The following is a 144179-nucleotide window of genomic DNA, read 5'->3' as shown; positions in this document are numbered from 1 at the left end:
AACTGTACTTTTACTGTGACGTTTCCACTGTTATGTCTATGGATTGGATATATTTTGTATGTTTTTACTGATACTTTTGATTAGATTATGTGAACTGTATGGTTCTATATATGTGTCCATATCACTGATCACATGATACACCTGGATGAAGTCTCACAATGTGAAACGGTCACTGGAAAAAGAGTCTTGCAATATGAGCTCCCAACACTATGCACTTAATTGTGGATATGCAATAAAGGCCAGTTCACACGACCCAACAGAGCAGGAGATTGTTGTGAAAGAAGCGCTCCTTCCTGACAACTGCTTGATCATATGTGGAGGAGAAATCTGCATTTAGATTCGTCAGTCCCCTCCACTGTATGGGGATGAGCAATAACTAATGCCATCGCTTTTCCTCATTCAGGGCCATTGTTTCTTGGCAACAGAGGTCTGTTTATACAGGACGATCTACTGCCCAGAAAGTTGCCCCCATGAACAAGATTGAGGTGTCCCCATGAACAATTGTTTAACTTGCTGCAGTGTTTTGCTTGTTCATTGGGTGATTGTCGGAACCTTTACATGTGTAGATTATAAGGAACAGGTTTTTGTAGGAACGTTCTTACCTGATATTATGCCAGACAATCGGGCTGTGCAAAAAGTCCCTTTAGGATAATATGATGAGTGATGTGTATTTTGCGGGAATACATGTAAAAGATTGGTAGACAGACAAAACTCTCCACATATCTGGCAGAAAGATATATACAATACTGGTAAGGCTTTCATTATAATCGAAGCAGCAATTTCTGAGTCAGATGCTAAGCAAGAAATTATAGAGACCTCAATGCTGCATAGGTCAAGGACCGTTTACTCCACTTAAAAAGAAAAGTAAAAAAACGCCCCCGATGGGGGACACAAACTGTATTGATGTATTTCTTAATCTTGTGAGCTCTGAACTTGAGACAACACACCTGCACTACGCTCCCTCTAACTGTTCAATGGAGGAATTAAAAGCTTTAAAAGATCTTGCTACTAACGGTAATTTATTTATCAAGCCCTCTGATAAAGGGGGAAACACCGTTCTCAATATAAATCCATGTGTGATACGTTACTGACCACACAGGATAGTTATGAAGTACTAACCAGAGACCCTACCACAGAGTACAAACAGGAGTTAAAACAACTCCTGGATGCAGCCAAAATGAAGAGACTTATCAATCAGTATGAATATGACTTTCTTTTGCCACAGTGTCCCCAGATAGCGACCTTCTACTGTCTCCCGAAAGTACATAAGGGTTATAAACCATTTAAGGGTCGTCCGATTGTCTCTGGGATTGATAGTCTGGGACAAAACATAGGTATTTACATAGATAGGATACTGTCCCCTTTTGTACTTTTCCTTCCTTCCTATGTCAGAGACACCAGCAATCTGTTTGAAGGGATACAGTTGGAAGAAGGTTGCATTCTGGGAAGCATAGATGTCGAGGCATTGTACTCCTCAATTCCACATGAGCACGATCTAAAAGCAGTAGCATACTTCTTGTCATCATGCGGGCGGCAGTTTGAGGCACATAATCAGTTTGTCCTTCAGCTGCTGGAATTCTTGCTGAAAAGCAATTATTTTCTATTGAATGGCAGATTCTACCACCAGCTCAAGGGCACAGCGATGGGAGTCCCTACGCCCCTTCGTACGCTAACGAGTTCCTGGGCTGGTGGGAGAACACATCTGTCTTTCGAGATGATACTCAAATAGAAACACAGCAGATTCAGATGTGGGCACGGTTCATCAACAATGTCTTTGTGATTTGGAAGGGCAGTTCTGAGTCATTCACTGCCTGGGCAGAAAACCTTAACATAAATGACATCGGCCTACGGTTCACTTCTGAATGCAAAGCGTCACAATTCCCCTTTCTTGATATTTGCGCCATAAAAAAATCTGACGGTGTATTGGATACTTCCATCTTTCGCAAACCAACATCCACAAATTCTCTTCTGCGGTGGGAGAGTAGTCATACGTTCCCACAGCGGAAGGGAATTCCACGAGGTCAATACCTGAGGTTGCGGCGAAATTGCTCTCAGCATTCCGATTTCCTAGAAAAGTCGGCAGATTTGAGAACTCGCTTTCTTGAACGTGGTTACCCCTTGGGCACATTGAAACTTGCCTTTCAGTCAGCTTTGGTCCAGGACCAAACGTCCTTACTGAATTCTACGCATTCAGGTGATCAGAGGGCCTGGAGAAGTACATGTGAGATTCGCCTGATCAGCACTTTTAATGAGGCCTCGAGTAGTGTTGGCAACATTATTTGTAAACACTGGAATGTTCTTAGAATGGACCCAGACATCTGTGAGGTAATTAAGGAGCATCCCAGCATTACATACCGTAGGGGACGAAGCGTGCGTGGCCAACTAGTTAAAAGCCACTTCACGGTAGCCCCTGTACCAAGGACTTGGTTAGACACACGTGTATGTGGCAACTACAGATGTTCTGGGTGCATAGCCTGCAAATACATGAAATGTGGCAAATCATTTATAAGCAATAACACCAATAGGACATATGAAATCAGAGATTTCATAAACTGCAAATCTAAAGGAGTAATATACAAGATCACGTGCTCTTGTGGCAAAGAGTACATTGGAAAAACAATAAGAGAACTAAGGAGGAGAATAGGAGAACATCTGGAGGACATTGCAAATTCAATGTCACGGCTGTATGTGAGCAACAATAGTATACACAGTAAAAGAGCTACTGACCGGACCCAAACTAGGGAGGATAAAGGGTGACCCCTGTCAGACCCTCAAAGCTCTCCCTATTCTGCTAAAGCACATGCCCGGATCCAAATGGCGGAACGAGGCATGCCCACGTGCCTAAGACTGATGACCACTGTAACCCCTACAATAGTGGAAGGGGCACGGCCACCGGTGCCCTACTCGGTATATGGAGGGAACCGTGGCCACCTCAGATCCAGTCAGAAAATAATCAGGTACACCACAATGTCTGTACACTTAGCTGAAGGTGTTGCAGCCGCAGAGAAGACGGATCCAAGGACAGCTGGCAATATCTGGAGTGCTTGCTGCAGCAGAACACAGGTCCAGTGAACTGATAGCTACAAGTGAAGATACTAAAGCAAGAGCTACAACTGAAATGAGAACTATAATCCACGCCCTACAATAGGAGGAGGGGTGATATAAAGAGAGGGAAATCAAACGCATGAGGAACAGCTGGGAGGAAGGAAACCAAAAGTAAACAGAGCAGTGAGAACTCCTCCCAGCTCTAGTAGTGACATCATCACAGGGGTGGAGAAACAGAGCTGTGAGAACGTCCCAAAGCTCTGGTAGTGACAGTACCCCCCCCCCCCCTCTACGGGTGGACTCCGGACACCCAGGACCCACCTTCTCAGGATGAGCCCTATGAAATGCCCTGATGAGGCGAGTGGCTTTAATGTCCGACACCGGAACCCACATCCTCTCCTCAGGACCATAACCCTTCCAATGAACGAGGTACTGAAGAGAACCGCGGACAATGCGAGAGTCCACAATTCTGGAAACCTCAAACTCCAGATTGCCATCAACCAAAATCGGAGGAGGAGGCAAAGAGGAGGGTACCGTGGGCTGGACATATGGTTTTAAGAGAGATCTGTGAAAATACATTATGTATCTTCCAAACCCGTGGAAGATCAAGACGGAAGGCAACAGGATTGATGACTGACAAGATTTTATAAGGCCCAATAACTTGGACCCAATTTCCAGGAGGGAACCTTCAGTTAATATTTCTTGTAGACAACCACACCAGATCACCCACATTCAGGTCCGGACCAGGCACACGTCTCTTATCAGCCACACGCCTATACCTCTCACTCATCTTTTAAGATTACTCTGAATCTTTTGCCAAATGGTAGACAAAGACGAGGAAAATCTCTCCTCCTCAGGTAAACCAGAAAGAGCCCCTCCCGAGAATGTCCCAAACTGCGGATGGAACCCATATGCACCAAAGAATGGTGACTTATCAGAAGATTCCTGACGACGGTTGTTCAGAGCAAACTCAGCAAGAGGGAGAAATGAACACCAATCCTCCTGGTTCTCTGCCACAAAACAGCGCAAATATGTCTCCAGATTCTGATTGAGGCGCTCAGTCTGACCATTCGACTGCGGGTGAAAAGCAGAAAAGAAGGACAGCCGAACCCCCAGGCGAGAACAGAAAGCCTTCCAGAACCTGGACACAAACTGCGTGCCTCTATCGGAAACAATATCAGAGGGAATGCCGTGCAATTTAACAATATGGTCGACAAAAGCTTGCGCCAACGTTTTAGCATTGGGTAAACCAGGGAAAGGTACGAAATGAGCCATCTTGATAAAACGGTCCACCACCACCAGGATCACCGACTTCCCTGAGGAACGAGGAAGATCCGTGATAAAGTCCATGGACAGGTGTGTCCAAGGACGGGAAGGTATGGGTAACGGGAGAAGGGAACCTGAAGGAGAAGTGGAATAGTCCGGTCACATGATCGGAACGCCATGCCCCCCTCAGCCGAGGCGGCCGGCCTGTGGACCGCACCGCATCAGGCCGTGGAGCGCAGCGCAACGTCCGGTCACGTGGGGCGGCTGGGAGACGGGCTAGATGCAGCGCCTGTTGCTGGGCAACTGACCGACGCCAGGAGTGCTCAGGCGTCCGAGTCAGCTGCTGGAAAGCAAGCATAATAGCCTGCGTTCCTATAAATATATGAATAGCATTTAGTGCAGATTGTCTAATGTCATTAAATGCTCACATTCATAAACTTTCTGCCTTTTTGGCTTGCAATCATAGGAGCATTCATGTCTCTTTAAACTGTCAATCTGCACTAAATGCTATTCGTATATTTATAGGAACGCAGGCTATTATGCTTGCTTTCCAGCAGCTGACTCGGACGCCTGAGCACTCCTGGCGTCGGTCAGTTGCCCAGCAACAGGCGCTGCATCTAGCCCGTCTCTCAGCCGCCCCACATGACCGGACGTTGCGCTGCGCTCCACGGCCTGATGCGGTGCGGTCCACAGGCCGGCCGCCTTGGCTGAGGGGGCCATGGCGTTCCGATCATGTGACCGGACTATTCCACCCCCAGGGGCGGGTGTTAGACACAGGGCGCGCGCTTTGCTGCTTAAATACAGCGTCCTCATGGCAAACGGTGTGCAGCTGACAATATCAGTTCAGCTGCCCCAGAGGCGCCCCTCTTTGATGAACTTTTGGGGTCTCCCTCTCCTCAGGACCATCAATGTCCCATTATTCAAATCCTATTGATCCACTGATCTAAGGTATGTCCTCATTTCTTTTTCTCCCTAATATATGTGAACCCTTTCATTCTTCTAGATCCTCATGTTGAATACATTTTTCCTTGCAGGATTATATTTGCACATTTTTTGGATCTCTTCCCCTGATGATTTATCACCTGAAACGTGACACGTTGGGAACCATCCTATAGGGCAACATTAGGGATACCCGCCTTATCTAGGGTAAGGTATCCGGACAGGGCTGCCCCTTGCGGGGTAGGAACTCTGTGTAGATAGGCAGGTGAAATACAGCGCTGCCCCCTCCCCCATTAGGGCTTTTTAGGGACAACAGTTCCCTGCACCAGTCTACAACCTGAACTTACCTACGACTACATCTAACCCTCGGCCCAGACGCGGTATTATTTCCACCACGCTAGGCTGATCCCTATCAGGGGGCGTCTGAATGGTAAGACTGTTCCATACATTCTAGCCATATCGCAAGTATCTGTTTGTGGCGCTATATATTTTATATAAACTACCAGTAAAAGTTATATTTTAAAGCTCTCCCAAATTTGCTATTTTGTTCACCAACTTGATGGCCAACAACTCCCTATCTCCCACATCATAGTTTCTCTCTGCCGGGGAGAGTTTTTTAGAGAAAAAGGCACAGGGTCGCCATTTGGCAGGAGAAGGGCCCTGGGACAAAACCGCACCCACACCCACATCGGAAGCATCCACCTCAACAATAAAAGGTAAGGAAACATCGGGATGCACCAAGACGGGAGCAGACGCAAAACTCTCTTTAATGTTAGAAAAGGCTGCAAGCGCCTTCTCCGACCAAGAGAAAAAATCCGCCCCCTTTTTTGTCATGTCAGTAAGGGGTTTGACAACAGAGGAATAATTCAAAATGAACTTTCTGTAATAGTTCGCAAAACCTAGAAAGCGCATCAATGCCTTCTGATTCTCAGGAAGCTCCCACTCAAGTACAGCACGGACCTTCTCCGGATCCATGCGAAAACCAGAAGCAGAGAGGAGAAAACCCAGAAATTGAATCTCCGATACCATAAAACGGCAATTCGGCTGGGAAAAAAAAGAGAAGGGAGAGGCGCTCATAGGGTGGTGGGTAGCAGTTATGTGGTTTGACGAAGTGGTTGAAGTGTGCTCACCTTTTGGTGTTGTGCGAGTTGGAGCACAACGTCCGTGAAGGCAGGTACACGTGGAGAAAAAGGGGGGGGGGTTTGGATGGTCGGTGCTGCCAATACCCGTTCGGTCCCTTAGGTGGAGTTGCCAAGGACTCCTAGGGACTGTGAAGGAAGAAATTGCTGGTTTGTGTGCGGATGCACACAGTAGGGTATTTGTTTGGCGCACAAAAGACGACCTCAGTCAGCGGACTTTTGATGAAATAGCTGTTTTTATTGTTCAGTAGACAACGCGTTTCGGAGTTTATAACTTCTTTATCAAGTCTAAAACAAGGGTATAAAAAAGAGTGCCCGAGGCAGAAAGTATCCCCATCTGGTTAGATGGGTGTGGACATGCATTATACAGTAGAATATTTAGAGAGTTATGCGCGTGCATTCAGCATTAAAAGGTGTATAAATATATACATGAAAAAAATTGATAATACTAATAATAATAATAATATTAATAAGAACTGTACTTTGCAGAGAGAAATAAAATGCAAATGTCAGTCTCAACAGCAGTTGGTGAAAAGCAAAGAAAGTCGATAGGTTTTCAATGGTCCGCGTATAGGGCCACTTTTGGACCCAGTGGTGTCTACTATTTTTGCCAGCATAAAAATTGTGTGCTCAAATGTGTCTCAGGAGAACTGTGGTTATGGGATGAGTGAATATATACGGCATGTGGGAAAAAAATAAATAAATAAATAAATATATATATAAAAAATCATCCCATAACCACAGTTCTCCTGAGACACATTTGAGCACACAATTTTTATGCTGGCAAAAATAGTAGACACCACTGGGTCCAAAAGTGGCCCTATACGCGGACCATTGAAAACCTATCGACTTTCTTTGCTTTTCACCAACTGCTGTTGAGACTGACATTTGCATTTTATTTCTCTCTGCAAAGTACAGTTCTTATTAATATTATTATTATTATTATTATTATTATTAGTATTATCAATTTTTTTCATGTATATATTTATACACCTTTTAATGCTGAATGCACGCGCATAACTCTCTAAATATTCTACTGTATAATGCATGTCCACACCCATCTAACCAGGTGGGGATACTTTCTGCCTCGGGCACTCTTTTTTATACCCTTGTTTTAGACTTGATAAAGGAGTTATAAACTCGGAAACGCGTTGTCTACTGAACAATAAAAACAGCTATTTCATCAAAAGTCCGCTGACTGAGGTCGTCTTTTGTGCGCCAAACAAATACCCTACTGTGTGCATCCGCACACAAACCAGCAATTTTTTCGATACCATAAAAAGACATTTCTCCAGCTTGGCGTACAATTTATTTTCCCGCAGAATCTGCAGAACCTGAAAAAGATGATCCTGATGGGTCTGAACATCAGGGGAAAAAATCAAAATATCATCAAGATACACCAATACAAATTTCCCCATTAAATGGTAGAAAATACTATTAACAAAATGCTGAAAGACGGCCGGAGCATTCATCAGGCCGAAAGGCATAACGAGATTCTCGAAAGGCCGTTTTCCATTCATCCCCCTCTCTGACCCTGACCAGGTTGTACGCGCCTCTCAAATCCAATTTGGAAAACACCTTGGCCCCAACAATTTGGTTGAAGAGGTCCGGGATCAGAGGAAGGGGATAGGGATCGCGAATCGTGATACGGTTCAGCTCCCTAAAATCTAGTAAAGGTCTCAGAGAGCCATCTTTTTTTTTAACAAAAAAAAAACCCGCGGCCACAGGTGACTTTGAGGGACGAATATGCCCCTTCTCGAGACTCTCGGAGATATAAGTTCGCATTGCGATTCTTTCCGGTTGTGAGAGATTGTAGAGGTGTGCTTTTGGCAGCTTGGCGCCGGGAATGAGGTTAATGGGACAGTCAAACTCCCGGTGAGGAGGTAGCTCCTGAACACCGCTCTCGGAAAACATGTCCGAGAAATCAGAGAGAAATGATGGCACAGTTTTAGTAGACACCTCTGCAAAAGTCGCTGTGAGACAATTCTCTCTACAAAAGTCACTCCACTCATTTATTTGCCTTCCTTGCCAATCAATAGTGGGGTTATGTCTAGTGAGCCAGGGTAACCCCAAAACTAGAGGAGAAGGCAATCCGTTAAGGACAAAACAAGATATATCCTCCACATGAGTGTCACCTACAGCTAGCCGGATATTGTGAACAATGCCCTTCAGAGATCTTTGTGAGAGTGGAGCAGAGTCAATAGCAAAAACAGGTATATCCTTTTCTAATGTGCAAACCTGAAAACCATGCATGGCTACAAATTGAGTGTCAATAAGATTGACGGCCGCTCCACTATCGACAAAAATCTCACAAGAAATGACTTTGCTCTCTAGCGCCACCCTGGCAGACAGGAGAAAACGGGAACTGCAGGTCAGAGGAAAAGCATCAATCCTACATCAACTTTGCCCAAAGTAGCAGATGAAGCAGAATTTGATGATTTACCTTTTGAGGTTTTTCTCCTATTATCGCTCTTAGTACAGTTCAAGAATCTCCTAGAGGGACAAACATTTGCCAAATGACCTATGCCCCCACAACAAAAACACACCATACTCTGAGGACTAAATCCTCTTTTATCAGGGGCAAGTCGACCTAGCTGCATGGGCTCCTCCTCAGAGGGGAGCGAGACAGGATGAGGCCCCTGCACACTGAATGAGTCCGCACCACTGCCCCTAGACTGACAATGGCTGGACAGAGAGGTCTCGTTTCTTTCTCTTAGACGCCTGTCAAGGCGTACCGCCAATGACAGGCAGACTCTAAGGACGTTGGTCTCTCATGGAAAGCAAACGCATCCTTCAATCTCTCTGAGAGACCATGACAGAACTGACTCCGGAGTGCAGCATCATTCCAACCCGAATGAGCTGCCCATCTCCGAAATTCAGAACAATAAAGCTCCGCAGACAGTTTGTTCTGGCATAAAACACGTAAGTTAGATTCGGCCAGAGCAACACGATCCGGGTCATCATAAATCTGCCCCAGGGCCACAAAAAATCTTTCCACGGATCGAAGGGAGGGATCCCCTGATGGCAGCGAAAAAGCCCAAGTCTGAGCATTACCCCTGAGCAGGGAGATGACAATCCTCACCCTCTGCTCCTCCTTACCAGAGGAGTGGGGACACAAGCAAAAATGGAGTTTGCATGCCTCTCTGAAGCGAACAAAATTCTCACTGCCCCCGGAGAACGTTTCCGGAAGTGAGACCTTTGGCTCGCAACAGACTCCATGAGCCGGAGCAGAGCCCAATGCTTGAAGCTGAGTCATAGATTGACGGAGATCCGCTACTTCCAAAGAAAGACCCTGCATGTGGTCAACCAGGCCAGAAAGCGGATCCATGTCAAAAAAGGATGGTTTTGGTGGATTATAATGTCACGGCTGTATGTGAGCAACAATAGTATACACAGTAAAAGAGCTACTGACCGGACCCAAACTAGGGAGGATAAAGGGTGACCCCTGTCAGACCCTCAAAGCTCTCCCTATTCTGCTAAAGCACATGCCCGGATCCAAATGGCGGAACGAGGCATGCCCACGTGCCTAAGACTGATGACCACTGTAACCCCTACAATAGTGGAAGGGGCACGGCCACCGGTGCCCTACTCAGTATATGGAGGGAACCGTGGCCACCTCAAATCCAGTCAGAAAATAATCAGGTACACCACAATGTCTGTATACTTAGCTGAAGGTGTTGCAGCCGCAGAGAAGACGGATCTAAGGACAGCTGGCAATATCCGGAGTGCTTGCTGCAGCAGAACACAGGTCCAGTGAACTGATAGCTACAAGTGAAGATACTAAAGCAAGAGCTACAACTGAAATGAGAACTATAATCCACGCCCTACAATAGGAGGAGGGGTGATATAAAGAGAGGGAAATCAAACGCATGAGGAACAGCTGGGAGGAAGGAAACCAAAAGTAAACAGAGCAGTGAGAACTCCTCCCAGCTCTAGTAGTGACATCATCACAGGGGTGGAGAAACAGAGCTGTGAGAACGTCCCAAAGCTCTGGTAGTGACATTCAAGGGACACCGCGCGGTTTCACGTCATGTGAGAAGTGAACATGCGGGTAAACCGGAAGGTCTCTTATTCATGGGTATTGAACTGATAAAATCATAAAATCATCAATCAGAGGTGGCAATTGGGACCGTAAATTTCTTCAATGTGAGGCAAAGTGGATCTACTATTTAAAAACTGCATATCCCAATGTATTAAAACGAGCAGCAAAACATTAGCTGCTTCATATGAAGGGTTTTCCGTTTATCTAGGTAATCCCACCTTATACAATTACCTCCCTGTGTTGTTTATAGTCTTATACATACACCTCGCTGAGTGATTCATATTCATTGATTATTTTCTGTATATGCTGGTGGTGGTCCATAGCGTTGTGTACGCTGATTGTCGTCTGCAGGATTTTTTTAATCTGACATAATTACCTCCTATCAGCTAATAGCTGTTTTCCCTTTGGCCAGTGCTGTAACTAGCCTTTAATTACATTTAGGAGTCGACTATGACTCTAATTTACCTGTGAACTACTGTACGATATCTGTGACAGCATTGCACAGGGCTCGGCGTCCGTTCCGTTGCTAAGCAACGAGCTAAGCGGAGTCCATGCCTCACGACGCGTCAGACGGCTCCTCAGTCATATGATCCCGACTTCCAGCCTGTGGACCGCACAGCGCGCGTTCCACGGGCATGCTTAGATTTTGCATACAGGAAGTGGGAGGGCACGACATAGCCAGGCGCACCTTAAATGAGATGGAGGGCGCGAAAGCCAGCGTTCTCCATCCACTGGCAGCAACAGTGAGGCTGTGCTTTATAGGGGACACTTCGCCACACCCAGGCACACTCGGACCACTGTACCTCTGTGTTCACCCCATATCTGGGACGAGACATTGACATTAAATAGTGAGTATTAATGGTGTTATTTTTTCAGGTATTAGTCCTTGAATCTCCAGTTACTATTTAGCAATATATTGTGTTTTCCTTTTTTGTGTCTTGCATTTTTTTCTCTACTAAAGTGAATCCCCTTATGAGTCCCAAAGTAGGGATAAAATGTGGCATGTCGGAAATTAGTGAGGGCAAGTATAGGAAATAGGACCCGAACCAGGGACAGGTTCCGTACGGGGTCGCCCCTATCGGGGCGGGTGCTCTGTGTCTGTTAGTCAGCCAAATTTTATAATCCCCTCACCCAAGTAGCGCATTATGACAAGGGTACTAGAGGAGTATTCCAACCTTATGCTGCTAACATCAGAAGCACCAGCCACCAACATCCTTCGGCCACTGCAGTGAAGGATATACTGTAATTGCACACCAGTTGCTGGCCCATTCTCCATACGTCTGAGCGTGGTAAGACCGTATCTTACTACTATTGTTATGACTAGGCAGCATGCTGAGATGTGGAATGAGATTCTGTTGTAATTAGTTTTCTTACTGTCTTTGTTAGTTATTGGCTTTTAAGGTATATTTAGTAAAAGTTATATTTTATGACTATTAAGACTCCCTGTCCACTAGTGGTTCAGATGCTAAGCAGCAGAAATACTAAACAAATGGACATGCACTGCGTAAATTCAACTGTGACTCTAAGAGGCAAGTATTTCATAATGGGATCAGGGGCATTTAATGACACAAGTAGTAATTTGATCCATTATTCTTTCATTACAGAAGTGCTGTGTCAAACGATTTTCATTATCCTCTCAGCATGTTATTTGCTGTGGACCACACGATATCACTACAATTCCATTACATCTGTCTAATGAAACCACTTAAGGGGTCACAATTACTGGTATGAATTAAAGCCAGATAAGATGGAAAGAAGGCAATTAGCAACAACACTTGGCTTTACTAGCAATTTTTTTTTTCATATTTAACAGATTTGCATAAAAGACATTTCTGTATGAATGAAGCATTTTGCTGCCACATTTATATTTTATTCGTTGACCTCATTAGGTAAATGGTGTGGAAAAACATCCTTGATAAAGACAAGACTGAGAACTTGTTTTCAATGCCTTGTAGCTAATCACTTCTTTGTATTATGGTCCTCACGTTCTGTCTACCTTCTGGATTTCGCTGAATTAAAAAAAAAACATAAACTAACAAACAGAGGGGGTCATTTATCAAACAGAAATACTAGTGTTGAGCGAATCGAAGTCCACGAAATGGAATTCTGTCTGAATTTCAGGGAAAATATGCAATATCGAATGTCCTCGTGCTTGGTGGTAGTGAATTGCTTTTCCCTTAATGGCGGTAAAAAAAAAATAACATACTTATCTTATCCATTTGAGCGCAACAAACTGGTTGCCGCCATCTTCATTGAAGATCTTGTATGTAATCCCGTGCAGGGTGACATATGATGTCACAACGTGTCATCACAGGTTGTGCGAGATTTTTGAGGTAAGTATGATTTAATTTTTTTATTTATTTACACTCTGTAATTACTGTCAGATGCAGCGATCAACTATCAACGCGGCATCTGAGGGGTAAAATGATGGGGAGCAGCGCAATCGCCGCTCCCTGACACTGCTTCCAATACTTACAAAGAAATACGCTTTGTGACAAAACAGCCAAATCAAATTTTTAAATACTTTGCTAATCTCTAAGAAATACGGCTAAATTAGGCTTATTTCTGGCGCAGATTGCGGCGCAAAGGTCCTTCCCCCAACAGGCCTGTCTCATTTACTATTTTCTACGCTTGGCTTTACTATTTTCTACGCCTGTCCAAGGCCTCTTCATAACTCAGGCATATCCACCACCACGTATAGGGGATATTAAGACCGTCGTCTAAAAGTCAGTCTTAATAAATGTGCCCGCGAGTTCTTATATAGTAGAATGACGAAATTGATGTTGTGTGCTGGATTCCACATGAAGATGTATACAGTACATACAGTAACAGTATAGACAATAATCTCACCATTATAACATGAAAACTCAAGGTGTAAGTTGAAATTTTTGGATTCACATACAGTATATATCAAATATCACTGAATGAGGAAGTCTAGACCCTGCCTCCAAGTCATAGAATACATGTGCATTAATTATACCAAAGCTATTACCCCAACTCCCCTGACTAAGCCGCATTGCGGCGAAACATGTCGGGCGGGGTAGTGTTAGTTTGCACATTTTAGGCAGGAGACAGTACATTGAATACTATTGTAGGGATAGAATCCGGATCAGTCACCCAGCAACTGTGTGTGTGCTCAGCGGGAGATTAGCTTCCAAAACTTTTGTATGGAGACGGTGTAAGTGAATGATGGATGCCTGATATATAGGGGTTATTGAGTCCACTATACTTGGTCCGTGTAATCCTATGAAGATGACATTGACATTGACTGCGGCAATTTTCAATATAGAAGTCAACAGTTGAACCCAATTATTCACCACTAGTAATCACACCAGTTAATAAAACATACAGAGAGCTGTGGCAGTAATATACAACCTATAGGAGGAGTAGTGCCACATCTTTCAGCTGATCTCCAGTACAAAGCACTTTGTTATCAATTAATAATATACTGCTAGTGATAGGCAGAGCATCTATTGAGAAAAGCTTTGAGGAACACATAGTGCTGAGCAACTGTTCAATGACCATTTACTACACATTGTGAAAAGATATAAGCCCATAACTGCCTCCTGATAGTTTTAGTAACCTAATAGTGTTTGGTTCTTTCATATAATGTTTTAAATGAATTATAATAAAGTTTGTAGCTTTATCAATACTATGTAGGACCCCTAAAGGGACTTTTGGTCAATTGACCGCACGTGATTTTATTGTTATTATTTTTCATTGATTCTCTTACCTCAAAAAATAATAAAATGTGATCAAAAAGTCACGCATACTCCAAAATGGTATCAATTAAAAGTACAGATTGTTCCACAAAAAATTTGTCCCTAAACAGCTCAGTAGACATAAGTATAAAAAAATTATGGGGGTCAGAATATGGTGATATAAAAAATGTTTTCTCAAAGTTCATATTTATTTTTACACTATTTAAACATAAAGAACCTATACATATGGGGTATCGTTATAATCATACTGACCCAGAGAATGAAGGGCATGGGTCAGTTTTGCCGTAAACAAAACACTGTGGGAACAAAAGGGATTGCATTTTTTTTCCCAATTCTAGCCCATTTGGAATTTTCTTACTGCTTCCCACAACATTTTATGCCATAATTAATGGTGGCATTAGAAAGTACAACTTGTCCTGCAAAAAATAAGCCCTCATACTGCCATGTGACTAGAAAAATAAAAAAATTATGACTCACGGAATATAGGGAAGAAAAATGAAAACGCAAAAATGAAAAAAAAAAAAACTCCGGTAGCCAAAGGGTTAACCAAAACTTTTAATGAATACATTAGTTAAAAAAAAGGTAGTAGAAGAGATCAAATTTTATGTAGACCAAACATAAAATGCAGATCACTGGTCAGGAGAAAGATCCAGTATAACAATTCTATTTCTGTCGTGTGCCCTAAGCAGCTGGCCCTTATAGATAACTACAGCAGAGTTGTTAGTTTTCTATTCTGCAGCACTTTCTTTATTTTCTTACTTTGTTCCCGGGTTGTTTATTACTGGTTTCCATAGGATATGGCCACCTGTATCATCCTGCAGTCATGGCCGTGCTTGTGCATTGGTCTCAGTACTCTGATAAGCCTGGCCAGATTCTCAGAAGCATGCCTGGTCCCAAAGAGCTAGAAGAATTTGGGAATACAAATTTATAACACTGCTTGACACTTTGAATACTGGACTAAATTTGTCCCCGGGATTTATGGCACACTACAAGATCTAAAGAGTCTTCTATAGGCATATTAGGTGATCAAAAAGGCTGATGGAGTGCCAGAGAGCAAATGGTAATAATGAAAGGATGCTAGAAATGATTAAAATCCACGGAGTGCTAATCTCAGATTGAGGTGCTATTACCGCAGAATTATTGTGGGCGCACACCCGAAAATAAGTAATGCATAATGAATAAATAAATGAATAAACAACAATATCGAATTGTATATTACCAACACAATATTACTAACTTCAATAAAAACGTATATCCACATGTGTTTTTACTCACTTCACCAGGGGGGGAGGGGCAAGATAAAACTCAAGACACTTGACGCCATGAAACCCCCCCTCACCGAGATCGCCTGTAGAGTGTTAGATCTCCTTGTGGTCCCGTATATAGATGACCCAGTGGACTTCAATTGTTGACAGGGCCTTTGGGCTGTGCGAGCTGTGCAGCCGCAGAGGGCACCCGGCAGCCAGGCTGTGCTGACAGCGAGGAGGCTCCTTGGCCGGTGTAGCGACTGCCACAAACACCACACACTGTAACAACATGCTGGACAGCAGCTGCCTTCTCTCACCTCCCAGCAGCGCCCTTACTACTTTATAGACACCCTGCCTGTGTCACAACTTGCACGCTTCTCATTTAGGAGATTCGAATCCCACAAATCCCAGGCATAGTCATCTGTATTGCCGTCCTCAGAAGAGGGAGAGATGTGTCTGCTGGGATTCGACCCCACAACCTTCTGTATCAGAGGCAAAGCACTTACCCACACAGCTATAAGAGCTGCATAGCCACTGACTGAAAAAATATGAGACTTCTACTGTAGACTCTGTTATAGATGTTATAGTCAGTGTACATCTATACACATGACAGCTGCCCCAACACACCCAGCACTGCTATATCTCTATATGACAGCTGCCCCAGCACACTCAGCTCTGCTATATCTCTATATATGATAGCTGCCCCAGCACACCCAGCTCTGCTACATCTATACACATGACAGCTGCCTCTGCACACTCAGATGGCACTATGATACTGTTTTTTTTTTTGTGCGTACGCTGACTGTGGCCGGCACTCTTAGCGTCCGGCCACTGTTAGCGCATCGCACACCCCAACTTCGGACGGTTGATCAGCGGTTTAGATTTTTTTTAAACTTTTTTTTCACTTTTTTTGCCCTTTTTTTAGTTAGTCTTTTTTTTTTTTTCGTTTTAGGGATAGGTCAGGGGACCTCGACCGCACAGCTGTACTTACAGAAGAAGCACCTACCTGGGTCCACGCCACCAGAGTAAAACTGGTAAAGGAGGCACCCCAAAAGGAGGTAATAACGGGGACAGACAGTCCTGACCTCGAAAAAGGACAAAGTGAGGTACTAACGGGAGCAGACAGTTCTGACTTCCACCAGGATGCAGTCCCTCAATTCTGGAAGATGGCACAGACGGTCCACTTGGACTGTGGGATTACTGACAATCCTAATGACTCTGCCGGAGGATAACAAAGCTGAAGTTGCTATAACTCAGAAAGGTGGAATCACTACCTTCTGGTACAATTCCTCCAGTACTCACATTGCATCTTACTCCTTCTGTTTATGCATCATAATGAAGTGCAGTCCTTCCACGAGATGCGGCAACCACTATAAGAATGGACAGGCTTATATCTGTATTACTGACCCTTATTGGGGTAATAGATGCGCATACTGGGGGTCAGTAGGATGGAATACGGGAGAAGACTGGGGGTATAAACCACAGAATTCCCTTAATCAAAAGGATAAGAATGGTAAATCCTTGATTAGCAGAATGACAATTATCAACGGAGGGGACTGTCACATAGATGTTAGCCTATATCCTACAGGGTGGGCATGCCCTAAGATGGTGTCTGAGATGAAAATAATTATAAACATAGAAAACCCCAACAAAGGTTTGTAAACTACACCAGGGATGCGTTACAGGGTGTAGCAGAACAGTTACAGGCAGATTCCATTATGACATTTCAAAACCGCATGGTACTCGACAGGGCCGGACTGGGACAAAAAATAGGCCCGGGCATTTTTGACTGAGCAGCCCAATCACATGACCCCCAACAGGCCCCATCACCTTGCAGTCTAGGGGCGGAGCCAAAACCGGAAGCACAATTGAGGGGCAGGGCCAGCCACCAGTAAGATAGGAAGGCTTCCGCCAACACACAAGCATTGCAACAACCAACATACAGACCTTGCAACTACAGAAAAGTCTTATAATATCCTCAGTGGATCTCAACCTCCCCATCCTCCGGGAATAGCGGCCGTGCCCGGCCGAACATAATCAGGCTAACCAGGGGTCAAGTCCTGGGACAAAAAAGTGTGGGAACTCACCCAAGTGCCTCCGCGTGATGTCACAGCGCGCGGCGTTCGCAAAGGGCAGGGGAGGTCGGCTGGAGCAAGCAAGTACTGTATTTTTTGCCCTATTAGACGGACACCAGCCCATAAGACGCACCTAGGTTTTAGAAGGGGACAATAAGAAAAAATATTTTTCATTACACCTCAGGTCAGACCACCAATCAGACCCCCAATGTTAATCAGGCCTCAGCTAACAGCCCCAATAAGATCCCCAATGTTAATAAGACCCCAATAAGACCTAAGATCAGACCCCAATATGAATGACCCCCAATCAGACCTCAGATAATAGCCCCATGCCTCATAGCAGCCCCCAGTAGCCTCATAGCAGCCCCCAGTGCCTCTCCATCAGCCGCCCTGTGCCTTTCATCAGCCCCCCAGTGCCTCTCATCAGCCCCCCAGTGCCTCTCATCAGCCCCCCCAGTGTTATGGGGGTATCTGTGGATGACACACTGTTATGGGCATCTGTGGAGGACACTCCACTGTTATGGGCATCAGTGGATGACACACGGTTATGGGGGCATCTGTGGATGATGCACTGTTATTAACAGTGCGTCATCCACAGATATTCCCCTTAACAGTATCATCCACAGACCCCCCCATAACAGTGTTATCCACAGATATCCCCTTAATAGACTGTTAAGGGGATATCTGTGGATGGCACTGTTATGGGGGCATCTGTGTGGAATCTGACACAGATGCGGGGGGCATCTGTGGATGACACTGTTATGGGTGGCTGGGGGGATCTGTGGATGACACACATATATGGCAGCGCAAGCATCTTGTGCTATATATGTGTCATCATCCACATCCACAGATATCTCTCCCCCCCCCCATAACAGTGTCCCTGACAGTGTCCCTATTGTAAGACGGACCCCGCCGTTCCTTATGTAAGTGAGCTATTGAGCTTGTAAATAAACTTGTGCAAAGTATATGTACTAGTTACTATCTAATAATCTATCACTAACTTACTGGGACTGGGACAATCAGGACTCCAGATAGTATTCACAATTCACATCAGTTTTTCTTTTTCACAGACAGTGCACAAAAGACATCACATGTCATCACCATCCATTCACTGGGCATGGGCAGTTGGGCACTGGGGCGGGCAGGCAGGCTGGCTCCCGCTCTTCAAACATTCAAACTAGGCGGCTGGCGGCAGCGTAACGTGACGTCACTCACTACGTCACGCCGCACGCTCCTCCCACTTTATCAATGAAGGCGGAGCAGGCGCGTGACGTCGGGGTGAGTGACGTTACGCGGCCGGCAGCCGGGAGATGGAGTCACGGAGGCAGGGCTGGCAGGCGGCAGTGCAGGAGGCAGAGCACAGGGGTGTGATTAGGGTGTGCCCAGGCACACCCGGCACACCCCGTGCACACGCCTATGCCCTCGACTCGAGCCCTGAGGCGGCCCGGTCTGCCCTATGGCCAGTCCGGCCGTGGTACTCGATATGATACTTGCAGAAAGAGGTGGTGTCTGTAAGGTATTGACGGACCTCTCATCATGCTGCATGTTCATACCCAACAACACCGGCCCTAATGGTAAGGTCACACTGGCAATAAAGAAACTCGAGGATTTATCAATCGAGCTCAAAAGAAACTCAGGTATCGATAACCCTTGGGATCAGTATTTTGGCTCGTTCACTAACTGGAAACAGGCACTTGTACAGTTGGAAATCATTATCCTGATAATTATTATAGTAATAGCAATAGTTGCAAAATGTATCATACCATGTGTACGGAAACTGATAATGAAAGGAGTATTTAAATATGTCATTTTATGAGACTCTGCTGCCTAATCCTGAAGGCAACTCACCTGAAGGATATAGAAAATATCTGGTGGTATACAGGGAAAAGGGCAAGGGTAAGAACCATATTATCTAAGAAATTTGGTTCTAAGAGGGGATTGAAGAGAAATGTGACTCCATCTTGTCTGCTCTAAATATGTAAAGAATTGTGATAACATCTCACCCACGCACTGTTTCAAGTTCCCCCGCTGTGAGTTAAGTTTCGCTTATCTGTCCCAGGACAGATTCTGGGAATCCCCCAGAACAGTACAAACGTTCTTGCCTTATTCAGGGTCATTTGGCCTAACTGCGTACATTCCTATATGTGACTGATTAAAACCTATTCTTTTTGCTTACTGCACATACACATACCATATAAGGATGTTCCGGTGTATGTGTATGAGCAACAATGTGTATCTTTATGATTGGTTTAACGCTGTTGCTATGCAAACTTTCCTACTGCCTATATAAGGCCAAGCTATAGCATAATAAAGTTAGAGTATTTCTCAGTGATACCTGTGTGTGTCATGTTATTGCCGTCTGAGAAATATCTCTCCTGACGTCAGTAAGATCAAACCAAGGTGGTCGTAGAGGTCCAGAAAGGTCCAAATCCTTTCAGGAGCTATGATATATTTTTGCATAATGATCTCGTTTTATTACTGTCAATTTTATTTCTATATAACTAATGTTGTCACCATTACCATTACTTTTAACACTCCCCCCTTCCTCCTTGTTTCCACTCCCCCTCTGCCCTGTAGTTTTATCTAATATGGTATGGTCCAATAATGTGGAGGGGATGCGTTCCACTATTGGAATGCACCTCCGATACCCAATGCCACATGACCAAATTCTGACACTTAGTGTCACATGATAAATGAATGGGCAACGCCTCCAGTTCACCCGAGTAGCGCTGCTAGTAGTTTGCATTCCACCGCTGGAACGCATATCCAATGCGCATACTCACTTGACCGGAAGTATATCCCCATCACGGAGCTGTGAGTTGTATACCCGATGATCTATTGGTTTTCGCTTTACCAGATACAGTATATACCACCTATCTTTATCCACATCAGTCCATGTATCTATTTTTCCTTTTGTCTGTTCTTCACTGTAGCCATTGTTTATTTTACATTCAAGCTAATCCAAACCGGAAGTTATGCGTTCCAAGAGTGGAACGCACTTCCAGTTCTGGGTTATGTGATTGGGAGGAAGCGTGATTGGGAGGAATCAGTAGAACGCCCTCAAATGTTTTTTTTCCCTAAAAAAGAGGTGACTGTTTGTTTGATTTTATATTCTCCTGAGGAAGGGGTCTTTGTACCCCCCGAAACGCGTCAAGCTAATTCATCCATTAAAGGATACCTTGTTCAACAATTGAAGTCCACCGGGTCATCTATATATGGGACCACAAGGAATTCTAACACTCTACAGGCGATCTCGGCGAGGGTGGGTTTCATGGCGTTAAGTGTCTTGAGTTTTATCTTGCGCCACCCCCCCTGGTGAAGTGAGTAAAAACTCATGTGGATATACGTTTTTATTGAAGCACAATAGTGTGTTAGTAATATACTGTACAATTCGATATATTGTTTTGTATGTATTTATTCATTTATTTATTCATTATGCATTACATATTTTCGGGTGTGCACCCACAATAATTCTGCGGTAATAGCACCTCAATCTAATTGAGATTAGTACTCTGTGGATTTTAATCATTTCCAGCATCCTTTCATTATTACCATTTGCTCTCTGGCGCTCCATCGGCCTTTTTGATCACCTAATTTTCCTCTGTTGCGACCCGCGAGTCTGAGTTTCTTGGTGTGAGCAGCCTCACGATCTAGGCCCTTTTCAAGTAACAATCTTTGGCACTTCTTGGCACCTCCAACACCCCCCACGTCCTTCCCTCCACCATCCATCCTTCTTTTTCCCTCTCCACTCTTTCCTCCCTTTTCCTTCCCCCATCCAGTCCCATTCCCCTTTTGTGCACCTCCCACTATTCTCCCCCCTTGTCCCACGCCTCATTATATCCCTACCCTAACTTATGCTCCTTTTTTCTATATCTTTTGCTTCTATAGACATAGTCAGGGCACCAGGTCTCTGAGATAACATCAATTTAGAGACCATAAAACTTTCACACCCTTTATCTGTAAGATAATTAAAGGACTCATTCTCAAGATCTTTGATATTCTGTTGTTCTGTTGTTTTTCAAATGTCCATGCATTCCCCCATGTCTCTGTTCTTATTGTATATATATTGCTGTTTCTTCATATAGTCTAGTAGAAGCCTGATGAAGTGACTGGTGATGTCTCGAAAGCTTGCTATGTAACATCATTACTTCTATTTTTGTTAGCCATTAAAAGGAATCAAACCCGCAATACTCCTATTTTGTTTCTCTTAATGAGAGCACTAAACTAGTTTTCTATTGGCTAACACAGTACCAGACTTTTTCCTTTTTCTTTTGGTTTAATCATGCGCAGTAGCTCCTGGCCACCTCTCTGCATCCAGTTCAATAGAACGCCTCTGACGTGTGTGCAGCAACTTCTCATAGCCATTATCCGGGCTGTCAGTGTGCTTTGATGCGATCGCTGTTATCTCTGTATGTAAACAGGGCTGTCAGTGAGCATGGAAGAACGGGACCAGAAGATGATACACAAAGTGATGCTTTTCATACTACTGAATACAGCCAGGGGAAGGTAGCCTTTCACACAATGACCAGTATAGTCTCTCACATCCATCTCTCTGCACTGGATCTGTACCTCAGTGCTCACCAGGCAGCCAACATACTTGTGATATATGTGCAGCAGCTGTCTTAAGTACCTGGATGTGAGCAAACAGTGTTAGGTACTAGGCAAAGGATGGGGATGAGCTTGGGAGAATAAGGGTATGACCAAGGGGTACGATCATGATCCCGCTGGGTTTGCAGCTGTGCTGCGGTCATGGACCACACAGCCAATTAGCTTGCAGCTGCCTTTAATTTAACTAATGAACCGCACTGTATAGTCGGTCTTCATTGTTAATGGCTAGTGATGAGCGGCAGGGGTAATATTCAAATTCGCGATATTTCACGAATATTTGGGCGAATATTCCCCATATATTCGAGAATTCACGAATTCATGATCTCCAGGCATTATTTTTTTGATTGCGAAAATTCGCATAAAATTCGCCTAAAATATTCGCATAAAAATTTGCATGAACTGGTATTTTTAAAAAAATTTAATATTCACGATTACGAATATATTTTGCGATATTCTAAATATTGGCGAATTCTCGAAGTGCCGATATTCGCGATTAAAATTCGCAATTCGAATATTCGTGATCAACACTATTAATGGCCACACAGTATGGAAATAGCCGCACGCCCATAAACAATGACTGACTATACAGTGTGGTTTTCATTAATAAAATGAAAGGCAGTTGTGGTCTAATTGGCTGCGTGTTTCATGATCGCAGCGCGGCTGCAACCCGACCATGCCGTGTGGTCGTACCCTAGGAACTCAGAAGGTGCTGTGTTACATGGATGTGAAAGATTCTCTGGGGCTCAGAAGTGTAAGGTATGCATATTGTCTATATATTGTATATACTCAGCATATCACTCAGTTTCTCCCTGTTTTTTTATCACACTTTTCAAACTCCTGATCCAGCTCACTATACTGTATGGCAACATCGGGAACGCGCACCCAGGGCTCTGCATATCACTGTATGATTACATAGCTCCGTCCACATAACAAGCACAGCCAGGGAAGCAGGAGCAGAAAGGCAGGTGAATAAAATGCCGAAGTGGGAAATGGGAATACCCCTTGTTATTTTTATTATTAAAGGTAAATGCAAAAGTTGACATCATGAGCATGCCACCCTGTCATCGTTCATATCTCAGAATGCAGTCATCATCCAACAGGCAAGGTAAAATGTGCCAGTCTATATGGCTGAATCAACCTGCTGGGAGCCAGCCAAAATATAAAGTACTTAAGGAAATGCTGTTTTTCTCCTAAATGCTCTGCTTAGTGCAGACAAGCAGACATTGCCTAGTGATTTAGCTCCAGTCCTGGCTTTAGGATATGGGATGTTTTTAATTTGAGTCTACAAAATAGCTGATGTTTCAGTTGTACTGAGCCGTATTGCATATCACATTTCATTAAATAAGTTATATTATGTTCCAGGAAAATCAAACTTCAGTATCTAGAAAAAATAATTTGAGCAGTTAGAATCAAAAGGGAATGTAAGTCAAGATTAGACTAGTAAAATGTGCCATGCCATTAGGAAATAACTTACACTGAGCACCTCTCATATACTGAGCCTTCAAACATCTAGATTCCTAGAACATCTTGTGAGAAAAGCTATTGGTACATATCTACGTCAGCCCGTCAGCTTCACTCTTATACAGCCATGTCATGAGCTCACTATCATGATGTTTTGGGAGCCGAAACAAAGGGTGGATTCAAGAAAGAAAAAGTTGTATCTGTTCTTTATAATTCCTCGTCTTTTACGATCCACTCCTGATTTTGGCTTCCAAAACTGCATCAGGAAGCAAGTGAAAATCAATTCCATTCACCTTAAAGGGGCTTGCAGAAATGTATGTGTATGCTGCTTCATTTAAATGAATGGAACTAAATTTCAGTTTCGTAATTTTCTGTCACAAAATCTGTTGCATGTGAAGGCACCCTAATTGATCTGGAACATGTTTTGAAATTAGTCTCTCTGTGCACCTGGGTGTTTGGGTGCGTTACTCCTTCCATGGTGTATGGGGTGTTGCAACTTTGGGCATAAACATCTACATTCAGACATTGTGGGGAATTGTTTTACTTCGGACTTTCAGCAACATTAAATTTTATTACCAAAATGGAGGATACAGGGGTAACTGATACATGAAAAATATGGAAAACATAGAGACTAGAGGAATGACACATTAATGAAGACTAGTACAGTGGTTAACACAGCCACATCTGCTATCTGTTTAGCCTAGTCCTTCCTTCATAAACTGCAACATCTCTACTCCAGTTCTTCACACAACACAGTATCTTACTACTCAATTATAGCAACAGTCTCTGATGTCGGAATTAAGCAGACCATTGGTGCACTAGGTGCCTTCTGCTTTTTGCTGGACTCCTCTATAGATACTTGTCTATCTGTCTATGTCTATTTTGTGCAGCCTCTGTCTTTCTGATCTGCTTTAGTGACTCACTTTTAGGTTCCACTGCTCTGGAGAACACTATGCAAGGACCGGAGAGTTGTCATTGTCCCCTCACAGGAGAAAGCAAAAAAGTCTGTGGTGCTCACCAAGCTTGTTGCACACGAGAAGCGAGGATTGCGCTGGGAACCAAGCGCCTCAATCCAATGCGAAAAAGTAGGATACAGACCTGCAGCTTCTATTCAGTGGCAGCCTTTATTAATAGTGTTGCAGTAAAAACAAAGATGTGTTCCTGTCTACGCGTTTCGGATCAATAGATCTATTGATCCGAAACGCGTAGACGGGAACACACCGTTGTTTTTACTGCAACACTATTAATAAAGGCTGTCACTGAATAGAAGCTGGAGGTCTGTATCCTACTTTTTCGCATTGTCCTCTCACAGGTTCAATACTATTTTTGCTACAGTATTTTTCTCCATTTGGCTACTACTCTTTACCCATTTTGATGCTCTGCACCATTCTGTCCTCTATACTTCCTTCTGCTTGAAACACACAGATCACACAAGATTTTGCCTTAAAGGGGTTGTCTCACTTTAGCAAATGAAGGTTATCATATAGAGAAAATTAATACAAGGAACTTACTAATGTATTGTGATTGTCCATATTGCTTCATTTGCTGGCTGGATTAATTTTTCTATTGCATTATACACTGCTCATATCCAGGGGTTATGGCCACTGCTGCAACCCAGGTACAAGGTGGCCAGGATGGTAGCTGCTGCAGATGTGTGCCTCCCATGTCCACCAAAGGGGCTGGCTTTTTTTTATAGTGTGCAAGCACGGCCACCGCTGCTGGACTGCAATGTTGTCATAACCATGGATACAAGCAGTGTATAATGTAAAAATGAATCCATCCAGCAAAGGAGGCAATATGGACAATCACAATACATTAGTAAGTGCCTTGTATTAACTTTCTCTACATGATAAATGCTATTTGCTGAAGTGAGACAACCCCTTTAAATCAGACTCATAAAACATATATGTTCTTAAATATCGAAAAGACTTTTATCAGTTATCCACAGATAATTGTAGGGAAAATATGATGGTGGTCAATGGTGTAACCAAAAGAAACATTGTATCATGGATAAAGGACTAGCAGGCAGTTATCCATAAATCCAGTCGGTAGTTTTTACTCTTAGGATATGTACATTTTTTTTTTAGGATTCTTATAATTTAGGAGTGGATTCCAGTAATGTTGCAGTCACAGAAACTAAATGGAGACACATAGGGGGAGATTTATCAAAACTAGCATAAAAGAAAACTGGCTTAGTTGCCCATAACAACCAATCACATTCCACCTTTCATTTTTGAGAGCTCCTTTGGAAAATAAATGGTAGATTTTGATTGGTTGTTATGGGAAACTAAGCCAGTTTTCCTTTACGCTATTTTGGTAAATCACCCCCGTAGAGTCAATTTGGCTGTGCATTACAGCTGAATGCTCTCATTGTGCCATTGTATGGTGCTCAGCATAGAACTGTATTAAACTCCCCTTAATGTTCTATACCTCTGGTCCCCATAAAGTGGTCCCCAATAAATCATATATGACTAAAGACACCCCCTCACACAAACACACACACACGGTTCTTCATAGGTTCTCCTTGAGTTATTGCTATATTACACTCGCTATAATGGGAGGTATAATATCCAAGTGACAAATTTCAAAGTAACATTTTTGAAATATTATGGTTTTGTGCTTCTCCTCATTTAGTATGTTAATGTTTTTTGCCTCAGATGTGACTTCTGATTGACAGAGGAGGTAAAGAGGGTTTAATAACTATGGAGGGGGAAAAGAGGAATTTATTACTATGGAGGGCCACGGAGGACTTTATTACTATGGAGGGGGCACAGAGGACTTTATTACTTTGGAAGGGGCACAGAGGGCATTATTAATGTGAAGGGGGCACAATGGACATTATTACTATAAAGGAAGCACAGTGGGCATTATTACTAGAGATGACCTTGCGGTTCGCCTGGAGGTCGTTTCGCAGCAAACTTTGCTCGTTCGTGATTCGCCCGAACATGCGAACATATGATGATATTCGCACGCGCCATATTTTTTTGCATAACGCCGAACTTTGACCCATGACACATCCATCAGGAGGGAAAGGACAGCCAATTGAGATGTTTCAGCACATGGACACCCCCCCTACCCTATAAATAAACCCGATCTTGCAGCCATTTTACATTCTGTTTTTTGCTTGTGTTGGGAGAGGTTGCTGTGTGTTAGGGACACCAAACGCTAGCTAAAAGGGTCACAAAAGTCCTTTTAAGGACTGATATAGGTGTGCTATTGATAGGTGTGACATACTGAGGGGTGTGATATACTTATAATATATTTTCTAACATAGAAAGTATATTATAGTGCATTTGTATTGTGCAGCAGTTGTGTGCGGTTCTGCTGCGATACTGCTTCTATACAGAGGGACAAATGATATTGGAATAACTAATTGCAACTGGTGTGATACAACTGTTGCCCTCCGAAAAAAACGGATTGAGGGGTGTGATATACCTATAATATAAATAGAGTTGGGCGTCACTCAATATCGGGCAATCATATATACAAGTTGGATAGTGTCTGAAAATTATTTTAGATATATCACACTTAAGATATTGACAACATGTTGCATGAAATCATAAAAATCAATACACATTAAAAGTAAAAAACAATGCACATTAAAATAACATGTGTGTAAAACCTCTATAAAAATGACAAAATTCGATAGCGCTGAGTCTCTGAGGCCCTGGTAGGCCTAACTGTTATCAATTGTTCTCAACAGTTATAATTCAAAGGCATATGCGATAACCATCCAAAACTTGTATAGTGACTATACACCACACAATTGATAAAGAAGTCGATAGTATTTCTACAGTTTTTTGCAAAGTACTTTACCACTCCGGTGATCGGTCCGCTTGTGCACCAAAGTTTTGCAGTGCTGTGCTCTTGTTGTGAGCTGCAAGGACCTGTGAATCAGGTCTATATGTGAAGATCCCTCGTATTCCTGGGTATTCGTTGTAGCGGTCTTGCCGCTTTGACCTTCCAGCACCTGTTTGTGGCGTCCCACGTGGTTTGCTGGGCGGTCAGGTGACTTTCGATTCCAGGCGGGGTTTTCAAATTCCTTTTAGCGTCCGTTTATGGATATAAGTCTCTTTCCTTTATCGTCCCTCACTGTCTTTTACCATACGCGTTTTGGGGTACAGGAGCCCCTTCCTCACTGAGGAAGGGGCTCCTGTACCCTGAAACGCGTCTGGTAAAAGACAGTGAGGGATGATAAAGGAAAGAGACTTATATCCATAATCGGACGGGGCTCCTGTACCCCGAAACGCGTATGGTAAAAGACAGTGAGGGACGATAAAGGAAAGAGACTTATATCCATAATCGGACGCTCGCTAAAAGGAATTCAAAAACCCTGCCTGGAATCGAAAGTCACCTGACCGCCCAGCAAACCACGTGGGACGCCACAAACAGGTCCTGGAAGGTCAAAGCGGCAAGACCGCTACAACGAATATCCAGGAATACGAGGGATCTTCACATATAGACCTGATTCACAGGTCCTTGCAGCTCACAACAAGAGCACAGCACTGCAAAACTTTGGTGCACAAGCGGACCGATCACCGGAGTGGTAAAGTACTTTGCAAAAAACTGTAGAAATACTATCGACTTCTTTATCAATTGTGTGGTGTATAGTCACTATACAAGTTTTGGATGGTTATCACCTTTGAATTATAACTGTTGAGAACAATTGATAACAGTTAGGCCTACCAGGGCCTCAGAGACTTAGCGCTATCGAATTTTTGTAATTTTTTTTTAGGTTTTACACACGTGTTATTTTAAAGTGCATTGTTTTTTACTTTTAATGTGTATTGATTTTTATGATTTCATGCAACATGTTGTCAATATCTTAAGTGTGATATATATAAAATAATTTTCAGACACTATCCAACTTGTCTATATGATTGCCCGATATTGAGTGACGCCCAACTCTATTTAAATTTTTCTACCACATCAGCAATAGGGAGTGCTGTGGGGCAGTGCACCTTTTCTATTAGTGGACAGTGAGTGAGCCACCAATTTCTGTTATTTATACCTATAATATGAGAAAAGGTGGAACGGCTCACTCTCTATATACACGGATTGGTGCCTGGGTCCAAATAAGAATCACCCCTTCAAAAATAGTAAGAATCTAAGTAATAATGGAACGGCACTCAAACATATGGGTTCACGCTGAGCAATAAATTTGGTAAATAGTGCAATTTAATAAAACATAAAATACATATAATACACACGATAGTGGGATATGAGATAATGTTTGGATTAACTGGTAATAATACCCACTGAGGAAGAAATAGGGATCTATTTCGAAACGCGTCTGGGATTGATGGGATATTCATAAAGAGTCCGAAATTTGAAGCATGGCCATACAATATTGAAAGAGACCTTAGAAATTATCATCCGAAACAAATGCAAGTAAATTGTCTGGCGATCGATTTCACTAACGGCTGGCAACTGACAAACATTCATGATCCAAAAGATCGAAGCTTCATCATAACGTTAACCGAGATTGATAGAGTCTGTATTATCTGAAAAGAAAAAGGAAAAGAAACAGCTCACCTCGTGCAAATTGAAGCGATCATATGGAGACCTGATTTCAGGATGTCAGTTAAGTAACTATAGTGCCGGTCCATTATTACTTAGATCTATACCTATAATATACCTTCTAACATAGAAAGTATATTATGGTGCATTTGTATTGTGCTATCAGTTGTGTGCGTTTCTGCTGAGATACCGCAGCTAGATAGAGGGACAAACGCTATTTAAAGTAACTAATTGCAACTGGTGTGATATACCTGTTGCCTCCCCCCCAAAAAAAAAGATTTTGTGGTGTGATATACCTATAATATACCTTCTAACATAGAAAGTATATTATAGTGCATTTGTATTGTGCAGCAGTTGTGTGCGGTTCTGCTGAGATACTGCAGCTAGATAGAGGGACAGACTGTATTGGAATAACTAATTGCAACTGGAAAAACTAATTGCAACTGGTGTGATAAGTGGTGCAATATACCTGCTTCCACAAAATACTGATTTAGAAGTTTGATATACTTGCTACCTCAAAATACTGATTGAGGGGTGTGATACACCGGCTTCCACAAAATATTGGTTGAAGCCTGCGATACACCGGCTTCCACCAAATATTAATTAAGGGGTTTGATATACTGGCTTACAGCAAATACTCATAAAGAGGTTTTATATACTTGTTTCCACAAAATACCAATAGAGGGGATAGATATACCGGCTTCCACCAAATATTGATTGAGACCTGCGATACACCAGCTTCCACCAAATATTGATTAAGGGGTTTGATTTACCAGCTTCCAGCAAATACTCATTAAGGGGCTCTATATACCTGTTTCCACAAAATACTGATAGAGGGGATTGATATACCGTCTTCCACCAAATATTGATTGAGGCCTGCAATACACCGGTTTTCACCAAATATTGATTAAGGGATTTGATTTACCGGCTTCCAGCAAATACTCCTTAAGGGGCTCTATATACCTGGCTCCACAAAATACTGATAGAGCGGATTGATATACCGACTTCCACCAAATATTGATTGAGGCCTGCAATACACCGGCTTCCACAAATACTGCTATTTTATAGGGACTTTGTCACAGGGTCATTTTGAAAATGACAGGCAGAGGAAGAGGCAGGACATTCTGCAGGGGTGGTAGGGGTCGGCAGGTGCACCAGGGCGGAGCCTAAGTGGGAAGTTGGAGAAGGTGCGTGCGATTACATCAAAGGATGCACAAGAGTTGGTTGAGTGGCTCACTCATTTTTTCGCTTCTGCACCCTCCTCCTCCTCTGTATAGTCACCCTCCTCACTCTCTGCTGTGTGCACCCCCAAAGACAACACTACCACCACAACCACCACCATAGCCCCCCAACTCGAGTCAGAGGAATTATTTTCCCATCCATTTGCAGACCTTACCGATGCGCAGCCATTCTTGGCATCGGATCAGGAAGAGGAGGTAGCAACAGCCGCCAACCAACGCTCTGATGACAGTACCGAGATCAGTCCAAGGATGGAGGTGCCCGCTGTTGCTGCCAACTCCGAGATTTCTAATGTCAGTGGTGGTGAAAGTGACGATGATGACGTGTCGAAGGATTTCACGTGGGTGCCCGCAAGAGAGAAAGAGGAGGGGAGTTCAGAGGGAGAGACAGAGCAGCAGATAGGGGGTAGAAGGAGGAGAAGCAGGCAGAACTCGCAGTGCACAGGAGGCAAAAAGCAGACTGCAAATGTATCTAGAGCGAGCCATCCACCATGCACGGTCACATTTGGTTCTCCCAGGATGCCGGCACATGGCTTCACAGTGTGGGATTTTTTTAATGTGTCAGCTGCTGACAATGGTGTTTCCTCTTCTCCTTCTCCTCTCTCCTCACATTTGTCCTCCACTCCACCTTCCACTGTGCCATCGTCGCGCTCATCTGGCAAAAAGCAGGCTTCCGTGGCCCAAATGTTCAAACTTAAAAAGTTGATGACGCCAGCCAGATAACCCTCTTGCTTAACGGCTGACCGCCGGCTTGTCGGAACTGCTATCCCGCCAACAACTGCCATATAAACTGGTGGACTCAGAGGCCTTTAGAAAATTTGTGGCCATTGGCACACCGCAATGGAAGGTCCCCGGAAGGAAATATTTCTCCCAGAAGGGCATCCCAGAGTTATATGACCATGTTTAGCGGCAAGTGAATGTATCTCTGGCACACAGTGTCGTTGCCAAGATACATCTGACCACAGACACGTGGTCTAGCAAGCATAGGCAGGAAAGGTACATAACTTTTACTGCCCACTGGGTGAACCTTCTGATGGCTGTCAAGCATGCAACCCATTGCACCCGTGTGGATTTGGTGTTACCGCCACTGATTGCATGCAGGCCTGCCTCTTCTTCTCCTCCTCCTACTCCATTCTCCATCTCCTCGTCGGCTGACTCCTCCTTTTCCACTGCTACTGCCTCTTCCACTGCACGCCCCAAGCTCCCCGGAACCTATTCGACGTGCCAGGTGAGGGACGTTGTCATGCTGTGCTGCAGCTGTTGTGTATAGAAGCCAAGAGACACACCGGTCCTGCACTGCTTTCAGCTCTGCGGACACAGGCTGATCAGTGGCTAACTCCGCTCAATTTGACAGTTGGTTTAGTGGTGTGCGACAACGGTGCCAATCTGCTGAGCGCGCTGAAACAGGGCAAAATTACACACGTGCCATGCATTGCACACGTCCTGAACTTAGTCGTGCAGCGATTCGTTGACAAATACCCCGGGGTCCACGACCTCCTGCGGCAGGCCAGAAAAATCTCTGGCCATTTTAGAAGATCTTACACGGCCATGGCTCGCCTTGCTGACGTTCAGCGGCGACACCACCTGTCCGTCAGTCGTCTGATTTGTGACAGCCCGATGCACTGGAACTCCACCTTGTATATGCTTGATATGCTGCTCTAGCAGCAGTGTGCCATTAACGACTACCTGTACGAAATCTGCAGCAGGACAGGTTCTGGGGAGCTTGGTTTCTTTTCACCGCGCCAGTGACTGCTCATGCGCGACACATTAAGACTTCTGCGGCCAGTTAATGAGATCACCAAACTGGACAGTCGCAGCCAGGGCGCCATCAGTGACATTATACCTTCTTTCTTGAGCGTGCATTTTGTCGTGTCATTGATCAAGCCATCGAGGAGCAGGAGATGGAATATGAGTAAGTTGTAATGCTGAATGAATTCCCGGGGAGGGCTTCTCCATCTGAGACAAGTCAGCAGGAGTGTGAAGAGGAGTCAGAGGAGGATGTTGGCTGGGGGGACTAGGAGGAGGAGGAGCAAGAAGAGCAGGCTTTGAGGGGGACTTTAAACTTTTCGGGGATCCCTGGTGTTGTCCGTGGCTGGGTGGAGGAGACCAAGGACGACATTCTCCAGGGCAATGAGCAGGACCCTGGCGCTCTACCGCTTCCAATTTACTGCAAATGGAGGCCTTCATGCTCCAGTGTTTGAAGAGGGACCCCCGTATAAAAAGCCTAAATGACAAGGACCAGTACTGGGTGGCAGCGTACTTAGACCCCCGATACAAACACAAAATGGCAGACATGTTACCAGCATCACAGAGGGCTGTCAGAATGCAGAATTTCCAGGCCTTGCTGCGAGAGATGCTGCCTTCTGCTGTTGGGGGCACTGGCAGAGGAATTTCCACCCACAGCAAAACAGGTGCGGGTACCAATCCTACCGTGCCTGCAAGAAGAGGGCGGTTTGAATATGTGTTGTTCACTTTGGATATAAGATCATTCTTGCTGCCAACCCATCGACAGCTGCCCTCCGTATCCAGCCTTAGGGAATGCCTAGACCGACAGGTGTCCGACTACATCGTGTTAACGGACGATGGGGACTCTGAGAAGCGGGTAACCCCTGGACTACTGGGTGTGCAAGCTTGACCTGTGGGCAGAGCTTTCACAATTTGCCATGGAACTCTTGGCTTGCCCCTTGTCCAGTGTCCTGTCACCACAGCAGGGGGGATTGTGACCGATAAGTGCACTCGCCTAGCTCACAACAGTGTGGACTACCTCATATTTCTAAAAATAAATGAGGCATGGATCTCGGAGGAATTCAACACCTGTGACGACCACGTTTAATTGAATTTCCTCATTAATTGAATTTCCTCGTTAGCCATGTTTTTAATCCAATTTTATATTTTTAGTTTTTTTAAACATATGTATTTGACATGTATTTGTACTGGTCTACAGTAAAATTGTAAATTGTAATCACTTGATCTTTTATGTACGGTGAACTCACTTGATCTTTTATGTACGGTGAATGCATAATTTTTGGGGCCTGTAATCTAACTGGCCAACAGTAAAATTGTTATACGGTGAACGCCTAATGCACCTCCAGCCACATTATCAATTGTTCTTTTCTGTACGGTGAGCGAATCATTTTTGGGGCCTGTAGTCCACTGGCCTGCAGTAAAATTGATATCCATTGACCGTCTAATATACCTCCGGCCACATAATCACTTGATATTTTATGTACGGTGAATGCATAATTTTTTGGGCCTTTAATCCAACTGGCCAACAGTAAAATTGTTATACGGTGACCGCCTAATGTACCTCCAGCCATATAATCACTTGTTCTTTTCTGTACAGTGAATGTGTAATGTTTGAGACCTGTACTCCAGCGGGCTACAGTGAAAATTTTATCCATTGACCGTATAATTTACCTCGAGCCACATAATTACTTGTTCTTTTATGTCAAGTGAATGCCTAATTTTTAGGGCCCGTACTCCTCTGGCCTAAAATATAAATTTTCTAGGCTCCAGCAGGGCACATTTTTGAGAATTTTCCTTTAAGACGCATAAAAATGGCCCCTGATTAAAATACATATTTTTGTGGGAATTTTTGTCATTGATCCCCCTCTAGTATGTCACTGTCCATGTTGTGGGACTATTTGTGCACTTTTAGTAAGTATTTGGTGGCTGAAAATATGACCTGAAGGTTTTCCAGGTTCGCCTGCCATTAAAGTGAATGGGCCCCGCCTCGAACTTGCGGTTCGCGAACATTTGATCGTGTTCGCGCGATTGCTTTTGCAAACCATCCTGGCCGATGTTTGTCCATCACTAATTATTACTATAAAGGGGGCACAATGGGGATTAGTACTGTGAAGGGGGCACAAATAGGGCATTACAACTGTGAAAGCGGCACAGATAGGTCATAACTACTGTGAGGGGGGCACAATGTGGGCATAACTACTGTGAGAGGGCACAATGTAGGCATAACTACTGTGAGAGGGCACAATGTGGGCATAACTACTGTGAGGGGGCAATCATCCGTACAAAACTACTGTGAAGGTTGTACAGTCGTGGCCAAAAGTTTTGAGAATTGCATAAATATTGGAAATTGGAAAAGTTGCTGCTTAAGTTTTTATAATAGCAATTTGCATATACTCCAGAATGTTATGAAGAGTGATCATATGAATTGCATAGTCCTTCTTTGCCATGAAAATTAACTTAATCCCCAAAAAACCTTTCCACTGCATTTCATTGCTGTCATTAAAGGACCTGCTGAGATCATTTCAGTAATCGTCTTGTTAACTCAGGTGAGAATGTTGACGAGCACAAGGCTGGAGATCATTGTCAGGCTGATTGGGTTAAAATGGCAGACTTGACATGTTAAAAGGAGGGTGATGCTTGAAATCATTGTTCTTCCATTGTTAACCATGGTGACCTGCAAAGAAACGCGTGCAGCCATCATTGCGTTGCATAAAAATGGCTTCACAGGCAAGGATATTGTGGCTACTAAGATTGCACCTCAATCAACAATTTATAGGATCATCAAGAACTTCAAGGAAAGAGGTTCAATTCTTGTTAAGAAGGCTTCAGGGCGTCCAAGAAATTCCAGCAAGCGCCAGGATCGTCTCCTAAAGAGGATTCAGCTGCGGGATCGGAGTGCCACCAGTGCAGAGCTTGCTCAGGAATGGCAGCAGGCAGGTGTGAGCGCATCTGCACGCACAGTGAGGCGAAGACTTTTGGAAGATGGCCTGGTGTCAAGAAGGGCAGCAAAGAAGCCACTTCTCTCCAAAAAAAACATCAGGGACAGATTGATCTTCTGCAGAAAATATGGTGAATGGACTGCTAAGGACTGGGGCTAAGTCATATTCTCCGATGAAGCCTCTTTCCGATTGTTTGGGGCATCTGGAAAAAGGCTTGTCCAGAGAAGAAAAGGTGAGCGCTACCATCAGTCCTGTGTCATGCCAACAGTAAAGCATCCTGAGACCATTCATGTGTGGGGTTGCTTCTCATCCAAGGGAGTGGGCTCACTCACAATTTTGCCCAAAAACACAGCCATGAATAAAGAATGGTACCAAAACACCCTCCAACAGCAACTTCTTCCAACAATCCAACAACAGTTTGGTGAAGAACAATGCATTTTCCAGCACGATGGAGAACCGTGCCATAAGGCAAAAGTGATAACTAAGTGGCTCGGGGACCAAAATGTTGACATTTTGGGTCCATGGCCTGGAAACACCTCAGATCTTAATCCCATTGAGAACTTGTGGTCAATCCTCAAGAGGCGGGTGGACAAACAAAAACCCACTAATTCTGACAAACTCCAAGAAGTGATTATGAAAGAATGGGTTGCTATCAGTCAGGAATTGGCCCAGAAGTTAATTGAGAGCATGCCCAGTCGAATTGCAGAGGTCCTGAAAAAGAAGGGCCAACACTGCAAATACTGACTCTTTGCATAAATGTCATGTAATTTCGATAAAAGCCTTTGAAACGTATAAAGTGCGTGTAATTATATTTCACTACATCACAGAAACAACTGGAACAAAGATCTAAAAGCAGTTTAGCAGCAAACTTTGTGAAAACTAATATTTGTGTCATTCTCAAAACTTTTGGCCACGACTGTACAATGAGGGCAATGCTACTCTGAGGGGGTACAATTTTTTTAAAGTATTGAGGAAAGGGGTGCCAGAGAAAGGACCCGCCCTGGAAGCCAAACACCCTAGGCACGCCACTGACTGATTGTAACTGATTTTGTTTTATAACTTAATCAATTTAATGTTTATGTTATAGTAATATGGAAATAGTTATGGTTGGATGCAAATATTCCAATCGCGAATTTTAATTGCGAATATCGCCACTTTGAGGATTTACAAAGATTTAGAATATCGTGCTATATATTCGTATTCGCAAATATTCTAGATTTTTTTTTTTCATAAGAACCCATGATCTCTCCCTGCTTCCTGTTTGTGGGCCAAGGAGAAGGCTGCAATGTCTTTGTCTGAGCTTAGCAACATCCCTAGCAACCAATAGGAAAGCTGCCCACCCCTTACTATATGAGAACCTCCCCAGCAGCCACTTTCTGCAGTTTTTTGAAGTTCTGAGAGAGACAACAGTGTCATTGCTGTGCTCTGCAGTGGCGTCTCTAGCTTTCAAATTTTGGGGGGGCAAACTGGGGGCCAGGACAAAAGTAGGGGGGGGCAGCTATAACAACGATACATTTACACAAGTATGCTTAGAAATGCTGCGATACTTTACCCAATACCTAAAACCGCAATGGGGAAGAAAAACCCCAATCACTCAGATTTCAACATGCCTAGCTGCCTGGGGATCTGTGGATGACACATACCGTTTATAGCATCTTATGCTATGTGTCATCCACAGATCCACCCCATATCAGTGTCATACCGGGATCCCTCTCCCTATAAGGCCCCATTCACACATCCAAAATTTGCGTAACGGAATTGCGGACCCGTTCATTTCTATAGGGCAGCACGACGTACTGCCGTATACGGAAATGCGGACCCGCACTTCCGGGTCCGCAATTCCGCTCCCAAAAAAAAATGCGGACCCGCACATTGCCGCTGTTACGGACGTCTGAATGGAGCTTAACAGTGTCATCCACAGAGTGGCACAGATCCCCCCCCCCATAACCGTGTCATCTACAGATCCCCCTCCCTATAACAGTGTCATCTACAGATTCCCCCCCTGTAACAGTTTCATGACATCCACAGACCCCCGATCCCCCTCCCTATAACACTATAAGAGTATCATCCACAGATCCGTCCCCCCTATAACAGTGTAATGACAAGTATGCTTAGAAATGCTGCGATACTTTACCCAATACCTAAAACCGCAATGGGGAAGAAAAACCCCAATCACTCAGATTTCAACATGCCTAGCTGCCTGGGGATCTGTGGATGACACTTATGGAAGGGGATCTGTGGATGACACATACCGTTTATAGCATCTTATGCTATGTGTCATCCACAGATCCACCCCATATCAGTGTCATACCGGGATCCCTCTCCCTATAAGGCCCCATTCACACATCCAAAATTTGCGTAACGGAATTGCGGACCCGTTCATTTCTATAGGGCAGCACGACGTACTGCCGTATACGGAAATGCGGACCCGCACTTCCGGGTCCGCAATTCCGCTCCCAAAAAAAAATGCGGACCCGCACATTGCCGCTGTTACGGACGTCTGAATGGAGCTTAACAGTGTCATCCACAGAGTGGCACAGATCCCCCCCCCATAACCGTGTCATCTACAGATCCCCCTCCCTATAACAGTGTCATCTACAGATTCCCCCCCTGTAACAGTTTCATGACATCCACAGACCCCCGATCCCCCTCCCTATAACACTATAAGAGTATCATCCACAGATCCGTCCCCCCTATAACAGTGTAATGACTCATGACATCCACAGACCACAGATCACCCTCCCCACCGCCCACATTTGAACATGATTTCTCTAAACGGTAAAGTAGTAAACACTGTAATCATCCAGGCTGCACTGACATTAACTTTAAAGTGGTTCTGCACTTTCATTTAACTGATGATCTATCCTCTGGATAGATCATCAGCTTCTGATCGGGGGGTACCCCCGCCGATCAGCTGTTTGAGAAGGCATTGGCGCTCGAGCAGCACCGCGGGCTTCTCACTGTTTACCGCCGGCCCACTGACTGACATCAAGACTAGTATCAACTAGCCTGAGCGCGGCTAAGCTCTGTTCAATTGAATGGAGCTTAGCCCCGCCCACGCTAGTTGATACTAGTCATAACTCGTGACATCACTGGGCCGGCGGTAAACATTGAGAAGGCCCGCGGCGCTACTGGAGCGCCGGTGCCTTCTCAAGCAGCTGATCGGCTGGGGTCCCGGGTGTCTGACCCAGGACCCCCACCGATCAGAAGCTGATGATCTATCCAGAGTATAGATCATCAGTTAAATTAAAGTGCAGAACCCCTTTAACTTTTAAATCAGGAAGATTCAGGGGCAGCCGCCAGCCAGCTCTCCTCTCAGACTCAGTCAGAGTCAGATCTAATCTCTCTAGTTAGAATAGAAAGAGACTTAGTCAGTCCACTCAGTCACTAGTTGCTACTTGTAAGTTGTACCTTATTATTATTAAGTTAACCTGCTACACTGTCACCACTAGGTCAGGCTCAGTCAGTATCAGTCCAGTCTGTTTGGTATTGGTAGGTTAGGGTAGGGTAGGGTAGGGCCACGCCACGCCACAGCACACACTGTCTGTCTCACAGCAAGTAGGGCGGTTACTTGCTGGTAGCAGCCGCATCCTCCTTTCATAAAGACGCCCCCTCCTCATGTTGATTGACAGAGCCAGCGAACACGCTCGTCCTCTGGCTGGCCCTGTCTGCATTCAAAATCTGGCGCCTGCACCGTACATGTCTTCAGTCGGCGCAGGCGCACTGAGAGGAGGACTCTCGCTCGGCCGCTCCATCCTCAATGCGCCTGTGCCGATGATGTCACATCTACACCCGTCGCAGGCGCACTGAGGATGGAGCGGCCGAGCGAGCGTCCTCCTCTCAGTGTGCCTGCGTTAACTGAGGACAGGTACGGCGCAGGCGCCAGATTTTGAACGCAGACAGGGCCAGCCAGAGGACGAGCGTGTTCACTGGCCCTGTCAATCAACATAAGGAGGGGGCGTCTTTATGATAGGAGGATGCGGCTGCTACCAGCAAGCCTACTTGCTGGTAGAGAGCTCATTTACATATTATAAAAGTCTGTTTTTTGAAGAAACTGCCCAACCAAAATGAGTAAGAGCATTATATATTGATATATCGCATTATAAGGAATTTAAGTTGCCCAAAAAAAAAATATATGACTTTAGTAGGGTGACAGAAGCCCTTTAAGCAGCTTCTGCCAGTAGTTGAATGAATCAGAATCAGCTAGTCTCGACTAGCGGCGTGCTGATTTATGCACAGCACTGCCACTGAGTCTGACTGAGTCTGACTCAACTGGTCAGGTCCTGGGGCCGGGGCCGGGGCCGGGGCTGGGGGCAGGGCCGGGGACGCAGGACCGGGGACGCAGCGCGGCGGCGGTGGGTGGAGACTAGAGAGTGAGACCGCAAGGGCACCGAGTCCGAGACTCAGTCAGATCAGATCATCAGATGTGAAGAAGATGTCCGGTAGGGCTGCCTAGTGCCTACACAGTGCGCAGCAGCGCAGCACAGACCAACTAGTACCAAAATGAATGGGGGACATTTTAGTTGGGGGGGGGGCAAATGGGGGGGCACAGCTTGATGTAGGGGGGGCCGTGGCCCCCTCTGGCTTCCCTCCTGGCGACGCCACTGGTGCTCTGTGCTTTTCTGTGTCATTACATTAGATAGTTAGTTAGCTTATATATATAATACAGATAGTTAGCGGGAGATAGTCAGTGAAGGTTAGATCATGATATAGTGTAGCTGTAGGTTCCAGTGCAGGGTGTTAGGTAGAGTGATAGGTTCTGCTGTCCATACAAACATGCTACAGACACAGTGCTGTGACGTCACAAGTTCACAACAATACTTAGTGCACCAATCAGGAATATGTAGTCACACCTGCTAAAATGTGAAGTTGCACATATTGTGCTAAAATATGAGCATCATTAATTGCCAATTTGCACTATGGCGAATATATTGGAGCACTCTATCTGCATATAAAGCTATTGTAATGTTCTGCCGTGCCAACCATTTTCTCCAGTCTCAGGAAACTTCTAGCAGCTTGAAAAATGTAGCAAAAGTGACCCACGCCTGTATTGTGCGCGCGATACGTGCATATTACATTGCCGATTTTCGCAATCAAGAAAATAATGGTGAATTCTCAAATTTATTACGAATATTTGCCCAAATATTCGCGAAATATAGCAAATTTGAATATTGCCCCTACCGCTCATCACAATTTCACCCCTCCCTTGGCAAGCAAAAATTCCAGAAAACACCCTTCTATCCAGTAAAACAGCATCTTTATAAGAGATAAATAGATAGATAGATAGATAGATAGATAGATATAGATAAATACACTTTTTTTTTAATGAGAGACACAACCTACAATTTTTCACATCACTAGACTTAAAAATATAGATACTTTGGGCTTCATTTATCAAAATAGTCGGAAACAGGGAAACTGGCCCTGTTGTCCACAGCAGCCAATCACGTGGTAGGTTTCATTTTTCAAGAGCACTTTAAGAAATGAAAGCTGAGCTCTCATTGGTTGATATGAACAATGAGAAAAGGGGGCGTGGTGTGGGCGGTGAAGGGGGCAGGTTGGAAGGCCCTCTCATTTATCATTTTCAACACCTGTTTTTTTTTTTTTTTAAATGGCTTAAATATATGCCGGATCAGTTTTGCCCTAATGAATTCTGAATGGAAAAGGATCTGCTTAGAATGCATCAGTTTTAGTGTTGATCGAGCACCAAAGTGCTCGGGTGCTTGAATAGAACACCTCGGGATGCTCGGGTGCTCGGTAGAATGGAATTCAATGGGAGAACCCGAGCATTAAACCAGGCACCCCCTGCTCTGAAGAGGGGAGGGTGTCTGGTTCACATGAAAAGGTCAGAAATTGATGGAAACACCACTGAAATGGTTCGGGAACAGCATGGGGAGGATGTCTGGAAGCATCTTGGACTACCAGGTTGCTTCTGGGAATGATGTCGTTCAAGTAGTATGCTAATTTTACAGACTGACAATAATCCGCACAAAACAGAAGAAAAAAATAGATTTTTGAGGAAAAATTGTTAGGAAAAATTATTTCCTGTATATTTACTTAAAGTGCAAGTGCTGCCAAAAACTACAAGGAAGAGGCACTCCGATACAACCTGCATATCACATAAAGAAGGGCCTCATTCACATTGTGGTACAATTGTTCAGGTAGTGGGACTCCTACACTCATGAAGCCTAAGCACTAAGTGAAAGGGCTGCTAAAAATTACAAGCAACCAGCACTTCAACTTTCTCTCAAGCTATGAGCTGAGCGCTGCGATTGGCCAGCGCTACAGCCTGGGAGAAAGAGACGCCGGCAGGCTCAACTGAGTGGAGCCGAACATATGAAGATACCGGAGCCTATACCGGGAGAAAGGAGTGGCGCCCAGGGATAACAGTAAGTGCAGGGAGATCCCTGGGCACCGCTCTCCATGTCTGTATACTTAGTTTAGATTTTTTATTCTAGTGAAAGGTGCTCTTTAAAGTGCCTTTATGTTTAGCCGCTTTCCTCTGGTGGAGTAGAGAAGTCAGGGTCAATCCAGGCCTTGTTCAATTTGATAAGAGTCAACCTGTGAGCATTTTCAGTTGACAGTCCGATGTGCATATCAGTTATTATGCCCCCAGCAGCACTAAATACCCGCTCTGACAAAACGCTGGCGTAAGGGCAGGCCAGCACCTCCAAGGCGTAGAGCGCCAGTTCGTGCCACGGGTCTAACTTGGACACCCAATAGTTGTAAGGCACAGAGGGATCATTGAGGACGCTGACACGGTCTGCTACGTACTCCTTCACCATCTTCCAAAACGTTTCTCTCCTTGGGACACTAGGCCGCACATCAGGGTAAGGTTGCTGGTGGGTGTCATGAAACTATTCCAGGCCTTGGAGAGTGTTGCCTTGCCTCTGTTGGAACTGCTGTGTGTTCCCCTTGTCTTCACTCCTTGGTTGCCCAAAGAACTACGTACTCTGCTGCCAGCGTTGTCAGCTGGAAATTTTTGGAGCAATTTTTCCACAAGGACCCTCTGGTATTGCACCATTTTGCTAGTCCTCTCCACCACAGGAATGAGAGATGAGAAATTCTCTTAGTAGTGGGGGTCGAGAAGGGTGAGCAACCAGTAATCGGTGTTGGCCAAAATGCGTATAACGCGAGGGTCACGGGAAAGGCAGCATAACAGTCAGCCATGTGTGACAGAGTCCCCAACAGACAAGACTTGCTGTTCTCATCAGGAGGATGACTCTCAATCTCCTCATCCTCTTCCTCCTCTTCGGCCCATCTACGCTGAACAGATAGAATAAACCTGCTGTGGATACTACCCTCTTTAGCGGAGGCAACCGTCTCCTGCTCCTCCTCATCGTCATCCAATTTGCGCTGAGAATATGAATGGAGGGTAGTCTGGCTATCACCCTGTGCATTGTCTTCCCCCATTTCCTCCTCTTCCACTTGCAAAGCATCCTCCTTCATTGTGAGCAGTAGACACAGAAGTGGGATGGTTATGCTGATAATAGCATTATCGCCGCTCACCATCTGTGTTGATTCCCCAAAGTTGCGTAAAACCTCACAGAGGTCAGACATCCATGCCCACTCGTAGCTTGTGAAGAGCGGAAGCTGACTCTAAAGGCGACGACCATGTTGCAGCTGGTATTCCACTACTGCTCTCTGCTGCTCACAAAACCTGGTCAACATGTGGAACGTGGAGTTCCAGCGCGTGCTTACGTCGCACAACAGTCGGTGAGCTGGCTATTGCAAGCGCTGCTGCAGCGTTGCCAGATCGGCGGCAGCTGTAGATAACTTTTGGAAATGTGCACACACGCGGCGCACCTTCACCAGTAGCTCAGGCAAATTGGGGTAGGTTTTGAGAAACCATTGAACCACTAAGTTGAACACGTGGGCTAGGCATGGTATGTGTGTGAGCTTGCCGAGCTCCAAAGTAGCTAACCAAGTTACGGCCATTATCAGACACAACCATGCCTGGTTCTAGGTTGAGTCGCGAGAGCCACAGCTCAGTCTGGTCCCTTAAACCCTGCCACAGCTCTGCGACGGTGAGCTGTTTGTCACCTAAACATATTAGTTTCAGCACGGCCTGTTGCCGCTTCCCCACTGCAGTGCTACACTGCTTCAAGCTACTTACTGATGACTGACTGGTGCTGCAAGATGAGAATTCAGAGGTGGAAGTGGAGGAGGAGGAGAAGGGGGGGTTGCAGCCACTAATGTAGGTGGTGGCGGAAATCCTGATGGAAGTAGGGCCCGCAATCATTGGCGTCGGTAGCACGTGTGCCATCCCAGGGTAAGACTCACTCCCGGCCTCCACAACGTTCACCCAGTGTGCCGACAGGGAAATTTAGCATTCCTGGCCACAAGCACTTGTCCATGTGTCAGTTATTAAGTGGACCTTCCCAATAATTGCATTGGTCAGGGCACGGGTGATGTTACGGGACACATGCTGGTGTAAGGCGGGGATGGCACACCAGGAAAAATAGTGGCGGCTGGGGACTGAGTAACGAGTGACCGCCACCGCCATCAGGTTGTGGAAAGCCTCAGTGTCCACAAGCCTAAATGGCAACATTTCCAGGGCCAGCAATTTGGAAAGGTGCGCATTTAGTGCTATGACCTGTAGGTGGGTGGCTGGGTAAGGTGGGTGGCTTTCCAGGTTCTAAGACCTGGGGTACAGACATCTGTAAGCTGCACTGGGACACAGAAGTGGATGTGCTAGCTGATGGTGCTTGCGAAGGTCCAGGTGCAGGGCAGGAGGCCTCCGGGCATGCATCTTGGACAGGGGATTGGCCAGCACATAACACAGGCGAAGAGGAGGCAGTGGTGTGACCCACAGACACTGATTGTGGACCCAGGCATTCGGCCCACCTATTAGGCTGCTTTGATGCCATGTGGCGGATCATGCTGGTGGTGGTGAGGTTGCTAGTGTTCACACCCCTGCTTATTTTAGTACGGCACAGGTTGCAAATGACAATTCTTTTATCATCCGCACTTTCCTAAAAAAAAGTGACAGACTGCAGAACACTTACCCCTTGGCAAGGGAGATTGACGCAAGGGGGTGCTCCTGGGAACAGTTGCGGGCCTGTTTGGTGTGGCCTGCCTTGCCTGTTGCGGTGCTGTAGATCCCTCCTCCTCTGTACTGCTGTCCTTGCTCGGCTTATCTGCTGCTATCCAACTTACCACCTGGTTGCACTGGTCTGACTTTGAGAGTGGTGTCCTGTGCCACCCTGCAAACTGGGACATGAAGCTAGGTATCATGGATGAGTGTGTTTCTTGTGCTCTGGCAGCAGGCACAGTTTCAACGCGCCCAGGGCCATGGCCTCTGCGTGCACCATCAGCAGCACGGCCACTTCCACATCCCTTACTGCCTCCCTTCTGCATATTAAATGGTATATATGCTTGCAAGTATGTCACACGTACACTAGCGCAGGTTTTGTAAGTGTATGTGCAAATAAATGAAACTGAATGCCACTGATATTTAGGATGTGCAAACGTTATACATGAGATGTAGTGCAGGTAATGTCGCTGCCTCCAACATCGAAAAAATTAGACTGAATGTCACTGATATTTAGGATTCGCAAACGTTCTACAGGAGATGTAGCACAGGTAATGTCACTGTGACCAGCGGCTAATAAAAAAATACATTGAATGTCACAGCTATTTGGGATGTGCAAACGTTATACAGGAGATGTAGCGCAGGTAATGTCGCTGCTATCACCAGCCGCTAATAAAAAATTACAGGGAATATCACTGATATTTATGATGTGCAAACGTTATACAGGAGATGTAGTGCAGGTAATGTCGCTGCTGTCACCAGAAACTTATAAAAAATTACAGGGAATATCACTGATATTTATGATGCGCAAACGTTATACAGGAGATGTAGCGCAGGTAATGTCGCTGCTGTCACCAGAAGCTTATAAAAAATTACAGGGAATGTCACAGCTATTTGGGATGTGCAAACGTTATATAGGAGATGTAGTGCAGGAAATATAACTGTCCGAAGCGGACACTGTCTACAGAAAAAGTACACTGGATGTCACAGATATTTTTAGTATGCGCACACGTTAAACAGGAGATGTAGCACAGATAATGTCGCTTTCTGCAGAGTCTACGGAAAAAGTACACTGGATGGCACAGATATTTTTAGTATGCGCACACGTTAAACAGGAGATGTAGCCAGATAATGTCGCTGTCCGCAGCGTCTACGGAAAAAGTATATTGGATGTTACAGATATTTTTAGGATGCGCAAGCGTTATACAGGAGATGTAGCGCAGGTAATGTCACTGTCCACAGCGTCTACGGAAAAAGTACAATGGATGTCACAGATATTTTTAGAATGCGCAAACTTTATAAAGGAGATGTAGCGCAGGTAATGTAACTGTCCGCAGTGGACATCATCTACGGAAAAAGTACACTGGATGTCACAGATATTTTTAGACTACGCACAAGTTACACAGGAGATGTAGCGCAGATAATGTCGCTGTCTGCAGCGGCAAAACAATTGCAAGCTATTTAGCTCATTCATTAACTCATTAGCTATTCAGGTTGCGCTAAAAATATATATTGCTGCCAGACACAACAATAGTCCTTAAAATGACTTTTGTGTCTCTAACACCAACCCTGCCTAACAAAAATTTTTAATTCTACTCCCTACACTATCTGTCCCTTCTACAGCACAGCTCTCCCTGACTAAGACTGGCTGAACCACGTGTCATTGGGTGCTTTATAGTACCCGATGACACGTTCTGGACAGCCAATCACTGTAATGCCAGTAATCAACATGGTTACGGCATTACAGTGAGTGGTAGTACTTACCTGCACATTTATCGGCTGCATAGCAGCCAACAAACATGTGGGGAGGAGACTGGAGCATCGTGCTCGAGCACACGTGGTATTCGGCTAAACACTGCGATGTGTCGAGCATCGCGATGCTCGATCCGAACTGGTGTTCGGCCGAGCATGCTCAATCAACACTAATCAGTTTGCCTCCGATTAGTCTTCATTCCGTTCTGGAGTCAGACACCAAAACACTGGCCATGGATTTCACCCTTTGTATTGCTTTTCTTGGAAGAAGTTGTAGTTTTTAATGGGGTAGCATTCTGGGATGCATTTAAATATACACAATGAGTACACACAATACCATGCCTTGAGCTAGTGCACAAAGTGCAACCCCTTCAAGAACCCTTCGTGTTTTATTCCCTGCTTTTCTATATCTATTACTTTTTTCAGTTCACATAAACATATGAGGGCTTGCTTTTTGCTTGACAAGTTGCGTTTTCTTACTGCTCCTTTCTACATTGCATACTATGTAGTGGAGAGTTTAAAAAAATCCAAAATGGGTGAAATTGGAAAATAAACAAAATTCTGCCACAGTTTTATGGGTTTTGTTTTTATGGCATTCCCTATGCAGTAAAACTGACCTGTTACCTCCATACTTCCGGGTGAGTGTGATTACAATACCAATTTAAATCATTTTTCCTGTGTTTTAATGCTTTAAAAAAATTACCATTAACACAATGTGTAATAAATATATATATATATATATATATATATATATATATATTGTGGGGTTTCGCTCTGGTAGACAGGATTAGCAGACGCAGTATAGAGGCAACAACAAGTTCTTTGGATCAAACAGTTCAGCGTTTTATTCACACTTTAGGCAAGTGACAAAACAAGCAGTCATAATCAAACAAAAAGTCACCTTGCGGTGTTGGTGGTAATTCACACCATGTGGCAATTCTGCCTCAAAGAGTCCTTGACCATAGCAGCACGAACCTGCTTTCACGCCAAACAGGTAGCAAGCCTTCATCCAGACATAAGGCTCCCAGATCCCAACACAGAGACATGGCTTCTGAGCCCAGCTGCCTATTTAAGGACAGCCAGGTGCTGCCAAAACCCAGACCGGCACTTAAAATCCGGTCCGGTATTTCACCTCACCTGGCTGTAATTCAGCTTAGCAGCATATGCTGGGAGGAAAATACCTGTTTTCCCAGACAAAACCTCTCACTGTGTCACATACCCCCCCTTTGTTCAACCCTGAGGGGATAAACACACACGCCAGACAGTGTACCCGGGACAGGGCATCCGCGTTTCCCTGTAACCGGCCTGCCCTGTGTTCCAATGAAAACTTTAAGTTTTGTAAGGACAGAAACCATTGGGTGACCCGGGCATTTCTGTCCTTGGCATGGCTCATCCACTTGAGAGGGGAGTGGTCAGTCACCAGGCGGAATTTTCTCCCCAATAAATAATAGCGGAGAGACTCGAGTGCCCACTTGATAGCTCGGCACTATCTCTCCACTATACTATACCAGGTCTCGGCTGGGGTGAGCTTACCGCTGAGGAAGACAACAGGATGCTCCTTCTCGTTGACTTCCTGAGACAGTACAGCACCAAGGCCTACTTCAGAGGCATCGGTCTGTACTATAAACTCCCTTTTGAAGTCGGGCGTCACCAAAACCGGGGACCAACACAGGGACAACTTCTAAGTGGAGAAAGCCTCCTCCGCCCGATCATCCCAGTGAACCATCATTGACTTGTGTCCCTTCAAGAGTCTTGTCAAGGGCGCGGCTAGAGTAGCAAATTGGGGAACAAACCTCATGTAATAGCCCACCATTCCCAGGAATGATTTTATTTGCCTAGTGGTGACACGTCAGGGCCAATTCCGTATCGCCTCTATTTTGTTCACTTGGGGTTTGATGACTTCACGCCCAATGACATACCCCAGGAACTTAGTCTCTTCTAACCCTATCCCATATTTTTTTGGGTTAGCGGTTAGGCCAGCTTTCCGAAGAGAGTCCACTACAGCCTGCACTTTGGGCAGGAGACTTTCCCAGTCGGTATTGTGGATGACAATATCGTCCAGATAAGCCGAAGCGTACCTACGATGTGAACGAAGCATGATGTCCATTAGTCGCTGAAAAGTGGCGGGGGCGCCATGCAGACAAAAGGTTAAGACCTTATATTGATACAGCCCATCAGGCGTGATGAAAACAGTTTTCTCTTTGGCAGCCTCCGCTAAGGGTGCCTGCCAGTACCCTTTCGTTTGGTCCAAAACGGAAAAATACTGGGCTTGTCCTAACCTGTCGATGAGCTCATCCACCCGGGGCATGGGATATGAATCAAATTTGGAAACCTCGTCAAGTTTTTGAAAGTCGTTTCCAAACCGCAACGTCCCGTCCGGCTTGGGTAACAATACTATAGGACTGGCCCACTCACTTTTTGATTCCTCAATGACGTCTAGCTGCAAAATTAGCTGCACTTCCTCCGATGTGGCCTGTCGCCAAGCCTCGGGTACCCGGTATGGTTTTAATCGGACCTTTGACTGAGGCTCAGTGACAATGTCATGCAGGATTATGGAAGTACCTCCTGAGTCTGTTTAGAGGAGAGGCTGTCAGCAATTTTTATTGTGGCAGCCGCCTCTCTTGCATCAGACAAAGGGGCAGGTACCTCTTCTCCTAGAAAACCCGGCCGCGGGCTGTATTCTGTACAGGTTTCCCTATCTTTCCACGGTTTGAGTACATTAACATGGTAAACCTGCTCTGGCTTTCGCCGCCCTGGCTGGTGTACCTTGTAGTTCTCATCTCCAATTTCCTCAGGTACATCGTAGGGCCACTGGGACCTAGCCAGGAATTTACTGTCCACGGTCGGCACCAGAACCAAAACCCGATCAACCGGATTAGAGATCCGGACCCAAGCCTGCCAATTATATACACGACTCTGGGCTCGCTGAGTTGCCTCCATAAGCTCCCTAGCAAGAAGCAACACTGTCTTTTTCCGATCTTGCATCTGGGTAACATACTCAATGACACTTTTATGTGGAGTGGGTTGTTGTTCCCATGCCTCTTTGGCCAAGTCCAAGAGACCGCGAGGGTGTCTGCCATATAGCAGTTCGAAGGGCGAGAACCTAGTAGAGGCCTGGTGTATCTCTCGCACTGCGAACATGAGATAGGGCAGAAGGAGGTCCCAGTCCTTCCCATCTTTAGCCACCACCCTTTTCAACAAATTTTTAAGTGTTTTGATAAATCTTTCTACCAGACCGTCCGTTTGCAGATGGTAAACAGACATCCGTAGCTGTTTTATGCACAGCAACTTACAGAGTTCCCCACATCACCTTGGACATAAAAGGGGTCCCTTGGTCGGTCAGAACCTCTTTAGGTAGTCCTATTCAGGAAAACAACTCCATTAATTTCTTAGCTATGAGTTTGGCCAAGGTATGTCACAGCGGCACTGCCTCCGGGTACCGAGTGGCATAGTCTAGAATGACTAAGATGTGTTGATGACCTTTGGCGGACTTCGGTACTGGGCCTATGAGATCCATAGCTATTTGTTGAAACGGTACTTTGATAATCGGGAGAGGTACTAGGGGTCTATGGAAATGTGCCTGGGGCCATTTATCTGGCAGGTCGGGCAAGTCTTACAAAACTTTTCCACTTCTTTGAATATGCTGGGCCAGTAAAATCGCTGTAGAATACAATCCTGAGTTTTCTGCAGCCCCAGGTGACCCAGAGAACGTGTTGGTGGGCTAGAGCTAACACAAGCTTGCGATAAGCCTTGGGGACCACCAATTGTTCAATAGATTCACCCCAAGTCCTCCACGTCTCCCACCATCACACTTAATGGGGTTGATTCCCCCTCTTCCACTGAAGTGGCGGTCACCCCTACTGCTGGCCCTTCGGTCTCATGTTCCCAGGGTTCTGGTCGCCCCCTGAGCCGGGCCATTCTGCTAGGGTTACCCCTGTCTCATGGGAATCAGTAATTCTCATAGCAGGCCACAGTGCCGGGAAGCCCAGGAAGTCTCTCCCTATTATGAGTTCATAATGTAGATTTGTGGTGACAGCAACCTCATGGGTCCATCTACCGTCCACCGTAGTTAGAGACACCAGCGCGGTGGGGTAGTCTTTTAAGTTTCCGTGGATGTACATCACCCCGACTTTCTGGCCAGTATACTCATGGTACCGCACCAGGGTAGCTCTTACTAGAGTCACCAGACTCCCTGAGTCCAGCAGAGTGTCTCCCACTTCCACTTCAACCTGGCACAAATGATCTAGAGACTCTGGGGTACCTGTTGCATACAGCCTCCTGGCATATAGCGACTGACGGTAGCCATAGTTACTGTCCATGGGCTAAACCCGATGGGGTCAGCCCTTACATGGATCCTGACACTGCCAGCAGACTATCGGAGCCAGGTCTGCCATGGGCACATCCCGGGCGGGTTTTATCGGCTCAAATCTCCGGGCCTGGGGTCGAGATTTCTGGGGTTTCCCAACCCCCCTCCTGACCGAACCTTCCTTTAGATTCCTGGTAGCTTCATAGCGTTCCACCAGGTCCACCGTCTCAAGGGCATTGCCAGGAGACAACTGACCGATCCAGTGCTGGAGAGGGTATGGCAAAGCCCTCTAGAACATATCGGCCAACAGACTATCCAGCATAGCAGTGGGACTCAGCAAGTCAGGCTGTAGCCATTTTTGCAAGAGGTGAAGTAGGTTACAGTTGCAAGAAAAAGTATGTGAACCCTTTGGAATGATATGGATTTCTGCACAAATTGGTCATAAAATGTGATCTGATCTTCATCTAAGTCACAACAATAGACAATCACAGTCTGCTTAAACTAATAACACACAAAGAATTAAATGTTACCATGTTTTTATTAAACACACCATGTAAACATTCACAGTGCAGGTGGAAAAAGTATGTGAGCCCCTAGACTAATGACATCTCCAAGAGCTAATTGGAGTGAGGTGTCAGCCAACTGGAGTCCAATCGATGAGATGAGATTGGAGGTGTTGGTTACAGCTGCCCTGCCCTATAAAAAACACACACCAGTTCTGGGTTTGCTTTTCACAAGAAGCATTGCCTGATGTGAATGATGCCTCGCACAAAAGAACTCTCAGAAGACCTACGATTAAGAATTGTTGACTTGCATAAAGCTGGAAAGGGTTATAAAAGTATCTCCAAAAGCCTTGCTGTTCATCAGTCCACGGTAAGACAAATTGTCTATAAATGGAGAAAGTTCAGCACTGCTGCTACTCTCCCTAGGAGTGGCCGTCCTGTAAAGATGACTGCAAGAGCACAGCGCAGACTGCTCAATGAGGTGGAGAAGAATCCTAGAGTGTCAGCTAAAGACTTACAAAAGTCTCTGGCATATGCTAACATCCCTGTTAGCGAATCTACGATACGTAAAACACTAAACAAGAATGGATGTCATGGGAGGATACCACAGAGGAAGCCACTGCTGTCCAAAAAAACCCATCGCTGCACGTTTACAGTTTGCACAAGAGCACCTGGATGTTCCACAGCAGTACTGGCAAAATATTCTGTGGACAGATGAAACCAAAGTTGAGTTGTTTGGAAGAAACGCACAACACTATGTGTGGAGAAAAAGAGGCACAGCGCACCAACATCAAAACCTTATCCCAACTGTGAAGTATGGTGGTGGGGGCGTCATGGTTTGGGGCTTCTTTACTGCGTAAGGGCCTGGACGGATTGCTATCATCGAAGGAAAAATGAATTCCCAAGTTTATCAAGACATTTTGCAGGAGAACTTAAGGCCATCTGTCCACCAGCCGAAGCTCAACAGAAGATGGATGTTGCAACAGGAAAACGACCCAAAGCATAGAAGTAAATCAACAACAGAATGGCTTAAACAGAAGAAAATACGGCTTCTGGAGTAGCCCAGTCAGAGTCCTGACCTCAACCCGATTGAGATGCTGTGGCATGACCTCAAGAAAGCGATTCACACCAGACATCCCAAGAATATTGCTGAACTGAAACAGTTCTGTAAAGAGGAATGGTCAAGAATTACTCCTGACCGTTGTGCACGTCTGATCTGCAACTACAGGAAACATTTGGTTGAAGTTATTGCTGCCAAAGGAGGTTCAACCAGTTATTAAATCCAAGGCTTCACATACTTTTTCCACCTGCACTGTGAATTTTTACATGGTGTGTTCAATAAAAACATGGTAACATTTAATTCTTTGTGTGTTATTACTTTAAGCAGACTGTGATTGTCTATTGTTATGACTTAGATGAAGATCAGATCACATTTTATGACCAATTTGTGCAGAAATCCATATCATTCCAAAGGGTTCACATACTTTTTCTTGCAACTGTATAATACTGGGGTCTTACAGGCTCAGCCGGGTTGAACCCCCACTGATGCACCTGGACCAACACATTCACCCCCAGTTTTGCCAGAATCTCACCCTTGACTTTCTGGTAGTCGGCCGCTTGATCCTCCGGAAAGTCGAAATACACTCGCTGGGAACTGGATGCCAAGGACGGAGCGCTGACCTCAGCCCACTGATCATGGGGTAGCTTTTCCTTGATGGCCACTTTCTTGTAAATCGCCAGGTAGGTTTCGATGTCGTCTGCGGGAGTCATCTTAGGAATCGTGGCACGGACTGCTTTCTGGGCATCGTGGACGCTTGCGGTTGCTCCTGCTGTCTGCAAAGCCATCACGTGTTGTAGAAGCAACTGGTTAGTCTCCTGATGCTGTTTATTAGCCTTACGTTGCTGCAGGTTTGTCTCTCACTGCTGAAGATTAGCCTCCATGATGGCCTTTACAACAGTCTCTATTTTGTCGTGGAGCACTGGTTGTAATACAGCTGGTTTAATCTACGACATACAACCATGCCTGGAAAATGCATAAACCCAAAAAAATTGGCGTTCACGACAGCCTCACTGCTCATTCCTGCATCCTCCACCAAGTGTAGGGTTTCGCTCTGGTAGACAGGATTAGCGTACAGTATAGAGGCAACAACAAGTTCTTTTGATCAAACAGTTTAGTGTTTTATTCACACGTTAGGCAAGTGACAAAACAAGCAGTCATAATCAAATAAAAAGTCACCTTGGTGATAATTTGGTGTTGGTGGTAATTTACACTATGCAGCAATTCTGCCTGAAAAAGTCCTTGACCATAGCAGCACAAACCTGTTTTCACGCCAAACAGGTAGTAAGTAGATTTGAGCGGACACCTGGAAGTTCGGGTTCGACGGGTTTGCCCAAACTTCGCAAAAAAGTTTGAGTTCGGGACCCGAACTTGACCCCGAACCCGAACCCTATTAAAGTCAATGTAGACCCGAACTTTGGAGCACTAAAATGGCACTAAAAAAGTCATGGACAGGGTTAGAGGGCTGCAAAATGCAGCAAAATGTGGTTAAGAGCATGGCAAGTGCTCTGCAAGCAAATATGAATAGGGAAATGACTTAAAATAACATAAAATATGTAAAAATAAAAAATAATAAACTTGATCTAGGAGGAGGAGGTCCATATGGAGTAGGAAGTTGAGGAGGCGGTGGATGTGGCGGTGTAGGTAGAAGCGGCGGTGGAGGAGGAGGAGGTGGTAGCCAACACTGGTTTTTGGTTTTGTTTTTTATTTTATTTTTATAAATTTTTTGTTTAAATTTGGGAAGACCCCAAAACATTGGGAAATATAAAAAAATATAAAAAATAAAATAAATAGAAAGTGCGCTGGAGTACAACAATGGCTGGGTGAGGCCGGAATACGTGTCTATTCTGCACAAGGTACGGACAAGTTCTGTGGGATCCCTGCCTGGTTCATTTTAATGAACGTGAGCTTGTCCACATTGGCTGTGGACCGGCGGCTGCGCTGTGATAACCCACTCCTGACGTGCTAAACAAACTTTCAGAAAATACACTGGCTGCAAGGCAGGCCAGCACCTCCAAGGCATAAAGGGCAAGCTCAGGCCATGGGCCCAATTTGGAGACCCAGAAGTTGAAGGGGGCAGACCCATCATTCAGTACGTGTAGGCGTGTGCACACATACTGCTCCACCATGTCGCACGTCCAATTGGACATTTTCTCTATCAACTTTCGATGTTCTTTTATGCGCCTACCATGGTGATCATGGGTAACGGGGAATCAGGGTTCCATGCCGGATAGGGAGCCTGAGAAAGGGATACCACATCCAAGGGAGGTCAATGGCTGAAATCTGATTGGGTGGAGATGTGGGACAAGTTATTGAAGCAGAAGCATCAAAGGAAGGCAGCAGGCGCGCGGCTATTACCCACTCCCGACTCGGGGAGGTAGTGACGATAAATAACAATACAGGACTCTTAAGATGCCCTGTTATTGGAATGATACTTACTGATGAAGGGAGAGTCTCCGGAAACGCGTCTAAGCAAGAGCCTATAGCCTATAGAGGATTGTCAAACACTAACTACGGTGTATCATCTCAACGACACCATAAGGAGCGCTCCGAAAAATACTGCAAAGATCGCGATCACGTGACCACCCACGTCATACTACAGACGCGCGTACCACGCCCCAGGCGCCACGAGGAACGCTGAGGACTTCACCATCACATCGCGTTGGACTTCGCAAATTTTTCCAGGAACAGCTGATCGTCATCAGGGGTTTCGTCCCAGCAGCGCCGGTTGGTGGGTAAGTGATCTCTGTAGCCGGAGACAGCGCAGGACGCCGTGCTTAGGCACAGAGCACCTTTTCTTCCCACAGCACCGTGCAGCATTACAGCTATTTGACTTTTTATATATATATTGTTTCTATACATACATAATGAAGCCCCAGATCAAGGAAGACCGTTCCTGGTTCAATACGGTGGAACTCCATTCATTGACTACATTTTATCTACTAAATACCATTTTCACCATGTGGCTATTTTATTTTAATTTAAATTTTTTATTTTATTTTTATTTTTACTCCAAGGAACATTTTTATTTACTCTAATTTTGGACTATTGATTAAATTCAGCTCCTACTTTACAACTATATCTTAACCAGCAATTATTATCTATAGCATATTATCTATATACTATTTCTATTAATAAACTAGAATAGATTTACCCATATATGAGTGTGCCTGCTTATCTCTCTACATCTTGTTATTGGAATGAGTAATAAAAAATTACAGGGAATGTCACTGCGGTATTTTGGATGAGGAAAAATTATACAGGAGAGGCCCTGCTGCCGCTTTTTTGACTCTAGATAACTTCTGCCTGATCGCACGTCCCTGTGACGTCCACGATCCATTTGGATATCTTCCCTATCAACTTTCGATGTTCTTTTATGCGCCTACGATAGTGATCACGGGTAAAGTGGAATCAGGGTTCCATGCCGTATAGGGAGCCTGAGAAAAGGATACCACATCCAAGGGAGGTCAACGGCTGAAATCTGATTGGGCAGAGATGTGGGACAAGTTATTAAAGCGGAAGAATCGAAGGAAGGCAGGAGGCGTGGATCAAGTTATTAAATTAAATTCAGCTCATGCACCAGGCAAGGGATGTGCATCATACCGACTAGGCCCAGAGTTGCTACGAGATTTCACCCATTATCGCACACCACCAGGCCGGGCTTGAGGCTCACTGGCACCAACCACTCATTGTTCTGTTTTTCCATGCCCGTCCACAGCTCCTGCGCGGTGTGGGGTTTGTCCCCCAAACAGATAAGTTTCAAAACTGCCTGCTGTCATTTACCCCTGGCTGTGCTGAAGTTGGTGGTGAAGGTGTTACGCTGACCGGATGAGGAGGCAGTAGAGGATGAGGAAGCGGAGTAGGAGGAGAAGGCAACAGGAGGCAAAAAGAAACGCCCTGCAATCCTCGGTGGTGGAAGGACATGCGCCAAACTGCTATCCGCCTCAGGCCCAGCCACCATTGCATTTACCCAGTGTGCTGTTAGGGAGATATAACGTCCCTGACCGTGATTACTTGTCCACGTATCCGTAGTTAGGTGGACCTTGCCACAGATGGTGTTGCGCAGTGCACACCTGATTTTGTCCCTCACTTGGTTGTGCAGGGAAGGCATAGCTCGCCTGGAAAAGTGGTGGCGGCTGGGCACAACATACTGTTGGACAGCCACCGCCATCAGATTCTTAAAACTGTCCGTGTCCACCAGATGGAATGACAGCATTTCAAAGGCCAGGAATTTGGAAATGCTGGCATTCATGGCCAGGGATCGCGGGAGGTTAGGGGGTACTTCCTCTTTCACTCTAGTGTTTGGGAGATAGACAGCTGAAAGCTTCCATGGGACATTGTGGAGATGCTTGGTGACCGAGGTGGTGGCGTTGCTGGCACATCCTCTGTTTGCGGGGTGGCAGGTGCCACTGTCACTCCAGAGGTGGATGAAGAGGCCGAGACTGCAGCAGAAGAGGAAGCAGGAGGAGCCATAGACCTTTCTTTGTTTTTGAGGTGTCTACTCCACTGCAGCTCGTGCTTTGCACTTAGATGCCTGGTCATGTAGGTTGTGCTCAGGTTTAGAACGCTTATGCCTTGCTTCAGGCTCTGATTGCAAAGCGTGCAAACCACTCGTGTCTTGTCGTCAGCACATTGTCTGAAGAACTGCCACACCATGGAACTCCTTGGAGCTGGCTTTGGTGTGTTAGGTCCCTTGCTGCGGTGGGCAGTAGCAGGCGTACTGTCTAGGGGATGGCCGCTCCGCTTTTGCATCTTGCTCCCTCTTTTTCTGTGCTGGTGGCTCTGTGCGACCACCGTCTCTTTCTCCGAACTACACAGGTCACTCGCATGACCTTGATTCCATGTGGGGTCGAGGACCTCATAGTCCTCCACATCATCTTCCACCCAGTCTTCACCCCTGCCCTGCTTGTCGGTCTGCACACTGCAGAAAGCCACAGCAGTTGGCACCTGTGTTTCGTCATCATCCGAGAAGTGCTGCGGTGGTCCTCCCATGTACTCATCCTGAAACATAAGTGGTTGGGCATCGGTGCACTCAATATCTTCCACTTCTGGGGCAGGGCTATGTGGATGGCCCTGGGAAACTCTGCTAGCAGAGTCATCAAAAAGCAGAAGAGATTGCTGCATGACTTGGGGCTCAAACTGCTTGGCTGATTTGCAAGGGGTTTGGGTGAAAGACTGATGGCCATGGGTTGTAGGTGCCAACTCTGATCTTTCAGCAGGGGACTGGGTGGGAGACAATGTGAAGGAACTGGAGGCACTGTCAGCCACCCAATCTGCTATCGCCTGTACTTGTTCGGGCCTCACCATTCGTAGAGCCGCATTCAGCCCTACCAAATAACGCTAAAGGTTCTGTCACCTAATCGCACCTGAGGTGTTTTACTTGGGTGTGTAGCTGGCACAGATCTACCAGGAGATCCACCAACACCAGCAGCACCATGACCAGGGCCACGTCCCTTGTTTGATGCTCTCCTCATTCTTTGTGTTCACCCACCAAACTAACAGATGGTTTATGTCAGGCGACAATAGTCAACAAATAAGTACACTGACAGTAAGGCTGTGCCGGTGTCATAAAGAGAAAAAAGTTCTTGAGGTCACACAATAGTGTGAAAGGCGAATTTAATACAATTAATTCATGGTCACAAAAAATGTGAATTTGTCAACCAACAATGTAACCACAGTACTGACTGGTTTTATTGGACTGTCAGAAATGCAGCGCAGGCAGCAAATGTACTATCTAGCACAAAAAGTGTGCTTTTTTTCAACCGACAATGTAAGAGCAGTATTTAACTTTTTTAGTAGACTGTCAGAAATGCAGCGCAGGCTGCAAATGTACTATCTAGCACAAAAAGTGTGCTTTTTTCATCTGACAATGTAACAGCAGTATTTAACGGTTTTATTGGACTGTCAGAAATGCAGCGCAGGCCGCAAATGAACCATCTAGCACAAAAAGTGAGTTTTTTTCAACTGACAATGTAACAGCAGTATTTAACGGTTTTAGTGAGCTGTCAGAAATGCAGCGCAGGCCGCAAATGTACTATCTAGCACAAAAAGTGTGCTTTTTTTCAACCAACAATGTAACAGCAGTATTTAACGGTTTTAGTGAGCTGTCAGAAATGCAGCACAGGCCGCAAATGTACTATCTAGCACAAAAAGAGTTTTTTTCAACCGACACTGTAACAGCAGTATTTAACGGTTTTAGTGGACTGTCAGAAATGCAACGTAGGCCGCAAATCTAGCACAAAAAGTGTAATTTTTTTCAACCAACAATGTAACAGCAGTATTTACTGGTTTTATTGGACTACCTGAAATACAGCGCAGGCCAAAAAATTTACTTTCTAGCACAAAAAATGGGAATTTGTCAACCGATAATGTAACAGCAGTATTTACTGGTTTTATTTGACTGTCAGATATGCAGTGCCGGTGTCAGAAAGAGAAAAAAAATCGCTTTAGGCCACACAAATATGTGACGGACTAATGTAATTTAATTATTTTCACTGCTAGGTATGCACTGCAGGCTGCAGGGGTACCTGACCGCCAAAAAAAGGGAATTTGCCCCCCTGGAATCTAACAGATGGATTTAATGAATAGATTTTCCCTGTCAGATATTCAGCACAGGGGTACTTCACAGAAATTTTTTAAATTATGTCCCCCCCTGGGGCCCTGAAGTCACAGACTGATTACCTATATTATTTTCACTTCCCCTGGCACATATGCAGTGCAGGTGTCCTTAAAAAATGACTAGATGTCACCCACTGAGCTACCAGGATTAAAGTAATGTCCCTGGCACACATGCAGTTGCAAGTGCACAGCTGCAGCATCCTCTCCCTACACTAGTAAGAGCTGATGTGACTACGTAACTCCAGCTTATGTAGAGGCTGGGTCACATGATCCACTGGCCAATCACAGCCATGCCATTAGTAGGCATGGCTGTGATGGCTTCTAAGGGCACACAAATTAAACGCTTGTTGATTGGCTGCCCAGCAGCCTTCAAAATAGCACCAATAAATCGGCGAACACCGAACTCGAACACAAACTTTTACAAAAATGTTCGGGTTCAGATCAAGGTACAAAAACCCTAAAGTTCGGTACGAACCCAAACTTTACAGTTCGGGTTTGCTCAACCCTAGTAGCAAGCCTTCATCAAGACACAAGGCTCCCAGATACCAACACAGAGACACGGCTTCTGAGCCCAGCTCCCTATTTAAGGACAGCCAGGTGCTGCCAAAACCCGGACTGGCACTTAAAATCTGATCCAATAGTTGACCTCACCTGGCTGTAAATCATCCCAGGAGCACATGCTGAAAGGCAAATACCTGCTTTCCCAGACAAAACCTTTTACTGTGTCACTATATATATATATATATATATATATATATATATATATACACACAGTATTTTTCGCTTTATAAGACGCACCTGATGATGACGCACCTAGGTTTTTGAGGAGGAAAATAAGTAAAAAAATAATATTTTGAACCAAAAGGTGTGCTTTTGGTGGGTTTTGAACTAATGGTTGTCTGTGGATGACACTGTTATGGGGGATCTGTGGCAGATGCATTGTTATGGGAGATCTGTGGATGGCGCACTGTTATGGGGGATTTGTGGATGACACACTGTTATGGGGGATCTGTGGATGACACTGTTATGGGGGAATCTGTGGATGATAATGTTATGGGGGATTCTGTGGATGACACTGTTATGGGGAATGTGTGGATGACACTATTATGGGGACCTGTGGATGACACTATTGTGGGGAATCTGTGGATGACACTGTTATGGGGAATCTGTGGATGACACTGTTATAGTGGGATCTGTGGATGACACTATTATGGGGAATCTGTGGATGACACTGTTATGTGATTATAACCCCCATCATCCTAAAGAATACATTGATGTACTGTAGGTACTTTACATTGGTGTATTCTTAAGGATGAGGGGAGTTATAGTCAAATTAGTACTAATATTAGCTTGCGGTAACTGATATGACAACCGTATAACCCTCCTCCTCCCAAGTAATCCACCCGTATACTGCAGTACATTTGGCACCCATTTTTCATTAAGGTACTATATAGTATATTGCCCCTGAGCTGTCCTCACCAAGGGACTTAGGCAGCAATCTACGGTACCAGGAGAAATGTAGGGAACTGATTGGTGGAGTCAGGGGGGAGCAGTACGTGCTCACCACCAATCATTTGGATGGCCAGGCAGCACAGAGGAGAATGGGATCCTCCTGCTGCTCCTGCGGTGAGTGAAGGACGTGCGGGCGGGTGGCAGTACAGCATATACAGAGAAGCTGCCAGTCCGCTCACCCAACGATAGTGTAGATGGAAGCACGGCTGCCAGCATAATTTTGTATTTAGTGAAGCCGCCAGCCTGCGCATCTCTTAGGTGCTGCTTAGTGCCGCGATGTATGTGTGGGCTGGAGGCTTCACTAAATGGTAAATGATGCTGGCAGCCTGCGCTTACAGATCCTCCTGATGCTAGCAGCCCTGCGCTAACTTCCGACCGCCCTACCTTCCTCCCTAAGTCCCATCCGCCAGCCCACAGTTTCATGGCAGCTCAGGCGCTGTTAGTGAGAGCTCCTGAGCTGCCACAGCCTTCACATTTGGGGTCACCTTTCGTTTACAAGACAAACAGACTTTTTCCCTCCACTTTGGAGGGAAGATATGTGCGTCTTATAAAGCGAAAAATACAGTATATATAATAGAGAAAGCAGGACTGCACTCCAAGTTGTGATGAAAATCAAAGCAGTTTTATTCACCCATATTATGGCAAATCTTGCGACGTTTCAGCTCATACGAGCCTTTCTCAAGCATAGAGATAGTGAAAGTGAAGACATATAAAGCGTTACAAAAAGTGTCCCACCCATCAGGGTGTGGTTACAATCAGCTTAAATTACAGGCATATGATACAAATATAAAGTGCATGTTTCCAAAGTGACTAGTGTCATACGTTCTATAATACCAGGATACAATCCCTTTTATACAGAACAAGACATATACCAAACTTTGTTCCAATTAGAATAATAAAATGGTGACAACATAATGAATAAGGATCCCAGAAGTGAAACCCGGAAAGCCATGGAGCCCACATATACCATCACGTTCCCTGAGCGTCTCGATCTCCTCAGTGCGCATGACCAGGATGACATCATCGTGTGAATCACAATATGAGAATCGTGCGCATGCGTTCTGTAAGGTTTCACCTAACATCGCCATCTTGCTTGTGGGAGGATTGGCCTATATATCCGTTCACATTCATCACATAGATAATAACTAGATAGAGTATTTGCTCAAAGCAGTGACGGTAGAACGGAATACATAGAGAGTGTATAGCGGACCGCAGTAGGGATCTCCTACAGACACCAGTGTCAGGACCGGGGTCCCCACCTCTCGGAAGGGATACCGGACCATGGGGCCGTATATGTCGGAGGGGGACATCTCCATGAACCCCGCCGACAGCCGTAACCCACTTGCTGGAAAAATGCGGTCGTAGAGGGGTTATCCCTCACATTACAGAAACAGCATCGCACTAGAAATTGATAATATGTCTGGAATAGCGCGTAGAAGAAAGGACGCTGTACTTGGTACTGGGCTGCATCGCTTCCAACAGGTTAAAGCTCAGGGATCCAAATCCAATATTGTGAAGATTAAAAGATCCTAAAAAGGCAAAAAGAAATATAGATACATTAGTTTCCAAATTTATGTTCTGTTGCAGTTGCAATTGCATACAATTCTTTCACAATTCTCCTGCACTATTACAGGTATAAGGAAAGTACATCACATACATATAGGGGAAGCAAGAGTGAGCGACAGGTCCACAAATCCCTACCTGAACTCTACATTTAAGCCTCTGGGGTGCAAACTATCCAAATCATATATCCACCGCAATTCTCTTTTCTTCAAAATTGCTAAACGGTCACCGCCTCTTCTGGGAAGCACAACATGATCTAAAATCCAGCATCTTAGATCCCGCTCGGTATGCCCAAGGGATCCAAAGTGTCTGGAAACTGGTAGATCCATGCGTTTTTTTCTTATTGAATTCCTATGGTTATTCAATCTCAGTTTTAATTCTGTGGACGTTTCACCAATATATATCAGGTTACAGGGGCATGCTAACACATAAATTACATAAGATGATGAGCAATTCAGGTGAAATTTAATAGGATATTCCTTATGTGTAGAGGGATGTATGAAGGATCTGGATTTGCATATATAGCGGCAATTGACGCAATTGAGACACGGGTAGCAACCAAGTCCCGAGTGTGACAATGTTCGCTGTACGCTGATTTTCTTAGGGCCAACATCCGCTCTAACTAAGTGATCTTTGATGTTTTTACTTTTCCGATATGATAGAAGGGGAGGAGACTTGAGTTCAGGTACGTCTTTAATAGACCTACCCAGGATACTCCAATTGTCCTTGAGGATACGTCCCATCTCCACACTGCACTCAGAGTATGTGGACATGAAAGGTATCCTCGCATGCGCACGATTCTCATATTGTGATTCACACGATGATGTCATCCTGGTCATGCGCACTGAGGAGATCGAGACGCTCAGGGAACGTGACGGTATATGTGGGCTCCATGGCTTTCCGGGTTTCACTTCTGGGATCCTTATTCATTATGTTGTCACCATTTTATTATTCTAATTGGAACAAAGTTTTGTATATGTCTTGTTCTGTATAAAAGGGATTGTATCCTGGTATTATAGAACGTATGACATTAGTCACTTTGGAAACATGCACTTTATATTTGTATCATATGCCTGTAATTTAAGCTGATTGTAACCACACCCTGATGGGTAGGACACTTTTTGTAACGCTTTATATGTCTTTACTTTCACTATCTCTATGCTTGAGAAAGGCTCGTATGAGCTGAAACGTCGCAAGATTTGCCATAATATGGGTGAATAAAACTGCTTTGATTTTCATCACAACTTGGAGTGCAGTCCTGCTTTCTCTATTATACTATTGGGGATTGCCGTTGCCCCCTTTTGGACATTGCACCCACTTTTTAGGTTGGTGCTCCCGTTGGACTTTCTTTTTCTATATATATATATATATATATATATATATATATATACACACCGTATTTTTCGTACTATAAGACTTTATTCCCCCAAAAGTGAGGTAAAGAGGCAGTGCATCTTATAGTTTGAATGCTAATGACCACTTTCATTATGGAAGTGGTCATCAGTATGTGGGAGGTGCGGAGAGCGATGTGGGAAGTCTTTTTCCGGGCCCTACTCAGCACTGTGTCCTGATTACATATAGCGTCAGGATGTAGTGCATGCTATGTGATGTCAGGTCACAAAGCAGGCAGGATTAAGACTAGGGAGCTGTCAGTTCGTGGCACTGCTGTTCCGAAGAAAGCACGGTACATTTATTTATTTATTTTTTATGTCTGATCTTAGGTCTGATGGGGGTCTGATCTGAATCTGATGGAGTCTGATCTGAGGTTGATGGAGTCTGATCTGTGGCTGATGAGGTCTGACCTGAGTCTGATGGGGGTCTGATCTGAGGCTGATGGAGACTGGGGCGTCTGATAGGGGTCTGATATGAGGCTGATGGAAGTTGTAGGGGTCTGATCTGAGGCTGATGGGGCTTGGGGGTCTGATTTTTGTGTCTGATATGAGGTCTGATGAAGAATGGGGGTCTAAATGGGGGTTTGATGAGGATTGCAGGTCTGATTTGAGGTCTGATGAAAAATATGTTTTTCTTATTTTCTCTTCCTCCAAATCCTAGGTGGTCTTATAGTCCGGTGCGTCTTATAGTCCGAAAAATACGGTGTATAAAATACACATTGTGGGAGATATATCAAGGCTGGTGAATACATCTGCCAGCCCTGATCTCCCTGCACTGGCATGAGATGCGCCTGATTTGTTAAGAGGCAGAAGCCTCTTAACAAATCAGGAGCATCTCTCCCCTGCCGTGTGCCAGAAACTGAACAGCTATAACAGCTATAACTTCTTCCACTTTCTGGCGAAAATTATAGTTAATGTGGCTGGCGGTGAGAAGCCACACCCCTCCCGCTAATCCATTCCCCTTTTTCTCAGCACTTCGTAAAAGTGCCGAGAACCTCAAAAAGTAGCAAAATATGGTGCACAGATCCCATGCGCCTTAATTTGTGACGTCTTTATGCCACAATTGTGGGGTAGAAACAATGATATATCTCCCCCATTGTGTTAATGGTAATTTGGCCTACAAACACAACATAAAGCTTTTCTGTAATGTTGCATTTAGATTTCCTAATTATCAGGCAGATTATCGGGAACAAATGTTCCTGCCAATGTTCATTCTTGACAATCTACCTGTGGAAAGGTGCCACAGATCACCCTATGAATGAGTAAAACACTCTCTCCAAGGTCAAATGATCTTTGGTCCAGACTACGGACACCTCAATCATCATTTCTGGAGAACAAATTGTGCTGTGATCTGCTGCCCAGAAACAATGAATTTGTATGAGGATGAGCGAAAGCAGTAGCCATCGCTTGTCCTCATAAATACATCTCTGCACCTTCACTGACGAGCAGGCATTTATTGGGAAGGAATGCTTCCATCCTGATAATTTTCTGATCATTGGCACGGTGTGCCTCCAGGATTTTGTAGCATTGTATTTTACAGTCTTCCAAGTACTGAAGCTCTTCAGTATGCTAATGAATATAAGAAAACTGTGAAAATAATACTTTGCTTTTGTGCACATATGTTTTATGAACGCTGTGCATTTAAATTCGCCCTGCAGATATCCATTCACAATAAATTATCCACAACCCAGGAAATTAACATACCAAACTGCTGTCTTGTTAAACTAGCAGCGATAAAAGTTGTAAAAGGAAAAAGTTAAAAGGTTTAAAAAATAATCAAATACCCATAAATGAAAGCAACAGATTTGTCACTGTCTCGACATATCTATACAGCCCAGTGACAAATGTTCGGAACTTTAATTTATAATTTGTGAGTAAAAATTACCAAACCTCTATAAACCAGATTTATTTTCATTTTGATTTGTAATTCCAAGGTTTTATTACAATGAAAAAGTAAAAGGATTCCTTCAGAATCAATTGTTCTAATTCAAGTATCTCATTTTTATTTTTCCATTGAGAGAGCTGGGTGAGAGCTATTTTTTGGGGGGGAAAGCTATTTTTTTCATTGATGCAATTTTGGATTGCATTCTTCTTTTCAGTCGCTTTATTTTTTGGGAGATAAAGAAAAAACAGCAAATCTTGTATTGTTTTAAAAGGGTTCTTTTTCTTATTGCATTCACCATAGAGGATAAATTTACTGAAAGACTACAATTCACCATACTTAAAGTATGCTTAAAGTTGAGGTCAAGTGAGTTGAGTGATACATATTCTAAAAGGATATATAGGTAGTATATACAGTATATGTGATGAGTCTTTTGATATTATAGGGATATTATCTGGTGTATAGATGATAATTGCTTTGTTTTGTTTTCTAGAAATAAAGCAGCTCTAGAACACCATCTGAGCAGAGTAGATACCAAGGGACCTGATAGGCCAAGTTCCCAGCAGAAGGTGAAGCAGTACGCATGGAATGCGAAGAAGCAAACAATGTTTGGGAATATTTTTAGAACTGTTTATTGTCATTGAGTGTAATCACTTAGAACAACGAGAAGGACAAATTATTGGTGTCCAGGAAAAAAGTTAAAACTCAGATCTGAAAAGTGGGAGTTAAAAGATAATTTCAGGAAGCAGGCATGAAAAAATTTCTAAAAAATCATTAAAAAACATTTTAAAGAGATTTGCAGGATTTTACAAACTAATTGTTTTACAAATGGAAACAGTCAGCTATTACTAGTCTACAAAGAATTAATTCTATGTCCTCTTTATCTTCGCAGGTTACTATAAGAAGCACAGAGGATCTGAGTAATAGAACAAGGTATAATACCAGAAGAGGTGCAACCAAGAGAAACTATACTTCACAGAGCCATAAATGAAATGCAAATGAAGAACTCAAGGTAGTAAATCTACAGTCGAGGCCAAAAGTTTTGAGAATGACACAAATATTAGTTTTCACAAAGTTCGCTGCTAAACTGCTTTTAGATCTTTGTTTCAGTTGTTTCTGTGATGTAGTGAAATATAATTACACGCACTTCATACGTTTCAAAGGCTTTTATTGACAACTCCATGACATTTATGCAAAGAGTCAGTATTTGCAGTGTTGGCCCTTCTTTTTCAGGACCTCTGCAATTTGACTGGGCATGCTCTCAATCAACTTCTGGGCCAATTCCTGACTGATAGCAACCCATTCTTTCATAATCACTTCTTGGAGTTTGTCAGAATTAGTGGGTTTTTGTTGGTCCACCCGCCTCTTGAGGATTGACCACAAGTTCTCAATGGGATTAAGATCTGAGGTGTTTCCAGGCCATGGACCCAAAATGTCAACGTTTTGGTCCCCGAGCCACTTAGTTATCACTTTTGCCTTATGGCACGGTTCTCCATCGTGCTGGAAAATGCATTGTTCTTCACCAAACTGTTGTCGGATTGTTGGAAGAAGTTGCTGTTGGAGGGTGTTTTGGTACCATTCTTTATTCATGGCTGTGTTTTTGGGCAAAATTATGAGTGAGCCCACTCCCTTGGATGAGAAGCAACCCCACACATGAATAGTCTCAGGATGCTTTACTGTTGGCATGACACAGGACTGATGGTAGCGCTCACCTTTTCTTCTCTGGACAAGCCTTTTTCCAGATGCCCCAAACAATCGGAAAGTGGCTTCATCGGAGAATATGACTTTGCCCCAGTACTCAGCTGTCCATTCACCATACTTTCTGCAGAAGATCAATCTGTCCCTGATGTTTTTTTTGGAGAGAAGTGGCTTCTTTGCTGCCCTTCTTGACACCAGGCCATCTTCCAAAAGTCTTCGCCTCACTGTGCGTGCAGATGCTCTCACACCTGCCTGCTTCCATTCCTGAGCAAGCTCTGCACTGGTGGCACTCCGATTCGCAGCTGAATCCTCTTAAGGAGACGATCCTGGCGCTTGCTGGACTTTCTTGGACGCCCTGAAGCCTTCTTAACAAGAATTGAACCTCTTTCCTTGAAGTTCTTGATGATCCTATAAATTGTTGATTGAGGTGCAATCTTAGTAGCCACAATATCCTTGCCTGTGAAGCTATTTTTATGCAACGCAAAGATGGCTGCACGCGTTTCTTTGCAGGTCACCATGGTTAACAATGGAAGAACAATGATTTAAAGCATCACCCTCCTTTAAACATTCTAGTGAAAACAGGGAGGCACTACCTTCTTGAATTCGCGGTGCACGTTTCCGTGGAATGGCGTCCAGACCTCCTTTAAACATGTCAAGTCTGCCATTTTAACCCAATCAGCCTGACATAATGATCTCCAGCCTTGTGCTCGTCAACATTCTCACCTGAGTTAACAAGACGATTACTGAAATTATCTCAGCAGGTCCTTTAATGACAGCAATGAAATGCAGTGGAAAGGTTTTTTGGGGATTAAGTTAATTTTCATGGCAAAGAAGGACTATGCAATTCATCTGATCACTCTTCATAACATTCTGGAGTATATGCAAATTGCTATTATAAAAACTTAAGCAGCAACTTTTCCAATTTCCAATAATTATGTAATTCTCAAAACTTTTGGCCACGACTGTACACTGCGTGCAGAATTATTAGGCAAATTAGTATTTTGACCACATCATCCTCTTTATGCATGTTGTCTTACTCCAAGCTGTATAGGCTCGAAAGCCTACTACCAATTAAGCATATTAGGTGATGTGCATCTCTGTAATGAGAAGGGGTGTGGTCTAATGACATCAACGCCCTATATTAGGTGTGCATAATTATTAGGCAACTTCCTTTCCTTTGGCAAAAATGGTCAAAAGAAGGACTTGACAGGCTCAGAAAAGTCAAAAATAGTGAGATATCTTGCAGAGGGATGCAGCACTCTTAAAATTGCAAAGCTTCTGAAGTGTGATCATCAAACAATCAAGCGTTTCATTCAAAATAGTCAACAGGGTCGCAAGAAGCGTGTGGAAAAACCAAGGTGCAAAATAACTGCCCATGAACTGAGAAAAGTCAAGCGTGCAGCTGCCAAGATGCCACTTGCCACCAGTTTGGCCATATTTCAGAGCTGCAACATCACTGGAGTGCCCAAAAGCACAAGGTGTGCAATACTCAGAGACATGGCCAAGGTAAGAAAGGCTGAAAGACGACCACCACTGAACAAGACACACAAGCTGAAACGTCAAGACTGGGCCAAGAAATATCTCAAGACTGATTTTTCTAAGGTTTTATGGACTGATGAAATGAGAGTGAGTCTTGATGGGCCAGATGGATGGGCCCGTGTCTGGATTGGTAAAGGGCAGAGAGCTCCAGTCTGACTCAGACGCCAGCAAAGTGGAGGTGGAGTACTGGTTTGGGCTGGTATCGTCAAAGATGAGCTTGTGGGGCCTTTTCGGGTTGAGGATGGAGTCAAGCTCAACTCCCAGTCCTACTGCCAGTTTCTGGAAGACACCTTCTTCAAGCAGTGGTACAGGAAGAAGTCTGCATCCTTCAAGAAAAACATGATTTTCATGCAAGACAATGCTCCATCACACGCGTCCAAGTACTCCACAGCGTGGCTGGCAAGAAAGGGTATAAAAGAAGAAAATCTAATGACATGGCCTCCTTGTTCACCTGATCTGAACCCCATTGAGAACCTGTGGTCCATCATCAAATGTGAGATTTACAAGGAGGGAAAACAGTACACCTCTCTGAACAGTGTCTGGGAGGCTGTGGTTGCTGCTGCACGCAATGTTGATGGTGAACAGATCAAAACACTGACAGAATCCATAGATGGCAGGCTTTTGAGTGTCCTTGCAACGAAAGGTGGCTATATTGCTTACTGATTTGTTTTTGTTTTGTTTTTGAATGTCAGAAATGTATATTTGTGAATGTTGAGATGTTATATTGGTTTCACTGGTAAAAATAAATAATTGAAATGGGTATATATTTGTTTTTTGTTAAGTTACCTAATAATTATGCACAGTAATAGTCACCTGCACACACAGATATCCCCCTAAAATAGCTAAAACTAAAAACAAACTAAAAACTACTTCCAAAAATATTCAGCTTTGATATTAATGAGTTTTTTGGGTTCATTGAGAACATGGTTGTTGTTCAATAATAAAATTAATCCTCAAAAATACAACTTGCCTAATAATTCTGCACTCCCTGAATTTTTCAATACACAAATGACCAACTGTCCGTCTTGGCACTGGCATTTACATTTAGTCCACAGATCACCCTATGAATGAGTAAAACATTAGCTCTAAGGTCAAATGATCTTTGGTCCAGATTACAGACACCTCTATCATCATTTCTGAGGAACAAATTGTGCTGTGATCTGCTGCCCAGAAACAATGAATTTGTATGATGAGGTAAATAATTAGCCATCCAGGGGCGTAGCTAAAGGCTCATGGGCCCTGGTGCAAGAGTTCAGCTTGGGCCCCCCTTCCCTCAGTACTTTGTGGCAAGGGACAGGGAAACACATAGCCATCATGCCACCTGAGGCAAAAATTGAAACGGCATGTACTTTCTATAATTCCAGTGTCCTATTATATGGCACAAGGGTCTTTGGGCCCGCCCCCTCAGGCTCCTGGCGACTGCTACCTCTGCACCCCCTATAGCTACGCCCCTGTAAGCCATCACTTGTCATCGTATCTGTTCAGTGGTGGTAACCACTGCATGTAAATGCATCTCTGCACCTTCACTGACAAGCAGACATTTATCGGGAAGGAACGCTTCCATCCTGATAATTGTCTGTTCACAGGCTTACAATTATCAAGATTTTTTTTTAAAAATTGGCATAAAAACTATTGTTTAAAAAAAAAATTCTGTGAAAAGGATTCATTTTTTTCTAATTTCAGCCCAAGAAGATTGGAAGGATCATATTAGTTTAGGAGAGAGGATAAAAGGGGAAACTGTAGCATAGCCAATAAACTATATGGCTATCTTCAAATTTACAGAAAGAAATTTAAGTAGAGTCCCTACTTACCAAAAGCTATTTATGAAGGACTAACTGATTCTAATCCAGCTACTCCCACAATATATTTTTTGCTAAAAATACATTGGACTGGATAAAATAAATCCACCTGGACACTTCACAGTCTCAGGCAAAGCATGTATTGAATACCAGGGGTGGACTGGCCATAGACCTGACAGGGAAAATTCCCTGTGGGCCAATATCCAGGAGGCAACCCAAGGCCTCCTTATGGCCACCAGCCAGATACATAAAGATCTGATACTCTTAGCAATAATTAATGTAAGAGATTCAGGCATTTATGCATGTGGCCAGTGGCCGCAGGTGCCCTCCTGAATTCAACTGTATTGTCACCCTCAGAATGATGATACAGTTTCATACTATGGCACTGGTGGCAGTATTTTGTGCTGCATTGTGGTATTTGGTTTTGCAGAGGCAGTATTTTCTGTTGCACTATAGTATTGCTGGCCCACGCATACTTATGTTGTCCCTACCTACATGTTTTGGGCCTGCCTACTTATGTTGCCCCACCTTCTTTCAGTTTGGACCCACCTACAACATAGGGCCATGTTTAGATTTTTTTCCAGGGCCACTTTAAATTCACAGTCCACCCCTGTTGATTATTATCTAAAATTGAATGTCATGCAGCATATAGATGGAATTTTTTTTGCGAATGACATGTTGACTATGATGTGAAGGGTTTATATACCTGCATAGAACATGCATATGGACTGAGAGCAGTTACATTCTTTTTAACCATGAATGGTTTGAAGCCATTTTTGATGGTACCTCTTTGGTGTTGAAGGAATGTGTATTAACATACAGCTTTAAGTACTTTTTTTCAGACCCGAGGAGTGGCAGGGAAACTTACTGGGATTGATAATTTGCTTAGTCCTCTCCTGGATGAGATATATTGATGACATTTTGTTTATATATCAAGGGACGCACCAATAACTTACATCTTTTTTTAACATTCTAAACAATAGCGATATGAATAAAAGCTTATCTATGTTGTTATACAAAATTCACTGGACTTTTTGGATTTGCCATGAAAAAGGAATGTTGCATACTTCTATTCCACAATAAAAGGTGTGTATAAATGCTTTATTGCATGCCACTTCTGAACTCACAAGGCATACAGTTTTGGTAATTCCAGCAGGATAGCATTAAGGATATATGATCAAGATAATTTAAGGAACAGATGAAAGACTCAAACTAGAGTTTTATGATGAGATTATACAGTAGCATGAACTTAATGGGGCCAATCAATCCAGTAGAACTAAATTAATGATTCCAAAGGTTCGTACTGAACAGAGAATATAGTGAGATGACAAGAAATGACTTGAGTTATTGAACAATACTGGCCTATTCTTTGGTTATAGAACTTTTGTCTCCAATGCTCATAAAATGACACCTAGGTGGAGCAAAAATCTGGGAAGCACATTGGTAAAAAGCAGTTCCATCTAACTTTATCTTTGGATCAAAATACCTTAAATAGGGATTTTACCTATGTAAAACTGTTCAGCCTGTAAATACTTTTATATGGTTAAAACAAACATGTACTCAGACTCAGTAGGATTAAAAACATTAAAAATTATTCACCATTTGACCTGGTAATATATTGTGTAACCTGTCTATGCGGCCATGGTAATGACCTCAAGAGAACAGAGGGTAAGAACATTGCAACACAGATATGATATACGTTCACCACACAAGTGGTAGACCAATGATCAAGGAAGTTTACAGAAATGAAAGGACACTTCTGAGAATTCCAATATGATAACCCAGGGTTTGAAGATTTGTAGAATTAATCAAATCCATATGGAATCAAGAGGAGGAGATTGAATGCAAAAACTTGCCCAGGTAGAGTCTAAATTGATGGCAGTACTTAATACTATGACTTCCAATTGGACTAAATAAAAAAAAATTGGTTTTACTTCTTTCTTATGATATATGTCTGGAGTAGTTCATTTTTATAATCCATAATTCCAACACATATTAGTATTGGGTATGGATGGATCTTTTTATTACTAGAAAATGCAGGGAGAGTAAGTCTCCAATTAGGAACCTACATGAAGTACGATATAATCTTTTTAATGTAATAATTATTTGTCTGATTAAATTTGCAGGGAGAATTTCAAAACATAACAAGCCTAAAAAAATGTAGTTGTTTGAAAATGGTCGACTCATCTAATGATAGTACAATAACTAAACAGCAATAAAGGGCATTTAATGAGTTAATTTGATATTAGCATAAAGTTTTGCATAATTCACAGACCATATTCTCAGGACACGGTAGTTTACAATATAGAAATATACCTTCTTTAGATATTTTTATTTTGTTTAATCAAAATAGAAACATTAATGGGGTTCTCTGGACTACAGATATTGATGTCACCTGTCACCTCTACCGATCCGCTGTTTCTGTCAGCTGTGGTGCAAGAAACTACCAGTGTATGAACAGAAGCAGAAGACTCCGTATACTGTGTAGTTTACAGCGCTGGCATACATGTGCTTAGTTCCCATTCACTTAAATGGTAGCTGAGCAGAAGTACCCCGGCACAGCCACTGCACACTGTACGGAGTTGTCTACTTCTAGCTCAGTACACAGTATTGTTACCAGCACCATGGCTGCCCAAGACAACTGATCATTGGTGGTGCTGTGTTGATTGATTACCTAGGTCCAGATATAAAGTATTTTTGAAAAGTTTTCTATGTGGTAAATGACCTTTCAACTTTGTTATCTGTGTTGTTATGGTTACAGAGATGTCAAATTTATATAGAATTTTTTAATGCTTTGCTACTTTTTCAGAATGAATCACTTTAAAAACTAATAATTTGTTCTTGTGTTGCTGCATTCTCATTTTTCTTTCCAACTGAGCTGTGAGGGCTTTCATTGGCTCCATGTTGGAGTGCATATGACTTTTTCATAATTTTTTATTTAGTTTTTAGTAAGCAGAATGAGCAAAAATGGCAATTACATTAGCTTTTATTTGTTTATTTTTCTGCATCCCAATGTGACATTAATAATGATTGTTCAATAATAATTTTATTGTTCAGATCACTTAACGGTGATACAAGTTATTTATATATTTTTAAATTTTTTCCACAATACACTTCCACAACACAGGATGTTATTAAAAATGGGAGTTTTTTTTTCCCTGTAGCCTTCATATTACTTTTTAAATTATTTATTTTAGTCCCATTATAGGACCTGAAATGTCATCCACTGACTAGGGTTGAGTGAACCCGAACTGTAAAGTTCGGGTTCGTACCGAACTTTAGGATTTTTGGACCCGAACCCGAACATTTCCGTAAAAGTTCGGGTTCGGGTTCAGTGTTTGGTGCTTTCTTGGCGCTTTTTGAAAGGCTGCACAGCAGCCAATCAACAAGCGTCATACTACTTGCCCCAAGAGGCCATCACAGCCATGCCTACTAATGGCATGGCTGTGATTGGCCAGAGCAGCATGTGACCCAGGCTCTATATAAGCTTAAGTCACATAGCGCTGCACGTCACTCTGCTGTTACAAGTGTAGAGGATGCTGCTGGACTTGTGATTTCAGGGAGAGAATAGGAGAGAATCTAACTTAGCGATCTACAGGGAAATAGTTGTGTGGGTGAAGGGCACAATCGTTTTACCCTGCCCTGAGCTCATTGACCAAAAAATACTAACTTTTAGAATTCTGTTAGTTAGGTGGGCAGCGGCGGCGGCCATTTTATGCAAGCTCAGTGCACCAGCAATGCATCTGAGCTTTAGGTACATTGAAAATCACAATTTTTTGGGCAAACTACAACATCTGGATTAGTCAGTGTGCAATTTAAGGTAGAAATACACCCATCATTTTCTGGGGTTTCAAAAAACAGTATTTCCAAATCTGCAAATGTTAAATTCAAGTTTACTAAATACAGCTTTCATATTCTGTTACCAAAAAAAAAACAAAAAACATTTTTGGCAATCTACAACATCTGGATTAGATGAAAAAAAGAGACAATGCAGCAGCACCCTGCAAATCAGATAAAGTACAATAATGCCAAAAATTATAGTGCTAATGCTACGCTTATTTATAAAGTGAGATGCTTGGCCAATGCATTTTGTACAAAACCATCTGAGCCCGTCTGCCGTACGTCAAGGCGATCTCTTTTAGACGGGTCCTAACACTAAATACTACCTGTTATGCGCCATAATGGCCGCCATAAAGATCAGGGAGTGTTGGATCCACATGCATGCTGGATCCACTCTGCTTTTTACCATTTTTGGTGCCATAATGGCCTCCATTACAAGGGATGCAGGTACCAACATGCATGCCGAGCCCACTCTATACCTTTCCTTGTGCCAGACAGCTTCCAACGAATTTAGTGAGAGCAGGCTACAGCTTTATACTGAAACTAATTAAAATCAACCTATGGGGCAGACAGGCTAATCAGGAGTGCACGACTCACTGGAGTGCCACATCTCCAGCATTGGAAATCTGCAAAAAAAGGGGGTTAGTCAGAACTTTTTGGCGGCCATTATGGCGCATAACAGGTAGTATTTAGGGTTAGGACCCGTCTAACAGAGATCGCCTTGACATACGGCAGACGGGCTCAGATGGTTTTTCTGGGGTTTGAAAAAAAAAAAATTTTTTCTTCTAAAAACAGTATTTTCCTGTCATGCAAGTGTTAAATTCAAGTTTAATATATACAGCTTTCATATTCTGTTACCAAAAAAAAAAAACTTTTTGGGCAATCTACAACATCTGGATTAGTCAGTGTGCAATTTAAGCTAGAAATACATCCATCATTTTCTGGGGTTTAAAAAACACACCTTTGTAAAAAAAAAAAAATATACTATTTTCAGGCCTTGCAGCATCAGCACGTGTGAAATTACAGGCTTATATACTGCTGTCAAATTCAGTTGTTAAACAAACACTCGTTTTGGGCAGAAAAAATGTACTTGCCAGCCTTTGATGCAGATGTCATTGTGAGATACACCCTTAATACATTTGGGTTCCATTCAGAGATTTTAAATACTATTTGGTGCACCAATATTTAGTTCAGGCATACACTGGTTCAGGCCCTGTGAGATACTCCCATTAAATACAGGGGTTTGATTCAGGGATTTGAAATACAGCCTTTTAAAATACAGCCATTTGAAATACAGCCATTTTAGGCAAAGAAATATTTAATTCAGGCCTACACTGGTTCAGGCCCTATGAGATACTCCCTCTACATACAGGGGTTTGAATCAGGCATTTAAAATAGAGCCATTTAAAATGCAGCCATTTTGAGCAAAGATATATTTACTTCAGGCCTACACTGGATCAGGCCCTGTGAGATACTACCTCTACATACAGGGGTTTAATTCAGGGATTTGAAATACAGCCATTTGAAATACAGCCATTTTGGGCAAAGAAATATTTAGTTCAGGCCTATACTGGTTCAGACCGCGTGAGATATCCCCTCTACATACAGGGGTTTGAATCAGGCATTTGAAATACAGCCATTTGAAATACAACCATTTTGGGCAAAGAAATATTTAGTTCCGGTCTACACTGGTTCAGACCGTGTGAGATACCCCCTCTACATACAGGGGTTTGAATCAGGCATTTGAAATACAGCCATTTTGGGCAAATAAATATTTAGTTCAGGCCTACACTGGTTCAGACCGTGTGAGATACCCCCTCTACATACAGGGGTTTGAATCAGGCATTTGAAATACAGCCATTTTGGACAAAGAAATATTTAGTTTAGGCCTACACTGGTTCAGACCGTGTGAGATACCCCCTCTCTATACAGGGGTTTGAATCAGGCATTTGAAATACAGCTGTTTGAAATACAACCATTTTGGGCAAAGAAATATTTAGTTCAGGCCTACATTGGTTCAGGCCTTGTGAGATACTCCCTCTACATACAGGGTTTTGATTCAGGGATTTGAAATACAGCCATTTGAAATACAGCCATTTTGGGCAAAGATATATTTAGTTCAGGCCTACACTGGTTCAGACTCTGTGAGATACTCCCTCTACATACAGGGGTTTGATTCAGGGATTTGAAATACAGAAATTTTAGGCAAAGATATATTTACTTCAGGCCTACATTGGTTCAGGCCCTGTGAGATACTACCTCTACATACAGGGGTTTAATTCAGAGATTTTAAATACAGCCATTTGAAATACAGCCATTTTGGGCAAAGAAATATTTAGTTCAGGCCTATACTGGTTCAGACCGTGTGCGATACCCCCTCTACATACAAGGGTTTGAATCAGGCATTTGAAATACAGCCATTTAAAAAACAGCCATTTTGGGCAAAGAAATATTTTGTTCAGGCCTACACTGGTTCAGGCCCTGTGAGATACCTCCTCTACATACAGGGGTTTGATTCAGGGATTTGAAATACAGCCATTTTGTGCAAAGAAATATTTACTTCAGTCCTACACTGGTTCAGACCGTGTAAGATACCCCCTCTACATACAGGGGTTTGAATCAGGCATTTGAAATACAGCCATTTGAAATACAGAAATTTTGGGCAAAGATATATTTACTTCAGGCCTACACTGGTTCAGGCCCTGTGAGATACTACCTCTACATACAGGGGTTTAATTCAGGGATTTTAAATACAGTCATTTGAAATACAGCCATTTTGGGCAAAGAAATATTTAGTTCAGGCCTATACCGGTTCAGACTGTGTGAGATACCCCCTCTACATACAAGGGTTTGAATCAGGCATTTGAAATACAGCCATTTAAAAAAAAGCCATTTTGGGCAAATAAATATTTTGTTCAGGCCTACACTGGTTCAGGCCCTGTGAGATACCTCCTCTACATACAGGGGTTTGATTCAGGGATTTGAAATACAGCCATTTTGTGCAAAGAAATATTTACTTCAGGCCTACACTGGTTCAGACCGTGTGAGATACCCCCTCTACATACAGGGGTTTGAATCAGGCATTTGAAATACAGCCATTTGAAATACAGAAATTTTGGGCAAAGATATATTTACTTCAGGCCTACACTGGTTCAGGCTCTGTGAGATACTACCTCTACATACAGGGGTTTGATTCAGGGATTTGAAATACAGCCATTTGAAATACAGCCATTTTTGGCAAATAAATATTTAGTACAGGCCTACACTGGTTCAGACTATGTGAGATACTCCCTCTACATACAGGGATTTGAATCAGGCATTTGAAATACAGCAATTTGAAATACAGCCATTTTGGGCAAAGAAATATTTATTTCAGGCCTACACTGGTTCAGACCGTGTGAGATACCCATCTACATACAGGGGTTTGAATCAGGCATTTGAAATACAGCCATTTGAAATACAGCCATTTTGGGCAAAGAAATATTTAGTTCAGGTCTACACTGGTTCAGGCCCTGTGAGATTCTCCCTCTAAATACAGGGGTTTGATTCAGGGATTTGAAATACAGCCATTTGAAATACAGCCATTTAAAATACAGCCATTTTGGGTGAAGAAATATTTAGTTCAGTCTACACTGGTTCAGACCCTGTGAAAGACTCCCTCTAATACAGGGGTTTGATTCAGGGATTTGAAATACAGCTATTTGAAATACAGCCTTTTTGTGCAAAGAAATAGTTACTTCAGGCCTACACTGGTTCAGACCATGTGAGATACCCCCTCAAATACAGGGGTTTGAATCAGGCATTTGAAATACAGCCATTTGAAATACAGCCATTTTTGGCAAAGAAATATTTAGTACAGGCCTACACTGGTTCAGACCGTGTAAGATACCCACTCTGCATACAGGGGTTTGAATCAGGCATTTGAAATACAGCCATTTAAAATACAGCCATTTTGGGCAAAGAAATATTTAGTTCATGCCTACACTGGTTCAGACCGTGTGAGATACCCCCTCTACATACAGGGGTTTGAATCAGGCATTTGAAATACAGCCATTTGAAATACAGCTATTTTGGGCAAAGAAATATTTAGTTCAGGCCTACACTGATTCAGACCGTGTGAAATACCCCTCTACATACAGGGGTTTGAATAAGGCATTTGAAATACAGCCATTTGAAATACAGCCATTTTGGGCAAAGAAATATTTAGTTCAGGCCTACACTTGTTCAGGCCCTATGAGATACTCCCTCTACATACAGGGGTTTGAATCAGGCACTTGAAATACAGCCATTTGAAATACAGCCATTTTGTGCAAAGATATATTTACTTCAGGCCTACACTGGTTCAGGCCCTGTGAGATACTACCTCTACATAAAGGGGTTTGATTCAGGAATTTGAAATACAGCCATTTTGGGCAAAGAAATATTTAGATTCAGGCATACACTGGTTCAGACCGTGTGAGATACCCCCTCTACATACAGGGGTTTGAATCAGGCATTTGAAATACAGCCATTTGAAATACAGCCATTTTGGGCAAAGAAATATTTAGTTCAGGCCTACACTGGTTCACACTGTGTGAGATACCCCCTCTACATACAGGGATTTGAATCAGGCATTTGAAATACAGCCATTTTGGGCAAATAAATATTTAGTTTAGGCCTACTCTGGTTCAGACCGTGTGAGGTACCCCCTCTACATACAGGGGTTTGAATCAGGCATTTGAAATACAGCCATTTGAAATACAGCCATTTTGGGCAAAGAAATATTTAGTTCAGGCCTACACTGGTTCAGGCCCTGTGAGATACTCCTTCTACATACAGGGGTTTGATTTAGGGATTTGAAATACAGCCATTTTGTGCAAAGAAATATTTGCTTCAGGCCTACACTGGTTCAGACCCTGTGAGATACTCCCTCTACATACAGGGGTTTGAATCAGGGATTTGAAATACAGCCATTTGAAATACAGCTATTTTATGCAAAGATATATTTACTTCAGGCCTACACTGGTTCAGGCCCTTTGAGATACTACCTCTACATACAGGGGTTTGATTTAGGGGTTTGAAATACAGCCATTTGAAATATAGCCATTTTGGGCAAAGAAATATTTAGTTCAGGCCTACACTGGCTCAGACCGTGTGAGATACCCCCTCTACATAAAGGGGTTTGAATCAGGCATTTGAAATACAGCCATTTGAAAAACAGCCATTTTGGGCAAAGAAATATTTAGTTCCGGTCTACACTGGTTCAGACCGTGTGAGATACCCCCTCTACATACAGGGGTTTGAATCAGGCATTTGAAATACAGCCATTTTGGGCAAATAAATATTTAGTTCAGGCCTACACTGGTTCAGACCGTGTGAGATACCCCCTCTACATACAGGGGTTTGAATCAGGCATTTGAAATACAGCCATTTTGGACAAAGAAATATTTAGTTTAGGCCTACACTGGTTCAGACCGTGTGAGATACCCCCTCTCTATACAGGGGTTTGAATCAGGCATTTGAAATACAGCTGTTTGAAATACAACCATTTTGGGCAAAGAAATATTTAGTTCAGGCCTACATTGGTTCAGGCCTTGTGAGATACTCCCTCTACATACAGGGTTTTGATTCAGGGATTTGAAATACAGCCATTTGAAATACAGCCATTTTGGGCAAAGATATATTTAGTTCAGGCCTACACTGGTTCAGACTCTGTGAGATACTCCCTCTACATACAGGGGTTTGATTCAGGGATTTGAAATACAGAAATTTTAGGCAAAGATATATTTACTTCAGGCCTACATTGGTTCAGGCCCTGTGAGATACTACCTCTACATACAGGGGTTTAATTCAGAGATTTTAAATACAGCCATTTGAAATACAGCCATTTTGGGCAAAGAAATATTTAGTTCAGGCCTATACTGGTTCAGACCGTGTGCGATACCCCCTCTACATACAAGGGTTTGAATCAGGCATTTGAAATACAGCCATTTAAAAAACAGCCATTTTGGGCAAAGAAATATTTTGTTCAGGCCTACACTGGTTCAGGCCCTGTGAGATACCTCCTCTACATACAGGGGTTTGATTCAGGGATTTGAAATACAGCCATTTTGTGCAAAGAAATATTTACTTCAGTCCTACACTGGTTCAGACCGTGTAAGATACCCCCTCTACATACAGGGGTTTGAATCAGGCATTTGAAATACAGCCATTTGAAATACAGAAATTTTGGGCAAAGATATATTTACTTCAGGCCTACACTGGTTCAGGCCCTGTGAGATACTACCTCTACATACAGGGGTTTAATTCAGGGATTTTAAATACAGTCATTTGAAATACAGCCATTTTGGGCAAAGAAATATTTAGTTCAGGCCTATACCGGTTCAGACTGTGTGAGATACCCCCTCTACATACAAGGGTTTGAATCAGGCATTTGAAATACAGCCATTTAAAAAAAAGCCATTTTGGGCAAATAAATATTTTGTTCAGGCCTACACTGGTTCAGGCCCTGTGAGATACCTCCTCTACATACAGGGGTTTGATTCAGGGATTTGAAATACAGCCATTTTGTGCAAAGAAATATTTACTTCAGGCCTACACTGGTTCAGACCGTGTGAGATACCCCCTCTACATACAGGGGTTTGAATCAGGCATTTGAAATACAGCCATTTGAAATACAGAAATTTTGGGCAAAGATATATTTACTTCAGGCCTACACTGGTTCAGGCTCTGTGAGATACTACCTCTACATACAGGGGTTTGATTCAGGGATTTGAAATACAGCCATTTGAAATACAGCCATTTTTGGCAAATAAATATTTAGTACAGGCCTACACTGGTTCAGACTATGTGAGATACTCCCTCTACATACAGGGATTTGAATCAGGCATTTGAAATACAGCAATTTGAAATACAGCCATTTTGGGCAAAGAAATATTTATTTCAGGCCTACACTGGTTCAGACCGTGTGAGATACCCATCTACATACAGGGGTTTGAATCAGGCATTTGAAATACAGCCATTTGAAATACAGCCATTTTGGGCAAAGAAATATTTAGTTCAGGTCTACACTGGTTCAGGCCCTGTGAGATTCTCCCTCTAAATACAGGGGTTTGATTCAGGGATTTGAAATACAGCCATTTGAAATACAGCCATTTAAAATACAGCCATTTTGGGTGAAGAAATATTTAGTTCAGTCTACACTGGTTCAGACCCTGTGAAAGACTCCCTCTAATACAGGGGTTTGATTCAGGGATTTGAAATACAGCTATTTGAAATACAGCCTTTTTGTGCAAAGAAATAGTTACTTCAGGCCTACACTGGTTCAGACCATGTGAGATACCCCCTCAAATACAGGGGTTTGAATCAGGCATTTGAAATACAGCCATTTGAAATACAGCCATTTTTGGCAAAGAAATATTTAGTACAGGCCTACACTGGTTCAGACCGTGTAAGATACCCACTCTGCATACAGGGGTTTGAATCAGGCATTTGAAATACAGCCATTTAAAATACAGCCATTTTGGGCAAAGAAATATTTAGTTCATGCCTACACTGGTTCAGACCGTGTGAGATACCCCCTCTACATACAGGGGTTTGAATCAGGCATTTGAAATACAGCCATTTGAAATACAGCTATTTTGGGCAAAGAAATATTTAGTTCAGGCCTACACTGATTCAGACCGTGTGAAATACCCCTCTACATACAGGGGTTTGAATAAGGCATTTGAAATACAGCCATTTGAAATACAGCCATTTTGGGCAAAGAAATATTTAGTTCAGGCCTACACTTGTTCAGGCCCTATGAGATACTCCCTCTACATACAGGGGTTTGAATCAGGCACTTGAAATACAGCCATTTGAAATACAGCCATTTTGTGCAAAGATATATTTACTTCAGGCCTACACTGGTTCAGGCCCTGTGAGATACTACCTCTACATAAAGGGGTTTGATTCAGGAATTTGAAATACAGCCATTTTGGGCAAAGAAATATTTAGATTCAGGCATACACTGGTTCAGACCGTGTGAGATACCCCCTCTACATACAGGGGTTTGAATCAGGCATTTGAAATACAGCCATTTGAAATACAGCCATTTTGGGCAAAGAAATATTTAGTTCAGGCCTACACTGGTTCACACTGTGTGAGATACCCCCTCTACATACAGGGATTTGAATCAGGCATTTGAAATACAGCCATTTTGGGCAAATAAATATTTAGTTTAGGCCTACTCTGGTTCAGACCGTGTGAGGTACCCCCTCTACATACAGGGGTTTGAATCAGGCATTTGAAATACAGCCATTTGAAATACAGCCATTTTGGGCAAAGAAATATTTAGTTCAGGCCTACACTGGTTCAGGCCCTGTGAGATACTCCTTCTACATACAGGGGTTTGATTTAGGGATTTGAAATACAGCCATTTTGTGCAAAGAAATATTTGCTTCAGGCCTACACTGGTTCAGACCCTGTGAGATACTCCCTCTACATACAGGGGTTTGAATCAGGGATTTGAAATACAGCCATTTGAAATACAGCTATTTTATGCAAAGATATATTTACTTCAGGCCTACACTGGTTCAGGCCCTTTGAGATACTACCTCTACATACAGGGGTTTGATTTAGGGGTTTGAAATACAGCCATTTGAAATATAGCCATTTTGGGCAAAGAAATATTTAGTTCAGGCCTACACTGGCTCAGACCGTGTGAGATACCCCCTCTACATAAAGGGGTTTGAATCAGGCATTTGAAATACAGCCATTTGAAAAACAGCCATTTTGGGCAAAGAAATATTTACTTCAGGCCTACACTGGTTCAGGCCCTGTGAGATACTCCCTTTACATACAGGGGTTTGATTCAGGGATTTGAAATACAGCCGTTTGAAATGCAGCCATTTTGGGCAAAGAAATATTAAATTTAGCTCTACACTGGTTCAGACTGTGTGAGATCCACCCTTTACATACTGTCGTTCTATTCTACTATTAATTAAACACCCATTTAGGGCAAGATCCTAAATTTGAAAAATATGAGGAGAGCGTCAAATAAGGGACATGGCCCAGGTCGTGGTGCTGCTGGTGGAGCTACTCTTGCAGGCAGAGGACGTGGTCGATCTGTGCCAGCTACACGCACAAGTGAAACCCCTTCCTCAGGTGCGAATAGTTGACAAAATCTGCTTCGGTATTTGGTCGGGCCTAATGCTGCTCTACAAATGGTGAGGCCTGAACAAGTACAGGCGATAGTAGATTGGGTTGCTGACAGTGGATCCAGTTCCTTTACATTGTCTCCCACCAAGTCTCCTGCTGAAAGACCACAGTTGGCACCTGCAGCCGATGTCCATCAGTTTTTCACCTCACCCCCTTGCAAATCAGTCAAGCAGTCTGAGCCCCAAGTCATGCAGCAGTCTCTTCTGCTTTTTGATGACTCTGTTAGCAGGGTTTCCCAGGGACATCCACCTAGCCCTGCCCCAGAAGTGGAAGAGATTGAGTGCACCGATGCCCAACCACTTATCTTTCTAGATGAGTACATGAGAGGACCATCGCAGCACGTCTCGGATGATGACGAAACACAGGTGCCAACTGCTGGGACTTTCGAAAGTGTGCAGACCGGCAAGAAAGTCAGGGGTGAAGACTGGGTGGAAGATGATGTGGAGGACGATGAGGTCCTCGACCCTACATGGAATCAAGTTCATGCAAGTGACCTATCTAGTTCGGAGGAAGAGGCGGTAGTCGCACAGAGCCACCACCACAGCAGAAGAGGGAGCAGGGTGCAAAAGCGGAGCAGCAGTCCTTTAGACAATACTCCTCCTACTGTCCACCGCAGCAAGGGACCAAGCACACCAAAGCCAGCTCCAAGGATTTCCCTGGTGTGGCAGTTCTTCAGACAATGTGCTGACGACAAGACACAAGTGGTTTGCACGCTGTGCAATCACAGCCTGAAGCAAGGCATAAGCGTTCTAAACCTGAGCACAACCTGCATGACCAGGCATCTAAGTGCAAAGCACGAGCTGCAGTGGAGTAGATACCTCAAAAACAAAGAAAGGTCTATGGCTCCTCCTGCTTCCTCTTCTGCTACAGTCTCGGCCTCTTCATCCACCTCTGGAGTGACAGTGGCACCTGCCACCCCGCAAACAGAGGATGTGCCAGCAACGCCACCACCTCGGTCACCAAGCATCTCCACAATGTCCTATGGAAGCTTTCAGCTGTCTATCTCCCAAACACTAGAGTGAAAGAGGAAGTACCCCCTAACCTCCCGCGATCCCTGGCCCTGAATGCCAGCATTTCCAAATTCTTGGCCTTTGAAATGCTGTCATTCCATCTGGTGGAGACGGATAGTTTTAAAGGCCTTATGCAGTGGCTGTCCCACAGTACGTCGTGCCCAGCAGCCACTACTTTTTAAGGCGAGCCATCCCTTCCCTGCACAACCAAGTAGGGGACCAAATCAGGTGTGCACTGTGCGGCCATCTGTGCCAAGGTGCACCTGACTACAGATATGTGGACCAGTAAGCATGGTCAGGGCCGTTATATCTCCATAACAGCACACTGGGTAAATGCAGTGGCGGCTGGGCCTGAGGCAGATAGCAGTTTGGCGCATGTCCTTCCACCACCGAGGATTGCAGGGTGCTTCAATTTGCCTCCTGTTGCTTCCTCCTCCTACTTTGCTTCCTCATCCTCTACTGGCTTCTCATCCGGTCAGCGTAACACCTTCACCACCAACTTCAGCACAGCCAGGGGTAAACGACAGCAGGCAGTTTTAAAACTTATCTGTTTGGGGGACAAACCCCACACCGCGCAGGAGCTATGGACGGGCCTTGAACAACAGACCGATGAGTGGTTTGTGCCAGTCAGCCTCAAGCCCGGCCTGGTGGTGTGCGATAATGGGCGCAAACCGGCTAGCTCTGGGACTAGCCGGTTTGACGCACATCCCTTGCCTGGCGCATGTGCTGAATTTGGTGGTGCAGAGATTCATAAAAAATTACCCCGACATGTCAGAGCTGCTGCATAAAGTGCAGGCCGTCTGTGCGTTCTTTTGGCGTTCTCACCCTGCTGCTGCTCGCCTGTTAGCGCTGCAGCGTAACTTCAGCCTTCCCACTCACCGCCTCATATGCGAAGTGCCCACAAGGTGGAACTCCACCTTGCACATGCTGGCCAGACTGTGCGAGAAGCAGCAGGCGATAGTGGAGTTTCAGCTGCAGCACGCACGGGTGAGTCACTCGGCGGAACAGCACCACTTCACCACCAATGACTGGGCCTCCATGCGAGACCTCTGTTCCTTGTTGCGCTTTTTTGAGTACTCAACCAACATGGCCGTTCTCAGCATTACTATCCCACTTCTATGCCTCCTTGAAAAAACACTCCTGGCGATGATGGAAGAGTATGTGGCACAGGAGGAGGAGGAGGAAGAGGGATGATTTCGTTAGGGTTTCTGGCCAGTCATTCCCAAGTGTCTCCGAGGGTGGGTTCCTGCACCCACAAACCCAAGGTACACAATTGTCCAGCCAGGGCACAGTTCTGGAGGATGAGGAAGAGGAAATGGAAGAGGAGGAACCATGTTCACAGCAGGGTGGCACCCAGACCAGCTCATGGCCATCAGTGGTACGTGGATAGGGGGATACAGAGGACCAGACGATACACCTTCGACAGAGGACAGCTTTTCGTTGCCTCTGGGCAGCCTGGCACACATGAGCGATTACATGCTGGAGTGTCTCCGCAACGACCGCCGAGTTGGCCACTTTCTAACTTGTGCTGATTACTGGGTGGCAACGCTGCTGGATCCCCGTTACAAGGACAACGTACCATCATTAATTTCGTCACTGGAGCATGATCGTAAGATGCGCGAGTACAAGCGCACGCTGGTAGACGCACTGCTGGTGGCATTCCCACCTGACAGCTGGGGCACAGTGGAAGCACAAGGCGGAGGCAGAAGACGAGGAAGAGGTCGCCAAACGCAGCTGGGGCACCGCCAGCACCTCAGAAGGCCGGGTTAGTATGGCCGAAATGTGGAAAAGCTTTGTCAGCACGCCACAACAACCAGCACCAACGGGCTGATATGGAACGTTTTAGCAAGAGGCAGCATTTCACCAACATGGTGGAGCAGTATGTGTGCACATGCCTACACGTACTGAATGACGGGTCTGCCCCCTTCAACTTCTGGGTCTCCAAATTGGGCACATGGCCTGAGCTTGCCCTTTACGCCTTGGAGGTGCTGGCCTGCCCTGCAGCCAGTGTATTATCTGAACTTGTGTTTAGCACAACAGGGGGCATCATCACAGACAAGCGCAGCCGCCTGTCCACAGCCAATGTGGACAAGCTCACGTTAATTAAAATGAACCAGGCATGGATCCCTCCATATCTTGTGCAGAATAGACATGTATACAGGCACTAAGCAGCCATTGTTATACTGCAGCGAAATTGCTCATGTTTGTACTTTGGATATTTTCTCTTTTGAAGTGTACCTTAATTTTACAAAATGAAATTAAAACAAAAAACCTGTGTTGGCTATCTCGTCCTCCTCCACCGCCACTTCCACTTACTCCGCTACGTCCACCGCCTCCTCAAACTCCTACTCCATATGGAACTCCACCTCATAAATAAATAAAAAAATTTGTACGTCTTTTATTTTAGATCATTTCACTACTTTGTCATTTAAATTTTCGGGTGAAATTCACCAATTTTTGGATGTATAGTACCACTGCTATACTGTCACGAGGGTGTCAAGAACCACGCCTGACTCCGTTATACCCGGGGTCAGGAAGTCGCTGCGTTTGGCTGCACGCTCTATGTAAGATAGGGCTGTTTCCTTATTGTAGCTTTTTTGCTTTGGTTTGCTCTTTTGGCTCACTCAGGGATCCGTAGCTCCTTCTCCTCAGCTGTTCCTTGTCCAGCACTCCCAAACCTCCTTATATTCCCCTCTCACACTTCTCTGGTTGCCAGATATAGAGCTTCCTGCCTGGACATCTATTCTGACCCTCTGGAGCTGTGTTGCTGCGTTCTCTGGTTGTTGGTCCAGAACGCTGCCCTCCGGATCCCTGTTGGACCTTTGTGGTCTGCTGTGGTCGCCCACCTGGGTGTATGTGTTTGTTTGTATTGTCTGTCCTCTCCCTGGTGTTTCCCTCTTAGTGTCAGTGGTGCGGACTAGCGATCCCACCGGCCCGTTCACTATCTAGGGCTCATTTTAGGGAAAGCCAGGGTTTAGGCACGTGATCGCCGCACGGGTGAGGAACCCGTCTAGGGACGTCAGGGCAGTCAGGTGCCAGCCGCAAGGTGAGTCAGGGGTCACCACCTTACCCTCTCCCTTGGGCAGGGCTTTCCCTTTTCCCTCCTTGTGCGTGACGCCGGTCATTACATATACCTAGTAGACCGGTAAAAAAATAAAATAAAATTCAGTTACATTTTATGGTGAAATTAACAAATTTTTGGGTGTATAGTACCACTGCTATACCTAGTAGAAAGGTTAAACAAAAAAATAATAATTGTCATTTACTTTTTCGGGTGAAATTAACCAATTTTTGGGTGTATAGTACCACTGCTATACCTAGTAGACAGGTTAAAAAAAAATAGGTCAGATATATATTCTGGTGAAATTCACAAATTTTGGGGTGTAATATACCCCTCCTCTACCTAGTTGACAGCTTAATAAATTTCAATAATTATTCTGTTACATTCTTGAGTTGACATTATACAATTTTAAACTTGAATAAACACCTGCTATGCATAGGTGACAGGGAATAAAATGGAATAAATTATTCAGTAATTAATGCGCACCACATCCGTTCATTCAATGCTTAAACTTTGAAAAGTTGTCACACTTTTATGCTTTAATAATTTCTCCCATATTTCAACTAATTTTAAATTAGAAAAAATGAATCCTCCCTTGGATGTGGTCTTTCTTTCTCATGCTCCCTCTCTGGCCTGGAACCCTGATTCCCGGCCACCCGTGATCACCATGGTAGGCGCATAAAAGAATATCGAAAGTTGATAGAGCAGATATCAAATTGGATCGTGAACATTGCGGGGACGTGCGACATGCTGGGGCAGTAAGTGTGCACACGCCTACACGAACTGACTGACAGGGGTCAGCCCCTGCAACTTCTGGGTCTCCAAATTGGGCACATGGCCTGAGCTTGCCCTTTACCCCTTGGAGATGCTGGCCTGCCCTGCAGCCAGTGTATTGTCTGAACGTGTGTTTAGCATGACTGGAGGGGGTTATCACAGGTTATATTTCCCAATGTTTTGGGGTGTACCCTAATTTTAAAAATAAATTAAAAACAAAAAAACAGTGTAGGCTATGTCCTCCTCCACCACCGCTTCCACCTACACCGCCACATCCACCGCCTCCTCAACCTCCTACTCCATATGGACCTGGTCCTCCTAGATCAAGATTATTTTATTTTTATTTTTACATATTTTATGTTATTTTAAGTCATTTTCCTACCCACATTTGTTTGTAGAGCACTTGCCGTGCTCTTAACCACATTTTGACGACATTTGTAGCCCTCTAGCCCTTTCCATTACATTTTTACAGCCATTTTAGTGCTCAAAAGTTCAGGTCCCCATTGACTTCAATGGGGTTCGGGGTCAAGTTCGGATCCCGAACTCAAACTTTTTTCCAAAGTTCGGCCGAACCTGTCGAACCTGAACATCCAGGTGTCCGCTCAACTCTACTACTGACCACTTCCATGATACACTGCAACACTTCTTTATGAAAGCACATTATGCCGCCAGTGACAGGCAGTCTATTAGGTCCTGCTTCAGACAGGACCCAATAGGGTTAAATAAATTAAAGACCTCAGGGTTCATATAGTGACCAATCACAACCCTGTAACTGGCTTACACAGAGAGTCTTCTGTTGCTATTGAGTGTGGAATTTAGGAAGTTGAACCACCGTGAATGGAAATAGTGTTGATCCTGGTCATGGCAGCGGGATGACAGACTAATGCTACAGTTGACAACAGCTACTGATGCTGTTGGCACAACTCCTGAGCCTGCAGTCTCTCTATCGGTATTGTGTTGGAACTACATCCAACCAGTGCCAAATACGTACAAAGGGGTTAATTATCATGGATAGAATTATTTAAAATGTATAAGAAAATTGTACGCATTTACTGCATCATAAAAAAGTCACATGTTTTCACTTTAAGTGTCTGGCTTTAAAACTTATAAATCTTTATTTCTGATGCTTTCCTTTATCTCTGTGTTTTCAGAGGTGCACATTTTTTAGAGGAACATAAGTACATTGTGTTTTGGTGAACAGGCAGAAGTTCAAAGATATGTCAAACAGAAATGATAAAGCCAAGTTTAACTGGTTTAGATGTCTTCCATCTATCACCCTGACTGGTAACAAATAGCATTATACTTCACAGCATTACTATAAAAGCACGGGAGCTGCGATGGTTACTTTGTAACTGGCTATGTCTTTATAAGCGATAACTTTTTGGATATCTGAATGATCAGGTAGAAATTAAATATTAAACTTTAAGTATCAAAGTCAATAGAAACTGACACCTTTACAGGAGAATAATCCTTATTTGCAAATAAAGATTGTCAGGGACCTGTCAATGACTAAAATGAATGTAAGTACCTTAGCCATCTAGTATGCAGAACACAATGCTGCTTGTGATGTACATGAGAAGAATCTTAGATTTGTAAGGACAATGAAGGGCAAAATAAAAGACTATTTTTTTTCTTTCTAGGAAATTCCCCATTCTACAGAACAAAAACAGAGAGCCATTTTACAGATACTTTCTCAGTTTTATTTATTTCTATATTTTCTTTCTTTCTATTATTAAGTAGTAATGAGCTGCAGGGGCTATATTCGAAATTACAATATTTCATGAATATTTGGGCGAATATTTGTCATATATTTGTGAATTCAAGATTATTTTCATGATTGCGAAAAATCGGCAATGTAATATTCTCGTAATGCACGCGAAATACAGGCGTGGGTCATTTTTGCTAAATTTTCCAAGCTTCTAGAAGTTTCCTGAGACTGGATAAAATGGTTGACACGGCGGAACATTAAAAATGGCTTTATATGCAGTTAAAGTGCTCCAATATATTCGCAATTGCGCTAATCAGCACTAATGCCGATATTTTGGTGCGATACGTGAAACTTCACATTTTAGCAAGTCTGCATGTATGTATGGACAGCAGAACCTATCACACTACCTAACACACTGCACTGCAATAGCTACACTATATCAGGATATAACCTACACTGACTATCTCCAGCGCTGTACATGTACATGGTTCTGTGTTTACTGTTAAGTAACCTACAGGACATTGCAGGCCAGAAAAGCAATAATATGCCTATTGTCTCCACATCTATCCAGCCAAACAGCATACCAGCAACAGACCCTGTTTAAACTCTTGGGGACATATGACGTACCGGTACGTCATGATGTCCTGGTACTTAAGGACACCTGACGTACCAATACGTCATGTGTAGTTCCGATCACCGCCGCGTGGCGGGAGGTGATTGGAACAGGGTGCCTGCTGAAATCAATCAGCAGACACCCTGGGACAATGCACGGGGGGGTCCTGTGACCAATTCAGACCTGCGGTTTGCAGCGCTTTTGGAAGTTTCTGATCCCTACGTTCCGTGACCGCGGGGATCATAAACTTCAAAATGACCTAAATGTGAATTTATAAACCCCCCCCCTCGCAGCCCTCATTGTTATCTGGCGGCGGTCTGTGAAGGGGGGAGGTGCGGGCAGTGCTGGGGAAACGGGCGGGCAGGCGCGCGATCATCCCGCCCGCCCCCTCTCATTTTTAGGATGGCCGAGCGGTTATCAAGCAGAGTGTCAGCACATTGCTGACACCATGCTTGAAACGGCTGACATCTGTGCTGTGATGTCAGCCGTTTAACCCCTTCCATGCCGTGGTCCGTAGGGACCGCTGTATGGAAGGAGTTAACAGGGAGGGAGCTCCCTCCCTCTCCCATCGCCTTTTCAGCCCCCGATGGAAGAGGGAGGTGGCCCCTCTCCATCACCCGGTGCTCTGTTGTGGCAGCGAGTGATGGTTACCATGGCAACCTGACACCTTCACAGGCTTCCTCCTGTCCATGGTGCTGATCAGAGGCTGTCCATGGTGCTGATCAGACTTCAGACTTTGTAAAGTGAAAATACAGTACAATACACTATATAGGGTACTGTACTGTATTATACAGACATCAGACCCACTGGATCTTCAAGAACCAAGTGGGTATTGGTCAAAAAAAGTAAAAAAAAGTGAGAAAATTGTAAAAATAAAAAAACACATTTATCTCTGATTAAAAAGAAAAAATGAAAATGCACTACACATATTAGGTATCGCCGCATCCGTTATTACTTTCTCTATATAAATATAACATGACCTAACCCCTCAGGTGAATACCGTAAAAAAAACGGTGTAAAAAAAGCCATTTTTTGTCACCCAACATCACAAAAAGTGTAATAGCAAGCGATCACAAAGTCATACACACCCCAAAATAGTGCCAATCAAACCGCCATCTCATCCTACAAAAATCATACCCTACCCAAGATAATCGCCCAAAAACTATAGCTCTCAGACTATGGAGACACTAAAAACATGATTTTTTTTGTTTCAAAAATGAAATAATTGTGTAAAACTTACATAAATAAAAAAAGTAGACATATTAGGTATTGCCACATCCAAAATAACCTGCTCTATAAAAATATGACATGAGCTAACCCCTACCCTACCCAAGATAATCACTAAAACATGATTTTTTTTGTTTCAAAAATGAAATAATTGTGTAAAACGTACATAAATAAAAAAAGTAGACATATTAGGTATTGCCGCGTCTGTAATAACCTGCTCTATAAAAATATCACATGATCCAACCTGTCATATGAATGTTGTAAATAACAAAAAATAAAAACTGTGCCAAAACAGCAATTTCTTGTTACCTTGCCTCACAAAAAGCTTAATATAGAGAAACCAAAAATCATATGTACCCTAAAATAGTACCAACAAAACTGCCACCCTATTCCATAGTTTCCAAAATGGGGACACTTTTTTGGAGTTTCTACTCTAGGGGTGCATCAGGGGGGCTTCAAATGGGACATGGTGTCAAAAAACCAGTCCAGCAAAATCTGCCTTCCAAAAACCGTATGTCATTCCTTTCCTTCTGCGCCCTGCCGTGTGCCCGTACAACAGTTTACGACCACATATGGGGTGTTTCTGTAAACTACAGAATCAGGGCCATAAATATTAAGTTTTGTTTGGCTGTTAACCCTTGCTTTGTAACTGGAAAAAATTGATTCAATGGAAAATCTGCCAAAAAAGTGAAATTTTGAAATTTTATCTCTATTTTCCATTAATTCTTGTGGAACACCTAAAGGGTTAACAAAGTTTGTAAAATCAGTTTTGTATACCTTGAGGGGTGTAGTTTGCAAAATGGGGTCATTTTTGGGTGGTTTCTATTATGTAACCTCACAAAGTTACTTCAGACCTGAACTGGTTCTGAAAAAGTGGGTTTTAGACATTTTCTGAAAAATTTCAAGATTTGCTTCTAAACTTCTAAGGCTTGCAACGTCCCCCCCAAAAAGAAAAATTGTAGACATATGGGGAATGTAAAGTAATAACAATTTTTGGAGGTATTGCTATGTATTATAGAAGTAGAGAAATTGAAACTTGGAAATTTGCAAATTTTTCCACATTTTTGGTAAATTTGGTATTTTTTATAAATAAAAATTATTTTTTGACTCCATTTTACCAGTGTCCTGAAGTACAATATGTGACAAAAAAACAGTCTCAGAATTGCCTGGATAAGTAAAGGCATTTTAAAGTTATTCACACATAAAGTGACACTGGTCAGATTTGCAAAAAATGGCCTGGTCCTTAAGGTGAAATATGGCCATGTCCTTAAGGGGTTAACGGTGGTATGTGGCAATTAACAATCAAGAAGGACTGTACAGTGAGGTCTTTATTAATAAATGAGGCAGCTGTGGGCTAATTTGGGCGTGCGGTTCTTCACCACAGAATGGCTGCATCCTGCCCACAGCATGGCTGCTCCATGTAGCCGTATCCTAAGGCAGAGTGGCCTGGGTATAACTGATTTATAGCGATTCATGATGAATTAATTTGTAACAAAGTAAATTTCTTGGCTAAATTCAACAAAGTTACAGAATTAGATTTTTCTTTACTCATCTCTAATATTTACTTATAACATATTTTGTGCTCAATGGGGCTCATTTTCTAATTTGACTGTCTCAGACATAGGCAAAATGAAACTATCAGCATAAGTAGTGGCGAAAGAAACCCATGCAAACTTTGAAAAAACATAAAAATGTTGCCTTTGGATGGACTCAAACCAGGACATTGGTGCTGCAAAAAAAAGTACAAAACACTGAGATGCTCCATACTTCTTTCTGAATCTCCCCAAAAAAATTATAATAATATAATACATAGAAAAAAATACCAAGGAATCACCAGAATAACACCCTTATTTCCAGCACAATGTCAGACCAGTTGGCTGGTGCAGTGGTTCCACAACCGTTGTCCATAACACACGTCCTCTCACCTGGCAGCCTGAGCTCAGAATGGCGACTGTGCTTTACATGTAGCCCAAAGCCTGAAGAACCTGCTAATATTTTGGCTCATAGGCTCTCTGTCAGCCAATCAGGGTGGCTGTGGGCCCTCCCAGGCTCATGTGATCCTCCATCTTCATCCATCCTGCCCTGTATCTCTCACATTTTCACAGTAATATGATAAATTCTATTTTGCACAATTTATCCAAAGCAAATCACCAAAACTTCAGATTTACTTGGCAGAAGAATTTTTGTGAAATTCGAAATGAATACGATTTGTCTACAATTAATTTTCTCATCTCAAATTGGAACCCAATGATTGCAACAATTCCCTATCTAATCGCATAGATGCCTCAGTCATTAATGAATGTTTAAATGGCTGTGATTGGAGCTATCGCTCTTTCCAGCCATTGCAGCAATGTGTCAACTATAATATACCAATAACACTCACTGCACATGTAAGGTGGATTGAGCTAACACCTGGGCAGCAGCACAATGTATATACAACAGATTGGGGCCACAGCGTCTGTGGTCACCGTGCAGCGCTGCGCCAATTTTAGAGTAGGACCTACTCATAGAGGCAACCTTGGCATGGTGAGTGGGATTATGCCTGTTGATCAAAATGTACACTAATGCCTCATTTAGCATGTAGCATAGGAGGCGGTACACATGCGCTATTTAGCGCTGTTTTCTACTAAAATAGCAGGGATGAGATCAAAGCATAGCAGCTGGATGTGCGATTCAATTCTTTTCTTCTACTTTTTATGTATATGTATAGAGAATCTGTAACTGGATCAGTACTCCTCCCATTCGGCCAGGTGATTTTAAATAGCAAGGTATTTTGCATGAGGGTTTAAATGAAACTACCATGCTCTCAGTTGGAGTTCCTGAGGGCTTCAGGTAAGGTGACCTTTGACAACTGTAGTGTTCACATGGTGCGGTGCTGCACGGTGGCCACTGTGCTTTTTCTCTGGTGGGTTGGGGGGTGGGTTGGGGGGTTCTCCACCTGGAACCATCCTAAATAGGGATGAGCGAACCCGAACTGTATAGTTCGGCTTCGCACCGAATTTTGGGGTGTCCGTGACACGGACCCGAACCCGAACATTTTCGTAAAAGTCCGGGTTCGGTGCTTTCTTGGCGCTTTTTGAAAGTCTGCAAAGCAGCCAATCAACAAGCATCATACTACTTGCCCCAAGAGGCCATCACAGCCATGCCTACTATTGGCATGGCTGTGATTGGCCAGTGCAGCATGTGACCCAGCCTCTATATAAGCTTGGGTCACGTAGCGCTGCACGTCACTCTGCTGATACAAGTGTAGGGAGAGGTTGCAGCTGCGGCGTTAGGGCGAGATTAGGCAGTGATTAACTCCTCCAAAAGACTTCATTCAGTGATCGATCTACAGCTGTGGATCATTGAACTGCTGCTATTCAATTGCTCCCTGTTTTTAGGCTGCCCAGAGTGTTTTTCAGTCACTTTTTTCTGGGGTGATCGGCGGCCATTTTGTGGCTTGTGGTGCGCCAGCACAAGCTGCCACCAAGTACATTTAACCATCAATAGTGTGGTTATTTTTTGGCCATATACTACATCAGGGGCAAGCTGAGCCTGTCACCCAAGTGCATTTAACCATCAATAGTGTGGTTATTTTTGGGCCATATACTACATCAGGGGCAAGCTGAGCCTGTCACCCAAGTGCATTTAACCATCAATAGTGTGGTTATTTTTTGGCCATATACTACATCAGAGGCAAGCTGAGCCTGTCACATAGTTATTCTCAATAACTTCACACACACGCTACAGTGCAGATCCAAGTCTAATTCTGTGATTAAACGTATACCTGTCACCCAGCGCCTAAAAAATAGGCCTCACATTTATATTCATCCAAATCTGTCATTACTGCTTTAGCTGGTCAAGTTATTTAGTGTCCGTCAAAGCACAGTTTTTGTTCTGGGTTGAAATACAATTCCCAATTTTTGCAATTCTCTAAATTAGTGGTTTCTGCTGTATCAGGCCTACTTTAAATCTATCCCTAAAAGGGTATATTAGATTCAAGGTGCTAATAGGGTAATTCTCAATAACTTCACACACACGCTACAGTGCAGATCCAAGTCTAATTCTGTGATTAAACGTATACCTGTCACCCAGCGCCTAAATAATAGGCCTCAAATTTATATTCAGCTAAATCTGTCATTACTGGTGTGCGTGTATTAGTGTAATACGGTACATAAATAGATAGCCAGATAGTGTTAGGTGTCTGTAAAAAAAAGGCCTGAATTTGAATTCAATACATTGGCCCGAATAATATTTTTCTTATTGTGGTGAACGGTAACAATAAGGGAAAACATCTAGTAAGGGACGCGGACATGGTCGTGGTGGTGTTAGTGGACCCTCTGGTGCTGGGAGAGGATGTGGCCGTTCTGCCACAGCCACACGTCCTAGTGTACCAACTGCCTCAGGTCACAGTAGCTGCCAGAATTTACAGGGATATTTGGTGGGGCCCAATGCCGTTCTAAGGATGGTAAGGCCTGAGCAGGTACAGGCATTAGTCAATTGGGTGGCAGACAGTGCATCCAGCACATTCACATTATCTCCCACCCAGTCTTCTGCAGAAAGCGCACAGATGGCGCATGAAAACCAAGCCCATCAGTCTGTCACATCACCCCCATGCATATCAGGGAAACTGTCTGAGCATCAAGTTATGCAGCAGTCTCTTATGCTGTTTGAAGACTCTGCTTACAGGGTTTCCCAAGGGCATCCACCTAGCCCTTCCCCAGGGGTGGAAGAGATAGAAAACGCACAACCACTTATGTTTCCTGATGATGAGGACATGGGAATACCACCTCAGCAAGTCTCTGATGATGACGAAACACAGGTGCCAACTGTTGCGTCTTTCTGCAATGTGCAGACTGAACAGGAGGTCAGGGATCAAAACTGGGTGGAAGACGATTCAGGGGACGATGAGGTCCTAGACCCCACATGGAATGAAGGTCGTGCCACTGACTTTCACAGTTCGGAGGAAGAGGCAGTGGTGAGACCGAGCCAACAGCGTAGCAAAAGACAAAGAGGGAGCAGTGGGCAAAAGCAGAACACCCGCCGCCAAGAGACTCCGCCTGCTACTGACCGCCGCCATCTGGGACCGAGCACCCCAAAGGCAGCTTCAAGGAGTTCCCTGGCATGGCACTTTTTCAAACATTGTGCTGACGACAAGACCCGAGTGGTTTTCACGCTGTGCCATCAGAGCCTGAAGCGAGGCATTAACGTTCTGAACCTTAGCACAACCTGCATGACCAGGCACCTGCATGCAAAGCATGAACTGCAGTGGAGTAAACACCTTAAAAACAAGGAAGTCACTCAGGCTCCCCCTGCTACCTCTTCTGCTGCTGCCGCCTCGGCCTCTTCTGCTGCTGCCGCCGCCTTGGCCTCTTCCTCCGCCTCTGGAGGAACTTTGGCACCTGCCGCCCAGAAAACATGGGATGTACCACCAACACCACCACCTGCGTCACCAAGGATCTCAACCATGTCACACGGCAGCATTCAGCTCGCCATCTCACAAACATTTGAGAGAAAGCGTAAATTCCCACCTAGCCACCCTCGATCCCTGGCCCTCAATGCCAGCATTTCTAAACTACTGGCCTATGAAATGCTGTCATTTAGGCTGGTGGACACAGACAGCTTTAAACAGCTCATGTCGCTTGCTGTCCCACAGTATGTTGTTCCCAGCCGGCACCACTTCTCCAAGAAAACCGTGCCTTCCCTGCACAACCAAGTATCCGATAAAATCAAGTGTGCACTGCGCAACGCCATCTGTGGAAAGGTCCACCTAACCACAGATACGTGGACCAGTAAGCACGGCCAGGGACGCTATATCTCCCTAACTGCACACTGGGTAAATGTAGTGGCGGCTGGGCCCCAGGCGGAGAGCTGTTTGGCGCACGTCCTTCCGCCGCCAAGGATCGCAGGGCAACATTCTTTGCCTCCTGTCTCCTCCTCCTCCTACTCAGCTTCCTCCTCCTCTTCTTCCAGTCAGCCACACACCTTCACCAGCAACTTCAGCACAGCCCGGGGTAAACGTCAGCAGGCCGTTCTGAAACTCATATGTTTGGGGGACAGGCCCCACACCGCACAGGAGTTGTGGCGGGGTATAGAACAACAGACCGACGAGTGGTTGCTGCCGGTGAGCTCAAGCCCGGCCTGGTGGTGTGCGATAATGGGCGAAATCTCGTTGCAGCTCTGGGACTAGCCGGTTTGACGCACATCCCTTGCCTGGCGCATGTGCTGAATTTGGTGGTGCAGAAGTTCATTCACAACTACCCCGACATGTCAGAGCTGCTGCATAAAGTGCGGGCCGTCTGTTCGCGCTTCCGGCGTTCACATCCTGCCGCTGCTCGCCTGTCTGCGCTACAGCGTAACTTCGGCCTTCCCGCTCATCGCGTCATATGCGACGTGCCCACCAGGTGGAACTCCACCTTGCACATGCTGGACAGACTGTGCGAGCAGCAGCAGGCCATAGTGGAGTTTCAGCTGCAGCACGCACGGGTCAGTCGCTCTGCGGAACAGCACCACTTCACCACCAATGACTGGGCCTCCATGCGAGACCTGTGTGCCCTGTTGCGCTGTTTCGAGTACTCCACCAACATGGCCAGTGGCGATGACGCCGTTATCAGCGTTACAATACCACTTCTATGTCTCCTTGAGAAAACACTTAGGGCGATGATGGAAGAGGAGGTGGCCCAGGAGGAGGAGGAGGAAGAGGGATCATTTTTAGCACTTTCAGGCCAGTCTCTTCGAAGTGACTCAGAGGGAGTTTTTTTGCAACAGCAGAGGCCAGGTACAAATGTGGCCAGACAGGGTCCACTACTGGAGGACAAGGAGGACGAGGATGAGGAGGAGGTGGAGGAGGATGAGGATGAAGCATGTTCACAGCGGGGTGGCACCCAACGCAGCTCGGGCCCATCACTGGTGCGTGGCTTGGGGGAAACGCAGGACGATGACGATACGCCTCCCACAGAGGACAGCTTGTCCTTACCTCTGGGCAGCCTGGCACACATGAGCGACTACATGTTGCAGTGCCTGCGCAACGACAGCAGAGTTGCACGCATTTTAACGTGTGCGGACTACTGGGTTGCCACCCTGCTGGATCCAAGGTACAAAGACAATGTGCCCACCTTACTTCCTGCACTGGATCGTGATAGGAAGATGCGCGAGTACAAGCGCACGTTGGTAGACGCGCTACTGAGAGCATTCCCAAATGTCACAGGGGAACAAGTGGAAGCCCAAGGCGAAGGCAGAGGAGGAGCAAGAGGTCGCCAACGCAGCTGTGTCACGGCCAGCTCCTCTGAGGGCAGGGTTAGCATGGCAGAGATGTGGAAAAGCTTTGTCACCACGCCACAGCTAACTGCACCACCACCTGATATGGAACGTGTTAGCAGGGGGCAACATTTTACTAACATGGTGGAACAGTACCTGTGCACACCCCTCCACGTACTGACTGATGGTTCGGCCCCATTCAACTTCTGGATCTCCAAATTGTCCATGTGGCCAGAGCTAGCCTTTTATGCCTTGGAGGTGCTGGCCTGCCCGGCGGCCAGCGTTTTGTCTGAACGTGTATTTAGCACGGCAGGGGGCGTCATTACAGACAAACGCAGCCGCCTGTCTACAGCCAATGTGGACAAGCTGACGTTCATAAAAATGAACCAGGCATGGATCCCACAGGACCTGTCCATCCCTTGTGCAGATTAGACATTAACTACCTCCCCTTAACCATATATTATTGTACTCCAGGGCACTTCCTCATTCAATCCTATTTTTATTTTCATTTTACCATTATATTGCGGGGCAACCCAAAGTTGAAAGAACCTCTCCTCTGTCTGGGTGTCGGGGCCTAAAAATATCTGACAGTGGCCTGTTCCAGTGGTGGGTGACATGAAGCCTGATTCTCTGCTATGACATGAAGACTGATTCTCTGCTGACATGAAGCCAGATTCTATGTTATGGGACCTCTCTCCTCTGCCTGGGTGCCGGGGCCTAAAAATATCTGACAGTGGCCTGTTCCAGTGGTGGGTGACATGAAGCCTGATTCTCTGCTATGACATGAAGACTGATTCTCTGCTGACATGAAGCCAGATTCTCTGCTATGGGACCTCTCTCCTCTGTCTGGGTGCCAGGGCCTAAAAATATCTGACAGTGGCCTGTTCCAGTGGTGGGTGACATGAAGCCTGATTCTCTGCTATGACATGAAGACTGATTCTCTGCTGACATTAAGCCTGAATCTCTGTTACGGGCCTCTCTCCTCTGCCTGGGTGCCTGGGCCTAAATATGTGACAATGGACTGTTCCAGTGGTGGGTGACGTAAAGCCTGATTCTCTGCTATGACATGAAGACAGATTCTATGTTATGGGACCTCTCTCCTCTGCCTGGGTGCCGGGGCCTAAAAATATCTGACAGTGGCCTGTTCCAGTGGTGGGTGACATGAAGACTGATTCTCTGCTATGACATGAAGACTGATTCTCTGCTGACATAAAGCCAGATTCTATGTTATGGGACCTCTCTCCTCTGCCTGGGTGCCGGGGCCTAAAAATATCTGACAGTGGACTGTTCCAGTGGTGGGTGACATGAAGGCTGATTCTCTGCTATGACATGAAGACTGATTCTCTGCTGACATGAAGCCAGATTCTCTGCTATGGGACCTCTCTCCTTTACCTGGGTGCCTGGGCCTAAATATGTGGCAATGGACTGTTCCAGTGGTGAGTGACGTGAAGCCTGATTCTCTGCTATGACATGAAGACTGATTCTCTGCTGACATGAAGCCTGAATCTCTGTTATGGGACCTCTCTCCTCTGTCTGGGTGCCGGGGCCTAAAAATATCTGACAGTGGCCTGTTCCAGTGGTGGGTGACATGAAGCCTGATTCTCTGCTATGACATGAAGACTGATTCTCTGCTGATATGAAGCCAGATTCTCTGCTATGGGACCTCTCTCCTCTGCCTGGGTGCCTGGGTCTAAATATGTGACAATGGACTGTTCCAGTGGTGGGTGACGTGAAGCCTGATTCTCTGCTATGACATGAAGACTGATTCTCTGCTGACATGAAGCCTGATTCTCTGCTATGGGACCTCTCTCCAATTGATATTGGTTAATTTTTATTTATTTTATTTTTATTTTTATACATTTTTCTATCCACATTTGTTTGCAGGGGATTTAACTACATTTTGCTGCCTTTTGCAGCCCTCTAGCCCTTTCCTGGGCTGTTTTACAGCCTTTTTAGTGCCGAAAAGTTTGGGTCCCCATTGACTTCAATGGGGTTCGGGTTGGGACGAAGTTCGGGTCGGGTTCGGATCTCGAACCGGAACATTTCCGGGAAGTTCGGCCGAACTTCTCGAACCCGAACATCCAGGTGTTCGCTCAACTCTATTGGGGGAGCCCAGTGCTAGGTATGGCATAGTCAGGCAGCAGGGGTGCTGTTTGGCTGCTGGGTCCCGCCAAATGCCGGATTGGTGCCATAGCGTCGGTGGTCGCCGTGCAGCACCGCACCAATTTTAGAGTAGGACCCACTCATAGAGGCAACCTTGGCGGGGTGAGTGGGCTTATGCCTTTTGATCAAAATGTGCACTAATGCCTCATTTAGCATGTAGCATAGGAGGCGTTATAGATGCGCTATTTAGCTCTGTTTTCTGCTAAAGTAGCAGAGATGAGATCAAAGCATAGCAGCTGGATGTGCGATTAAATTATTTTCTTCTTCTTTTTTGTATATGACCAGAGGGTTAAGCTCAGACATATACAGTGGATATAAAAAGTCTACACACCCCTGTTAAAATGTCAGGTTTCTGTTTTGTAAAAATGACAAAGAGAAATCATTTCAGAACTTTTTCCACCTTTAATGTGACCTATAAACTGTACAACTCAATTGAAAAACAAACTGAAATCTTTTAGGTAGAGGGAAGAAAAAATATAAAAATAAAATAATATGGTTGCATAAGTATGCACACCTTTAAACTAATACTTTGTTGAAGCACCTTTTGATTGTATTACAGCACTCAGTCTTTTTGGGTATGAGTCTATCAGCATGGGAAATTTTGACTTGTCAAGATTTGCCCACTCTTCTTTGCAAAAACACTCCAAATCTGTCAGATTGCGAGGGTATCTCCTGTGCACAGCCCTCTTCAGATCACCCCACAGATTTTCAATCAGATTCAGGTCTGGGCTCTGGCTGGGCCATTCCAAAACTTTAATATTTTTCTGGTGAAGCCATTTGGGTCATTGTCATGCTGAAAGGTGAAGTTCCTCTTCATGCTTTCTAGCAGAAGCCTGAAGGTTTTGTGTCAATATTGACTGGTATTTGGAACTGTTCATAATTCCCTCTAGCTTAACTAAGGCCCCAGTTCCAGCTGAAGAAAAACAGCCCCAAAGCATGATCCTGCCACCACCATGCTTCACTGTGGGTATGGTGTTCTTTTGGTGATGTGCAATGTTGTTGTTGCCCCAAACATATCTTTTGGAATTATAGCCAAAAAGTTCAACCTTGGTTTTATCAGACCATAACACCTTTCCCACATGCTTTTGGGAGACTTTAGATGTGTTTTTGAAAAATGTAGCCTGGCTTGGATGTTTTTCTTCTTAAGAAAAGGCTTTCGTCTTGCCACTGACCCCATAGCCCAGACATATGAAGAATACGGGAGGTTGTTGTCACATGTACCACACAGCCAGAACTTGCCAGATATTCCTGCATCTCCTTTAATGTTGCTGTAGGCCTCTTGGTAGCCTCCCAGACCAGTTTTCTTCTTGTCTTTTCATAAATTTTGGAGGGACGTCCAGTTCTTGGTAATGTCACTGTTGTTCCATGGTATATCTAATGCTTTGGAAATTCTTTTGTACTCTTCTCCTGACTGATACCGTTTAACAATGAGATCCCTCTGATGCTTTGGAAGCTCTCTGTGGACCATGGCTTTTGCTGTGGGATGCGACTAAGAAAATTTCAGGAAAGACCAACTAGAGCTGAACTTTATTTGGGGTTAATCAAAGGCACTTTAAATGATGGCAGGTGTATGCTGACTCCTATTTAACATTATTTTGCTAACGTGATTGCTTAATTATGAACACAGCTACATCCCCAGTTATAATAGAGTGTGCACACTTATGCAACCACATTATTTTAGTTTTTTTTTTCTTCCCTCCACCTAAAATATTTCAGTTTGTTTTTCAATTGAGTGGTACAGTTTATAGGTCACATTAAAGGTGGAAAAAGTTTGTAAATGATTTATCTCTGTCTTGTTTTTTTTTACATCACAGAAACCTGACATTTTAACAGGGGTGTGTAGACTTTTTATATCCACTGTAGATGTATCCTTTCTAACCTGTTGCGCAAGTCTAACGTATATGTGTCTATATTTTGCCACCTAATGTTTTTGGTGTGAGTTGCAGTCTGTGAAAGTTTTGCAAGCACATGACGATATTATGTTTGTCCCTACCAAAATTCAAGCAAGGGTAAGGGTGGTCTATAAATTCAGTCACTAATGTCTGAAACAATCTGTGGTTTTACTGAACTTAGATCACCAACGATCCCTAAAACAGAAGGTAAATTCTTCAGTAAACACTATGGGGTAATTTATCAAAACTGGTGTAAAGTAGAACTGGCTTAATTGCCCATAGCAACCAATCAGATTCCACCTTTCATTTTCCCGAGCTCCTTTGAAAAATCAAAGGTGGAATCTGATTGGTTACTATGGGCAACAAAGCCGGTTTGATAAATCTCCTATACAGTATATGTATGTAACTGACTACCTCATTTTAATTACCTCTCAACATTCATATTGGTCTGTGTAGTTTGATATTGGACCCACATTTATGCAAGTAAAATTAATTGCTATCAACCTTTGTCTAGGGAACTGAAATGCATTGACATTGCATAAAACTGTTCTCTCAATGTCGCAGCTTTGGCTCACACTAACAAACAAATAAATTACTTAAAATTTTAAAAGCTTTACTTTGACAAATATTATACTACATGTAGTTCTAATTAAATGCCTGGTGCGGACAGGTTGTTATTCTTTTATTTCTCAAGTATGGCTGCTGATTTCCCATCCATCTGAATATTTTTTCAGTAGAGCCGTTTAATGGAAATATGGAGTATTTATGGTGACAGCTGTTATTTTGTCCAATAAAGTGATGCTTTTTATTTTTTAATTCTTTATAGCTTTCAGGACCCTGATTTGCCTACTTGATTAATGAATAATATAAAACACTGGTTAGGCTCAGCAGATTTAATTTGAAAAGTTGTGCGGAAGCCAAAGAATGAAAATGAATTAAGATGGAGTAAGAAACACAAATAATCACTGCAATCTGCTAAATACATAAGGTGTGGAGGCTCACAGGGATAAGTCCACAAAGAGAACAATCTTCATTAGACATATCATAAATATTGCAGAGCCACATGATTTATTAATTCCGTTCTGGCATTGTAGGTCACCATCATATTCATTAATTTATAGATATGATCCTTAGCAGTCACCTTAATTAGTTCACAATTCAACCCTTTATGTCTCATATTAATTTCAGCACTGAATATCCCTAACACAAGGTCATTATTATGCACTGTAGGTTTTAAGTCAGCGAAAAACTCTCAGATGTTATCAACTCTTCAGGTCAAGGAAAAGAGAGCAGTGAGACATTCTGTGGAAATAATAACACAATAATGTCCAGTGCAGTGCATATAAACTAAGACTGAAGCAATGGATTTGACATTCTCTACTTTTGGATGTGAAGTCAATGATATAATAATATACTTCACTGTGTAAAAGTTTTTTTCACATATAACTTATGATCCTCCAAAACTGTATCTGTGCCTCTAAATTGAATGCACATGTCACGAGAAGGGAATGGAGAAAGTGCAAACTGACTCCACCGACCCCTGTGTCCCTGCCTACTTGCACTTACCCATCCTAGATAATGTACACAACTGGGCGGCGATCCCTAACCTAAGTAAGTGCGGAGAGACAAACAAACAGACAAACAAAGAAGTCGAACTAGCAAGGTCAAAACCAGGAGGTCAAGGATGTACCAGGGAGTAAGTAGAATCAGCGTCAATGTACAGCCCTGGAGTCAAAACCAGGAGAAGCAAGTAGGACACAGGGAGCAGGCGAGGACAATTCTAAGTCAAGCAGAAGTCAAATACCAGGAGAGTCAACAGTACCAAAAGGAGCCGAAATACAAATAGCAAGTAAATAGTCAAAGGGGAAATACACTAAGTATAGGACCTTAATCACAGGCAACCTGTGGCCAGCAGGCTGCCTGTTTAAATAGAGGAGAGAAGAAGTCATGTGACGTGGCCAGCGTCACATGACTCATACCCCTGCACTGAGTGTTTGGTTCAGTTCTCAGACTTTTTGCCAAAAGTACGGGAGCGGAGGACGCCAGCCACGCTCCTCTCTGCCCCCTGTTGCCCTGGAGACGAGGACGCAGGGAACGTCTATGCTCTGAAGTTATCGCAGGAAGGAGGAGAGCAAAGCCGGCGCCCTGTGACAGCACAGGCATCTTTGGGTCATAATCACAAAGCAATTTTTTTTTCCATCCTCACATTCCAAGAGCAAGCCTTTTCTATGTCACCATCTGTATGAGGGCTTGTTTTTGAGGGATGAGTTGAATTTTGTAACTGTATTATTTTAGAGTGTAAATCACTTATTTATTAAGATCCCATGTACACAGCCACATCCCCGTCTGCAAAAGATGTGTGCATGACCAAATAGAAATGAATAGATCTCTGCGTTATTCATGAGAAAAAACTGATAGCACACTGAAGAAACAGTTTGTATTATCATTTTTGTGCCATTCATCAAGGACCATCAATAACATATTTAACACACAAAGTAGACACTGTAAAAAAGCTGATTTGCAGATTTGCAGTTTTTTGTTCATCCTTCCTTCAAAAATGGTCTAAAAAACAATTATATATAAATATATATGGTACCAATGAAAATGGCAACTCATCCTACAAACAGCTAGCCCTCACACAGCTTTAGTGAAAGCAAAATAAAAAAAGTAATGGCTTGAGTATCTCTGATATCATGCTGATCTACAGAATAACATTATTATGAAATATGTTAGGACAAATTCACAAAATACCCCCTCAAGTATGGAATTCCTTTTTTTTTTCCAATTTCCCCCACAAAAAATAATAAATTTTTTCAATACATTATGCGTACATAAAGATTGTGCCATTAAAAATACAACTTGCCTTACAAAAATAAGCCCTCATAAGGCTCTCTTGAAGGAAAAATAAAAAAGTTATTCCTCTCCCAAGGTAGGGATTTAAACAGTCAAGACAGCAAAAATAGTCAGTGTCTGTAAGGCTATGTCCACATCAATTTCATTTTCTGTTCTTCTGATTTTTCAGAATAACAGAAAACAAAAAACTAATAAATCTTTTATTTTGAGCATCCGTTATGCACAGTTTATGCTTATTTTGCATCCGTTTTAGCGATTTTGGTCTGAGATCCGTTATTTTAGTTGGGAAAAAAGTCCTGTACAAAGTACTTTTTCCATCCAAAATAACAGCTCTCAGATGGAAAGGACTAAAACGGATGCAAAATTAGTATAACTGAGCGTAACAAATGCTCAAAAATAAAGGATCTGTTTTGTTTTTGCTTTCTTTTCTTCGGACAAAACAGAAGAATGGAAAACAAAAGGATGATGTTAAAATAGCCTATGGATTCAAACAAAATAAAGCTGTGCTGTTTGTATTTGGAGTCACTCTGAAATTGTCAGGGTCACAGAGTTCAGACAAGACTTTTCTTTCTTTAATGATCTGCATCATTGAAAATACTATTTCTATATAGATTTTTAAGTACATACTTCTGAACAATTAGCATCCCGGTGATCAGCTCATCATTATAGGTCTGGCTGCCAAAACCCCTGGTAATAAGCTATGACCTACCTCAAAATAAAATTCTCCAAACTCCCCAAATAAGTAATGATTATGCCTCTTCCATTGTAACACTATACTGGCCAATCAAACCTGGTGCTAGTATGCTAGTAAGGGAAAAGTGAGAGAGACAGAGAGAGAGAGAGAGAGAGAGAGAGAGAGAGAGAGAGAGAGAGAAAGAAGCATTATCTGAGGACACAAGCACAGCAATAGAAAAAAAGATCGTATTATGAAAAAGCACTGATTGAGGCTACCACCAAAACCAGTGGAAACAATGGAGAAGATTATCTATGAAGCATGGTGAGTTGTGTATGCAGATAATAGAGTTCAGTAAATCAATTCTAGTAATTTGGAATTCGTCCAAAGATAGAACCAGCTTATCTAGTTGAAAGGCCTTGGAGGGACCTCTGGCTGGGTACCATTTCCACTTAGTATATGTAATGACTATTGTAGGCTAGACAATGCTCCTCTAGGTTTCTGTGAAAAATATATGCTAATTAGTATGTCTAATATTATAAAAAATAATTACTTTATCTTCTTTGTGATGAAAGCTAATTTGCATAGCTTTGGGTGTTTGGGTAAAATATTCAAACTAGCTTTCTGACTTCTGACAAAAAGGATAAGAAAGGTAATTCTTTCTGATGCCCTTTGATGTTAGATAATCTAATTTGCATATATGTTTTCCCAAAAACCAAACAGGAGAGTTGCCTAGCCTACAATAGTCATTTTGTAAATGAATTGATCTTCATAATAGTAATATTACCCACCCTGAGGCCCCCCCCACATGGCCTCTCAACTATGTCAAGTAGATTCTGTATGATTGTGCTGAAAAAAGGCTTGTGTCCTGAAAAAGCTGGTTGGTGATGTACAGTTGACTTAACTATTTTTCTAGTTTAGTCATGTAGGTGTGTTTAAAAGGCTAATCAATGAAGATATAATGTTGATGTGAAACACTGAGTTTTTGTAATACTTTCAGAAAGAAAGCTTAATTGCATATTCTTTTCGCATGAGGATGTATTTGCCTGAAATGAATTGTAATATATTTTGATTTGTAGTAGGAGCTAAGTGAGGAACAGAAGAGGCATGCCTACGTACTGCCCTGACCTATCTGGCTGGAGTGTGCCCGGAGCCAGAGACGAGGTAAGGCCTAAATAAGTGGGCAAAAGTTGAGGACTGGCACAGTGTAGGGTGCAACAGATTTATTGAGCAGTATGAGACCTATAAAGCTAATGAACAAAAGGCTCTGGTGATTTCGACCAGTGGATTGGGAATGTACCTTGCGTAGCATGACGATCGCCAACGACCCATCTTGCGGATGACATGCGCCGGCACCTGATGACTGGATGCTGCGGAAGCGGCCCCTATGCGGAAGGAGTGCCCGGATATCGTGCTAGGGTTGTACCCCAACCCTGCTGCCAGCGGGCGGATGTTGGAGACGAACAGGGCAGAAGAAAGGGGCCTACCGTTTATCGGGAGCAACGGGTCGTCTAGCGCGGGCGACTGAAGTGAGGCCAGAAGCTCCTTGAGCACCTTGATAGAACACCAACAATTGGACGTGGGGAAGAACTCTACCTCGGTGGGAGGATCTGCCTGATTAGTCTTGGTAGATGGGATGGACAGTATGAAATGGTCTGAATGCCAGGCAAGATGCCGCCTGAGCAGGGTTGCCCGGTTGACTGCGCAGCAGGTGAACTCCCCAGGCCTAAGAAATCCATAGAACCCCAGGTACATGGCCGCTTTGGTGATAATGCTTGCTGAGTGCCCAAAAGGGAGACCGTCTAGGGCTACGGACAATCTGCGGAATAGCTCGCCTGAGAATGGTTGCCTGCGCACCTGGACCGCCGTGCTGACCTTCTGAATGCCCCTAAGGGTGGCTTTGATAGCCTGATTAGAAAAAATGGATTTGGCAGAGGGGTCACCGAGCATCCGATGGTGCTGAATGCCGGCCAAATACAGTTTGATGGTGTTGAATGACAGGTGGCGGTGGGAGTGGCAATGGGCTATAAATTCCATAATAAATGTGACCTCGTCCACCTCCCCCCGTGGATGGGTGTCAATGAACTGCCTATAGACTTTGAACCCGGCGTCATAATTCCTGGTGGTGTTGGCGGCTAGAGAAAGCTGGACCAATGTCCGGGCGGATGCTATCAGGGGCCCTAGTCCAACAGGAGGGAGCTGAATGGCAGAGCTGGAATACAGACGGGGTCTGCCTCTGGAAGTTCCTGAAAGAAGATATCGTAATTAAAATGAGAGTCACGTTCAGGGCGTCCGCAGCCACGTTCTGTGCCCCCTGAATATGGAACGTGAAAATATGAAAGTTAAACGTTAGAGACAGCCAAACAAGCCTACGCAGTAGGGACATGATTTTAAGAGACTTGGCCCTCCCTTTGGAGATGACTTCTACCAGTACCTGACGGTCCGTCCTGAAGATTACTGATTTGTTAGCCCAGAGAGGACCCCACACCTGGGCGGCCGCCACTATTGGGTACAACTCCAATAGTGGGGATGATTTCATGGACCCGGCCTCGGATATGAGTTCCACTGACCAACTGCCGAGCCGACCAACCACTGCGGATGGAAGATGGCCGCGAACCCGCGGGAGGCCGCGGCGTCGGTGAACACCGTGGGGGACACGGCATCTGGGGATGGCACGAACAAGGAAATGCCATTCCACCCGGCCAGGAAAGCCTGCCACATCTGGAGATCTGCCATGGCATGCCTGTCCAGTTGGACGGTGGAGTCCTGATCCGGAGCTGCCGGGAGGAGACTGAGGAGCCGGGAAGTGAAGGACCTGCACTGGGGCATGATCTTAAATGCACAGTTGAGGAACCCTAACAGGGACTGGAGCTTCCACTTGGACAGGACCCTGGAAGACGCCGCGGAGGAAACTGCGGCCTGGATCTTAGCCAGCTTGGCCGCGGGGAGGCTGGCTTCCATGCGGACCGAATCCAGGATGATGCCCAAGAAGGTAACCCTGGTGCCTGGACCCTCTGTCTTGGCAGACGCCACGGGGACCTTGAGACTGGCGAACAGCTGAAGCAAGCTTGCCAACCCCGACGGGGAGCCCTGGGGCCTCTCGATGATCAGGAAGTCATCTAGGTAATGGATGACCATGTCCAGATTTCCGTGATGAACTAGGATCCAATGCAGCGCGCAAGTGAACCTGTCAAACAGCCACGGGCTGCTTTTGGAACCAAAGGTGAGCCGGTTGGCAAAATAGTACCCATCCGCCCAATGCAAACCGTAGTACTTCCATAACTGGGGAAGGACAGGGAGCAATTTGAAGGCGTCCGCTATGTCGGCTTTGGCCAACCAAGCCCCTTCCCCGGCCAGCTGGACGTACTGGATGGCCTCATCGATGGACACGTATGTCATGGAAAACTCCTCTGATGGGATCAAGGAGTTGAGGCTGGGAATAGGTGACATGTGTGGAGCCGACAAATCATAAATTAAGCGCCTTTTATTGGAGGACTGCTTGGAGACCAGACCAATTGGGTTCACCCTCCAAGTGGCGAAGGGGATGGACTTGAACGGGCCCAGCAGGAACCCCTTCCGGACCTCATCCTGCAATAAGGTGGCTACCCACACCGGATCTTGGGTAGCCGACTGCAAGTTCCTTCCCTCCCAGGAAACTTGAGGGAGGGTAATGAAACCCGTGTGAAAACCCCTCTCGAATCCGGCGAGAAGGAACTGGACTAACTGGCGATCGGGATGGTTCTGCAATAGGACGCCCAAGAGCTCGATGTCGATGTCGGCCAGTCATAGATTCTTGTGTTGTCTTTTCGGGCAGCTGGGACGGGGATGGGCCCTGAAACAGAGGGAGCAGATGTGCAGCGCTCGGCAGCTATTGAAACCGCAACCCCCAGCGTTGAAGTTATTGCACACCTGACTCTGCCCCAAATACGTGATGGGCCTACCCAGCTTATCAGTGGAAGCCTGGAACCGCTGGGCGCTGGAGGGGCCTGGCAGGGAACCCTCCCGGGCTGGGGTGGGAAGGTTTGGACATGACACTGTAACGGACCATTTCAGCAGACAAGGGGTTAAAATCCGTTTAGGCGATAAGCCCCTTTCTGAGAGACAGGCACAGCTACTTGCAGAACACCAACCTCCCGAACTGGATACAAAGTAGCACTCCAAACTGGAACCTCACGAATAGCTGCTAGCAGGCGAACAGGGATCAGCTTACACCTCTGGCAATCGGTCCTCTAACAGCATACAGTGAATCCCCCCAATAACGAGACAAGGCTCCGTGTTGAGGGTCAAACAGTGGTCTGACTGTACTTGGAGTACAGCCTCTTTTATTCACAAAAAACAAACAGAGTACTGCCCACAGGGGTTTGAAATACAACCAATCAGTATATTACAAGACATACAATGTAACTACAGCAACCAATCGTTCACGCCCCCAGAGGACCAGAATGAAGACTGTAACATAGGACAACATATCCCCACAATGCATCATGGTTTCCTCCTCTCTGTCCAGACAACCTGAAGAGCAATCCAATTATCTCTGAGGACAAAAGGAGATCGCCAATACACATGTGAGGACAACAGAACAGACATCACCATTTTAAACACACAATGGGACAATAGAAACACACCCAGCATATTCCCTCCCCTTATCCTGAGAGGAGACTCAATTATACATACAGTTAAACATACTTTCTACCCAACTTTCATAACTCTAAAACCATACCTCACATTCACATAAAAATTACATATTCGCAATCAATCCATTCAGGGGAACAACATATTAAAAAATGGCATGAATCAGACCAGGGGTTCAAAAGTTAGTAAAATATCTTTTGGGCCCTGGCTGGCACATGGCTATCTGGCTCAAACCAGTTTTACAGAGCCCTCTTTCCTGGAGACAATGGGAAATAATCTAATTATATCCAGGGATAGAGGCAGACTCCATTGAGCACATGGTTGCAAAAAGACATAAAATACAATAAAATACACAAGGTTACATTTACTACATAAAATAAAGACATGCAACATATCCCCAGATAGCTTAGGTCTGAGCGCATATTATTGAATGGCGCTCAGACCACACACATACAGTTCAATTGCCATGGAGCTTAAGTTTTGCATGGGCTGATGATAGGGCCCATAATCCTGGGGCAAGAGGCCAGCAGCCAGTCCTCTCCAAAGCCCAGTGGCGAGGTTGGTTTCGCCACACATCTCCCCCCCCCAGGGAAGACTAACCAGGTACCTGACCTCACGCCGGTCGGTACCTGAGTTAGTCTGGCAGCCCACCCTCAACCCAATACTGGACCTGTTGCATTTGGTAGCCTGTCTCTGTCCAGTGAGTCCACCAAGGTTATGTTGGAAGCTGGTACTCCTGGTCTCCGTGTTGCTCCCTGGCTTAGAGTGGAGGTTGCTTTGTGGGCAGGTATCAGCGGTACTCTGCCCTGGTGCCAGCGCTACCACGGAAGAAGCCTGGTTGGAGCCTGGTTGTTGGAGGGGGAGACCGACTGTCTCTACCCCCTGTACTGTAAGTGCAGAGACAACGGTCCCATCTGTACTGTTGTGGGGCTTACTGTCTCCCCCTGGTGCGTTAAGCTGCCGCTGGGGAGGGCGACCGACCGTCTCCGCTCCCAATACAGTGTCCTGCTGCTGGGGAAAGGAGACTGGGCTCTCTATTCCCTGCTGGACACTCTGCCTCTGGGGGACAGGACCGACTGTCTCTGCCCCCCGTAACTCTGCCTGTCGCTGAGGAATGGAGACTGGGCTCCCAATTCCCAAAAAATCATGCTGCTGCTGGGGGGCAGGAACAACCACCTCTGCCCCCTGTAACTCAGCCTGCCGCCGGGGAGGGAGGACGCTGCTCTCCTCTCCCTGCATTTCACACTGCCTTCCCAGCATATCACTCTGCTGCTGGGGGGCAGGAACAACTACCTCTGCCCCCTGTAACTCAGCCTGCCGCTGAAGAGGGAGGACGCTGCTCTCATCTCCCTGCACTTCACACTGCCGCTGGGGAATGGAGACTGGGCTCCCAATTCCCTGCTGGACCGGTGGAGAGACCTCGGTCCCATCTCTACCGGCCACCTGGGGTCCTTCCCAGTAACACTCTACAATATCCTCCCAGCTGAATGGGTCTGGATCTGGGTCTGTCACCTTACCGTCCTGCTGAGCCTTCTCAATGGAGTGGAAGAGATCTCGGTAGTCCTGCTCCAGTTCCCACTCCAGGGTTGCTAGGTGAGCCAGGTCTTGCTCTACCTCATGGGGGTCATCCCACTCATGCCTAGCCTCCCTCTCATAAAAAATGTCCTGAAGTCTGGACTGTGCAGGGCTCCCGAAGTCAGGCTCTGCAAAGGACTCCCATAACAAGCCAGGACCATAAAACTCCTCTCCCTCTGGCTTGTCATGTTCGGCTGTCCAGGGTATATACTGTGCCATATACCACCAAAGCGCCTGGTAGGCATCCTCCAGCCATAGCTCCTGCCATACCCGGTGCTCTAGTTCCTTCACCCATTCCTCCAGGGGCTGCTCTCCCAGGAAGGGCATCCGCAGGGCCACTTGCTTCTGCAACCGCTGCTCTTCACTGGGGAGACTCTCACCCCGCTGGTATTGTAGATTATCCAGGGCCTGGTACCAGATGCCTTTCCTTAATGCATCCCGGCCATCCAGGTCCTCCTCCTCGTATAACACTGCTGGTTCCATCCTGGTGCTTTTAGGGTCGCTGTACTGAGACATGCGTTGTCCTTAAATTGTAGAATCCACAGAAATGGTGTCTCCCGTAGCTGTCCTTCTGGCTGTAGGAACGATCCCGCTGCTTGCCACCAATGTAACAAAGCGTTTCAGCAGACGAGGGGTTAAAATCTGTTTAGGCGATAAGCCCCTTTCTGAGAGACAGGCACAGCTACTGCAGGACACCAAATTACCGAACTGGATACAAAGTAGCACTCCAAACTGGAACCTCACGAATAGCTGCTAGCAGACGAACAGGAAAACCATACAATCCTGGCAATCGGTCTTCTAACAGCATACAGTGAATCTCCCCAATAACGAGACAAGGCTCCGTGTTGAGGCTCAAGCAGTGGTCTGACTGTACTTGGAGTACAGCCTCTTTTATTCACAAAAAACAAACAGAGTACTGCCCACAGGGGTTTGAAAAACAACCAATCAGTATATTACAAGACATACAATGTAACTACAGCAACCAATCGTTCACGCCCCCAGAGGACCAGAATGAAGACTGTAACATAGGACAACATATCCCCACAATGCATCATGGTTTCCTCCTCTCTGTCCAGACAACCTGAAGAGCAATCCAATTATCTCTGAGGACAAAAGGAGATCGCCAATACACATGTGAGGACAACAGAACAGACATCACCATTTTAAACACACAATGGGACAATAGAAACACACCCAGCATATTCCCTCCCCTTATCCTGAGAGGAGACTCAATTATACATACAGTTAAACATACTTTCTACCCAACTTTCATAACTCTAAAACCATACCTCACATTCACATAAAAATTACATATTCGCAATCAATCCATTCAGGGGAACAACATATTAAAAAATGGCATGAATCAGACCAGGGGTTCAAAAGTTAGTAAAATATCTTTTGGGCCCTGGCTGGCACATGGCTATCTGGCTCAAACCAGTTTTACAGAGCCCTCTTTCCTGGAGACAATGGGAAATAATCAAATTATATCCAGGGATAGAGGCAGACTCCATTGAGCACATGGTTGCAAAAAGACATAAAATACAATAAAAAATACACAAGGTTACATTTACTACATAAAATAAAGACATGCAACATATCCCCAGATAGCTTAGGTCTGAGCGCATATTATTGAATGGCACTCAGACCACACACATACAGTTCAATTGCCATGGAGCTTAAGTTTTGCATGGGCTGATGATAGGGCCCATAATCCTGGGGCAAGAGGCCAGCAGCCAGTCCTCTCCAAAGCCCAGTGGCGAGGTTGGTTTCGCCACACATCTCCCCCCCCCCAGGGAAGACTAACCAGGTACCTGACCTCACGCCGGTCGGTACCTGAGTTAGTCTGGCAGCCCACCCTCAACCCAATACTGGACCTGTTGCATTTGGTAGCCTGTCTCTGTCCAGTGAGTCCACCAAGGTTATGTTGGAAGCTGGTACTCCTGGTCTCCGTGTTGCTCCCTGGCTTAGAGTGGAGGTTGCTTTGTGGGCAGGTATCAGCGGTACTCTGCCCTGGTGCCAGCGCTACCACGGAAGAAGCCTGGTTGGAGCCTGGTTGTTGGAGGGGGAGACCGACTGTCTCTACCCCCTGTACTGTAAGTGCAGAGACAACGGTCCCATCTGTACTGTTGTGGGGCTTACTGTCTCCCCCTGGTGCGTTAAGCTGCCGCTGGGGAGGGCGACCGACCGTCTCTGCTCCCAATACAGTGTCCTGCTGCTGGGGAAAGGAGACTGGGCTCTCTATTCCCTGCTGGACACTCTGCCGCTGGGGGACAGGACCGACTGTCTCTGCCCCCCGTAACTCCGCCTGTCGCTGAGGAATGGAGACTGGGCTCCCAATTTCCAAAAAATCATGCTGCTGCTGGGGGGCAGAAACAACCACCTCTGCCCCCTGTAACTCAGCCTGCCGCCGGGGAGGGAGGACGCTGCTCTCCTCTCCCTGCATTTCACACTGCCTTCCCAGCATATCACTCTGCTGCTGGGGGGCAGGAACAACTACCTCTGCCCCCTGTAACTCAGCCTGCCGCTGAAGAGGGAGGACGCTGCTCTCATCTCCCTGCACTTCACACTGCCGCTGGGGAATGGAGACTGGGCTCCCAATTCCCTGCTGGACCGGTGGAGAGACCTCGGTCCCATCTCTACCGGCCACCTGGGGTCCTTCCCAGTAACACTCTACAATATCCTCCCAGCTGAATGGGTCTGGATCTGGGTCTGTCACCTTACCGTCCTGCTGAGCCTTCTCAATGGAGTGGAAGAGATCTCGGTAGTCCTGCTCCAGTTCCCACTCCAGGGTTGCTAGGTGAGCCAGGTCTTGCTCTACCTCATGGGGGTCATCCCACTCATGCCTAGCCTCCCTCTCATAAAAAATGTCCTGAAGTCTGGACTGTGCAAGGCTCCCGAAGTCAGGCTCTGCAAAGGACTCCCATAACAAGCCAGGACCATAAAACTCCTCTCCCTCTGGCTTGTCATGTTCGGCTGTCCAGGGTATATACTGTGCCATATACCACCAAAGCGCCTGGTAGGCATCCTCCAGCCATAGCTCCTGCCATACCCGGTGCTCTAGTTCCTTCACCCATTCCTCCAGGGGCTGCTCTCCCAGGAAGGGCATCCGCAGGGCCACTTGCTTCTGCAACCGCTGCTCTTCACTGGGGAGACTCTCACCCCGCTGGTATTGTAGATTATCCAGGGCCTGGTACCAGATGCCTTTCCTTAATGCATCCCGGCCATCCAGGTCCTCCTCCTCGTATAACACTGCTGGTTCCATCCTGGTGCTTTTAGGGTCGCTGTACTGAGACATGCGTTGTCCTTAAATTGTAGAATCCACAGAAATGGTGTCTCCCGTAGCTGTCCTTCTGGCTGTAGGAACGATCCCGCTGCTTGCCACCAATGTAACAAAGCGTTTCAGCAGACAAGGGGTTAAAATCCGTTTAGGCGATAAGCCCCTTTCTGAGAGACAGGCACAGCTACTGCAGGACACCAAATTCCCGAACTGGATACAAAGTAGCACTCCAAACTGGAACCTCACGAATAGCTGCTAGCAGACGAACAGGAAAACCATACAATCCTGGCAATCGGTCTTCTAACAGCATACAGTGAATCTCCCCAATAACGAGACAAGGCTCCGTGTTGAGGCTCAAGCAGTGGTCTGACTGTACTTGGAGTACAGCCTCTTTTATTCACAAAAAACAAACAGAGTACTGCCCACAGGGGTTTGAAATACAACCAATCAGTATATTACAAGACATACAATGTAACTACAGCAACCAATCGTTCACGCCCCCAGAGGACCAGAATGAAGACTGTAACATAGGACAACATATCCCCACAATGCATCATGGTTTCCTCCTCTCTGTCCAGACAACCTGAAGAGCAATCCAATTATCTCTGAGGACAAAAGGAGATCGCCAATACACATGTGAGGACAACAGAACAGACATCACCATTTTAAACACACAATGGGACAATAGAAACACACCCAGCATATTCCCTCCCCTTATCCTGAGAGGAGACTCAATTATACATACAGTTAAACATACTTTCTACCCAACTTTCATAACTCTAAAACCATACCTCACATTCACATAAAAATTACATATTCACAATCAATCCATTCAGGGGAACAACATATTAAAAAATGGCATGAATCAGACCAGGGGTTCAAAAGTTAGTAAAATATCTTTTGGGCCCTGGCTGGCACATGGCTATCTGGCTCAAACCAGTTTTACAGAGCCCTCTTTCCTGGAGACAATGGGAAATAATCAAATTATATCCAGGGATAGAGGCAGACTCCATTGAGCACATGGTTGCAAAAAGACATAAAATACAATAAAATACACAAGGTTACATTTACTACATAAAATAAAGACATGCAACATATCCCCAGATAGCTTAGGTCTGAGCGCATATTATTGAATGGCGCTCAGACCACACACATACAGTTCAATTGCCATGGAGCTTAAGCTTTGCATGGGCTGATGATAGGGCCCATAATCCTGGGGCAAGAGGCCAGCAGCCAGTCCTCTCCAAAGCCCAGTGGCGAGGTTGGTTTCGCCACAGACACTAAACTGTGTAAAGTAATTTACACTGAAGAGGACAGTATACTACTACAGAGGGATCTGGATAGATTGCAGGCTTGGGCAGATAAGTGGCAGATGAGGTTTAACACTTACAAATGTAAAGTTATGCACATTGGAAGGAATAATGCTAGTAACCCGTACATACTAAATGGTAAAACACTCGGTAACACTGACATGGAAAAGGATCTAGGAATTTTAATAAACAGCAAACTAAGCTGCAAAAAACAGTGTCAGGCAGCTGCTGCCAAGGCCAATAAGATAATGGGTTGCATCAAAAGGGGCATAGATGCCCGTGATGAGAACATATTCCTACTACTTTACAAATCATTAGTCAGACCACACATGGAGTACTGTGTACAGTTCTGGGCTCCAGTGAACAAGGCAGACATAGCAGAGCTAGAGAGGGTCCAGAGGAGGGCAACTAAAGTAATAACTGGAATGGGGCAACTACAGTACCCTGAAAGATTATCAAAATTAGGGTTATTCACGTTAGAAAAAAGACGACTGAGGGGAGATCTAATTACTATGTATAAATATATCAAGGGGCAGTACAGAGATCTATCCCATCATCTATTTATCCCCAGGACTGTGACTGTGACGAGGGGACATCCTCTGCGTTTGGAGGAAAGAAGGTTTGTACACAAACATAGAAAAGGATTCTTTACGGTAAGAGCAGTGAGACTATGGAACTCTCTGCCTGAGGAGGTGGTGATGGTAAGTACAATAAAGAAATTCAAGAGGGGCCTGGATGTATTTCTGGAGTGTAATAATATTACAGGCTATAGCTACTAGAGAGGGGTCGTTGATCCAGGGAGTTATTCTGATTGCCTGATTGGAGTCGGGAAGGAATTTTTTATTCCCCTAAAGTGAGGAAAATTGGCTTCTACCTCACAGTTTTTTTTTGCCTTTCTCTGGATCAACTTGCAGGATAACAGGCCGAACTGGATGGACAAATGTCTTTTTTCGTCCTTATGTACTATGTTACTATGTTACTATGTTACCAGTCAGTGGTATGCTGGATGGACTGACAGGCCGCGCACGTGGGAGCCCGTAACCCCGCAAAATGACGACAGAACAGCTCCATGTCTAGATTCGCCCAGTCCGTGATGAATTGAAACTGGGCGAGGGCAGCGGCTGCCTTGGCCGAGAATGACCGGTGGTAATCATAAAAGTTGGTTCCACCGTACTTGTACCCCAAGTCGGTGACCCGGTATAAGTACGAGTCCAGTTCCTCACGTCTGTGTGGCTGGACGGCGCAGATGGTGTCCTGGTAGAGGCTGAAAGCTAGGACAAACTCTGGAATTGATAGCTCACGGTTCAGGCGGGCGTCCTTGGCCCTGAGAACTACTGAGACTTCTCCGCAATTTATTATTTTATTCTCTGACACGTCCTGAGACGCGATGAGAATGGACGCCAAGTTGACATCCCTCCCTGCCAGGATATCCCTTTTTAAATTTTCCGGGATGAAGTGCGAGGGAGCAATCTGGGGGCTGGCACGGACCGTACCTGGTGCCGTGTCCTGGGAAGTTGAAGGAATGGCAGGAGGGGCTGGGGATGGCGGTGCCGCCGGAGGCCGGGACTCCAATTCCCCCATTCTGGCCTGAATATCAGCCACCGAACCAGACAGACTGCCGATGGTAGACTGCAACTGCAGCAGGAACAGCTGGATGGAAGAGAGAGACGGCTGGTCGTTGGAACCCTCCGGCTCCGTCATCAGGAGACGGTAGAGCTCCGCCTTCCTTGCAGATGCGGGATGTCGGATTCCGCTCCTGTTAAGCTCTGCAACGAGTTTTGGGATAATCCAGCTACGCAGGGATGGGTTACTGGCGCGCCCCGACACCGAAGACCCGGGTAAGGACAGGTTATCGTCTGATTCAAGAGCTTGAGACATCTTACACTGCTTAAAAGAGGTAAGCAAATATACACGTGATTAAAAGCTCCCCCCCTTCAGAATATTTTTTATTTTTTATTGTCCGAACGACTGGGCGAGAGCAGCGGGGGAACGGAAATGAACACGGAGAAGGGAGGATCGCCACCTACCCGAATTGAACGGACCACGCTACCAATATCACCGGTGAAGCTGAAGACCTAAGAATGGAAGCTCGAGATTAGGGATGAGCGAACCCGAACTGTATAGTTCGGGTTCGTACCGAATTTTGGGGTGTCCGTGACACGGACCCGAACCCGAACATTTTCGTAAAAGTCCGTGTTCGGGTTCGGTGTTCGGCGCTTTCTTGGCGCTTTTTAAAAGGCTGCAAAGCAGCCAATCAACAAGCGTCATACTACTTGCCCCAAGAGGCCATCACAGCCTTGCCTACTATTGGCATGGCTGTGATTGGCCAGTGCAGCAAGTGACCCAGCCTCTATATAAGCTTGGGTCACGTTGCGCTGCACGTCACTCTGCTGATTGAAGCATAGGGAGAGGTTGCAGCTGCGACGTTAGGGCGAGATTAGGCAGATTAACTCCTCCAAAAGACTTCATTCTGTGATCGATCTGCAGCTGTGGATCATTGAAGTGCTAATATTGACTTGCTCACTTTTTTGAGGCTGCCCAGAGCGTTTTTAGATCACTTTTTTTCTGGGGTGATCGGCGGCCATTTTGTGACTTGTGGAGCGCCAGCACAAGCTATCACCAAGTGTATTTAGCCATCAATAGTGTGGTTATTTTGTGCTATATCCTACATCAGCTGCAGGCTGAGCCTGTGTCACCGAAGTGCATTTAACCATCAACAGTCTGGTTATTTTTTGGCCATATACTACATCAGCTGCAGGCTGAGCCTGTGTCACCGAAGTGCATTTAACCATCAACAGTCTGATTATTTTTTGGCCATATACTACATCTGGTGCAGGCTGAGCCTGTGTCACCCAAGTGCATTTAACCATCAACAGTGTGGTTATTTTTTGGCAATATACTACATCAGGGGCAAGTTGAGCCTGTCACCCAGCGCCTAAAAAATAGACCTGACATTTCTATTCAACCAAATCTGTACTGTTTTAGCTGGTCAAGTTATTTGTAGTGACCGTAAAAGCACACTTTTTGTTCTGGGTTGAAAAACTATTCCCAAATTTGCCATTCTCAAAATAACTAGTTTCTGCTATATGAGGCCTACTTGAAATCTATCCCAAAAAGGATATCTTACATTGAAGGTGCTGATAGTGTCATTCAGAAAAACCTAAGACACACGCTACCGTGCAGATAGAAGTCTGATTCTGTGATTAAACCTATACCTGTCACACAGCGCAAAAAAAAACAGGCCTCACATCTCTATTCAACCAAATCTGTACTGTTTTAGCTGGTCAAGCTATTTGTAGTGACCGTAAAAGCACTTTTTTTTTTCTGGGTTGAAAAACTATTCCCAAATTTTACATTCTCAAAATAACTAGTTTCTGGTATTTGAGGCCTACTTGAAATCTATCCCAAAAAGGATATCTTACATTGAAGGTGCTGATAGTGTCATTCAGAAAAACCTAAGACACACGCTACCGTGCAGATAGAAGTCTGATTCTGTGATTAAACCTATACCTGTCACACAGCGCAAAAAAAAAAACAGGCCTCACATCTCTATTCAACCAAATCTGTACTGTTTTAGCTGGTCAAGTTATTTGTAGTGACCGTAAAAGCAAATTTTTTTTTTTCTGGGTTGAAAAACTATTCCCAAATTTGCCATTCTCAAAATAACTAGTTTCTGGTATTTGAGGCCTACTTGAAATCTATCCCAAAAAGGATATCTTACATTGAAGGTGCTGATAGTGTCATTCAGAAAAACCTAAGACACACGCTACCGTGCAGATAGAAGTCTGATTCTGTGATTAAACCTATACCTGTCACACAGCGCAAAAAAAAAACAGGCCTCACATCTCTATTCAACCAAATCTGTACTGTTTTAGCTGGTCAAGCTATTTGTAGTGACCGTAAAAGCACTTTTTTTTTCTGGGTTGAAAAACTATTCCCAAATTTTACATTCTCAAAATAACTAGTTTCTGGTATTTGAGGCCTACTTGAAATCTATCCCAAAAAGGATATCTTACATTGAAGGTGCTGATAGTGTCATTCAGAAAAACCTAAGACACACGCTACAGTGCAGATAGAAGTCTGATTCTGTGATTAAACCTATACCTGTCACACAGCGCAAAAAAAACCAGGCCTCACATCTCTATTCAACCAAATCTGTACTGTTTTAGCTGGTCAAGTTATTTGTAGTGACCGTAAAAGCACATTTTTTTTTTCTGGGTTGAAAAACTATTCCCAAATTTGCCATTCTCAAAATAACTAGTTTCTGGTATTTGAGGCCTACTTGAAATCTATCCCAAAAAGGATATCTTACATTGAAGGTGCTGATAGTGTCATTCAGAAAAACCTAAGACACACGCTACCGTGCAGATAGAAGTCTGATTCTGTGATTAAACCTATACCTGTCACACAGCGCAAAAAAAAAAACAGGCCTCACATCTCTATTCAACCAAATCTGTACTGTTTTAGCTGGTCAAGTTATTTGTAGTGACCGTAAAAGCACATTTTTTTTTTTCTGGGTTGAAAAACTATTCCCAAATTTGCCATTCTCAAAATAACTAGTTTCTGGTATTTGAGGCCTACTTGAAATCTATCCCAAAAAGGATATCTTACATTGAAGGTGCTGATAGTGTCATTCAGAAAAACCTAAGACACACGCTACCGTGCAGATAGAAGTCTGATTCTGTGATTAAACCTATACCTGTCACACAGCGCAAAAAAAAAAACAGGCCTCACATTTCTATTCAACCAAATCTGTACTGTTTTAGCTGGTCAAGTTATTTCTAGTGACCGTAAAAGCACATTTTTTTTTCTGGGTTGAAAAACTATTCCCAAATTTGCCATTCTCAAAATAACTAGTTTCTGGTATTTGAGGCCTACTTGAAATCTATCCCAAAAAGGATATCTTACATTAAAGATACTGATAGTGTCATTCAGAAAAACCTAAGACACACGCTACCGTGCAGATAGAAGTCTGATTCTGTGATTAAACCTATACCTGTCACACAGCGCAAAAAAAAACAGGCCTCACATTTCTATTCAACCAAATCTGTACTGTTTTAGCTGGTCAAGTTATTTCTAGTGACCGTAAAAGCACATTTTTTTTTCTGGGTTGAAAAACTATTCCCAAATTTGCCATTCTCAAAATAACTAGTTTCTGGTATTTGAGGCCTACTTGAAATCTATCCCAAAAAGGATATCTTACAATGAAGGTGCTGATAGTGTCATTCAGAAAAACCTAAGACACACGCTACCGTGCAGATAGAAGTCTGATTCTGTGATTAAACCTATACCTGTCACACAGCGCAAAAAAAAAAACAGGCCTCACATTTCTATTCAACCAAATCTGTACTGTTTTAGCTGGTCAAGTTATTTCTAGTGACCGTAAAAGCACATTTTTTTTTCTGGGTTGAAAAACTATTCCCAAATTTGCCATTCTCAAAATAACTAGTTTCTGGTATTTGAGGCCTACTTGAAATCTATCCCAAAAAGGATATCTTACATTAAAGATACTGATAGTGTCATTCAGAAAAACCTAAGACACACGCTACCGTGCAGATAGAAGTCTGATTCTGTGATTAAACCTATACCTGTCACACAGCGCAAAAAAAAACAGGCCTCACATTTCTATTCAACCAAATCTGTACTGTTTTAGCTGGTCAAGTTATTTCTAGTGACCGTAAAAGCACATTTTTTTTTCTGGGTTGAAAAACTATTCCCAAATTTGACATTCTCAAAATAACTAGTTTCTGGTATTTGAGGCCTACTTGAAATCTATCCCAAAAAGGATATCTTACATTAAAGGTACTGATAGTGTCATTCAGAAAAACCTAAGACACACGCTACCGTGCAGATAGAAGTGTGATTCTGTGATTAAACCTATACCTGTCACACAGCGCAAAAAAAAAACAGGCCTCACATTTCTATTCAACCAAATCTGTACTGTTTTAGCTGGTCAAGTTATTTGTAGTGACCGTAAAAGCACACTTTTTGTTCTGGGTTGAAAAACTATTCCCAAATTTCCCATTCTCAAAATTGTGGTGAACGGGAACAATGAGGAAAACATCTAATAAGGGACGCGGACGCGGACGTGGACATGGTCGTGGTGGTGTTAGTGGACCCTCTGGTGCTGGGATAGGACGTGGCCGTTCTGCCACAGCCACACGTCCTAGTGTACCAACTACCTCAGGTCCCAGTAGCCGCCAGAATTTACAGGGATATTTGGTGGGGCTCAATGCCGTTCTAAGGATGGTAAGGCCTGAGCAGGTACAGGCATTAGTCAATTGGGTGGCCGACAGTGCATCCAGCAAGTTCACATTATCTCCCACCCAGTCTTCTGCAGAAAGCGCACAGATGGCGCATGAAAACCAAGCCCATCGGTCTGTCACATCACCCCCATGCATATCAGGGAAACTGTCTGAGCCTCAAGTTGTGCAGCAGTCTCTTATGCTGTTTGAAGACTCTGCTGCCAGGGTTTCCCAAGAACATCCACCTAGCCCTTCACCAGGGGTGGAAGAGATAGAATGCACTAACGCACAGCCACTTATGTTTCCTGATGATGAGGACATGGGAATACCACCTCAGCACGTCTCTGATGATGACGAAACACAGGTGCAAACTGCTGCGTCTTTCTGCAGTGTGCAGACTGAACAGGAGGTCAGGGATCAAGACTGGGTGGAAGACGATGCAGGGGACGATGAGGTCCTAGACCCCACATGGAATGAAGGTCGTGCCACTGACTTTCACAGTTCGGAGGAAGAGGCAGTGGTGAGACCGAGCCAACAGCGTAGTAAAAGAGGGAGCAGTGGGCAAAATCAGAACACCCGCCGCCAAGAGACTCCGCCTGCTACTGACCGCCGCCATCTGGGACTAAGCACCCCAAAGGCAGCTTCAAGGAGTTCCCTGGCATGGCACTTCTTCAAACAATATGCTGACGACAAGACCCGAGTGGTTTGCACGCTGTGCCATCAGAGCCTGAAGCGAGGCATTAACGTTCTGAACCTTAGCACAACCTGCATGACCAGGCACCTGCATGCAAAGCATGAACTGCAGTGGAGTAAACACCTTAAAAACAAGGAAGTCACTCAGGCTTCCCCTGCTACCTCTTCTGCTGCTGCCGCCTCGGCCTCTTCTGCTGCTGCCGCCGCCTCGGCCTCTTCTGCCGCTGCTGCCGCCGCCTCGGCCTCTTCCTCTGCCTCTGGAGGAACGTTGGCACCTGCCGCCCAGCAAACATGGGATGTACCACCAACACCACCACCTGCGTCATCAAGCATCTCAACTATGTCACACGGCAGCGTTCAGCTCTCCATCTCACAAACATTTGAGAGAAAGCGTAAATTCCCACCTAGCCACCCTCGATCCCTGGCCCTGAATGCCAGCATTTCTAAACTATTGGCCTATGAAATGCTGTCATTTAGGCTGGTGGACACACACAGCTTCAAACAGCTCATGTCACTTGCTGTCCCACAGTATGTTGTTCCCAGCCGCCACTACTTCTCCAAGAGAGCCGTGCCTTCCCTGCACAAACAAGTGTCCGATAAAATCAAGTGTGCACTGCGCAACACCATCTGTGGCAAGGTCCACCTAACCACAGATACGTGGACCAGTAAGCACGGCCAGGGACGCTATATCTCCCTAACTGCACACTGGGTAAATGTAGTGGCTGCTGGGCCCCAGGCGGAGAGCTGTTTGGCGCACGTCCTTCCGCCAAGGATCGCAGGGCAACATTCTTTGCCTCCTGTCTCCTCCTCCTCCTACTCAGCTTCCTCCTCCTCTTCTTCCACCTGCTCATCCAGTCAGCCACACACCTTCACCACCAACTTCAGCACAGCCCGGGGTAAACGTCAGCAGGCCATTCTGAAACTCATATGTTTGGGGGACAGGCCCCACACCGCACAGGAGTTGTGGCGGGGTATAGAACAACAGACCGACGAGTGGTTGCTGCCGGTGAGCCTCATGCCCGGCCTGGTGGTGTGCGATAATGGGCGAAATCTCGTTGCAGCTCTGGGACTAGCCGGTTTGACGCACATCCCTTGCCTGGCGCATGTGCTGAATTTGGTGGTGCAGAAATTCATTCGCAACTACCCCGACATGTCAGAGCTGCTGCATAAAGTGCGGGCCGTCTGTTCGCGCTTCCGGCGTTCACACCCTGCCGCTGCTCGCCTGTCTGCGCTACAGCGTAACTTCGGCCTTCCCGCTCACCGCCTCATATGCGACGTACCCACCAGGTGGAACTCCACCTTGCATATGCTGGACAGACTGTGCGAGCAGCAGCAGGCCATAGTGGAGTTTCAGCTGCAGCACGCACGGGTCAGTCGCACTGTGGATCAGACACACTTCACCACCAATGACTGGGCCTCCATGCTAGACCTGTGTGCCCTGTTGCGTTGTTTCGAGTACTCCACCAACATGGCCAGTGGCGATGACGCCGTTATCAGCGTTACAATACCACTTCTATGTCTCCTTGAGAAAACACTTAGGGCGATGATGGAAGAGGAGGTGGCCCAGGAGGAAGAGGAGGAAGAGGGGTCATTTTTAGCACTTTCAGGCCAGTCTCTTCGAAGTGACTCAGAGGGAGGTTTTTTGCAACACCAGAGGCCAGGTGCAAATGTGGCCAGACAGGGCCCACTACTGGAGGACGAGGAGGACGAGGATGAGGAGGAGGTGGAGGAGGATGAGGATGAAGCATGTTCACAGCGGGGTGGCACCCAAAGCAGCTCGGGCCCATCACTGGTGCGTGGCTGGGGGGAAACACAGGACGATGACGATACGCCTCCCACAGAGGACAGCTTGTCCTTACCTCTGGGCAGCCTGGCACACATGAGCGACTACATGCTGCAGTGCCTGCGCAACGACAGCAGAGTTGCCCACATTTTAACGTGTGCGGACTACTGGGTTGCCACCCTGCTGGATCCCCGGTACAAAGACAATGTGCCCACCTTACTTCCTACACTGGAGCGTGATAGGAAGATGCGCGAGTACAAGCGCACGTTGGTAGACGCGCTACTGAGAGCATTCCCAAATGTCACAGGGGAACCATTGGAAGCCCAAGGCGAAGGCAGAGGAGGAGCAAGAGGTCGCCAACGCAGCTGTGTCACGGCCAGCTCCTCTGAGGGCAGGGTTAGCATGGCAGAGATGTGGAAAAGTTTTGTCACCACGCCACAGCTAACTGCACCACCACCTGATATGGAACGTGTTAGCAGGAGGCAACATTTCACTAAGGCCTCTTTCACACTTGCGTTGTTGGGATCCGGCATGCACTTCCGTTGCCGGAGGTGCCCGCCGGATCCGGAAAAACGCAAGTGTACTGAAAGCATTTGAAGACGGAACTATCTTCCAAATGTTTTCAGTGTTACTATAGCACCCAGGACGCTATTAAAGTCCTGGTTGCCATAGTAGGAGCGGGGAGCGGGGGAGCGGTATACTTACAGTCCATGCGGCTCCCCGGGCGCTCCAGAATGACGTCAGAGCGCCCTATGCGCATGGATGACGTGATCTATGCCATCACGTGATCCATGCGCTTGGGGCGCCCTTGGCCGGAGCAAAAAGCGCAGCATGCTGCGGTATTTTCTCCGGCCAAAAAACGTTCCGTTCCGGAACTGAAGACATCCTGATGCATTCTGAACGGATTTCTCTCCATTCAGAATGCATTAGGATAATCCTGATCAGGATTCTTCCGGCATAGAGCCCCGACGACGGAACTCTATGCCGGAAGACAATAACGCAGGTGTGAAAGAGCCCTAACATGGTGGAACAGTACCTGTGCACACCCCTCCACGTACTGACTGATGGTTCGGCCCCATTCAACTTCTGGGTCTCCAAATTGTCCACGTGGCCAGAGCTAGCCTTTTATGCCTTGGAGGTGCTGGCCTGCCCGGCGGCCAGCTTTTTGTCTGAACGTGTATTCAGCACGGCAGGGGGCGTCATTACAGACAAACGCAGCCGCCTGTCTACAGCCAATGTGGACAAGCTGACGTTCATAAAAATGAACCAGGCATGGATCCCACAGGACCTGTCCATCCCTTGTGCAGATTAGATATTAACTACCTCCCCTTAACAATATATTATTCTACTCCAGGGCACTTCCTCATTCAATACTATTTTTAATTTCATTTTACCATTATATTGCGGGGCAACACAAAGTTGAATGAACCTCTCCTCTGTCTGGGTGCCGGGGCCTAAGTGTGTGACAGTGGCCTGTTCCAGTGGTGGGTGACGTGAAGCCTGATTCTCTGCTATGACATGAAGACTTATTCTGTGCTGACATGAAGCCAGATTCTCTGTTACGCGACCTCTCTCCTCTGCCTGGGTGCCTGGGCCTAAATATGTGACAGTGGCCTGTTCCAGTGGTGGGTGACGTGAAGCCTGATTCTCTGCTATGACATGAAGAAAGATTCTGTGCTGACATCAGGCCAGATTCTCTGTTACGGGACCTCTCTCCTCTACCTGGGTGCCTGGGCCTAAATGTGTGACAGTGGCCTGTTCCAGTGGTGGGTGACGTGAAGCCTGATTCTCTGCTATGACATGAAGACAGATTCTGTGCTGACATCAGGCCAGATTCTCTGTTACGGGACCTCTCTCCTCTGCCTGGGTGCCTGGGCCTAAATGTGTGACAGTGGCCTGTTCCAGTGGTGGGTGACGTGAAGCCTGATTCTCTGCTATGACATGAAGACAGATTCTGCGCTGACATAAGGCCAGATTCTCTGTTACGGGACCGCTCTCCTCTGTCTGGGTGCCGGGGCCTAAATGTGTGACAGTGGCCTGTTCCAGTGGTGGGTGACGTGAAGCCTGATTCTCTGCTATGACATGAAGACAGATTCTGCGCTGACATAAGGCCAGATTCTCTGTTACAGGACCGCTCTCCTCTGTCTGGGTGCCGGGGCCTAAATGTGTGACAGTGGCCTGTTCCAGTGGTGGGTGACGTGAAGCCTGATTCTCTGCTATGACATGAAGACAGATTCTGCGCTGACATAAGGCCAGATTCTCTGTTACGGGACCGCTCTCCTCTGTCTGGGTGCCGGGGCCTAAATGTGTGACAGTGGCCTGTTCCAGTGGTGGGTGACGTGAAGCCTGATTCTCTGCTATGACATGAAGACAGATTCTGTGCTGACATAAGGCCAGATTTTCTGTTACGGGACCTCTCTCCTCTGCCTGGGTGCCTGGGCCTAAATGTGTGACAGTGGCCTGTTCCAGTGGTGGGTGACATGAAGCCTGATTCTCTGCTATGACATGAAGACAGATTCTGTGCTGACATCAGGCCAGATTCTCTGTTACGGGACCTCTCTCCTCTGCCTGGGTGCCTGGGCCTAAATGTGTGACAGTGGCCTGTTCCAGTGGTGGGTGACGTGAAGCCTGATTCTCTGCTATGACATGAAGACAGATTCTGTGCTGACATCAGGCCAGATTCTCTGTTACGGGACCTCTCTCCTCTGCCTGGGTGCCGGGGCCTAAATGTGTGACAGTGGCCTGTTCCAGTGGTGGATGACGTGAAGCCTGATTCTCTGCTATGACATGAAGACTGATTCTGCGCTGACATCAGGCCAGATTCTCTGTTACGGGACCTCTCTCCTCTGCCTGGCTGCCTGGGCCTAAATGTGTGACAGTGGCCTGTTCCAGTGGGGGGTGACGTGAAGCCTGATTCTCTGCTATGACATGAAGACAGATTCTGTGCTGACATCAGGCCAGATTCTCTGTTACGGGACCTCTCTCCTCTGCCTGGGTGCCTGGGCCTAAATGTGTGACAGTGGCCTGTTCCAGTGGTGGGTGACGTGAAGCCTGATTCTCTGCTATGACATGAAGACTGATTATGCGCTGACATAAGGCCAGATTCTCTGTTACGGGACCTCTCTCCTCTGCCTGGGTGCCTGGGCCTAAATGTGTGACAGTGGCCTGTTCCAGTGGTGGGTGACGTGAAGCCTGATTCTCTGCTATGACATGAAGACTGATTCTGCGCTGACATAAGGCCAGATTCTCTGTTACGGGACCTCTCTCCTCTGCCTGGGTGTCTGGGCCTAAATGTGTGACAGTGGCCTGTTCCAGTGGTGGGTGACATGAAGCCTGATTCTCTGCTATGACATGAAGACAGATTCTGTGCTGACATCAGGCCAGATTCTCTGTTACGGGACCTCTCTCCTCTGCCTGGGTGCCTGGGCCTAAATGTGTGACAGTGGCCTGTTCCAGTGGTGGGTGACGTGAAGCCTGATTCTCTGCTATGACATGAAGACAGATTCTGTGCTGACATCAGGCCAGATTCTCTGTTACGGGACCTCTCTCCTCTGCCTGGGTGCCGGGGCCTAAATGTGTGACAGTGGCCTGTTCCAGTGGTGGATGACGTGAAGCCTGATTCTCTGCTATGACATGAAGACTGATTCTGCGCTGACATAAGGCCAGATTCTCTGTTACGGGACCTCTCTCCTCTGCCTGGCTGCCTGGGCCTAAATGTGTGACAGTGGCCTGTTCCAGTGGGGGGTGACGTGAAGCCTGATTCTCTGCTATGACATGAAGACAGATTCTGTGCTGACATCAGGCCAGATTCTCTGTTACGGGACCTCTCTCCTCTGCCTGGGTGCCTGGGCCTAAATGTGTGACAGTGGCCTGTTCCAGTGGTGGGTGACGTGAAGCCTGATTCTCTGCTATGACATGAAGACTGATTATGCGCTGACATAAGGCCAGATTCTCTGTTACGGGACCTCTCTCCTCTGCCTGGGTGCCTGGGCCTAAATGTGTGACAGTGGCCTGTTCCAGTGGTGGGTGACGTGAAGCCTGATTCTCTGCTATGACATGAAGACTGATTCTGCGCTGACATAAGGCCAGATTCTCTGTTACGGGACCTCTCTCCTCTGCCTGGGTGTCTGGGCCTAAATGTGTGACAGTGGCCTGTTCCAGTGGTGGGTGACGTGAAGCCTGATTCTCTGCTATGACATGAAGACTGATTCTGTGCTGACATGAAGCCAGATTCTCTGCTATGGCATGAAGAGACTGATTCTGTGCTGACATGAAGCCAGATTCTTTGCTATGGCATGAAGAGACTGATTCTCTGCTGACGTGAAGCCAGATTCTCTGCTATGGGACCTCTGTCCAATTGATATTGGGTCATTTTTATTTTTTTAATTTTTATTTTAATTCATTTCCCTATCCACATTTGTTTGCAGGGGATTTACCTACATGTTGCTGCCTTTTGCAGCCCTCTAGCTCTTTCCTGGGCTGTTTTACAGCCTTTTTAGTGCCCAAAAGTTCGGGTCTTCATTGACTTTAATGGGGTTCGGGTTCGGGACGAAGTTTGGTTCGGGTTCGGATCCCGAACCCGAACATTTCCGTCAAGTTCGACCGAACTTCTCGAACCCGAACATCCAGGTGTTCGCTCAACTCTACTCGTGATGAAGCAAGCTCTGTGCTGCGGTGGGGCGCAACAGCAGCCACTCGGCTGGACCTTACCTGAATTTGCACAGTTGAGCGACCGGACACGGAGGAGCCCAGCGACACGATAGAGTCTCGTTCGAAGTTACGGTGGCCTGAGGCTCTGTTTACGTGGAGAAATAAGCCGTGTTGGTGCGAGACCCGGGGAGAGGTGTGAATAATAGGCACTGACATGAAGTGACGGAGGAATCTGGGAGAATCGAGACATCTGAGCGATTCAGGGAATACATGACACCTGTGCGGTTTAGGGAATACATGACACCTGAGGGGTTCAGGGAATACATGACACCTGAGCGATTCAGGGAATACATGACACCTGAGCGATTCAGGGAATACATGACACCTGAGCGATTCAGGGAATACATGACACCTGAGCGATTCAGGGAATACATGACACCTGAGCGATTCAGGGAATACATGACACCTGAGCGATTCAGGGAATACATGACACCTGAGTGATACAAGAAACACGTAATACTTGAGCGACTTAGGTAACCTATGACACCTAAGAGAATCAGGAAAAATACACGTGACACCTGAGCGATTCAGGGAATACATGACGCCAGAGTGTTACAGGAATTACATTGCACCTGAGCACCTTGTGGAATAAATGACACCAGGAAGAATCAGGAATAACATTGTACCTGAGCGATTCAGGGGAATGTGATACTTGCGCGACTAGGGAATACATTGGCCCTGAGTGAAACAGGGAGAACATACACCTGAGCGATTCAGGGAATACATGCCCTCGCGTAACCCGGGAAACACATGACATCTGAGCGAATCAGTGGATGCCAGCCACCTTGTGAAAAAATGGAATAACCAAAATACTAGGGCCAAACAGGGAACATGCCACCTGCGTGACCTGTAGAAACGCCTGCCCTGAGACAACATCAACATGAGAAACAAATAAAATAAAAAAATAAAAAACATAGAAATGCCCCTTTTTTTTTTTTTTTCAGCAGCGCGGGGGTTAAAGGGCAGCAGCTGCCAGGCAGACAACACCAGCCGCTGACCCGCAGGGATCAGAGAAGCGGCGCCCGCTGCAGAGCCTGCTGACAGAGGTCTTGGCTGGCTGCAGCTGCCAGCCCCGCTGCCCTCAGGCTCCCTGGACCAGTCTGACCCCCGCACTAACCCCTGGGGTGACAGGGAACTGCTGGGGATCTAATGGAATCGGCCAGCTGTAGAGCCCCTCCCCCCTCGCTGGAACCCAGGCGGTGCCCAGGACCCTGCCGGAGCCCGGATCGGCCAGCAAGGAGTCCCATTCACCGCCCGAGGCCAGCCGGCCCTGAATGGTGCCGCGGCGCTGAATGCCGCCCCTGTGACCGCTGACCCCGCCCCCCGGTAGCGACGTCTGCGCTGGCGGAGCCCGAGTACCTGGAGGGGGGGGCGACTGATGGTGCCATGCGTGGCCGGCGCACGGGACCCCTGCGCGAGGCCTGGATGCCTACCTCGACTGTAGGGAGCGTCCGGACAGGAGGTAGACGGGCAGGGGGAGAAGCGCTTGTAGCCGAAGGTAGGCCGCGACCGCCTGGATGTGCCGGAGCACCAACTTACCGCTGGCGCCGCGCTCTGGGACACACGGAAGACTCGGAACCGGAAGTGGCGTCACGGATCAGCAGAGGTGAACACCAAGCATGAAACGGGCGCCCTCCTGCTTGGACTGAACGGTATAAATAGGGAAGGGAGCTCCTCCCACAACTACAGGCTGCACACAGCCTTAACTATTTGTTAAAATTAAGGATCAGCAAATTCATTTTACCATTTCAAAATTCAACTTGTGGCATTTTGGTTCTTTTGTCCTTCTAGAAAGACAGCTAGTTTGCATATCTCATTGAGAGAAATAAAATCCTTGGTTGGATATTCTAGTTTTCTTAATGTTTTGGATAGAGCAATTGATTGCACATTTCACTTTCAGCTGAATCTTATGTGTGGGGGCTCTTTTTTCTCTGCTGGACTCATGTTTATTTGCTGAGGTTTTTTGAAAATATATGAGTATTAGGAGACTACATAGTGTTATATACCAATTTTTAGGCTAATTGAAGCATATTTGATTTGAACTGAACTTTTCAAAAAGGTTGACAAATTGTATCCATGGCTTATTTTAATCCTGCAGATCTTGCACACGTCTGTGGTTTTGTGTGTCTGCCTTGTGGAGAAAAACACCATGCAGGAATTGCTCACACAGAGCTACAGGCAGCCGAACTCAGCTTAGTTCTGACTTATTTTTGGCCTAACCCACCCACAGTGTCAGCAGCATCACAAGATCCTGAAGCAGACGTGGCCCTGGTTGTTTTTTGAGAAGTAATTCGCCCCTCTGCTCTTTATTGCTGCCACTGCTGCCATCACCCTCCTCCTCTAATGTTGCCTCCTCCTCAGAACCTGTATCTAGCACCCAGGTCCTGTCCAGCACATAATCATCATCGGAGTCCTCACCCTCCCTGCCACATTTATTTTTCCATTTCTGTTAAAATGGCAAAAAAAAAAAGAAAAAAGAAAAAACGATTTCCTTGCAGGTAGCTGTTTTTGATGTTCTGCATCAGCTGTTGCTATGTTATAAGGCAGCAATTGCATCTAGAATGTACTGCCAGGCACACCAAGCTGGATCTCCTCACTTCTCACTCCCTTGCTGACAGTTTTCCCTGTTTGTCCCTATTCTACACAATTATTAATTCTAGCCTTTCCCTTCAGTGTCCCTGGCAGTAGAATATAATCTTGATTGTACTGTGCACTGTCCCTAAGATTGTTTTCTGCCAGACACTGCAAGACCCATTCACCCTCATTCACAGCCCAACACTGAATGATGTTCTGCTGGTTCTGCATGGGCACTTCCCTGCCTGCTGCAGCACTGATAAACTCATCCAGGCTGTCTGTCGGCCTGTGAGCCAATCAGGGCAAGCCTTCCCTCCCACCCACCCACTTCCTCTTAGGGTCATGTGAACATTCGTATGCTTCCTCCCTAATGCTTTTTCCCGCCGACATGTGCAGTATAATAATGCTACACACCGTTTTACTAGATTCTTTGTAAAGTAACCTAAAAAGTTTCAGGTTTGAATGCTGGACTAAATTTTGGAAAGTTCATAATGAATCTGGTTAACTACGAATCGGTTCACTCAACTCTAATTCTGTAGCTGTGCAATAAATGTTTCAGATTGGAATAATCCTTTAAATTAGCAATCACTGAAAGACTAATGCACCATGTTCTGCCTGGGGTAGGGCTTGAAGGGCTGAGGCTTGACAAAAGTATTTAGAGCAGAGAGTTAAAGTCATGGTTGTAGGGTATCAGTCCTGCACCCCCGATTAATATCATTGGGGATGCACAGATGAACATTGTTTGCCTTTTGGTATGAAGGGTCCTTCAGGAATAAGCTGATCACAGGTTGTCCTTCTAATTAGTGATGAGCGGCATAGGCAATATTCTTTTTCGCAATATTTTGTACATTTTTCACATAATACTCGTAATAAATTTGTGAATTCTAGAATTCGTGATCTCGTCATTATTTTTGTGATTGTGCAAATCGGCACTAATGATACGCATATTTTTTGCGCAATGAATGCTACTTCATATTTTATCAGGTCTGAGTTGATATTACTGATTGGTGCACAGCACTATGTCTGCAGCATGTATGCATGGACAGCAGAGAAACAGTAATTCCTACCACACTACCTAACACCCTGCACTGGAACCTATCAGCTACCCTAAATCCCTATCTAACCCACACTGACTATCTCCCACTAACTATCTGTATTATATATATTAGCTAACTATCTAATGTAATTGTATAAGGAATAGGATCCAGATGAAAGCACAGAGCACAGCAATGACATTGCTCTCTCTCTCCCAGAACTGCAAAAAAACTACAGAAAATGGCTGCTGGGGAGTTTTTTATATAGTAAAGGGGTAGGCAGCTTTCCTATTGGTTGCTAGGGATGTTGCTAAGCTTTGACAAATATATTGCAGCCTTCTTATTGGCCCATAAGCAAGAAGGGAGGTTAGTGATACAAAAAAAAATCTAGAATATTCGCGATTACGAATATATAGCACTATATTCTACATCTTTGCAAATTCTCGAAGTGCCGATATTTGTGATAAAAAATTTTGATCAACACTACTAATAGGAATTACATTGAATAGCTGAAAACTGTGAGGAAAACTCACAGCAATTGTTCAATATCCCTGCAGCGCCACCACAGGGAAATTGAAGTACTATAAATTGCCTGTATTATGAGGACATGTATCCTCCAGAGGAATAGACACAACCTGCAAATGCTTTCATCCCCAGTCAAAAAGATTTAGATCCTGAATGGGGAACCTCACTGCTACTTACTTCATATTTGCCAAATTACATATTTAAAATTACTTTTTCTAAATTAAACTACCTCTTTAATTCCTTATTGAAAAAATGTAGTAATAACTTCTTGGAGCCTAGTCCACCAACTTAGAATGAATACTAATTAAAATGTCCTGTTTTTCTTTATAGGTTAATAATATTTTGCCCTTGTCGGGAGTTAAAAACCTCTTGCACTTCATTTACAAAATGTTATGATATCTTCAATATGAACATTATGAATATGAATATTACTCTAGTACACTTAGCACTAGATATAAGTGAATTGCTCAAAATTCTATTTAGATTTGATTGGGCTGAATCGGTTGACCAATTCAATTTGGGACCGAATTAAATTTAACCAAATCAATGCTCCAATTGGCCTGAAAATTTGTGTATGACACACTGAGGTTTTCTAGGACTCATCTTGTTTTTCTCTTTTGGCTCTCATTTTTTTCTAATTTTTTTTATTATTTATTATTTTTTATTATTCTCCTCTCTCATAATTCAACTAGTCTGAACCAAGAATTTGAAAGCAGATCCAAGTCAGTGTTTACAAAATTAGTGTCAAATTGGAATCATTTTCAATCGATTTGCTCATCTCTACATAGCACCTAATAAGCAGGAGAATTAAAAGAGAACCATGCCACCATGAAATGCAGTGTAATCTGCATGTAGCATGTTATAAAGCAAAAGGAGCAGAGCAGACTGGGAAGTGATATAACAAAACTTGTCATTTATACTGTGTCTGCTTTTCTAAGCTCCTATGAATATATATGAATACACACACGCAGAAGTCTATCAGTCACTTGTAAAACAAACCACCTGGGCGACTGAACTTATAAAAAGCAGAGATTTAAAGGGGCATTCCCATCTGAGACAAAGGGGGCATATCACTAGGACCTACACAGAGAATGGATCTGGGAAGGTGGTGGCCACTGCTCCCATTCATTTCTGTAGGGCAGCTCGACTATTTTTGAGGGCCCCATAGAAATGAATGGACGGCAGCTGCGCATGCGCAGTGTGCCCTCTACAACTTTTGGGGCTCTGTTCTCAATGTAGGCACCTATCAGGCAATGGGGTCATATCCTAGCGCTATGCCCCCATTGAATGAGATGGGAAAATGTATCAATTACAATTATTAATTTTTTTCGCATAAAGCTATATAGCAGTCTGCTCTGCTCCTCCTGTCCTGTAACATACTACCTGTGTATTGCATTGACTTTCTTTGTGACAGGTTCTCTATAACATTATTTCTGTCTATTTACAGTTAGTAAGTTCCTTCAGCAGAAAAATGGAAACCCCCTATTGCACATGAAATCAAGCGCCAAAGCTTGCTTTACTGTACCAATGATGATGGATTTGCAGCATTTATGAATCCATCAAGATTCGTGCCAATACTCTACTTTACCTATTTGGACAAATAAATGTATACTTGATGCAGAAAGTCTCCTCATATTCTTTCTGCACACAGTGAAAAGTTGAAATCATAGCAAAGTAGTTCTCCTTTCATCTCTGTGTCATAGTTTGATGAATGTTTCTTTTTATAAATAGTTCTCTATCCATGAAAAAAATGCTCAATGGGACATTGCCCTCCTGGGGAAAGCCTGTGTTACACCTACTCCCAGAGTGAATAATATTTCTCTGCCATAGATGATTAATTTGGCAAGCTTTGGCAGCACAAATAAAACACAATGTTTCACAACCCGGGATCTATGATATTAGGTTTTATGGGAATACCAGGCATTGTTTCTCTTATTGACCTTTGTAGCTATATGCTATTTCTAGTAAAAAAAGGCTTTCAGATCACTTTTTAAGTTAAATTTGTCTTGTATAAAATAGTCTTTAAAATTGATATTTTTCATGTTCCAGACAGTAGTTTATGATGATTGTTTAGAAACTGCTATATTAGATTAACCCATTGTATAAAGTGTATTGAGAAGTTTTCGATACGGCTTTGGCCTCATGCAACTGACCAAATTAAAGTTCTGTAATACGATACTCCTACAAATGGGCCTATAGTCTTCCACTCACATTTTATTCAGTATGTTCCTCCAATTTCACAACATGGTCTATCACAAGCTATGTTATGGAGGTATATAATGATGAGCGAATTTTTTAAAAATTCGATTCACTGGTTCGACAAATAAAAAAAAAATTGGTTTGATCCGAATATATTTGCGGCGAATTTCGTTAAAAACAGCTAATTACTGAGCCTTTATAGTGGTGTAGAACACTGTGCCTTGCAGCAACACGCATAGGGATTATGCTTTGATGAAATAATACTGTGACTTTGTATGACATGCAGATGACATGTGTCACTTTTAGAATCACTGCACACTTCGCTTATTTGGGCAGTCATGGAGCCAAAACTGACCAAATAACTCAGTGTGTGGATGTGGCGGCAGCATCAAAAGGCCCCAGAGTGGCAAGGTGACATAGTGTGGAGGTGGCAGCAGCATCAGGAGACCACAGAGTGGCAAGGTGACATAGTGTGGAGGAGGCAGCAGCAGCAGAATGCCACAGAGTGGCAAGGTGACATAGTGTAGAGGTAGCATCAGCATGAGGAGACCACAGAATGACCCGGTGACAGAGTGTGGAGGTGGCAGCAGCATAAGGAGGCCACAGAGTGGCAAGGTGACATAGTGCGGAGGTGGCTACAGCATCAGGAGGCCACAGAGTGCAAGGCCACATAGTGTGGAGGTGGCAGCAGCATCAGGAGACCACAGAGTGGCAAGGTGACATAGTGTGGAGGTGGCAGCAGCATTGGGAGGCTACAGAGTGGCAAGGTGACATAGTGTGGAGGTGGGTGGCAATACCAGTACCAGCTGAAGATGGTGGGTGAAAGAAAGAGCACTTGGCATCAGATCTGTGGCACCAGGTGGGTGGCAGCATCAGAATAATAGCTGAGGCAGGTAGTCAGAAGAAACTGGTCTTTTTTGTCAAAGTGTTGGTATGGCACCATGGATGATCTAGTCTGATGCATCAGGCATTGGTAGGTGGAAATCCTGGCTGATCCATGCCTGATTCATCTTGACAAAGGTCAGTCTCTCCACATTTAGGGTGGACAGGTCAGTTCTTCTTGGGGTAACTATGGTCCCATGCCACACCAAACACCCGCTCTGATGCCACACTACTGGCCGGGCAGGACAACTTTTCCAGGACAAACTTGGCCAGATGCGGCCACAAATCCATTTTGGCTGCCCAGTAGTCCAGCGGATTTTCAATGATGGCTGGCTGGGTGCACTCCAAGTATGCCACCACCTGCTGGTTCAGGTTGTGCTCTATGTCTAGCTTCTGGTGAGTCATTTCTTTACTAGGCGGGTGAAAAAAGCTGCTCATCAGCGACTCCAGACTCCGGCTTGTGGAGCTGGTACTGCTCCTGCCACCCCTCCCCAGCAGCCATGGAAGTGGAATGTGAGTGCTGAGGGCCCCCCCGGTCAGACCTGCGAGAGGATGGGCGATGGCGCAGATAGGCAGCGGCCAACTGACTATATAGGATGTCTCTATAGTAGTTCAGTTTGTCCTCCCTCTCAGCGGGTGTAAAAAAGGCCCCCATTTTGGACCGGTAGCAAGGGTCCAACAAGATGGAGAGCCAGAAGTCATCCCTCTGCCCAATGATGACAATTCGGCTGTCCCTACGCAAGCAAGTGAGCATGCATCGAGGCATTTGTAGAAGTGACTTGGAGGGACTCCCTGTCTTCATCTCTACTGCATACTGCCACGGTGTGTCTGGGTCCTCTGCCTCTTCTTCCTCATTGCCCTGTAGCCCCTCTGGCTGCTCTTGCTCCTCCACTGCTAACACCTGTGTAGAAAAACCTCCTATTTCGCTACACATTGCTTGTGCTTCAATGTCCTCCTCCTCCTATAGTTCAGCCCCCACAGGGCTCATGTGGCGGTGAGATCTAGGCGCCACGTCTCCAGTCCCCTGACCAGCCAGATTTACCAGCATCTGTTCCAGGACATGAAGCAGTGGAATGACTTTGTTCATCCCGTAGTCCTGGTGACTGACAAATAATGTGGCCTCCTGAAAGATCCTGAGCAATCGGCATGTGTCACACATCAGCTGCCACTGGCTGATATTAAAGTTACACAGGGGAGAACTCCTGTCCGCTTGGATCATGAAGAAATCGCTTATGGCCTTTCTCTGTGCTTTGCCGTGTACGAGTGGCTGAAGTGCATGCAAAGTTACCTGGCCATTTTTAGGATGTCTTGCAGATGGGTGGAAGACATCAGGAACCGCTTGACAACCAGATTGAACAAGTGTGTCATGCAGGGCGCATGGCTCAGACCTCCTTGACGCAGCACCGACACCATGTTCTTCCCGTTGTCGGACACCATGGTTCCGATTTTGAATTGTCAACGAGAAAGCCAGGATTTGACTTGTTGATAAAGGACACGGAGCAGTTCCTCCCCTGTGTGACTCTGTTCGCCCAGGCAAACGAGTGACACCACCGTGCCCTGCACATGTTGTATGCAGGAGGGGTACTGTGCATTGTCCCTGCAGTGGAGGCTGAGGACACGGTGGAGAATGAGGAGGCAGAGGTGGCACTGTTACCAGACCAATTTTGTGGCAACGTGGAGGCGGAAGCGGCGTCACCTAGCCAAGTTGCTGGTCTGGCTGTGCAGGAAACACATTCACCCAGTGGGCCATAAAGAACATGTATTGTCCCTGACTGTAGTTACAGCTCCACACGTCCGCGCTGCCGTGCACTTTGGCAGACACCGACAGGCTCACGGACTGGCTCACCTTCTGTTCTACATGTGTGTGCATGGCTGGTACTGACTTTTTGGCAAAGAAATGATGGCTTGGGACTCTCCACCTCAGCTCGGCACAAGCCATCAGTTCTCTGAAAGGTGCAGAGTCCACCACTTGGAAAGGGAGGAACTGCAGCACCAGCAACTTGGACAGGAGCACATTCAGCTTCAGCACCGAGTGCACGCATACTGTTGTCTCTTGGCAATCGCTTCAGTGATCAATTGCTGATGGAATGACTGACTAGGAAGAGCAGGAGGGAAAGGAGCAGAAGCATCAGGACCAGCAGATGATGGGAAGGACAGACAGCTCCCTTCAGCTGAGGTGGTTGAGTCTTGACTGCCTGAAATCGGCTGCTTGCCACTGAGTGATGCAGCAGTTGCTGCGGCAAACTGGACCACATCGGAGCCACGGTTCTCCCAGGCCTCTTTATGGTGACGCTGCATATGTTGACGCAAGGCTGTGGTGCCAACAATGACACCCTTGCCCCACTTCACCTTCTGCTCACAGATTCTACATATGGCCATGTTCATCTCCTCTAGCGGCTAAACAAAAAACTGCCACACCGCTATGCATTGACTGACTGCTACCACCGCTGCCTCCATGAACTCATGCACCGCTACTTCCCGGGCAGGTAGGCTCCTGCGAAACGGGTGGTCTACCCCGGGCACGTTTTGCTACTGACCTCCCACTGATGCCACCCTGCTGACTCCTGGCCACGCTAGCGACTTGCTGGCTCCGCCGCTGCCTCACAGGCAAGCTGCCACCCTCTTCTCCCCATGATGATGAATCCCCTAATTCACCCGTCTCCCAAGTGCGATCAGCTACGTACATCATCATCGAGTACTGTCTGCACGTCACAGATGTCCTCCTCAATGGTCTCTGGGTCAGGAGCCTGACCACTCGCAACACCAGCTCCCTCGCCACTCTCCTCATCACTACTTGCCCGCCTACCGGAGGAAGCGGCGGATGTCTCCTCCACATCTTGGCTGGCCAGTAGCTGCTGACTGTCCTCTAGTAGCTCGTCCTCACTGTATAGTGGAGCTGAGCCCACAGCATACAATACTTCTCTGGCTGAGGACACTGAAAAGGACAGAGGCAGGTTGAGGACAGGTGAGGGCACAGGGCCTGCTCCTGGGCCATGCCAACTAAGGGTTGTGTCTGATGAACCCACTGAAGTTGAAGATCGAGTCAACCATTCAAGAACCACTGGGCTGCTGGTCACAACACGACCTCTAGCTGACACTGGGCGCTCAGGCCTCTCGAAGTGACCCCTGCTGCTACAGCCCCTTACTCTGCTGCGACCTCAGCCTGCGCCAGAAACATTTAGGCCTTTGCCACTTTTCTGTGCAGGGCCTGGCACTTCTCTGTCTGACATACTGTTAGATCAAATAAATAAATAAAAAGGGAATGAAAACACCCCAAAAAAGTCAGCAATTTTCTCACTTCACCACGCAATGGCTAATAAGCCCTTTTTTTGCTCACTAATACACACAAAAAAGGGCTTTAAAACATATAACTGTCTCGCTAAACGGAAAATATATTTTTTCTTTCTCCACTAATATACCACGCAAAAGGCTTTAGAACATATAACTGCACCTTTTGAACGAGAAATATATTTCTATTTTGCCACTAATACATGCCACAAAAGGCTTTAGAACAGATAACTGCACTGCTGAACGGCAAATATAATTTACATTTTTTCACTAATACAGTCCACAAAAGGCTTTAAAGCATATAACTGCACCGTTGACCGACAAATATATATATATTTTTTTTCCACTAATACATGCCACAAAAGGCTTTAGAACATATAACTACACTGCTGAACGGCAAATATATTTTTATTTTGCCACTAATACATGCCACAAAAGGCTATAGAACAGATAACTGCACCCCTGAACGGCAAATATATTTTTATTTTTCCACTAATACATACCACAAAAGGTTTTAGAACAGATAACTGCTCCGCTGATCGGCAAATATATTTTACTTTTGCCACTAATACAAGACAAAAAGGGTGTGATTTTAGAACTACACCACACATAGGCTAATAAGCCCTTTTTTCCCACTAATACAAGCCAAAAAATGCTTTAGAACATATAACTGCACCGCACAAGGGCAAATAAGATGTAGAAATATTTCCTGGTAGTAAACCCTGTTAATTCCTGTTTCAAACAGCACTTGCACCCTAATAAGAACGGTTTACTGGAATTACAGAGCTGTATAATGGCAATTTGGATCCCCTGTCAGTGCAGCAAGGTGTAATATGATTGTTCCTATTACCCAGGCTGTAACCTCCCTGCTGTAACCTCCCTAAATGCTGTGGAATGATTCCTCCCTATCCTTTCCCTACACCTTGAATAATCTTTCCCTGCACTGGTAATTTGTTTTTTTAGCACAATTAAGTTTTTTCTAACACTGTCCCTAGCGCCTGCAGACGTCTCTCCCTGCACTGGTAAATGGCAAAATCTAAGATGGCTGACGCTATTTATAGGGCTGTGACATCCCAGGGCTGGCTGCGGATTGGCAGCATACATTGCATTATGGGTAATACCGCCTTCCCAGAGTTCCTTTCTCCATGTCCTCACACGTGCAGCAGCCATTTTAGGAAAAAATGTGATTCGTCAAATTTTCGCTCATATCTAGAGGTATATGATGTATGGAGAAAAACGCTATGCCCAAGTTTCCATCATACTTAACTGTAGGGGCACTAAGTGCCCCTTCATCAACTCTGTGCACATTTCTTTGCCATGTACAGTTCAAAGGTATTTTCACATAGGTGTAAGAGGGTCAGACCTTACAGACAGAATATAGTTTGGAGTGTTATGCCTGGGTCTTTACTTTAGGAAGGTGGCTAGAATAGCATGGTGGCTCAGTGGTTAGCACTGATGCCTTCTAGCACTGGAGTCCTGGGTTCAAATCAGACCAAGGACAACATCTACATGGAGTTTGAAGCTGGCTTACATTTAGAACTGGCGCTGGACGCATCAAAGTTATGTAGTGCCTGCCTCCTCTTTGTAAAAATAGCAAATTAGTGTTTATATATACAGGATATATGTGAACTATTGTAGATTTCCATGCAGAAAATGATTACCAGCAGCATGAAGTCTTGGTAAATTCTAACATTTGAGTCTTTTTAAGGTCTTAAAATATATATGACTGCAGCTTCACATTTTATTTTTAGATCCAGACTATTATTCTCATGATTAAAGCTTTTGAACTTTCCTTTTATAGTGGAAGACATTGTCAATTTCTAAAGCCATGAGTCAGTCTTTAGTTAAACTGTGCTCCTATAAGGTTAAACACAAAGAGCAAAACTTTTTTTTTATGCTTTTCGGTTTCCTGTTGCAAACGTAGTCTGCAGTACTAAACATGGATCATCAGTTATATCAACCTCTGTCCACCATGGAGCTCAAAATCAAATTTTTATATCTCTGAAACACACTAGGACCAATTTCCGAGAAAATCAATTGTATACTAATAGCCCATACATTCTCTGAACATGTTTTAAAATATAAAAGTCACATAGAAATGAATAATTACAAAAACATGTAACACAGATGCAAAAAACACAGAGAACACACACAGTGTCTATCTGAGTCACTGTTTGATCATTTTTTCTCATGTCGCCAGGAGCAGAACTAGCAGCATCTATAATTGAAACAAATTGTAGTTGTTATGAATTTCACAAAAATTCTGCTGCCAAACTAAGTTTTGGCATTTCACTCCCGACGAATCATGCAAAAATGGCACCAGCTACATTTAAAAGTGCAAATTAACAGGGACAAAACACAGAAAGGATGAAGATGAAAGATCGCATGACCCTGGGAGGGAGATAGCTTGCCCTGATTGGCTCAGAGGCTAACAGACAGCCTTTCAGAAATTAGGGGCAGGATTTAAGAAGGTCCTTCAGCTTTTGGGTTGGAGAGATGATTGGATGTGTCTGCCAAAAAGCAACTGCAGACACATGCCAGTAATGCAGGTGTGATAGGGAGAGTATAGGGACAGTATATGCACATATTTAATTAGGTATATTAGAGTTTTATCAGTGAAAGCACAGGCAGGGGCGGACTGTTCACTCAAAGTTCTGTGTTTCGTACAGTTGCAGGCAATTGAGAAGTTTATGTTGCACTGAAAAATTCTACAATCAAAATCCTGTAACAACCTCATTTTTTATGTAAATGAACAGCCAACCTTTTTTGTAACCTTACGTTTCTACAGTTCATAAGTGTATAGGCTTATTGCCAGCACCTACAGCAACAGCATCAATAGAATACATTCTGCTGCAAATGTATTGTATTGTGTAGTTTTAGTTAACACTTAAAGGGAACCTGTCATGTGGATATTTGATTATAATCTAACTAATTATATACAATCATTAACTACTAAAAAGTACCTTAGATGTATTCACTTACTGGTGTGACAGATGGTTACCTCATAATATACACACAAAGATGCCGCATGCTAATGAGCTGATTTAAGTCCAGCGTGATGTCATTGAGTCCAGCGTATATTTAATTCAGAGCTATAGCCACTCCCCTGCCCACCTGCTGCTGATTCCTATGGAAACAAACTGTCACTCAGCAGCAGGTGGGCGGGGAGAGTCAGGAGCTCATGAATATTCATGACTCATCATTATCAGCTGGAGCTTTTCAATACAAGATGTTGGCAAATTGACTGGGTCAATTAAAGAAAGTGACCCAGCATTATGCTAAGAGAATCAATCACTTATTTATGTTGCCCTTAGTTAGGACACCATAAAACTGGTGACAGGTTCCCTTTAATGCGGCAATAACTGCAGTAATATAGCTGTCTCATTACACACATTATATTGTGTCAAGATTGTGCTGCAATAACTACATTAACATCGCAGATTCATTCCACACATTATGTTACCATTGCACATTGAGCGTACATAGAAATCACTGGGCTCCATAGCAAGAATCTAAATTGGGTCCTCATACCCCATTTATAGCCCCTCCCACTACCTGTTCCTAGCCAGTATGTACAGCAG

Source organism: Bufo bufo, chromosome 7 (genome assembly GCF_905171765.1).
Source record: "Bufo bufo chromosome 7, aBufBuf1.1, whole genome shotgun sequence".
NCBI lineage: Eukaryota > Metazoa > Chordata > Amphibia > Anura > Bufonidae > Bufo > Bufo bufo.
The sequence above is the reverse complement of the archived record's forward strand: the minus strand, read 5'-3'. Positions refer to the sequence as shown.